The following is a 144,179-nucleotide window of genomic DNA, read 5'->3' as shown; positions in this document are numbered from 1 at the left end:
AAGGGGGAAATAGGGAAATTTCCTGCGACGTGGAAATTTTACTGTTAAACCAAGAAATTGCAATGCCACACAGGTTTAAAAAATATATATGAAAGTGTTGTTGCTGTACGTGTGCTTGAAGCAGGGATGCAGCGCTACACCGATTTATAATAAGTGGGTCATGGGGCAAGTCGATCAGATGACAATTTTAAACAAAGATTTAACATATTGTATCCCCGATGTTATGACCTTGAAAGTAGGTCAAGGCCATACATTTGAATTGACCTCTAGCCGTTTATCCCGTCATGCTACTGGCCCAATATCATTACCCAAGTCTTCACCTGAAAGGAACCATAAATCGTGATATCAAGCTCACAACATACCAAATTTCATCAAAATCATATTCTATTTACTCATATCAAATTCAAATTGTTCCTTGGTGATAAAAAACAAAGGACAGTTAAACAAGTCTTATTGTCGCATTTCTCTAATATTCTTCTACCATAAGGCTGGAAATCAATTTTCATCAAAATCCGTACATAATTATTCATGTTATTGTGTTCAAAATTCCATTGGATAATACAAATTACTAATTGTAATTTGACTATGTTTAATTGAATCGGCCCAATTGTCTTACTCATCTGAGGTATTATTGATATAAGGCTGCATGTCATTTTCATCAAAATCCATTCATATTAACTCAAGCTTTCATTTTCTCAAGGTCCAATGCAAATTTAACTCCAAAGGGTCATAATCTAAGTCAGTTACGATCAAATCCGTCCCATTGAGGAACTTATTAAAAGGTCATCTTTGTATGACTACAAACTAAGTTTGATCAATCGCCATTCACATTTATTAAATATGTTGTATTCACAAGGTCTAATGGTCATAGAACTGCAAAGGGTCATAACCTGAGATGCAATTGAATCCGTCTCATCCGATACATTACCAATAGAAGGCTGCATATGAAGTTTCATAAAAAATATCCGTTTATTTTTGCTCGATCACTTGTTCACAATGTAAAATAGAACATGCAAGCTACAATTGAATCGGTACCGGTTCGGTTCGGTTCATTTAGTTTAACGTCCTATTAACAGCTAAGGTCATTCAAGGACGGCCTCCCGTGCGTGCGACATGCATGCGTGTGGTGAGTGCGTATGTGTGCTTTGGGAGGCTGTGGTATGTTCGTGTTAAGTCTCCTTGTGATAGGCCGGAACTTTTGCCGATTTATAGTGCTACCTCACTGAAGCATACTGCCGAAGACACCCAGCAGCACACCACACCCGGTCACATTATACTGACAACGGGCAAACCAGTCGTCCCACTCCTAATATGCTGAGCGCTAAGCAGGAGCAGCAACTACCATTTACCATTGTCGAACTCGTCATCGAAGTTCATAAGAAAATGTTTACGCACGGCAGACATAAGGTGACACTATATGTCACCATTAGCCTTTAACACATGTAACTTAAACATCAATTATTCAAATTTTAGATTTTAAAGAAATGGTATAAAATTTTGGTCGTTTGACAAATAATACCATCTGATATTTCTTCAAAGACACTCGGCTTTTAGAACGACGACAGAGTCCGATTTATTGAATATTTTACATTTTACATGAATAAATATAATACAATGTAGTAATGTTATTGATACATTCTTCCAAACCACCCGAAATATAAGGAAATTGGTGGTGGTGTGTGTGTGTGGTGTGTGTGTGTGTGTGTGTGTGTGTGTGTGTGTGTGTGTGTGTGTGTGTGTGTGGGGGGGGGGGGGGGGGGGGGGGGGGGATCTAGTCAAGTACCACTGAGGTAGGCTTTGCCAGAAAGCTTTCAGCGCAGCACGCTTGTCATCATTTGTGTGGTCAATATAACGTTTAAAACAATCACTAGCCCAATAACCCAATAATTGGATTTGAGAACTCTCCAAACCTGAGGAATGGGCCCATGTAGCCGCTCCCCGGCGAAACAAATTCCCCCCCAAAAAGTGAGGGGTCAACAATGTGTTTTAGCACAAAACGTAGGGCTCTTAAAAACTAAGTAAGATAGACATGGCCTGGCATAGGGCATTTCGAATAGCCCGACAAGAACAGAGTGGGTGAGAATCTATCTTTGGTAGAACAATATATATAGGGAGCTTCCTAAACTGGAGAGTTTTAATAATTTTTATTGAAAGCAAAAAAAACCAAGGGCAGTGTAACAAATATTTGTATTGGACATTAACAGAAGGGTAAAAAGTTCCCTTAACCAAAACAATGTTTGGACGTAAAAAGCCGAAAAACCCTGTTAGGCAGGCTGCCCAAAAAATACGATTATTATGGTATGAAAAATCCAAAGCATTATACATTTTTAAACGTGCATTTGGTGAAAAAGCAGTTTTACAAGACATGGCGATGCCAAGTTCACGCTTTACACCTTTCAGTAGGTGTTGAATACCCCAAGATGACGCAATAAGGTCAGACAAACCTGCAGATTTGTGTAAAAGTTTACACTGTTTAACTTCAAGCCTTTGATATCCACTAAATAGGCTATATATAGTTCAACAGTGTTAGTGGTAATGTCAGCGGGTACACTTTCAACTCTATACACATCACAAATTGTGTTGTATGTTTTATAATGTGTATTGTAGGTTTCTGCTGTGGAATTAGCCCATCCCCGGTTTTGTAGAGGGCAACTGTCTCTGATAGTCTCCCTTTTTTGCCTGCAAGTCTGGGGTACCAGCACCTGCAGAATACAAAAGTTGGAGACATATGTCGCAATAGTTCCTGCACATTAAATTCACAGTATTCATAGCAACTCAATATATTATAAAGACGAAATAGTTGGTCATTTTCATGTAAACGAGAGGCACTGTCTGCTATCACATTCAATCGTCCTGGTAAATGTTTTGCAACTAATTCAAAATAAAACACGTAAGAGCGTCATAATCACAGGGTGTCTAGATGATTCCCTGTTAATTGCATACATAGTGGTTTTATTGTCCGTTGATAGAATCACGCGCTTCCCTGACCAAAAATGACCCCACCTAGCTGCTGTTAAAACCACTGAAGCAGTCTCTTTTACATTGTTCCGTTGCACTAAGGTGGAGGTCTAATGGCCAGTTTGTGTAGAAAAAATCGCCTTCAAAGTATCCGGCACCGCCTAAATCACACGCATCGGTTTGTAATCCAGTTATGGGTCGCTTAAATAAAAAGTTCACTCTGCCGTTAAAAACAGATATAAATTGTATCCACCATGAAAGACCCACCAAACAATCTGAGGAAAGAATCACTTTATGTGTACCTTTAGCACAGTTTGGAATGAGGGATAACATGCGCCGTAGGAAGGTGCGTACACCTCTAAACACAATACTAGCCCATTTTTTTCCACATAAGGCTTGTATTTGTTTAGCAGTCGCTCTTTTCCTACACGAAAATAAACATAGCACTTTGTGAAATTCTTTCATTTTGTCTGGAGGTAAGCTGAGTGAAAGGTCACATGTATCAATTTCAATCCCCAAGAATACCAGTCGGTGGGAAGGGTCCTCAACTTTTGACTCGCTAATATTAAAACCCAAATGACGTTATACCTGTAGAAGTATACGGAGAGCTCTGCTGCACGAGTTGAAATCGTCCTCAATGATCAGAAAATCGTCCAAATAGGCAAAGACTGTGACGTTATACTTTTTACGCATTATAACACACTGATGAGCTGAGTTTTTGGAAGATACTAGGGCTACGCGAATGGCCAAACGGAAATTTAGCATCTACATATATGTGGGGTTCTTATCCCCACTTAAAGTCCATTTTAATCCAGTGAGAGGATATCCCGCACTGTTTATCTGTACTGACTGGTAGGCACTTTTAAAGTCAACTTTGGCAAGATACGAATGTGGTTTTATCAGTTTAATGGCATGCCGCATGGCGCAAATCCTTATATGTACAACTATTGTCGGAAGTGTATGAATTTAAACAACCAAACCCAGGCATACTAGCATCGTGTATAATACCGCCATAAGGTTTTTCTACAGCTCCTAACGCACTTACAATAGTAGGTTTCTCTGTAGTTATTACATAGTTCCCGAGACTACTCTCTGTCTGTATCTGTTTCTCAACCAGATTCTTAAATTTTGATGTAGATCCATAATTATCATATTCCAACTGCTGATAGGGTCCATACATGGTCGTAAGTCGAAAGCCATTATTTACACCATCGATTATCCACTCTCTCTCAGGATAGTCTATCGGTAAAAATTCCTCCTACACACTAAGATGTAAACAATTGTGTGTATCGGAAGGGGGCGTGGCTCTAACCTCTACTCCCTCTCGGGGGTTGGGGTTGGGGTTGGTTGGTTGGTTGGAATACCCTGTTGACGACGTGGGTGGCCTGTGGACGAGTGATCTGTTGCCATACAACGGAAGAGTGTCATGGCCGCCCTCGTCATGGGAGACAATTAATTGACGTAGTTTCTCCCTTTCTTGTTCAATCTTCTTCCGTAGTTCTGCCTTCCGGAACGCCCGTTGAACATGTTTGAATTGGATTTCTAAGTCGTGTAACTCAGGGTCGCTATCTAGATTACCAGTTGCGACCACGTGTTCCTTGTCTTGCTGGGCTTCGTGGGCATTACCGTCGAGGGTACCGGTATCAGACTCAGACTGTTGGTCCTCCTCTTGTATTGATTCGTGGAATTCGTGTTCAGCATCATCCCGGTTGGTTCCGATTTTGGATGATGTCAGTCGTCTTCTTTCCTGCATTCCTTATTTAAGGTCGCGATGACATTACGATCGATAAAAACTATTAGTGGTCAGCAACCATAAGCACTGCACCGCAGCATGGCGCACTAAACTAAAACGAGGCCGCGTTACAAGATATAGGCAAAGCTAGCATTTGAAAAATACGAAACTTTCTAAAATTCAATGTACATATAAATACCACATTAAGACCTCTTACATTAGTATATGAGTTGGAATAACGTGTCTTATCTTTTGTATTGTTTTTGTTTGTTGGGCTAATTATAAACCATTTTTAACCATTGCTTATTATCAAATAAGCTGCTGCCCCCATGGCATGATCGTAAGAGGCGACTAAATTTGGGATCTTATCTTTTCTCTTCTTCCTAAAGAACCTTCTTTCTAATGTCTCCCTTGACAAAGCCTCACATTTGGTCTTTAATTGAGCGATCACCCCTGTGGGGGAAAGCTTTTGGTTCTGTCCCCTGGCCGAGACATACCACAGTCTTGAAAAATGGTAGTCACTACTCCTGCTTAGTGCTCAACATTTTAGGGAGTGGGACGACTGGCTTGCCCGTTGTCAGTATAATGTGTCCGGGTGAGGTGTCCTGCTGGGTGACTTTGGCAGTATGCTTCAGTGAGGTAGCACTATAAATCGGCAAAAGCTCTGGACTATCACAAGGAGACTTTACACGATCATATCGCAGCCTCCCAAAACACACATACGCACTCAGAATCTGTTTATAAAACAACAAGACAGAAAGGCATTTTTAAAACAATATGCGGCAAAAGCATGTAATTTTTTTTCAGTGCGGTGAAGTGAAAAAAGGGAAAAATTATCCCACTTATACCCTGTTTTTAAACTAATGTTTTATATTTATTATCAACGAATTTTGCCCATCAAAGCACATTTCCGGTTTGTTTACATTCCGGCGAATCGCGAGGTCTGACGAAAAATGACTTGCATAGGCCAAGCATCTGTAATTTGTACTTTTATAAAATAAATTCCTTACTTTTAATCTGTAAAAATCCGGGAAATAGTGGAAACGTTACTATTTTCCCCGTATTTTTTGTCAATTTTTGTCTAGATGTAAGCCACGAGAAATTGCGTTCTCAAGGGTATTATTCGAGTACTTAAAAAAAAAATAATGAAAATGTCTCACTTATAGTTATTAGTTAATATCTTTATATATTTATTACAGGTCAATCCTATGAAAATAAGCAGAAAAAAGCAACTTTATGATCCGGATTGTTTAACAAATGCTTACAAATACGTTAAAGAAAACAATATGTCCGTCTATAAAGCTGCAAAGCAATTTGGAGTCCCAGAACAAACATTACATGATCGTGTTCTAAATAAAGTTAATCCAGATTGCTTGGCAGCTGGTCGATCACCACCATTTACCCTAGACCAGGAAATCGTCTTAAACTCTGTTGTTGATCAGGCACTTGTCTCTCTCCTGCGTAGTAAACGAGTTCTCATACATATTTAACAATGATTTGAAAATTATTATAAAGAAAAAAACAATACATAAGATTATCATTATATATTATTCACAAATACTCTTTCTCTATATATACTGTAATTTCCATTCTTGACTAATAACCAGATACTAATTATTTGAAATAAATGTAATATGTTATGGAGAGAACTTTAATATAGGCTTAGCCTGATGTTCAATCCATTTGATTTCCAATAAAATATGTTGAAATGAAATGAATCGAGATTGGAAGACACATTAAAAAATTGCCAATTTAGGTTTTGGTTATACCAGACAGGAAGCTGTCAACATTGCATTTGACTATGCAATTCATTGAAAGTAAGGAGTAAAGAGAATCCCCTGATCCTGCGTTGGTTTGCAGGTTTTCTTTTATCCAGTTGGCCAGAACTTCGGGTAGTCAAACCTAGAAGCCTGGAGCATGCAAGAGTTAAATGCACAAGTAAAGAAACTGCAGGCAGCTATTTCAAAGAACTTTCGGCTGCCCTGCAGGTAGGGCGTAAGAATTGTACTTGCTGCCCCCATTGCATGATCGTAAGAGGGGACTAAATATGGGATCTTATTTTTTCTCTTAAACAACTTTCTTCTTCTTAATGTCTCCCTTGACAATGCCTCACTTTTTGCCTTTAGTTGAGCGTTCGCCCCTGTGAGGAAAGCTTTGGGTTCTGTCCCCTGGCCAGGACATACCAGAGTCTTTAAAAATGGTAGTTGCTACTCCTGTTTAGCGCTCAGAATGTTTGGAGATGGACGACTGGTTCGCCAGTTGTCAGTATAATGTGACCGGTAGGTGTGTGCTGCTGGTTCAGTGAGGTAGCACTATAAATCGGCAAAAGTTCCGGCCTATCACAAGGATACAATAACACCAACATACCGCAGCTTCCAAAAATACACCCTCACAACACGCATGCATATCGCACGCACGGGAGGCCGTCCTTGAATGACGTTAGCTGTGGGTAGGACGTTAAGGAAATCAAACCAAACCAAACCAATCAAAGAACTTTCGGAAGTGACCTGGTCGACAAACCACATCTGATTTTTAATGTAGATGAAAAGGGCCTCACCCAGAATCACAACCCCCTCATATTGTAGCAGGAACAGAAGTTCATCCACCAGCAGTTGTAACCGGCAAATCATCGACAACAACTATTATTGGATGTGGAAGTGCGTCTGGACAGGCAATCCCTCCGTACATTGTATTTCCTGGAGCACGGATGAGGAGCGACCTATTGGAAGGTAGTCTGTTAGATCTAATGAAACATTCGCATTCTAGTAACTATGATATATCAACTTTATTTGCATTACAAAATGGTAATAATTATAATCCCTATTTCTCAAATATTGTCATATAATCTATGTACCGTCATTTCTTTCAGTTGCTACACCGGGAGCCGATGGAGACGTTTCTGCTACTGGGTGGTCCAATTCTACCATATTTTCGGGAATATTTGACGGAGCATTTTGTTAAACTTGTCCCTAAGGTTGGCCAGCACGTTTTGTTACTATTAGATGGCCACACAACTCACGTTTCAGTAGGATTAATTGATTGGACAAAGGAACAAAACATTATTCTTTTTATATTACCTGCACATACAAGCCATATCTGTATCTGTATACAACAAACATTACAAATCCGCTCAAATGGATCTGTTATCACACGATACAACGTCTGCGATCTTGCATGTAAATCGTACAATACCGCATTATTACCTTCTAACCTGCAGTCTGCATCCAAACGAATCGGCATGTTCCCTCTAAATCGCGAGGCTATAGATGATAAATAATTGCAAGCAGCAGAAGTATTCAAGGCACAGATATCAAATAGCGATGAAACAGTTAATCTTGAAAGTACTTAAGAGCCCAATGAAGAAACCCAAGAACCTGAAATACGCGTAGACATGTCAGAACACGAGAATACAACAACAGAATGCTTTTTCGAAAACCATGAACATTCTTTAGCGAGGGTAAAGTCGAGCTCGTGCACAAAGAAACCAAGGAAGTATTTGGGGACAGTAGTATCAGGGAAGCCAATCACCGATTTGGTTCGGTTTGGTTTATTTTGTTTAACGTCCTATTAACAGCTAAGGTCATTTAAGGACGGCCTCCCGTGCGTGCGACATGTATGCGTGTGATGAGTGCGTATGTGTGTTTTGGGAGGCTGCGGTATACCGCAATCACCGAAGAAACCGTTCCAAATAATGTGAAGCAGTATATAGACTCCAGAACCAAGTCAGGCTCAGCACAAGAAAGCAAAGGAAGAAAGGGAAAACACGTGAAAGAGACCAGCCAGAAAAAGGGTAATGAAAATAAAATACCATATTCCCAAGGTGCCGGGCCTAGTCGGATATATATATATCGGAGGACGAGGATTTATCTTCAGATGAAAAAATAACCGAACAAGAGAAGGGTTGCGTTTGCCAGGAATTCACACCAGAGGCCATCTGAAAGTCAAATGTGACGAATGTGGACACTGGGTTCATCTCAAATTATGTACCGAAGTGGTTGCCTTACGATGGGATACAGTTTTTAAATGCATCCGTTGTATTTAAGCAGTTATTAAAAAAGCAAAACTGTTTGGGAAAAAACCCGGTAATATGTGTTTTACAAAAGTAAATAAATGTTCAGGTTGAAATAAAAAGTTTAATTGTTATCAGGAGGCAAGACCAGAATTCCTTTTTGTGGTGTGGAAGAAGGTAATTAGTTATTTGTTAGAAGCAATTTATCTGTCTATTTTTATTTTTATTATATTTTATTTTTTTTTTGCAAAACCTGGCATGTTCGCTAGTTAATCAGCTCAATTCAATTGTAAAACAAATTCATGTCAGATAGATAAATTACTGACAAACTATTCTCATCACACAATTTTACCAATTCATTTGTTAACCATGGATCGTTACGAGTCGTAATCAACACACATAGCTACACGTCGCCTTAAGTCACCCGGGTGTGACGTACCACGGAATTAGGGAATCCCGACTTCCGGTTTCAACCGTAGGGTCGATTTCAACCGTCTTCTGTGAATACATTTTCACTCGAGCAATCTGTTAGCCCTCTTTGAGATTTTACACTAAAAAGGTCATGTTTTATTCATATAAGTTATTTAGTTAAAATTCATCAAGAAATATAGGATTTTTTTGGCATTTATACGGGGATGTGACGGTACATAAAACTGTCACCTATTCAGTCAATCTGACCCTTTTGCCAACCAATCAGTCTCTGCGGTCAGTCAGGTTAACATGTACATAGATCACAGGGTCATGATATTCACAATTATGGTAACACACCTTAAACCGGTTCGCCCGTTGTCAGTATTATGTGACCGGGTGATGTATCCTGCTGGATGTCTTCGGCAGTATGCTTCAGTGAGGTAGCACTATAAATCGGCAAAAGTTCCGGCCTATCACAAGGAGACTTAACACGAACATACCGCAGCCTCCCAAAACACACATACGCACTCGCCACACGCATGCATGTCGCACGCACGGGATGCCGTCCTTAAATGACCTTAGTTGTTAATAGGACGTTAAACAAAATAAACCAAACCAAATCAAACTTATCGTCTATGAAGAGTATTTGGTTCTATGTACTTGGTTCTTTTAAAGAAATGTTTTGAAATTCCAGTCAATTCAACCCCATTTTGCCCCACTTTTCAATCCCATTTGGACTGGGGACCATATAATTCACAATTTCGATTGACCTTTCGCCTTGGGAGGTTTCTGCAAAATGTCACTGAAATTTGTACAGGGGTTTCTAAGAAGTTGAAAATGTTAATTTTAGCCATTAGATCACGTCGCTTGAGACTTCGTCTCAGGTGACCTAAAAATCCGAAGACTCATCATAATGAATGAACGCATTACTTAAAACATTACATTTTAAGGTAAAGTTATAATGGACATGCATAATAGAATATCCAATATTCAGTTCTCATCACCAAGCTCTTCATTAGGAGCCACGTCCTCCATTTATATAACATTAAGTCTTCTTTACATAATGATGCTTAAGTCCAAATTTCATTGCAACGGCAATATTGACCTTTTATCCAAGAATTTGCTGTATTTCCCCTGATGCCCCAGATCAAGTTTAAAAGCCATGAAGACGTCTAAAGGACTTGTAAGGATTAACCTCTAATTCAGCTATTTGTTCCCGCTCCCCAACCCACTCCCGAGATTAAGATCATTCGTTCATTCAACATTGGGTCTCCTTCATCCAATAATGTTCCAGACTAATTTTGATCAAAGTTATATGGATAATATTGTTCCTGCTGCTGCCATTGCATGGATGTTTCAATCCTACTTAATTGTATTCTCCCTTGACGCTGCCTCACATTTTGCCTTTAGGTGAACATTCGCTCCTGTTAGGAAGGCTTCGAGTCCTGTCCCCTGGCAGAGACCATTTTTGGTTTGTTTTGTTTAAGAAATGTTTAACGTGCTATTAACAGCTAAAATCATGCAAGGATGAACTTCTCTGTGCGCTAGATACATGCGTGTAGTGTATCTTGTGATTTAGGTAGCTGCAGTTTTGTTTGTGTTTGCCTCTTTGTAATATTTTTGCCCAAACCCGTGTGTTCCTACAGAAGAAAGGATATTTGATATATTAAATAATTTGCTGTATTTTCCCTTTCGGTGCCTTCGGGGTGGGAATGGGTGGTGGGGGATTACATTACAGAAAATATTTATTTGGGCAAATATTAACAACTACTCTGCGAGTCGTTTTACGAGGCTAACCGTGCAATAAGAAACACGGTTGATATTTGAATTTTTTAATTCGTGTTTTTTCTACAACGATCAACCATACAGATATTTGAAAAAAGAGAGTAATTTTTCATTTGCGATTTCTTTATTGCATCTCAATTTGGTTTTACCGTCATGACATGATCGCCACAAGTAGTCCATCATCACTACACATGACACGCAAGCACATTAGTTATAGCTCTCTCCTGAGAACAAGCACGCGCACAATAGGCTGCTCGTCTCGTCATTTTTGGCTAATATTACAAACTAATGTGAATTATTTCATTTGAACAGCCGATCTTTTAAAATACCACTCAATAACATGAGCAGTAATAATAAACAATAAAAAGCGCGTGATTGATAGTTTTGTGTTCCGTTTTCATAACATTTATACTGGTATGCTGATGGTTGCTGCTGTAATTTGTGGTATTAGTTTACGATGTTGGTGTGTCATTATATCTTTCCGAACCTGGTGTGTATTTTTGTTTACCTCGCTCGTGTTGTCTACCCGGCGTCTGCGTCAGTTTCTTAACGTAAATGAAAACAATTTTGAACACTTTTAATGTCAATTCTGATGTTAAAATTTTGGTGCAAGTGTCCAAAGGCATAACTAAACCCTTTTATAATTGTACTGGGATACTGATATTTTTGTGCGAGTGTTTTGAGGCTTACTTTAACTTCCCCGGTCAGAATAACAGACTTGTAGCACTAGAGGATATTTTAACTGAAAATATTAATAAGAAAAGCAAATATTGAACATAACGCAGAGGTTTCTTTGCATCACTCATACTGTAATTAACTGTTTTGATGCTAAAACCTTTTCCAAAATGCTCAATATTCTTGATCATTTTCTGTTAAAATTGCTATATAGATTCCAGTTGACGAGCCCTCCTTTCTAATGCCGTTTTAATGTGACCGGGTGGGGTGTGCTGCTGGGTGTCTTCGGCAGTATGCTTTAGTGAGATAGCACTATAAATCGGCAAAAGTTCCGGCCTATCACAAGGAGACTTAACAAGAACATACCGCAGCTTCCCAAAACACACATACGCACTCACCACACGCATGCATGTCGCACGCACGGGAGGCCGTCCTTAAATGACCTTAGCTGTTAATAGAACGTTAAACTAAATAAACCAAACCAAACCAATTCTAATCTCATTGTATAATATAGTGATACAAAAGGGGAGGCGAGCTGGCGAAAGTCTTGTTTATTTCTTATTGTTCACCTACCACATAAGCGTAGTTTGTGATGATAGTCTTTGAAGTAAACGTGTATTATATTGTTACAAAGACTAAACGTGTATTATATGTAAAACTACAATAAAGGTACAAGGTGTGTACAGCTCATTGTTATACATATTCGATATAAGGTTGATAACAGCTAGCTAACAGCCAATTCTACCATTTCTGTGTCGTCACATTCTCATTGGTCTTCTTTTCTTGGTACTTTTTCAAGAGTTTCCATGCATATCTATATTTTTGTCCTTTTTACCGAATGTGAGTTAGAATTACGGTTTCGTATTAATGTTGGCATTTACTGTTGGTTTTTTAGACTCAACTAAGATTTACATGTTGGGTATTTGAAAACTTTAATGAAGCGATCCCGCTTAGGGAGAATCTTGTTTTTATTCTCTTTGTACGTCTTCATTGGGCTGCATTTAAATATATCGATATAAATATTTCAATTCCATGTCTGTAATCTGTATTTGCAGCCAAATACTTGTTTACGAGTTGCGCACGGATATGATTTTTCCCTTTAAGTGGATTTAATAGAAAATTCATTTTCACACTTGCCTGCATCACTGTTAATTAAAGATTTAAGTCATTTGGAGAACATTGTTATTGGACTCTAGGGTATGATGACTCAAAAAATGTAATTAAAATAAAATTTTACTCTTTACATTACCTCTTCTGATATGGCGCGTGATAACATTCGTAGCAGTGTGTTATTGTTTTTTTTTACACACCGCAGTGTGTAACCATTTTCTAAGCCTCCGATTGGTCATTTGTGACCCCCTACAAATCTGATTGGCTGACCTCTGGCCTTTGACTTAGGACTATTTTTTACTACTCTCACTTCTATTCATTTTTTTGTCGCCTGTCTTCCAAAAGATAAACATTACATGGACACTTGGTTTGGTTTATTTTGTTTAACGTCCTATTAACAGCTAAGATCATTTAAGGACGGCCTCCCGTGCGTGCGACATGCCTGCGTGTGGCGAGTGCGTATGTGTGTTTTGGAAGGCTGCGGTATGTTCGTGTTAAGTCTCCTTGTGATAGGCCGGAACTTTTGCCGATTTATAGTGCTACCTCACTGAATTGGTTTGGTTTGGTTTGGTTTATTTAGTTTAACGTCCTGTTAACAGCTAAGGTCATTTAAGGACGGCCTCCCGTGCGTGCGACATGCATGCGTGTGAGGAGTGCGTATGTGTGTTTTTGGAGGCTGCGGCATGTTCGTGTTAAGTCTCCTTGTGATAGGCCGGAACTTTTGCCGATTTATTGTGCTCCCTTACTGGAGCATACTGCCGAAGACACCCAGCAGCACACCCCACCCGGTCACATTATACTGACAACGGGCGAACCAGTCGTTCCACTCCAAATATGCTGAGCGCTAAGCAGGAGCAGCAACTGCCATTTTTAAAGACTATTGTATGTCTCGGCTAGGGGACAGAACCCAAAGCCTTCCTCACAGCGGCGAACGCTCAACTAAAGGCCAAAAGTGAGGCATTGTCAAGGGCGACATTAGGAAGAAGAAAGTTTGTAAGAAAGAAGAGAAAAGATAAGATCCCAAATTTAGTCGCCTCTTACGATCATGCAATGGGGGCAGCAGGTACAATTCTTACGCCCTACCCTACCTGCAGTACACGTTTTGTAGATTTGTCGGTGCTCAACATAACTGGGTGAGGGAGGTGTCCTCATGGAAATGTCGATTAATAGTCGCACGAAAGCGAGATAGGGCCTATAGCTAGGGCACCAAAACTGACCCCCCCCCCCCCCCCCCCCCCCCCTTGATTCTAGATATGCAGTGGACCCCTTTTGAATCATTTCAATGAAACGATTGCGGCATCTAACGTAGACCTATGCCTAGAGCTTCCCTTTTAGGCCTAGTTTGGTGTCATTCGGTACGGATATTGTACCTAAACACTTTCCTATCATTCCACTTACCTTTATTACGAATATATTTATCCCAAACACAGAAATGTAAAAATCATCTTGGAACATTTGTCTCATGTCAGTAAACTGGTGACATTTCGTGTAAACTAACTGACAAACGTGAAATACATATTGCTCAGCACTCCAGTTCGGTTTCCGAAATATTTGTTGAAATGCACGGTGTCTTGAATGAATAAATCTCAGAATGAACATTTACCATCACAATAACCAGTAATAGCATACCTACAAAATCCAGGATAGGACCGATAATTGAATCTGACAATGATTAGTCTAATATTCAGCGGTGACCTTCGACTTCGCGATGATGGTGTCGTCTTCGAATATTTTGAGCGGAGTCATTTAAACAAGTTATCTATTAATAAATCACACAGACACAATGATTGTCAAACTAATATTTAGTTTTGTAAAATATCATCATTTACAAATATAGTACAGAAAATATGAGTCGTGCATCTAAAAATAGATGATAAGCTTTCGTTCATACCGACCTATATTTTGTCGCGTAGTGATTTGGTTCACGGAATTTAGTTGCTACGTAGGGAGAATTTGAACTTGACAAGCTTACATTTGTAATTGAAGAAGTTATGGGATAAACAAGTTCCCTACTCGTGACGATTGTTTATCATTTTCATCAAACTCTCGTTAGTTAATTTTCTAATTTTGAAAAGACACTCGCTAAAGCTCGTGTCTTTTCAAAATTAGAAAATTAACTAACGAGAGTTGGATAAAAATTATAAACAATCTCCACTCGTTGGGGAACCTCTATTTATTCTTCTGTTTCATTCCAAATTCTTTCAATTGTAAATCACAAATGTGACATTGGGATGTACATATATGTATATCAGTCGAACAAGCGTAATCAGCTGATCTCGTAAGCGAAATTGTTTTGTGTTATATTATTTAAAGATGCTACAGCGCACACATTTATTGTCAACGATTACTCAAAATGACTTCTTTGGCACAGAAATCTTAACTAACGCAAATAAATTTAGCTTTTATACAAAAAGTTGCTCACAATACGTAGATATCGGGAACGATAAAATGTCTTCGGGGTGCAATCGTTTATTTATTTACATTGTATTAAAGATTAAAACAAGAGGCCCATGGGGCCTGTATCGCTCACCTGGTTGGATTAGACCAAATGTCAAAATAATGTTCATATTCAATTTGTTTTATTTGTAAATTTCTAACAATGCTATATATGGTTATAGTATTGGAATCCGAACTGCTTTAAAGATTAATGAAGTCCAGACTCTCTAAGGTCTGAAAGACCTCAAGAATTGTTTTTAGACCTGCATTCATCACTTTATGACTGTAGCGATTTAAAGGAATTACCTCTATTTCCCCTATTGGGCCCCGCCCCTTTGGCCCCTAGGGGGTCAGAGTCACCATTTATGCAAAATCTGTTCTCCTTCCCCCATGGATGTTTCTGACCAAATTGGGTTAAAATCCATTCATAACTTTATGATAAGTAGCGATTTAAATGCATTACCTCTATCTCCCCTGTTGGGCCCCGCCCATTTGGCCCCTTGGGGGTCATAGTCACCATTTATGCAAAATCTGTTTCCCTTTCCCCAAAGGATATTTCTGACCAAATTGGGTTCAAATCCATTCATAACTTTATGACTAGAAGCGATTTAAAGGAATTACCTCTATTTCCCCTATTGGGCCCCGCCCATTTGGCCCCTTGGGGGTTATAGTCACCATTTATGCAAAATCTGTTCCCCTTCCTCCAAGGATGATTCTGACCAAATTGAATTGAAATCCATTCATAACTTTATGATAAGTAGCGATTTAAAGGAATCACCTCAATTTCCCGTAATAGGCCCTGCCCATTTGGCCCCTTGAGGGTCAGAGTTACCATTTATGCAAAATCTGTTCCCCTTCCTCCAAGGATGTTTCTGACTAAATTAGGTTCAAATCCATTCATAACTTTATGACTAGTAGCGATTTAAAGGAATTACCTCTATTTCCCCTATTGGGCCCCGCCCATTTGGCCCCTTGGTGGTCATAGTCACCATTTATGCAAAATCTGTTCCCCTTCCCTCAAGGATATTTCTGACCAAATTGAGTTCAAATCCATTCATAACTTTATGACTAGTAGCGATTTAAAGGAATCACCTCAATTTCCCCTATTGGGCCCTGCCCATTTGGCCCCTTGAGGGTCACAGCCACCATTTATGCAAAATCTGTTTCCCTTCTGCCAAGGATGTTTCTGACTAAATTAGGTTCAAATCCATTCATAACTTTATGACTAGTAGCGATTTAAAGGAAATTCTCTATTTCCCCTATTGGGCCCCGCCCCTCAGGCCCCTTGGGGGTCAGAGTCACCATTTATGCAAAATCTGTTTCCCTTCCCCCAAGGATGTTTCTGACCAAATTGGGTTCAAATCCATTCATAACTTTATGACTAGTAGCGATTTGAAGGTATTGCCTCAATTTCCCCTATTGGGCCCCGTCCCTCCGGCCCCTTGAGGGTCAGAGTTACCATTGATGCAAAATCTGTTCCCCTTCTGCCAAGGATGTTTCTGACTAAATTAGGTTCAAATCCATTCATAATTTTATGACTAGTAGCGATTTAAAGGAAATTCTCTATTTCCCCTATTGGGCCCCGCCCCTCAGGCCCCTTGGGGGTCAGAGCCACCATTCATGCAAAATCTGTTCCCATTCCCCCAAGGATGTCTTTGACCAAAATGGGTTCAAATCCATTCATAACTTTATGACTAGTAGCGATTTGAAGGTATTGCCTCAATTTCCCCTATTGGGCCCCGTCCCTCCGGCCCCTTGAGGGTCACAGCCACCATTTATGCAAAATCTGTTTCCCTTCTGCCAAGTATGTTTCTGACTAAATTAGGTTCAAATCCATTCATAACTTTATGACTAGTAGCGATTTAAAGGAAATTCTCTATTTCCCCTATTGGGCCCCGCCCCTCAGGCCCCTTGGGGGTCAGAGTCACCATTTATGCAAAATCTGTTCCCCTTCCCCCAAGGATGTTTCTGACCAAATTGGAATCAAATCCATTCATAACTTTATGACTAGTAGCGATTTGAAGGTATTGCCTCAATTTCCCCTATTGGGCCCCGTCCCTCCGGCCCCTTGAGGGTCAGAGTTACCATTGATGCAAAATCAGTTCCCCTTCTGCCAAGGATGTTTCTGACTAAATTAGGTTCAAATCCATTCATAACTTTATGACTAGTAGCGATTTAAAGGAAATTCTCTATTTCCCCTATTGGGCCCCGCCCCTCAGGCCCCTTGGGGGTCAGAGCCACCATTCATGCAAAATCTGTTCCCCTTCCCCCAAGGATGTCTTTGACCAAAATGGGTTCAAATCCATTCATAACTTTATGACTAGTAGCGATTTGAAGGTATTGCCTCAATTTCCCCTATTGGGCCCCGTCCCTCCGGCCCCTTGAGGGTCAGAAATACCATTTACGCAAAATCTGTTCCCCTTCCCCCAAGGATGTTTCTGACCAAATTGGGTTCAAATCCATTCATAACTTTATGACTAGTAGCGATTTGAATGTATTGCCTCAATTTCCCCTATTGGGCCCCGTCCCTCCGGCCCCTTGAGGGTCAGAGTTACCATTTATCCAAAATCTGTTCCCCTTCTGCCAAGGATGTTTCTGACTAAATTAGGTTCAAATCCATTGATAACTTGATGACTAGTAGCGATTTAAAGGAAATTCTCTATTTCCCCTATTGGGCCCTGCCCCTCAGGCCCCTTGGGGGTCAGAGCCACCATTTATGCAAAATCTGTTCCCCTTCCCCCAAGGATGTCTTTGATCAAAATGGGTTCAAATCCTTTCATAACTTTATGACTAGTAGCGATTTTAAGGAATTACCTCTATTTCCCCTATTGGGCCCCGCCCCTCAGGCCCCTTGGGGGTCAGAGCCACCATTGATGCAAAATCTGTTCCCCTTCCCCCAAGGATGTTTCTGACCAAAATGGGTTCAAATCCTTTCATAACTTTATGACTAGTAGCGATTTTAAGGAATTACCTCAATTTCCCCTATTGGGCCCCGTCCCTCCGGCCCCTTGAGGGTCAGAGTTACCATTGATGCAAAATCAGTTCCCCTTCTGCCAAGGATGTTTCTGACTAAATTAGGTTCAAATCCATTCATAACTTTATGACTAGTAGCGATTTAAAGGAAATTCTCTATTTCCCCTATTGGGCCCCGCCCCTCAGGCCCCTTGGGGGTCAGAGCCACCATTCATGCAAAATCTGTTCCCCTTCCCCCAAGGATGTCTTTGACCAAAATGGGTTCAAATCCATTCATAACTTTATGACTAGTAGCGATTTGAAGGTATTGCCTCAATTTCCCCTATTGGGCCCCGTCCCTCCGGCCCCTTGAGGGTCAGAAATACCATTTACGCAAAATCTGTTCCCCTTCCCCCAAGGATATTTCTGACCAAATTGGGTTCAAATCCATTCATACAAATGTAACTTTATGACTAGTAGCGATTTAAAGGAATGACCTCTATTTCCCCTATTGGGCCCCGACCCTTTGGCCCCTTTGGCCCCTTTGGCCCCTTTGGGGTCAGAGCCACCATTTATGCAAAATCTGTTCTCCTTCCCCCAAGGATGTCTCTGACCAAAATGGGTTTAAATCCTTTCATAACTTTATGACTAGTAGCGATTTAAAGGAATCACCTCAATTTCCCCCATTGGGCCCCGTCCCTCCGGCCCCTTGGGGGTCAGAGTTACCATTTATGCAAAATCTGTTCCCCTTCTGCCAAGGATGTTTCTGACTAAATTAGGTTCAAATCCATTCATAACTTTATGACTAGTAGCGATTTAAAGGAAATTCTCTATTTCCCCTATTGGGCCCCGCCCCTCAGGCCCCTTGGGGGTCATAGTCACCATTTATGCAAAATCTGTTTCCCTTCCCCCAAGGATGTTTCTGACCAAATTGGGTTCAAATCCATTCATAACTTTATGACTAGTAGCGATTTAAAGGAATCACCTCAATTTCCCCTATTGGGCCCTGCCCATTTGGCCCCTTGAGGGTCACAGTTACCATTTATGCAAAATCTGTTTCCCTTCTGCCAAGGATGTTTCTGACTAAATTATGTTCAAATCCATTCATAACTTTATGACTAGTAGCGATTTAAAGGAAATTCTCTATTTCCCCTATTGGGCCCCGCCCCTCAGGCCCCTTGGGGGTCAGAGCCACCATTTATGCAAAATCTGTTCCCCTTCCCCCAAGGATGTTTCTGACCAAAATGGGTTCAAATCCTTTCATAACTTGATGACTAGTAGCGATTTTAAGGAATTACCTCTATTTCCCCTATTGGGCCCCGCCCATTTGGCCCCTTGAGGGTCAGAGTCACCATTTATGCAAAATCTGTTCCCCTTCCCCCAAGGATGTTTCTGACCAAATTGGGTTCAAATCCATTCATAACTTTATGACTAGTAGCGATTTGAATGTATTGCCTCAATTTCCCCTATTGGGCCCCGTCCCTCCGGCCCCTTGAGGGTCAGAGTTACCATTTATCCAAAATCTGTTCCCCTTCTGCCAAGGATGTTTCTGACTAAATTAGGTTCAAATCCATTCATAACTTGATGACTAGTAGCGATTTAAAGGAAATTCTCTATTTCCCCTATTGGGCCCTGCCCCTCAGGCCCCTTGGGGGTCAGAGCCACCATTTATGCAAAATCTGTTCCCCTTCCCCCAAGGATGTCTTTGATCAAAATGGGTTCAAATCCTTTCATAACTTTATGACTAGTAGCGATTTTAAGGAATTACCTCTATTTCCCCTATTGGGCCCCGCCCCTCAGGCCCCTTGGGGGTCAGAGCCACCATTTATGCAAAATCTGTTCCCCTTCCCCCAAGGATGTTTCTGACCAAAATGGGTTCAAATCCTTTCATAACTTTATGACTAGTAGCGATTTTAAGGAATTACCTCTATTTCCCCTATTGGGCCCCGCCCCTCAGGCCCCTTGGGGGTCAGAGTCACCATTTATGCAAAATCTGTTCCCCTTCCCCCAAGGATGTTTCTGACCAAATTGGGTTCAAATCCATTCATAACTTTATGACTAGTAGCGATTTGAATGTATTGCCTCAATTTCCCCTATTGGGCCCCGTCCCTCCGGCCCCTTGAGGGTCAGAGTTACCATTTATGCAAAATCTGTTCCCCTTCTGCCAAGGATGTTTCTGACTAAATTAGGTTCAAATCCATTCATAACTTGATGACTAGTAGCGATTTAAAGGAAATTCTCTATTTCCCCTATTGGGCCCCGCCCCTCAGGCCCCTTGGGGGTCAGAGCCACCATTTATGCAAAATCTGTTCCCCTTCCCCCAAGGATGTCTTTGACCAAAATGGGTTCAAATCCTTTCATAACTTTATGACTAGTAGCGATTTTAAGGAATTACCTCTATTTCCCCTATTGGGCCCCGCCCATTTGGCCCCTTGGGGGTCATAGTCACCATTTATGCAAAATCTGTTCCCCTTCCCCCAAGGATGCTTCTGACCAAATTGGCTTTAAATCCATTCATAACTTTATGACTAGTAGCGATTTGAAGGTATTGCCTCAATTTCCCCTATTGGGCCCCGTCCCTCCGGCCCCTTGAGGGTCAGAGTTACCATTTATGCAAAATCTCTTCCCCTTCTGCCAAGGATGTTTCTGACTAAATTAGGTTCAAATCCATTCATAACTTTATGACTAGTAGCGATTTAAAGGAAATTCTCTATTTCCCCTATTGGGCCCCGCCCCTCAGGCCCCTTGGGGGTCAGAGTCACCATTTATGCAAAATCTGTTTCCCTTCCCCCAAGGATGTCTGACTAAAATGGGTTCAAATCCTTTCATAACTTTATGACTAGTAGCGATTTAAAGGAATTACCTCTATTTCCCCTATTGGGCCCCGCCCCTTTGGCCCCTCGGGGGTCAGAGTCACCATTTATGCAAAATCTGTTCCCCTTCTGCCAAGGATGATTCTGGCCAAATTTGGTCAAAATCCAACAATAACTTTATGACTAGTAGCGATTTGAAGCAAATGTTGACGGACGACGGACGGACGGACGGACGGACGACAGACGCTGCGCCATGACATAAGCTCACCGGACCTTCGGTCCAGGTGAGCTAAAAAGGAGAACGTCGACTTTTTGGAGGCTGGTAATATTGCAAAGTATGTAGCTTTTGGAGGCTGGTAATATTGTACAATATTTAACATCTGGAGGCTGGTAGTATTGTAAAGTATGTGACATTTCATATTGTATAAAATGGACGACCCGAAACTATTCTTTTTATCAATCGAGTATAATTATGCTTTTAACGACGATGTATCATATCGTCCTTTAAATAGCTATGGCCATTTAAGAAATGCATGTATTTCAGTAGGCTGCGGTTTGTAAGCGCGCCCTTTTTCGGAGATTATCTTATAATTTTCCTTTTACACACTCATATACACAGACGGTTCTTCGATAGACGAGAAAGTCGCACGTGTTGCTTATAATATAAGCTAAAACATTTATCGGCAACGATCATCGTCGTTCAGTTAACCTTTTTTTTTCTCAGTGCAGGTAAGGCGTAAGAATTGCATCTGCATGATCGTAAGTACTTTCTTTTTTCTAATGTCTCCCCTTGACACTGTCTCATTTCGACCGTTAACTGAGCGTTCGTCCATGTGTGGAAGGCCTTGGGTCCTCTCCCCTGGCGGAAACCATTTTATGTTTGGTTTGATTCAGCTAAGAATGACCAGATAACTGTAGTGAGGGAGGGAAGGAAGTATTCAAGATCTCAAGTGTTTGCAATAGAGCAGAAAATCTGTTTTGGTACCTTCAATGCCTCCTACATTAAAGACATGAAAGCAAACCACAGCTCAACAGATGGTCAGCTTGTTCCCAAAGTGTGCCAATTCTCCGTAAGGAGATCTTATAACTTACTTTATCACTTTGATCGTGGATTAACGAAATATGCCACAGTATACATTGATACAATTCGGTCCTTGATATTTCCCCTTTCCTTGCTGCACTACTTGTGCTTTGTTTTCCGTTCTCGGTGCCTACTTGATACTTCTCCTTATATAGCTATTACAAGGATGCTAAGCCACTATTAATAGTAGTAACATTAACCTAAATAGATTCTACTAAAATTAATATAATATCTAGCCCAATACCTTCAATGTGTTAGATCTCTTTTTAATATTCACGGGAAATGCTGGACTTTAGATTTCAAAATACTCAGCAAATTTCAAGTTCAGTCACTGTTGATATTAGTTATTGAAATCTTAACGGCCTATCACCACTATGAAGGTCATTTGAGTAAAATGTGCATAAAACAAAAACACATCAAACAAACGAAATATGTTAAGAATTTAAACATATTTTTATTCACTCATGTATATAGTTTGAAATGAAAATGTGGCTATGGCACTCAGCTGTACAAGTGTTGGTTTGTATCGATTTGAGCCCAATGACAGACAGTAAGATGTGAGGTTTGTTTTATATAGAAAGAGGCACAACTCATGTACGTCACAGTCAATGTCATATTTGCTCGGTACCAGTATCCTCGAGATTTGGGATATATTCAACACCGAGAGAAAAAGGTCAGCCAATGATATACTGCGCCTTAGGGAGAGGGGGAGAAATTATTCGTTATCTTTAAATATGTTCACTTTTAATAGAAATGAACGCCCCAAAAAATATAATCTTCGACATTATATACCCAATCCAGACATAAAATGACATTGTTGTAGAAATCGTGTCGTCAGATCCCGCATATTCAGCAAATACAGCTTACCCTAGGGTTCAATAGTATGATAGGTTCTATATATAATTGCTTACTTGAGCTATATTTCAATCCGACATGTTTTGTATGGTAGATGCAAATTACTTTTGCGTATTCCACGACCTATCAGAAACAATTTTCCCAATGTAAGAGCTCAATCGAAATCGGGAGTATTTCATGACTAGATTTCTTGTACTAGTAAATAAATGAAAGCCAAATTTTTATTGTTTTTTTTCTGATGTGTTGAAACCTTTGATTTTTTTTTAGATTTTTCCTTCGACAATGTAACCGATAGTTGGAATCTTGCAGTCTCAGATTTTCTTGTAATGTACAAACATGTTCTGTTGTGACCTAAAAGGTAACGCGGCTACTGGACTATATGACAATCTATACGTGTCGTTTTGTAGCGGGTATACTTTTTTTTACCTTTTACAGAACGGAGTTGTCGAACAGAACAATCTTCTATACAAATTCTGTTTCGGTGATGTCGAAACCGACTGTCCCCGAGTAGGATCGACGATGGTTTATCTTTCTCCCATTTCCTCTGGTAGGTGACGACGGAGAACCCGTAAACGAAATCAGAAATTTGACAATTGGTGATTTATTATTTCCCTCTAAGGCTGGAATCACGCAACCGGTTACATAATTCGTAGACAAGTCACAGAAGAAAATGTCGCGACGCAGAAAATTAGTAACATGATAAATTTATTTATGTAAAGCTGTTATGTTTAACATGCGCCTAAGTGTTAATGCGTTAGGCATGTCACAAACCCCTGTTGTCACATAGATATTTGGTATTGTTTTGAATATGACGTTATCACTTATTTGTATTACAATTTAATGTAAACACATCCAAATGTACAATTCGTCTATTAAGTTTTTATTATGACAGTGGCAAAGAGAATGGAATTAATATGTGACAATAAATTATACTAGATTAAAGCATGTCGGCGAATGGTCTCCTTGCTACAGAGACAATCGCTGAGATTGGTTTCGTTTGGTTTATTTTGTTTAACGACCTATTAACAGCTAATGTCATTTAAGGACGGCGTGCGACATGCATGCGTGTGGTGAGTGCGTATGTGAGTTTTGGGAGGCTGCGGTATGTTCGTGTTAAGTCTCCTTGTGATAGGCCGGAACTTTTGCCGATTTATAGTGCTACCTCACTGAAACATACTGCCGAAGACACCCAGCAGCACACCCCACCCGGTCACATTATACTGACAACGGGTGAACCAGTCGTTCCACTCCAAATATGCTGAGCGCTAAGCAGGAGTAGCAACTAGCAACTACATTTTTAAAGACTCTGGTATGTCTCGGCCAGGGGACAGGGCCCAAAGCCTTCCTCACAGGGGCGAACGCTCAACTAAAGGCCAAAAGTGCGGCATTGTCAAGGGAGACATTAGGAAGAAGAAAGCTGTTAAGAAAGAAAAAAAAGATAATATCCCAAATTTAATCGTCTTAAAGTTCAGGCCTATCACAAGGAGACTTGACACAAACATACGGCAGCCTCCCACAACACACATACGCGAGTCCGTCCTTAAATGACCCTAGCTGTTAATAGGACGTTAAACAAAATAAACCAAACCAAACTCTTACGATCATGCAATGGGGCAGCAGGTACAATTCTTCCGCCCTACCTGCAGGGCAGCTAGGTTGAAGCATTTCTGACTTACATGTACATATATATATATGTATATAACACATCTGGGTTTTACTTGAAATTTGAGTATATATCCTATTTACTGATAACTAAACAATATCGATATTTGTTTATCTTAAAAACCCGATACTAAATAATGATCAAATATGATTCATACGTATCGCGTGGTACGTATACGTATCGGTAAACTCCACTGATCTAAGGGAACAACGTCGGATCGCGACTCGTCTGGGTGGGTTTCCCGTCCACAAAATGACGAGAGCAATTTGCCTATTTTTGTTCGAGGGCAGACACGAACAGCAATATCCACTTTCTCTAATATTCATGTTTTTCCTGTTTGGCAGCGAATAGAATTTTACATCTTTCATCCATTGATATCTGACATTTCTAACTTGTATTAGTTTTGTCGTTGTCCGCATTGCGTCAAACAGCAGAAATGTGTCGACATCAGGACAACTATGAGACAACAGCTTGCCTTCCGATTCTAGCACTACCTCCCGTGTACTCTATAGACTATCTGTCAACTTTTCCATTTAAACGATTTCCCGTCACGCTGGTTGGCTGACAGGTTCCTTAGAGGAGGCCCGACAATGTTTGCAAAAAGAAATGACATTGAACCATATTCAAGATCACGAGGGTCAAATTCCTTAAAACCTTTCAACTGCTTCTCACTAACCAAGACCATGAGTCTTGATATTTAATTATGGTTATAAGGACGGCCTCCCAATGTGTGCGAAATGCATTCATGTAATGTATGTGTGTGTTTTTCCTTTGAGGAGGCTTGATTCTTTGCGAAATTAATCTTGGCACTTATTGAAGACCACATCGGGTCAAATGTTTTTACCGAAAGGCCAAGAATGATTATATTGGCTGGTAGGTTCCTATGATGGAACCCAATAAAAATGCCAGGCGAGGGATGCAGGCACATATGGCCACTTGTTTTGAACTACATTGTAATCTAAATATATTTTTTTTATGGAAATTTTTTTTCAATTGTGTTAATGGAGCAATTAAGAGTAAGTATAATTGCAAATAAATTGAAAACAGAACCGACTGAGTAGTTTTCTAAGGCTATTTCATTATAGTTTTACGCTGTTTCTTTGCCTGCCCCGCGGGTAGGGCGTAAGAATTGTACCTGCTGCCCTCATTGCATGATCGTAGGAGGCGACTAAATTTGGGATCTTATCTTTTCTCTTCTTTCTGAACAACTTTCTTCTTCCTTATGTCTCTCTTGACAATGCCTCACGTTTGGCCTTTTAGTGAGAATTTGCCGCTGTGAGGAAGGCTTTGGGTTCTGTCCCTTAGCCGAGACATACCAAAGTCTTTAAAAATGGTAGTTGCTACTCCTGCTTAGCGCTCAGCATATTTGGAGTGGGACGACTGGTTTGCCCGTTGTCAGTATAATGTGACCAGGTGGTATGCTTCAGTGACCTGCTGGGTGTCTTCGGCAGTATGCTTCAGTGAGGTAGCACTATAAATCGGCAAACGTTCCGGCCTATCACAAGGAGACTTACCACGAACATACCGCAGCCTCCCAAAACACATGTCGCACGCACGGGAGGCCGTCCTTAAATTACCTTAGTTAATAGGACGTTAAACAAAATAAACCAAACCAACTGTTGTTTCTTTGCCGGTTTTTAATGCATTTTACCACACAGGATCCGATAGGATTTCTAATAGTTCAAAACTTTTTCATTCAATTCATAGTTCTATTTTATAGTTATCCATTTGAGTATTGAACGTCAAGCAGGTTAAACCATGTATCATTTTAATGACTTCGTTTATAACCAAAAGTGAGATAATCTAGCGTCTTACAGAGGCCGAACACTCAACCAAAAAATCGAGTGAGATAGTGTTAGAAAGAGCTACATTCGGCTGATATTTCAAAGATACGATCCAAAATGTGGAATTTAGTCGCCTCTTACGACTCCTTCATTGAATGAGGACAACGGAAATATTTATGCACTGCAGAGACAGTAAATGAAAGATACTAATACACACTCAGACCATTTTATAGCCCTTTGTTTTGGGGAGTTAAAATACATGCGCTGCTATGACGGCACAGGTGTTGAGTCTTATTCATGTTTGTGCAAGCGTCAAGTACAAATAGTATCTAAAATCGATTCATACATGTAATGGCTACACGTCCCGTTAGATTTGGCAGGTGGTGAATGGTCACCTAACTAACGGTGGAACATAACGATAGCATCAGACATTAACACCACAATTATCGAGTTTTATTATTGTCGAAATTTTATCAGGCGATATGACACAGCGCAGAGATGGCGGGATAGCATCTGAGGTGACGTAAATACGTTTGCTGCTTGGGAAAATGAGTAGGGTTGATAAGGATTGAGTGTAGCTACTGTTGTAGCGGAAAAGCATTTGACACTTTTGTCTTCTTGTCCACTACTACAAGGCCCCTCTTTAGACATGTGGGAAACCAAATTAGGCAGGACTGGTCGTCAACTATGCCTCGTTGACATTTCATTATATCCAGCACGGCTTTAAACGTACCTGTGGGTTTATTGAGGAATGCAAATGTAATAGCAAATATCGGTAATGGACCACGATTCGAAGATACGGATGCCCTTTAGTAATCTCCCTGTCAGTCCACAAAACCTTTTACCCTTAGCTGTAGCTTTAGTATTGATTTACGTGAAACTTAGTCAACAGTTTACAAAAATGCACACTCAAGTAAAAGGTCAATGTCATCAGGTTCCAAGGTCAAGGTCACATTTTGTGCCGTCTTATGAACATTTTGTTATGATATGATGAAGAAATGATGTTCATGATTAAACAAAGAGTCAACTGATCAAAGGTAAGTGTCGGGTTTCGTATTTTTCATTGATAAAAGGTAAATGTCTCTTAGTATAAGATCAAATTTCTTCCCTGATGAACATTTCGCTATGACACTTTGAAGTAGTTTGGTTTGGTTTGTTTTTGTTTAACGTTCTATTAACAGCCAGGGTAATTTAAGGACGTGCCAGGTTTTGGAGGTGGAGGAAAGCCGGAGTACCCGGAGAAAAACCACCGGCCTACAGTTAGTACCTGTCTACCTGACAACTGCCCCACGTAGGTTTCGAACTCGCAACCCAGAGGTGGAGGGCTAGTGATAAAGTGTCGGGACACCTTAACCACTCGGCCATCGCGGCCCCCCACTTTGAAGTAATGTTGGTCAGGATTAAATAAAGGTCGAGTTCAAGTTTTGTATCTTTTTATCCAAGTCGGAACTTAACTTCTTTAATGGCAATGTCAGTGAGTCAATGTCGTCAAATTTTGTATCCACTGATGAACATAGCTTGTTTGTTTGATTTATTGACCTGCGAACAGTAATTCCTTAACTGAACATTATAAGTGAGGCCACTCGCATGCCATCCAGAGCAATTAGTGTCTTTCTAAAATGTCCGTTTCGTAGCTTTTTGAAAAACACAAACCGCAACCGGCAGTGTTGAACCATTAGTCTCGGAACCTCATCTGAGATCATCTAACGTGTTGAGCTTATGATCACAGCCTCCTCATTGAATTAAAGGTTAAGGTCATTTGGATATATAGGTTTGGTTTGGTTTGGTTTATTTTGTTTAACGTCCTATTAACAGCTCAGGTCATTTAAGGACGGCCTCCCGTGCGTGCGACATGCATGCGTGTGTTCAGTGCGTATGTGTGTTTTGGGAGGCTGCGGTATGTTCGTATTAAGTCTCCTTGTGATAGGCCGGAACTTTTGCCGATTTATAGTGCTACCTCACTGAAGCATACTGTCGAAGACACCAAGCAGCACACCCCACCCGGTCACATTATACTGACAACGGGCGAACCAGTCGTCCCACTCCGTGTATACTGAGCGCTAAGCAGGAGCGGCAACTACCATTTTTAAAGACTCTGCCAGGGGACAGAACCCAAAGCCTTCCTCACAGCGGCGAACGCTCAACTAAAGGCCAAAAGTGAGGCATTGTCAAGGGAGACGTTAGGAAGAGGAAAGTTGTTAAGAAAGAAGAGAAAAGATAAGATCCCAAATTTAGTCGCCTCTTACGATCATGCAATGGGGGCAGCAGGTACAATTCTTACGCCCTACCTGCAGGGCAGGGATATATAGGTAAAAGACAAATTCGCAAATTCATTTACTTACCACAACCCTGATCCATCAAAAATAGGGGAAATAACAATGAAAAGTCAACAATGATCATCTCGGATGTTGATATAATTTTAATTACATAATATGAAGCAAAAGTGCGATCAAGTCATGTCCTGACATTCTCTACTCTTACTTTTCATCACCAGCACTGCCCTGCAGTAGGGCGTAAGAATTGTACCTGCTGCCCTCATTGCATGATCGTAGGAGGCGACTAAATTTGGGATCTTTTCTCTTCTTTCTGAGCAACTTTCTTCTTCTTAATGTCTCCCTTGACAATGCCTCACTTTTGGCCTTTAGTTGAGCGTTCGCCCCTGTGAGGAAGGCTTTGGGTTCTGTCCCCTGGTCGAGACATACCAGAATCTTTAAAAATGGTAGTTACTGCTCCTCCTAAGCGCTCAGCATATAAGGAGTAGGACGGCTGGTTCGCCCGCTGTCAGTATAATGTGACCGGTGGGGTGTCCTGCTGGGTGTCTTCGGCAGTATGCGTCAGTGAGGTAGCACTATAAATCGGCACTATGAAGCAAAAGTGCGATCAAGTCATGTCTTGACATTCTCTACTCTTACTTTTCATCGCCAGCACTGCCCTGCAGTAGGGCGTAAGAATTGTACCTGCTGCCCCCATTGCATGATCGTAAGTAGCGACTAAATTTGGGATCTTTTCTCTTCTTTCTGAACAACTTTCTTCTTCCTAGTGTCTCCCTTGACAATGCCTCACTTTTGGCCTTTAGTTGAGCGTTCGCCGCTGTGAGGAAGGCTTTGGGTTCTGTCCCCTAGTAGAGACATACCGGAGTCTTTAAAAATGGTAGTTGCTACTCCTGCTTACCGCTCAGCATATTATGAGTGGGACGACTGGTTCGCCCGTTGTCAGTATAATGTGACCGGATGAGGTGTCCTGCTGGGTGTCTTCGGCAGTATGATTCAGTGAAGTAGCACTATAAAACGGCAGAAGTTCCGGCCTATCACAAGGAGACTTAACACGAACATACCGCAGCCTCCCAAAACACACATACGCACTCACGACACGCATGCATGTCGCACGCACGGGAGGCCGTCCTTAAATGACCTTAGCTGTTAATAGAACGATAAACCTCATAGCGGCGAACGCTCAACTAAAGGTCAAAAGTGAGGCAGTGTCAAGGGAGACATGGGGATGAAGAAAAAAGTTGTTAAGAAAGAAGAGAAAAGATAAGATCCCAAATTTAGTCGCCTCTTACGATCATGCAATGACGGCAGCAGGTACAAATCTTACGACCTAGCTGCAGGGCAGTTCTGCGAAAGACCTGGCCTGTATGAAATAATTTAGGAACCTAGCACCCAAACTTGATTTTCGTCATTTAAAAAAGACTTAATATTTGCCATTACAATGATGCAATGACAATAGATGAATGCCAACCTAATTTGGGATACTGGTTGGCCGTTAAACCCAAGCTTAACTGTTGGCATTCGAACATAAGACTTTTATGCACGAGATTCCCATCTCCCATATTATTTAATTTTAGTTTCTGACATGTCTTAACTACTTGCATTTGTTGCTGCTCCGATTCGAAAGCTACGAGAGTTGAAATCACCAGTTTTAAAACCTAATGTTAGACTCCTATGCAAAAGTGAATTAAACTGTTATCTAGTGACTGGCTTCCCCTTAAAATGACAAAAAAGGACCCCAAGGCTCAGGTCGAACTGCCAAGTAATCATCGACTCGTTTGACAGGACAGGGGGATGCACCTGATGGAAACTCCAGCACAACCCCTTTACCTTCCTGATCTGTCTTAGAATGGGGTAATGCCTCCTGCAGCAACGAATCATTGTACACCATCCTAACATTATCACTTTTTAGAACATGCATCCCAGTGCCTGGCTTGAAACTTGTTTGTACTAATTCCCCTATGCGGAAAAATCCAAAATAGGTCAAGAAAAAAAATTGCTGAAAAAAGTCTCATACACAGAAAAAACATACAGCAGGGAGGGAGATAAGAATTTTAACAAGGATATCTGGTGTTATTGGTAAACGAGAGTCTGATTTCTTATTCAAGCGTGACATGCCCCGCAACATTTTCTTAACCACAAAGTTGTCTGGGATTCTCTACCATTAAGCTGTTGCACTTAAAAGATATAGCAGCTATAGAAGTTTGCACTTTGCTTGGAGAAAAACCACCAGCTTATCTGAAGGCAATAAAGTCTATAACCTGCTGACAACTAGGTGGCCAAACATTATAACTGAATCTACTCTTTCTAAAACTCTTAAAAAAAAAAAGCAAAAAAAAAAAAAAGCTTGCAAGGCCTGTCCATATGCTTTGTTGGTATTTGAAGAAAGCGATGCATTCAACAATCGGACAGCTTCAGAGTTGAGATTAATGCCTGGAATGATCTTGGAATTTTGGCTAGTTCCTGGTCTGCTGAAGGGGCCAGGTGTCTGAATCTTGTCAACTGCATCAGCAATAAGGTTATTAGTTCCAGCCAAATGAGTTGCCTTACACTGAATGTTGTTAGTCATGATATCCAGTACAAAGGGTCGAAGCAAATGCATTACTCTCTTCGACTAAGTGATGTCACGAAGCACCACAGTACCAATCCAAGCATGAGGCCAGGGAAAGAACACTCAATGTCCCTGGAAGTAAGCACCATCACCAAGCTGACTACTCCCTGCACTATCAGTAAAAAGTTCAAGTTGTGTACCTGATGTCCACTCCAAATCTGGTATATATGTAACTCCGTTGAAAAATTCTAGGAAAACTACCAAAACCTGAATATCCTCCTTCAAATCACGGGTTAAACGCATATGATGACGTGGGTTGACCATGCCAGAAATTGAATCATAAAAACGTCTATTGAAAGCTCTGGCACAAGGTATGGCTCTAGAGCAGAAATTCAAAAGGCCGGTCAATGCTTGAATCTCTTCTACTGTTGCTTTTACAATTGTACAAAGCCAACAGTTTTTCTTTGAGTTCTCAAAGTTTGCCTTGGGGAATTCTGACTGTCACATCCTGTGTATTGATTTCCAAACCCAAAAATACAAGAATTTGCACAGGACCTTCAGTTTTTCATTTGCCAATAGCACCCCCAGTTCTAGACAAGTCTGTTGTAACACATGCATAAGGGTTCTACAGCACAAAAAAAAAATCATCCAAATTTTAATCATGAACTATACTAGGGATATTGGAATACTTTATAACAGCCATTCTAAAAAAAACTTAGGACCAGAATAATGAAGATGAAAAACATATTTAAACCCTTGAAGCAGTTCACTCGCCACAGCACTGTCAGGGTACCCCTTCAGTAATTCATCAGATGAACTTAAGTTAATTGGTAACGGCGATTGTTGTTAAATCTCGATGATTGGGCAGGATGTTGAGAAGAGGATGATTGGGCACCGAAATTGTTTCCTCTCCTAGAACCAGGTCTTAAATGGAAATTACCAGAATTACTCTGTGTGCCTTTGTAAAACAACCGACACTTGGATGTAGCAATCTGGGTGCTCTGGTCCATTCTCTCCTCAACTTTGTGACGGCAATTATTTGCTCCAACTGAGTTCTGGACATCAGTATCTGGACAGGGTTGACAGGAGTGTTAACTGCATGCTGTGTTTGGTCCGCATTGTGAGGATCACTGGGATCATATGGGAGACGCTTCCGTTTCTCCCTCTGGCTTAGCCTCTTTGACCGCACTCCTGTTCCTCTAGGCATACTTGAAACATATAAAGCCAAACTGTTAACGATAAATATAAAAATAAATATTGCGATTCAACCAGTGTTACCGAGACGGCCCCAGCAACAATAACTGGGCCAATCTGCTGAATTAATTATAATTAGTACAGATTATAACACAAATTGCATATATAAAATATAAATAAACTTCAATAATAGTATCAAAACATCTTATTGTATGGAAATGTTCCCGAGATAACTCCGGGAACCGTGAATTGAGATGTTCGTCGTTCCAATCCTGTCAGCCCTTAAGCGCACGCTGCTGAATGAAACATTATCAAGATTTGTGCAATAAGTAGTGAACATACTTACCAATGCACCAGAACCTCTAATACCTGATAAATTACGCCCATTCACAAATGTATCGTTGAGCAATTCTACGAGCAATTCTTAGGATCAAACACAGCGTCCCGGCAGCTGGAATTTTCCAAGTACGAAGGGGAGATTATTCAAAGTCACGCAATTACAAAAGGGCGACAACTCTTAATCTAGTAACAAGACACTAAAAGAGCTAATATATTGTACTCTGATAAACAGATTTATTTATTATCAAATAAATCCCATTATATAGAAAAAATAATATCCTCAGCTTCAGTGATTGGTTTGGTTTGGTTTATTTTGTTAACGTCCTATTAACAGCTAAGGTCATTTCAGGACGGCCTCCCGTGCGTGCAACATGCATGCGTGTGGTGAGTGCGTATGTGTGTTTTGGGAAGCTGAGCTTCAGTGAGGTAGCATTAGTTCCTCGCTATGATTAGGATACAAACACGACCATACCGCTGCTTCCCAAAACATATTTATCACTTGCATGCTTCTCGCACACGGGGGAGGTCGGCCTTATATGACCTTAGCGGTTGAAAGGACACAATCGGAACTTGTTATGGTCCAACAACACAGACCATTGAGAGATTAAAGGGTTCCTTCTGTAATATATTTATTCTACACAATATCTATAGTTAAAACCCTGTAGGTAAGACGTACGAATTGTTCCCTACTGCCCCCATTGTATGATCGTCATAAGCGACACAATTTGGGATCTTATCTTATCTCTTCTGTTCTTCGTTTTGTCTACCTCGACACTGCCTCACAATTAATCTTTAGTTTAGCGTTCGCCCCCTGTGAGGATGGATTTGTGTTCTGTAGCCAGGCCGAGACATACTAGAGGATATAAAAATAATAGTTGCTACTCCTGCTTAGCGCTCAGCATATTTGAGTGTGGGACGACTGGTCGAAACTTATCCAAGTTCTCTAAATCTAGAACGGTATGTATGCACCTTTGTCAGTTACACAAAACACACGACGATCCAAGTATCTCCCTCGACGATACACCATTCCTATAGTTGAACAAACTATTGTTTGGCTTGATACTATTTGACAGAAATACAACGTTTCCTCGTCATATTAAATACTAGAGAGCACTAGATATTCTGTCAGTACTGTCCCATACTGACCGGGGTGTTGATAGGAAAGTACTGTCCCGTACTGACCGAAGTGTCGATAGGAAAGGTTTGCAGATTCTACTACTGAGTCCTAGTCCTTTAACGATCAAAATTGAACAACGCATCCGCTAGAAAATCATATTTAAAATATTAGATACAGTACTTACGACTCGCCACAAGCCTAACACTCGCTTGGAGCCTTCAAAACCACGCCATCTGAAAGTCTATACGTAGAGGCAAACAAACCATTCTGTATAATCATAGCTGAACACTAACTGCAATACGCATTTAAGTTTAAATCGAAGCCATCAGTAATAACCGTTCTATGATTTTATATTGACAAAATCGAGTCTTTTGGAATAACATTAATCCTTCCGACTGACCTGGCACTATCTCCTATACCCTTAGATGTTTACCTTTTAACATTTTAGTATGGGTTGACGTGTTTCTTTAAAAGTCCTTCCAATCTGGTGCTGTTTGTGAGCCTAAATGACTCAAATTGTCAATGGGCCGTAAAGCAATATACTATTTATACTTATCGATAAATATGTTACAGTTAAGAAGCGCTCTGTACAATGATTACTGATTTAGGAATACATTATACATATCATGGCTTTTGTTAGGTCATCTGACCTATAGCCATCGTATTCCGTCCGTCGTCGTCCGCCGTGCGTAAGACTTTTTCTTTAATAACGCTACTCCTCCTTAACCCTTGGGTGGATTACTTCCAAATTTGGTTTGAAGCATCATTGGGGAGGGCAATCATATTTTATATAAATGAGGCTGGTCTGACCCCTGGGGCCCCAAAAGGGAAACTTTTGTGAATTTTCTCTATAAAATCCTTCTCTTCCTTTACCCTTGGGTGGATTACAACTAAATTTGGCGTGAAACACCATTGGCGGAGGGCGGTCATATCTTTTATATATGAGGCTGGTGTGAGCCCTTGGGCCCGAGGGGAGGGGTCCCAAAAGGGGAACTTTGGTGAATTTTTGCTATAAATCATACTCCTTTACCCTTGGGTGGATTACAACTAAATTTGATGTGAAACATTATTGGGGGAGGGCGATCATATTTCATATAAATTAGGCTGGTGTGAGCCCTAGGGCCAGAGGGGCGGGGCCCCAAAAAGGGAACTTTGGTGAATTTTTGCTATAAAATCCTAATTCTCCTTTACCCTTTGGTGGATTGCAACTAAATTTGGTGGGAAACACCATTGAGGGAGGGCGGTCATATTTTATATAAATGAGGCTTGTGTGAGCCCTGGGACCCGAGGAGAGGGGCCCAAATGGGGAACTTTGGTGAATTTTTTTCTTTAAAATCCTACTCCTCCTTAACCCTTTGGTGGATTTTCATCCAAATTTGGTGTGAAAAATCATTGCGACAGGGCAATCACATTTTATGTAAATGAGGCAAGTCTGACCCCTGGGGCCACAGTGGCGGACCCCGAAAGGGGAACTTTGGTAAATTATTGCTTTAAAACCCTGCTCCTCTTTAACCGTTGGTTGGATTATATCTGTCACGCTCGCATGTACATATATGTATGTATATAGTAATATCAATGCAGGTATGTTGTGTTATATATATATGATGGTAAGTTGGTGGAACGCAACCTAGAAAACTTCGTCATTTATTTTCCGGAAAGACACGAGGGGCTACGAAGGATGAAACTGGGTATAATGACGTTGTTGCACGTTCAGGCCGTGAACGAAGGATATATGAATATTATTATGCAATTTCCAGGAGAGAAGCACAGATAGCTGACTGTGGTAAGTGTTTGGCCTTTTGACTATTATTCCCCATGTAGATCGTGTAATTTACCTGAAGGAGACCGGTCAAGCATTCGTAGGTGGTGCGGTCCAATCATGCGTGACTGAATTGTTTACGTGTGCCTTTCATTCATATTCATGTTTTCAAGTTATGTTCGTGTTTTAATCGTAATCATTGATATTTATTGGTCTTATTATGATGATAGTTGTGTATAAAGTATCTGAGATCTTATTGTTAACTGAAGGTACGGAGGCCTGTAGGTGGCATATTAGTTATATATAATATTTATATATCGTGGACCCGCACAAATTCTTAATTTGCTATAAATTCGAATAGTAGGTTATTCAGCATGTGACTGAAATTATGTAATTATCCTTAATATTGTTATTCTTGAAGGAATCAGTTTGTTGATTTATAAAAGTATGGAAGCGCGTGGGTGAAATAAATTTATAATTAAGATATATAAAGTAAATTGAAATTGAATGGATTTTCGTGGATTTTCGTGGATTTTCATGGATTTGAAGCATATTCTGTATGAAGTTTCATCTTTTGCTCGCTTTCCATAATGGGGCAATGTGAGGAAAACGTATAAACAGACCAGCCGACACATACGACTGATTACACCATGCCAGGGTCTTTTGTGTGGACATCATAGCGGTGGTAGAGTATTTTCATGCCCATTATCATAGTGTGATATGATACCACCACTGCTCTTGTGACGAGTAGTTGATCTACCTTATAGAAGATGATACTTGGATATATGTGTCGACATTGTGATTTATATTTTTCTATGGTGTTGCTATTGTGTGCAATAGCTAAGACCTCGGCTCATAGCTGGTGTTGATGAACATTTCTTCGTCCAGAGGAGTTGTTAAAGAAGAGGAATCCCAGAGACATTTAACGTTAAACTGTATATATATTTGTATGGTATAGGAGTGTGTGAGTGTGTGGTATGTTAAATTAGGTTGTGTTTTATCTATATATAGTGTGTAAATAAATTTGTATATAATGTATAGAATCCATTATCGTGTTGTCATTGCCGAATGAGGCTGCGTCGCTCGTTCGACTGCCCTGCAGGTAGGGCGTAAAAATTGTACCTGCTGCCCCCATTGCATGATCGTAAGAGGCGACTAAATTTGGGATCTATCTTTTCTCTTCTTTCTAAACAACTTTCTTCTTCCTAACGTCTCCCTTGACAACGCCTCACTTTTGGGCTTTAGTTGAACGTTCGCCCCTCTGAGGAAAGCTTTGGGTTCTGTCCCCTGGTCGAGACATACCAGAGTCTCTAAAATGGTAGTTGCTACTCCTGCTTAGCGCTCAGCATATTTGGAGTGGGACGACTGGTTGGCCCGTTGTCAGTATAATGTGACCGGGTGGGGTGTGCTGCTGGGTGACTTCGGCAGTATGCTTCAGTGAGGTAGCGAACCAGTCGTCCCACTCCAAATATGCTGAGCGCTAAGCAGGCAACTACCATTTTTAAAGACTCTGGTATGTCTCGAACAATATTTAGTATAAAACATCATTTGGGAAGAGAAATCCCTAATTGATATAAATGATGCTTTCCGACCCATTGGGACACAGGGGCATGCCCCAAGAATGGTAACTTGGCTGAAATATTGCTTTAAGATGCTGCTCCTCCTTTAAGCAAAAAAGGATAAAAACCAGATTTGATATGAAACATAACTGCCTGCGTATAGATAATTTATGGTAATGATGCTGGATTGAGGAGTGTGTCCCTGCTGTTAGTGTTTGTCAGATGACCGTTAACCCTTATAGTGCCGTAGGGCCGATCTCCGTGTTTCCAGAGTGCCGATTGGGCCGATTATACGGGTATCAATACTCTTTCAGGATTATTCAAAGTACACGTTTTTATAATTGAATAGCAATTCGTACATATGACCGCTAACAGAAAGTCTGCAAAATCTTTACAACCAACGTCATTTTATGACGTCAAACATGACGTCATAAACGTCATCGTAATATGTCATACTGTAATGTTCACAAAAAAAGATGGTAGGCATATGGGTACAGGCGTTTCCGCCGGAGCCCGTGAGAAGAACACAGTTTACGGAAAGACCGACATATGCCAGCAAGGAATGCTTCGCCGATCACGTATTTTAATTTGCTGTTTACAGTTGGTTTGATGAAAGAAGTCATTCGGCGAACAAACAGGTACTTTCGCCATATTTTTTGCTACTCTGTAGTGCTACTGTAAATGTGACATTTTACCAATGAAATAGAATCTAAAACCACGGGAGATCAATTCTATTGATAAAAATAATTAAATAAAATATAGACATCATGCGAATATATGTATGACATGCCTGTATGTATACATGTACCAAATATGTACTTCCAGTCCAGAGCATATTTGTAAATATACTCGAAAATTACTTTCAGGATATAAATCTTTTGATCTTTATTATATCCTTAAAAAAATTTCATTAATTATTCTTGAAATTGCATATATTTATACGTGTATACACCCATATATTTATACGTGTACACACCCATACATTAAAAATGTACATCGTATCGTGTTTATTATCAATATAAGCACATACAAAACTATAACATAAAAAGTAAGGATAAAAAAGTTGGTCATATGTTAAAGGAAAGCATTGTGCCTCCATGACTTCAAGGGAATCAAACCCGAGACGGTGTGTGATAGGGGTAGATATATCCAAATAATACCATATACAGTAGATATTCTATTTTATGATATCTGGGATATCATAGTAACATGAACAATGCCAAGGGTTTGGTTTGGTTTGGTTTATTTTGTTTAACGTCCTATTAACAGCTAAGGTCATTTAAGGACGGCCTCCCGTGCGTGCGACATGCATGCGTGTGGTGACTGCGCATGTGTGTTTTGGGAGGCTGCGGTATGTTGGTGTTAAGTCTCCTTGTGATAGGCCGGAACTTTTGCCGATTTATAGTGCTACCTCACTGAAGCATACTGCCGAAGACACCCAGCAGTACACCCAACCCGGTCACATTATACTGACAACAGGCGAACCAGTCGTCCCACTCCTAATATGCTGAGCGCCAAGCAGGAGTAGCAACTGCCATTTTTAAAGACTCTGGTATGTCTCGGCTAGGGGACAGAACCCAAAGTCTTCCTCACAGCGGCGAACGCTCAACTAAAGGCCAAAAGTGAGGCATTGTCAAGGGAGACATTAGGAAGAAGAAAGTTGTTAAGAAAGAGAAAAGATAAGATCCCAAATTTAGTCGCCTCTTACGATCATGCAATGGGGGCAGCAGGTACAATTCTTACGCCTTACCTGAAGGGGACTCCCAATACATATACCTCCCTGTTTGTTACATATATAGAAGTCTATTGCAAAAAGATTTTTATTTTGGGTAAAAGCAACAAAAATGGTTTAAGGTTACAAACTATTTATTGTTTCCTTTTAGATATGCCCGTCATCATTTATCAACATATAAGAACATGACTGGAAGACCTTGATCGTAAGAGGCGACTAAATTTGGGATCTTATCTTTTCTCTTCTTTCTGAACAACTTTATTTTTCCTAATGTCTCCCTTGACAATGCCTCACTTTTGGCCTTTAGTTGAGCGTTCGCCTCTGTGAGGAAGGCTTTGGGTTCTGTCCCCTGGCCGAGACATACCAGAGTCTCTAAAAATGGTAGTTGCTGCTCCTGCTTAGCGCTCAGCATACAAGGAGTGGGACGACTGGTTCGCCCGTTGTCAGTATAATGTGACCGGGTGGGGTGTGCTGCTGGGTGTCTTCGGCAGTATGCTTCAGTGAGGTAGCACTATAAATCGGCAAAAGTTCCGGTCTTTCACAAGGAGACTTAACACGAACATACCGCAGCCTCCCAAAACACACATACGCACTCGCCGCACGCATGCATGTCGTATGCACCGGAGGCCGTCCTTAAATGACCTTAGCTGTTAATAGGACGTTAAACAAAATAAATCAAACCAAACCAATGATTGGAAGACATTCGCGTTCAAGAACATGGAAGCCCCTCGGGATGTTCGATTTTCGATCCTTCCTAGCAATTTTCTTCAACATGTGTCTTCTTAAGAAGTTGTCCATCGCAGAATATTGGAACGTTTTGCTACCGAGCCAAGCATCTGTTTGGTTTAGGAAAGTTCTGTAAAGGAACAGGTTCCAAATCATTATGAAATTTCTTTATGTAGCAGATTTTCAAAGGATGGTTCCGAGACAGGTAACTGAAAATGTATAAATCTAATACAAATGACGAAGAAAAAACTCTTTTTATGATTTGTGCCATGACCGAGCTTCGAACACACGATCAACAACACCTGGTCATCTAGCCCGAAATATCTGCAGCTTACCATTACAGGGATTAATCTAGAATTTAGGGGAAACTACCCTTTTTGGACCATAGGGGAAAATCAGTTCTGAAAAGGGGAAATTTAAACATCACAAAGTTTTAGTTTTTTGCTTTAAAAACACATTTTCCAAGTAAAACCAGCAAATGATTAATTAGGAAAGCAAATCTGGAGTATTTGGGAATATTATTGCCATAAAAATGAGGGAAAATACAATATTTCAGTGAATTTAACATAAGTCTGAGGGGGAAAATGGAACAAAATCCTGAGGGGAAACTACCCATAAACAGTAGTTAAAGATCCCTAGATTGATCCCTGCATTATATTAAGATCGTGAGTTCGAGGCCAGGTCAGTGCATGAGTCATAAAATTTTCTTTCTTCTTTGTATGTTACATATTTAAATATTAACATACTGTGTCATTTACACTATTTGTTGTTGATCCGAAGGGTAAAGATTTGAATTTCCTGTTTTAATTGCTATATTTTAAATAAAATAAAGACACTTCAAAACGTTTTTATAAATTTACCGTAGTTTGCCTCGTCCTATTTTTCAAATTCTTTCTATAACATAAGCATAGTGGGGGTAATAGACTGTATTTATATTTAAGTTGTGCAGTCATACTGCTATTGTAAAGACATAAATTGTCAAAAATAGCGTCCTTGTGACCTCACTTGACCTTTCAAACTTCGAGTTTAGATAAAAAAAAATCTCAGACAAAACCTCGGCCATTGTTTCGTGTACAGAAATAACTGAATGTGTATAGACATATTTTCATTTCCAGCGCCCATCATATGATCCAGCCTCCAGGTTTCGGCCCTTATTATCAACCAGTTCAGACGATACGTGGTCCCTAAAAGAGAACTATGTGTCGATGAAACGTTTGTTGGAAGTAGAGGTCACAGTGTCATTCGACAGTATATTCCATCTAAAGCATCTACATATGGCGTTAAGTTTTGGATGTTATGTGAAGCCGCTACAGTTTACATTATGCAGATGTTTGTCTATAGAGGAAAAGAGTTTGACCCGACACCAAGAGGCGAGTTTCAAGGCACTAATGTTGTTCATGACCTGCTGCGTGCGTCAGAACTTCTAAATAAAGGTCACCATGTCTTCTGCGACAGCTTCTTTTCCTCCATACATCTAGGAACTGCACTTCTGAGATGCAGAACCTACAGTCTATGGACAAAAGTAGTGGAACGATAATCGTTCCACGATGACGGCACATCGGTTTTCGCGTTGTCAAAGTCGGAACTATAAACGCGGTATATAAAGCACACCGACACCGCTTACATCATCGGAAAGGTCATGGTCTCGTGCTTTGATTGGCGTTCTATTTTTGTCGTCTGCTAGCATGGTTTTTGTTTACAAATAGAAGAAGCGAGATGGAGCCAAATTCGAGATACGCGAGTGAAGGCCAGAAACAAAGTGTGGTAGCTATGGTTCAGAAAGGCGTATCTTTGTAAGTTGGTGAGCTACTGAATATGCCTAAAACTACAGTACATAGAATTTATAGAAATTTCTGTGAACGTGGAAGTGTGAAAAACGGCGAAAAAACGGGCCGACCAAAAAGTTTAACTGCGCGTGACGGAAGGAAAATTGAAAGCCGACAGACGGATGTCTTTGGACAATATTTGTAACAATTTCAACACTAATGAAAACAAAAATGTTTCTTCTAAAACTGTATGGAGGTTTTTAAAATCAAATGGATATAGTAGATGTGTTTGCAAGAAACAAATTAGGATTTCTCCTGTCAATAGGGTGAAACGGGCAACATGGTGTAATGAAAAGCGCCTGTACACGGAGGAGAACTGGAGAAAAGTTATATTTTAAGATGAAAGTCAGATTGTGATTGGCAAGAACAATCGAGTGTGTATTTGGAGAAAATCTTACGAAGCTTATCGTCCTGAGTGTATTTCTCCCCGAGTAAAAGATAAAAAACTGAGCCTTATGATCTGGGGTTGCATCACTTATCACGGTGTAGGAACACTCACTCGTGTTGACGGGAACATAAATTCTGACAAATACATTGAAATTTTAGACCAAAACTTGTGGCCAGTAATTGCTAGGCATTTTCCAGATAATAATTATGTATTTCAGGATGATAATGCTCCTGTCCACCGTTCCAGAGTCACAAAAGCTTATATGGAAACAAGCCAAATAAACAATGATCTGGCCGGCACAGAGCCCCGACCTTAACATTATAGAAAATTTGTGGTTGATAATTAAGACGGCAATTGAACAGTCAGTTGAAAGAATAGAATCTTCTGAACAACTTTATCAGAAAATAGTTTCTGTTTGGACCAGTTTTGAGGTCGAAACAATCCGAAATCTTTACCGGTCAATTCCAAAAAGAATCTCTGCTGTAAGAAGAGCCCGCGGATACATCACAAAATATTAGGTAAATAATTCAACATACTATTTTTAATTAATACTCAATATTGCTTCGATCTCTTCTTTGCAGTGGTATATTTTGTTTTGTTGTAGGTGTATGCAAAATGCCAATATCGCCATTGAAACAAAGCACCAGCTACAATTTTTTAACGGTGCAACGTCACAATCGTTCCACTACTTTTGTCCATAGACTGTATCTAACAGGTAGTTATATATAACTCGCCGTAAACAGTTCTCATCACGTCTATCAAAGGTTGATTTAACAGTACATGTTCTCTATTTTTTAAATTAAAATTGAAAAAAACAACAAACAAACAAACAAACAATGCTAGTCAAAATATTACTATATTAGCCCAAATATTTTTTTACACGAATATACCGCAGCCTCCCAAAACACACATACGCACTCAACACACGCATGCATGTCGCACGCACGGGAGGCCGTCCTTAAATGACCTTAGCTGTTAATAGGACGTTAAACAAAATAAACCAAACCAAACCAATTGTAAGATAAAAACTTGCATATTTAGGTAATAACTATCATCAAATAGTAAATTGAGATACTTAACGGCACATGTTTACGGCGGCGTACTAGGTCCACTGCAAAATATTTATGATTTACTGAGTTGTACATACAATATAAGATGTGCGTACAAGCTATTAAGTCGTACATTCATGGTACTATGCTGTACGTACAAGATACTAATTTATACGTACAATAGTTATACAGTTGTGCGTACAAGATACTGAACCTGTACGTACAAGATTCTAAGTTGTACGTACAGAATACAAAGTTGTACGTACAGAATACTAAGTTGTACGTAAGGGAATTCTAAGCTGTACGTGCAAGATACTGAGAAGTACGTACAAGATACTAAGTTGTGCGTACACTATACTGAGTTGTGCGTACAAAATACTAAGTTGTACGTACAAGTTAAATATTTTTAAAGTGACCTTAATATTCCAACGTACGTGTCAACAGAGTCATATACAATATATTGATAGAAATATTTCCATTTCTGTTGTCTTTTATAACATGTGGATATTATAAGGAAATTCTTTTACCCAAACTTAACAGGTACTCTCAGGAAAAACAGACCGATGCCACTTACCATAAGGAATGGAAATCCTAATCCTGAGACACCTATATACATGAGAAATGGTCAAATGTTATGTCTCGTTTATCGAGAAAATGATGACAAGAAACCTACTAGGTTACTAAGTACACTTATCCCAGCTCAGCAGCTACCTACCGGAAGGCCACATATTGTCAAAAGTTACAATAAGTATATGGGCGCTGTAGATTTAGATGATGCTCTCATGAGTTCTTACTGTTATCAAAGGAAAAACAAAAAGGTGTGGGAAAAGATTGTACTGAATTTATTTCACAGAATCATGCTGAACGCGTACATTCTTTACAGTGAAAATACTTCAGATCGCCCCGTAATGTCCCGATTAAAATTCATTCAGCTTGTTGTCGAGTCACTTGCTGATTTAGGACATATAAATGCGTTACCAAAAAAAAAAACGATGTCCAAGGCAGAGGCTGGATTTGCTTCAAGGGCGAAGGGGAAACGACTGTTGTATTTGTTCCACACGAGCTGCGGGGGGTGTAAGGAGGCGAAGTAGGGCAGTTTGCTCAATATGCAAACGTGGAGTCCACAGGCACTGTCTTACGAGGCACGCAGTACTATGTAATGAACAATAAAAACAATTCTACTGTACATCGTTCATTGTTACCTACGAATAAGGTGGTGCTGGAAGGGTTAGTGTATTCTCTACGCTTAAATGTTTATGAGAAATAACACAAGGAAAATGTTATTGTTGTCGTTAAACTGTAGTGAGAGGAATAAGCAGATTTTAAATGTACATGTATTTCTAAAACTTGTGTTCATCTGTTTGTTATGATGCAATAAAATAAGTATAGAATGAAATAACTTCATCACTACTGATTATGAATCATTGTGTTAAAGTCGTTAGTTCACTAAACGTTGCCGACCTACTTTACATCGAACCCAGAGTCAGCTTAGGTGAAAACAGCGCCTCCTAAACGTACGTCAATATCTTTTACGTACTTACTATCAGCGGGACAGATTGTACCACGTCACAGATTATTGGCGTCATCAATTTTAACGTCATTTTTGTCAATTTAAAAAAAAATTGGCAGTGAAAGGGTTAACCTTTTAGCTGCCGGGGGGCCGATTTGACGTCAGGTTAACTGCCGGGGGGCCGATTTAACGTCGCGTTAACTGCCGGGGGCCGATTTGACTCGCATTAACTGCTGGGGCAGGGGGGGGGGGGGGGGGGGTGGGGGGGGGTGAGGGGGGTGATGTGATGGTGCCGATATATAATGTACATTTAGTGACACAACCTCAAACATTAAAGACTAATTCTGAGGAAATAAAACAATAATTGATTGTTTGCTTATTGGTTATATACAGATACAAATTGTTACACTTAGATGCTTCATGATATAGTAATCAGTGCTCCAGATAACTTTTTGACATGATGGGTTTTCACTCCAACCCCCACAAAGCAAAGGGGTTTTTTACCCCTCATGTCACAAAGTGAAGAGTATTTCTTCAGTTTTCAACTTTTTAAACTATGTTCAAAAATACCGTATACATATTGGATTCAACAAGAGGAAACATACCAAAACGAAAAAGACCCGTAGTCAATTGGTGCCAAGGTTTTATTTACTTAATGTTAAAACATGCACAGTACATTTGAGTTGTTGCTGTTTGTTTAATAATAGTCGATATCTGTACACCATTTAATCTCTGTAGATCAAGCAACGAATTATTTTTTTCACTTGGGATCGTTTCCTTTGCTGCGTAGTAAATTGTCCTAAACACACGATAAGTACATTCTTCTGATTTGTTTTCGCATATGTCGTCATTATCATCAACATCTTCGACATATTCAGAGTTTGTTACATTATGATTATCGCGATTTTTTTGACGACTTTGAGTATCCATTGCACTAGCATGGTCTTCCGACATTTCATGACGCCTAAGCGCACTTCTCTGAATATTCGAACAGCCTCTAGTAAAAGCATTGTCTTTTTTACATTTTAAACACAACGAGCATTTTAAGTTCAGAACATTACATCCCTCTGAGCACAGGCGTCTGAAGTTCTGACAGTAAACTGAGATATAATACCATATAAAAAATAAGAGTATCTACTATAAAAAAAAAAAACAGGTATGCAACGCCTCCGATGTCAACAATCACTTAAAATCTCTGCAAACGGGGGAAAATATACGATTTACAATATAATTATTGGTATACACAAATGTCGCTAACATTATTTAACACTCGACAAGCATAAACCATTACTCACTGCGTTTAATAAGTTCTATTTCAGCTAAAAACTTTCTAAGATGGTCTTGTCACGTCAACCATGTCGTGAAAATGGCGGCCATTGTTATGCAGGTCCGCAATGAATATCGAGGTAATACTTTTTAATACGTGAATATCTCAGGTTTACTGTCAGAACTTCAGACGCCTGTGCTCTGAGTCCGACTGGCCGACAATCTCTACCTTCAACCATTCGTAACATTTAGTCCATGATTTGGGTTTGGTTTATTTTGTTTAACGTCCTATTAACATCTAAGGTCATTTAAGGACGGCCTCCCGTGCGTGCGACATGCATGCGTGTGGCGAATGCGTATGTGTGTTGTGGGAGGCTGCGGTATGTTCGTGTTAAGTCTCCTTGTGATAGGCCGGAACTTTTGCCGATTTATAGTGCTACCTCACTGAAGCATACTGCCGAAGACATCCAGCAGCACATCCCACCCGGTCACATTATACTGACAACGGGCGAACCAGTCGTCCCACTCCAAATATGCTGAGCGCTAAGCAGGAGTAGAAACTACCATTTTTAAAGACTCTGGTATGTCTCGACCAGAGGACAGAACCCAAAGCCTTCCTCACAGGGGCGAACGCTCAACTAAAGGCCAAAAGTGAGGCATTGTCAAGGGAGACATTAGGAAGAAGAAAGTTGTTCAGAAAGAAGAGAAAAGATAAGATCCCATATTTAGTCGCCTTTTACGATCATGCAATGGGGGCAGCAGGTACAATTCTTACGCCCTACATGCAGGGCAGTTTAGTCCATGAATCGATCGTTCCTCGTTTTGACAACGTCCTGTGATGCTTTTTACCTATTCCTTGAATAATTTTGTCTAGTACTTCTCTGATGAATGTTTCGGTATTACGATCTGGGCGTTTTTCTTTCTTCGAAAAGCCCATTTCAAACAACGATGTCTGTTTTTTTGATAGCGCCATTGTTTATAATCACGATCTTTAAAGCGCTTTCTATGAACGGTAAACATACGCTAAGTTTACAAGCGTCTCTGTGACATGCTACACATACATTCTAAACAGTTGAAAAATAGAGCCGGTAACTGACGCAATTATCCGGATTTTATTACGTTAATAACGCAAGTTCATGTTTTTTCTTGCGTTTTTTGCATAAAATAGCGCGTAAAAACGCATTCACGCAGGCAATCTGGAGCACTGTAGTAATCATATATAAATGATATATTAATAAATATTCGAAAAACAATCAAAGTAATACATTTCTGCTACATTTTTATATATACTACTATTACACTATTTGTTTCTTGTATGTAAGTACATATGAATATGTATTTCATTTATTTATTTATTTTTATAAAGTATATTCCAAATTTTTTTCTCCAATCGTATTGTTGGCTGAGTCACATTTGAGTTCCATGTATACTGAAACAGGCTATACTTAAATACTTATACATTTGCTCCGCATTTCCCCATTGACAAAATGCTAAGAGGCAGTTGTCACCATACCCTTATAGCACACATTGCCTCAGGCTATAACACCCAGTGGGTCATGTGGCATTGAAGGCGGCGGACATTTTTTTTGTTGGTTCAGTGTTTTAAAGTTGACGAAAATGGTAAGCCAATGAAAATATAACGGGTTCCAATGGCATTTGCCCCTCATACATCTTACTGTCATATCGACTATAACAACATTAAAATCACTGTTCATAGCTTAAATGTTCCACAGGTAAACGCAGGTAATGTTAATATAGCAAAAACGTGTTAGCAAAGTGGGATGAATCATATGATGGTGTAAACGTGACTGCAATTTGCAAATGATTTTCCATGTTTGTCATAATGAGATCCGATATAGACTTTAATGAACAATATTAAAAATAATGAACAATATTAAAAATAATGAACAATATTATGATAAACGACGTCACCTCCCGAAGATGTGACGTTATAATAAAATAATGAACAATATTATGATAAACGACGTCACCTCCCGAAGATGTGACGTTATAATAAAAATATGCCGTCGTTATGACATCAGAGCCGCAGAGCACCATGGCGGGTCCATGGATAAGGACATGTTCACCGGAGCCAAACAGAAGAAAGGCATATTCTCCTGTTCCACGTTTAATACGTATGCCTCCTAGAGACGCTGAACCGTTAGAATACTTCAAGTTGCTTTTCCCTGATATTCAGGCAAAAGAAATCATCAGACACACTAACACGTAAGTTGAAATAAAAAGTGAAAAAAAACTATTTCCTTTCATACGGTTGTCGTCATAATATAATGTATGAACATTGTAAGTTTACATAGATATCAAGTATACATTCCTTGATCATTTCACATTACGTGTATATATAACGATTGCAATCAATGATTGCGAAAACTCACCGGCGGCAGCAATCACATTTTTGGTTTGGTTTGGTTTATTTTGTTTAACGTCCTATTAACAGCTAAGGTCATTTAAAGGTATGTCTCGGCTAGGGGACAGAACCCAAAGCCTTCCTCACAGGGGCGAACGCTCAACTAAAGGCCAAAAGTGAGGCATTGTCAAGGGAGACATTAGGAAGAAGAAAGTTTTTCAGAAAGAGGAGAAAACATAAGATCACAAATTTTGTCGCCTCTTACGATCATGCAATGGGGGCAGCAGGTACAATTCTTACATTTTTTATGTATGTATAAGCATGTCATTTTGAAATTGTACGTCACATAATATCGCTCCTAGTCCTCTGCTGAATGGATGTATAAACCAAATTATTTTGATATATGGCGTCTACATGTTTTTTCAACACAGCAGACGTACCGGAGAACACCGTGCTACATGAAATGTATGATATTCATATACCATGAACAATCTAATCAAATTATAAACCGAGTTAGGCAAATACTAAACCATATCCCAATAAACACAAACTTTCCAAATCCGGGATGGTAAATTACAATTTTCTGGTATACATGTATGTTAAAACTGATATATATGTTGTAGACGTGTATGGAGCACGTGCATAATATATCGTTATCTTTGATAGATGATTTTACATATAAATACTAATCATAGGCGTTTTTAAGGCTATCAACAAATTTTCCTCATCCGAAAAAAAGAGGTGTGATGAGTGCGTATGTGTGTTTTGGGAGGCTGCGGTATGTTTGTGTTAAGTCTCCTTGTGATAGGCCGGATCTTTTGCCGATTTAGAGTGCTACCTCACTGAAGCATACTGCCGAACACACCCAGCAGCACACCCCACCCGTCACATTATACTGACAACGGGCGAACCAGTCGTCCCACTCCTAATTTGCTGAGCGCTAAGCAGGAGCAGCAACTACCATTTTTAAAGACTCTGGTATGTCTCGGCCAGGGGACAGAACCCAAAGCCTTCCTCACAGGGGCGAACGCTCAACTAAAGACCAAAAGTGAGGCATTGTCAAGGGAGACATTAGGAAGAAGAAAGTTGTTAAGAAAGAAGAGAAAAGGTAAGATCCCAAGTTTAGAGTTTCTTCAGGCCGTCCTTAAATGACCTTAGCTGTTAATAGGACGTTAAACAAAATAAACCAAACCAAACCAAACCCCAACTCAACACATACTTGACTGGTACGTAGAGCGGGGTCGGGGGTGTTCGGACACTTAACGGGAAAATGCCATTTCAGCTCTTCCTATACGTATTCATGTGCTTAAAACATATTATTTGGATCATCTGAATGATGTTTATGACAACCGGAAACTATAACTGTGTTTTGTTGTTACAATATGGGATATATATGGCGCGTTCGATCATAAAACTGTTCGAGTGTGTTCGGACATGTTCGGCACTGATCGGACACGTCGTCGGGTCACATCGGACACTTACAAACATCGCTTAAAAATCAGTCTAAAACTAAAAAACAATTAAACAATAGTTTTTATTATGAAATCTACAGATGGTAAACAATTTATTTTTGCTAGATTACATAATCATCATGATAAATATATAGATTATAAATACTCTTATAAATTCGCCCGTCAATATAACTTGTAACTCAACTCTGACAAACGATCCAGATCCATAGATCGAACGCAAGCCTTGTGGAACCAACGTCCACATCGGTTGCACCCGACCCAGTTGCTCATATCGTCGGCAGTCTTTTCCACCTCACAAAAAAAACATTTATTTTGAGAAATAAAGACTTCTTCATCAGAAGATACCTCATGTCGTACGCATACTCTCTTTGCGCCTTTCATTTTTTTCACTGCTTCATCTTCCTTTCGTTTCATTTCTCTCTGTTTTGCCTTTTCCTTTCTCTCAATCTTTTTTCTCTCCATCTCTTGTTCTTTTTTAATCTTTTTTACTTCTCTCTCTCTCTTTCTGAACAACTTATCAGCAGCATCTTTTTCTTTCTTTTGTTGTCGATCAGAAAGTATCTGACGAAAGAGATCCCCAGTGATGGCTTTTGGGAGGGGCGTTCGTTTGGAGGGCTGCTTTTTCTTTATTGTAATTGGCAACTGCAGCATGTCATCAAAAGCAGATGACACATATCCAGACGGTAGTTTGGGAGTGACGAGAGGAAAGTGAGGAGACTCTACATAGGGAATGACAATGGGACCATGGGCTTCCTCCACCCGGGGAGTGACAATGGGACCATGGGCTCCCTCCACCCGGGGACTAACAATGGGACCATGGGTTCCCTCCACCCGGGGAGTGACAATGGGACCATGGACTCCCTCCACCCGGGGAGTTACAATTGGACCATGGGCTCCCTCCACCCGGGGAGTGACAATGGGACCATGGGCTCCCTCCACCCGGAGAGTGACAATGGGACCATGGGCTTCCTCCACCCGGGGACTAACAATGGGACCATGGGGTCTCTCCACCTGAGGAGTAACAATGGGACCATGGGCTTCCTCCACCCGGGGACTAACAATGGGACCATGGGGTCTCTCCACCTGGGGAGTAACAATGGGACCATGGGCTTCCTCCACCCGGGGACTAACAATGGGACCATGGGGTCTCTCCACCTGGGGAGTGACAATGGGACCATGGACTCCCTCCACCAGGGTTGCGGGTGCTGGTTGAAGGCTCGGGGAAGGAGCTGTGGCAGAACAGTCATTGACGGCAAGGGAAGAGGCTGTGGCGGAATGAGTTTGGCTGTGGGGTGAGGGGAGTGTAAAGGACGGCGGTCGGTTTTGAAGGGAGGGGACTGTGGGGAGAGAGATTGTGATATGTGGCGAGGAGGGTGTGGCAGGAGGTGATTGGATGTGCGAGGACGGGGCTTCAGCAGCAAATATTTTGCTAGGTTCTAGTTTGGTTGTTTTTAGGACCTGTGCCTCATCTAACGGGTAGAGACCACTATCCCTGAAGGCTTTTACAGCAATCTCTACAGATGTAGACTTCTCCCATGCTTTTCTAAACACTCGAGCGAATGTTTGTTTCGTCACTGTCTCCCCGACATGATCCATTTGGTATTCACGTACAGCCTGCTTCCATGTTTCCTTCAGGGCGCTAAAAAGCTTGAGGTCGCAAGGCTGCATGAGATGGGAAGCATGTTCGAGGAGACAGTATAGAACAACGCCATTCTCCTTACACATGTTGCTCGCTTCCAAAGAGATGTGTGTCGAATGTCCGTCGACAAACAATACAATGGGCTTTTTCACTCCTCTGGCGTTCACCTCAGGTAGGAAAATATCACTAAGCCATGTATAAAAAAGCTCGGTATCCATCCAACTGCTGTCGGATCGGCCAAATGCTGCATCGCTAAAACCCTCCAGTGGATCGTATCCGAAGCGTTGCCCCGGGACACAATCATTGGTTTCACGTAATGTCCCACGGCGCTCATTGCAGCTAATACTGTAATTTGCGTTTTTTCCGACGCTGTGAAGTTATAAACATTTGGTTGACCTTTAGCTGCGATGACTTTGCCGCTTTTTGGACAGAGGGCAAAACCCGACTCGTCGGCATTGTACCACCGCGACGGATCACTAAATATTGAAGCATCCTTTACCTCGGTGTCCATGTGATCCTTAAAGTCTCTGAACCAATACTTGACTTTGGTCGGAGTTATGAGGGCCCTCTCTTTAGCCAACTGCATTGGGGTTCTGTTTGCGAGCTCTGGGTGTCGTTTAACAAACGCGTAGTACCAATCCTTCCCTGGCTTGTTGTTTGAAAAGGGATTAGGACGTCCGTCATTATCCATGATTTTTTTAACGGTTTCCAACAGCTAATTTTTTGTTCTGCCGTATCCTATTTTGGCCATATTTACAGCCCATTCGGCTAAACGATTCTCCTCTGCCGGGGTCAATGCGGTTTTGTAAATCTGAGTGACGTTTGTTTTCAAGTTGACCTTGTCACTCAGTGTACTTTTTGCAATACCGTACGTTTTCGACGCTTTTCTAAGCGACATTTGGTTTGTGGTTACCATCTCTATAGCCATTTTTATTAAGTAAGGCGGGTGCTTCTGTCGTTGTTGTTTACTCATCCTAAAAGGAAAATTTACACGTTCTAAATACTTTACTAATGTGTCACAGGCACCGATCAATGTTGATGTAATGGATTAAGTATTGAATTAAATAATTGATTTCTAATACGATTTGTTGAATTATATCACGTTGTTGTAATTTATCGATAAATAACAAACATAGAAACAATATTGTGAATATCACTTAGAATGTACTTTATTACGTTAGTTGATCATTAAATAACGAAGTGTCCGAACAGCGACGACACTGTTAGCCTAGTGTACAAGCTCAAATTTGTTTTCATATTGCGAAACGAACGCACCCTACGGAAGTCTCGTTTTGAAATAGTAGTCTGCATACTCGTCAACATCCGTGTTTAACATGATTTTGTTTGTTTATATGTGCGATTTAAGACAATATAAGCTTACGTGTGCATTGTTCAAATATACGCGCATGCGTAAGCAGAGGGGTAAGTACCTGGGTGGTTTTTAATATGGCCTCTGGAGCAAAAAGTTCGTCACTGACAGTGATATACTTTTATCAGCTTGAAAAGGACGCGGGGGCAAAACTTCTCCGCGCATGTCAGCCCCTGGGAGCCCAGCAACGTAGATGTACAGCGATTAGTTAAAAAGTGTCCGGTCACCAACGACGTCCGAACACCCCCGACCCCGCTCTATACTAAATGTTTTCTATTGGATGCCGGGAGGAACAATTTTAGGGAGTATAATTATGTATATTTCAAATTAAAATGAAATAGTGTGAATGTGGTGTAATTTGTTTCTAAAGTTGGATTTGCATTCAAAATGAATATAGTCTATTCGTTTTTTGTTGTTATTTTTCACCCAGGGAACACTGTTATCGACACTTCTGCCAGCACAAGATCTGGGGTCAGGTAAATCACGTGCCATTGCCTCGTACAGCAGTACATATGGAAAGTAGAGGAAATGCCAAAAGGTATGGAAGAAAATACGGGTGCATTTATTTTTCAGAATTCTTATGAATTCCTATATACTTTATAAGGAAAATACAACAGTTGTTCAGAAAGAGGAGAAAAGATAAGATCCCAAATTTAGTCGCCTCTTACGATCATGCAATGGGGCAGCAGGTACAATTCTTACGCCCTACCTGCAGGGCAAAAAAGGGGGAAATGGGAACAGCAGATCAGCTTGGGACTTTAAATTACTGGTATAAGACACATGTAGGGTCTACATTCTTGAGGGTATGGGTTTGGTTTGTAGTTTCGGAACGTCCTGTCAACAGCTTAAGGCCAAAGGTACGGCATTGTCAAGGGAGACATTAGGAAGAAGAAAGTTATAAAGAAAGAAGAGAAAAGATAAGATCCCAAATTTAGTCGCCTCTTACGATCATGCAATGGGGGCAGCGGGTACAATTCTTACGCCGGGGGCCCTGCTTGTCTCCAGGGGCTGATAGATGGGGACTAAAATAAATTTGATTGTCTCACAGGTGCCTGACTCGTTTTTATAAAATAATAACATATAGAGTACATATAAATGAGAAAGGTTCTGAACTCCCCCAGGCTTGAAATCTGATGTATTTATTTCTAAGTACCGTAGCTTCGGTTGTATTGGGTGGATTTTTTCGAAGTAGGACTTAAATTGAAGAGAAATGGTCAATCTTTAAAATAAGCCATAACATGTTGTCGATTTCTCGATATTAGTTTACGAAATCGGGCGTGAAACTTCAAAATCCCCTCGATTTTGTTTAGTCGGACAAGTTGACGTAACGGGGTCACCACACTTTGACTCTATTGGACATAGCTTTAAATACGAAGTCCACGGGTTAATCAAGAAGAACGCTTCATCAGATCACCGAATGCAACTTTCATATACACTTACTTGGTGAATACAAGCACCCTGTCGACGGCCCCAGGACTTTTTATGCATACTGATAGCAGATTTTCCACCTGAGTAGCCATTTTGTGCCAGCCGAGGTAAGTTTTGAAACAAGCAATCTGATTGGTTAAACACATTTCTATCGATTTTCGTAGTCTCTCTAGATTTATCCGATCGTGAATATCCGAAAGGAAAAATATTGCGGGAAATTTCGAACCCGTTAAACGAAGTGACATAATGAAATTAGACTTTATACTGATTACAAAAGTGGTGTCAGTCTGATTTGAAGACTGTTATTCATCAAAAGGTCCTTCAAAATGACCGTGATCACATGGTGAGTTGACACACTTAATTAATTAATATTATATTGATGATGTTTTATTGATAAGTTGAGTACATGTAAAATCACTTAGATGATGATGATATGATTTAAATGTTGATAAATAACTTCAAAACAAAATAAACAATTCTTTTTTTAATGTTCTGGTATTGGAATGTTTTTTAAAAGACATGACTTAAACTTTAATTTGAGACAAATATATTTGAAATGCATTCATCAAATAACATTAGGTTGGTTCAAGAATGAAATAGTAATGGCCAATGAGCCACTAGGCTAAGAAGGTCTGGAATTGGAATGATGTAAATGTATTTATATCAGGACATTCTTTTACATTCACTTATAATTTATATATCTACTTATTAGTATATGACAATTATGGGCAATATCAATCAACCACAACTAGAAATTGCTGGTCAACAATTTAACAGGCCTTTAAATTTCACACCAGGTGAACTGAAAGCAGTTCAATGTCATTCATTTGTATGAACAGGTTAACTATCATCATCCTTGGCCTGTTGATTTTGGAGATTTAAACAATTGAAAACCAATGTATATGTTTGAAAGTGGGTCTTCAAGCACCATCAACATCTTTAAGTCATTGAACTTCAAAGATTCTATTGAAAACAGATGCATGATAGCTTGTATTGTTTAAAACTTCTGTACAAAATAACACTACAACATATCTATTCCCACAGAAAAAAAATTAACACAATCTGACAGTATGACCATGGAGCTCGAGGTCACATAAATTCAAACAAAAACAAACACATACAGATCTCTTTAAGTACAAATTCTTTCCAGCATCATTAACTAGTATTATATACCTACCAAAGTAGCCACTAGCAACGTTAACACTCTTTTCTTTAAAAAAACATCCTACTTGAACACATCCTCCATAATTAACAAATGTAATGACTATCTGTTATTTGTTGCCTTTTTATATATATAAGAAAAAACAAGAAATAAATTAATATAGATATACTTTTCTGCACATGCACTCTTTCCTAATAGTTTATTAAGAAAATGGAGGATGAGGAAGAGTATCCATTATAACAATGTTGATAGCCCTTCATTCCAGCTTGTGACTTCTTGGTTATTGAGTGTACAAATAAAACATGAAATGTTTATTTAGACTATATGAAGAATATGACTACAGCAAATATACTACAGTTAAATTTTCTTCCACTAACAATGAATAGGAATTTTAACAGCTATTGCTTTTCAAATTGTACCTTTTCCTCCTTGTTCCCCTCCTTTATGATAAAAACCTCAACTAATTGACAGTTTAACACACTGTAACAGTCCTCATACAATCTGAAACTGTCAAGACAACATTTAAAAACACAAGGCATTTAACATAACATGTTACCATTATATAGTCATGAACCCAAACAAGTTCTGGTTTGATTTCAATTTACATCCTATTAACAACCAGCTGGGTTATTTATAAGGATGTACCAAGTTTGGGAGGTGGAGGAAATCCAAAGTACCCCAAGAACAAGAGGCCCAATGGGCCTGTATCGCTCACCTGGCTCTACAGCAACTTTGAAGTTGATTGAGGTCATTTCTACAGATACTATGCTGATTATCATAGTAAGCTAGGTTTATTCATATTAATAAATTTTCTAGTCATTCCAGCATTTTATTGGCCTAATATCTGGTCTAGGAGGCTCTTGGCTATCGCAAAATTATTGTTTACAGATTTAAGCCGATTTCACCCCTGTGACCTTAAATGTAGGTCAAGGGTCATTCATTTGAACAAACTTTGTAGCCCTTCACCCCAGCATGCTACAGGCCCAATATCAAGTCCCTGGGCCTCTTGGTTATTAAGAAGAAGTCATTTGAAGAATATAGCCTATTTGACCAATATGACCTTGAATGAAGGTCAAGGTCATTTATTTGAACAAACTTTGTAGCCCTTCACCCCAGCATGCTACAGGCCCAATATCAAGTCCCCGGGCCTCTTGGTTATTGAGAAGAAGTTGTTTGAAAAATATAGCCTATTTGACCAATGTGACCTTGAATGAAGGTCAAGGTCATTTATTTGAACAAACTTTGTAGCCCTTCACCCCAGCATGCTACAGGCCCAATATCAAGTCCCCGGGCCTCTTGGTTATTGAGAAGAAGTCGTTTGAAGATTATAGCCTATTTGACCAATGTGACCTTGAATGAAGGTCAAGGTCAATTATTTGAACAAACTTGGTAGCACTTTATCCCAGTATGCTACAGGCCCAATATGAAGTTCCTTGGCCTCTTGGTTATTGAGAAGAAGTTGTTTAAATGAAAAAGTTGACGCCGGACGGACGGACGACGGACGCCGCACCATGGCATAAGCTCACTTGCCCTTCGGGCAGGTGAGCTAAAAACCACCGACTTATCAAAATATCATCAATAAAAATATAAGTAGTCAGAAACATTTGCTTTTTTTTATGTCCCATAATTAATAGCCATGGTAAAACAAGCATTCTGTGAGTATTGCTAAACCAATACTTGTCCCCTAGCGGTGCCCTCAAGTTAAAACTTTAGCCAGATTTTAGTAAAAAAGTTTAGCCAAAACTGAAACATGATCATTTTATGAAACTAAGTTCATTCCAAACAATGTGTAAATTCAACTCTATTGGGTTGAATAAACAATGTTTCCTGCCCCTAAAAGATATTCAGGTATTCTTTTGGTATGTCTACTGTACAGAGTAAAAGAATCTAAAGTGAATTTAAAGTGAAATGTGTAATAACAGCCTTGGATTGAAATATAAACATGATTCTGCAGAGCACAGCATAGTTGTAATACCATTAAAGTGAATGGAGAGTCATTACAAAACTTTAACCGCAAGAATACAGAGAAAACAGTCCATAATATGGAAAAAAATTCAAAAAATTCAAATATTTGTTTTCATTTTTAACTGTACAAAAGTATGCCACACACCCAAAGAAGCTCTATGCAAAGAATCAGCATCCCAATACTATTATTAAGTGAATTGTGTACCATTATAAAACTTTAACCAAAACTTTAACCGGACGGACGGCCTGACAGACAGACACACAGGTAGACGGACGCAGGCAAAACCTATAGTCCCCCCCGGTTTCACCGGTATGGGACTAATATGGATGTGCCAGGTTTGAGAGGAGGAAACCTAAATACCTGGAGAAAAACCAGAAAACCATCAAATACCATCACTATATATGCCATCATGATAACCAAAAAAATTAATGTTGAAATTGGCAGTCGGAACAGTAGAATTTGTAACCATCCTTCATTGCCGTTTGCCATTTACCTTTGGATCGTAATCCAGCACAGTTTCTATGTAGCCATAAATTACAATTGTCACATTGAATCCAACACTTTGCCTTTCCAATGCTATTGCACACTTTACATTTCACATCTGTTTCAGTATTGTCACCTACATTAGTATAGCTAGCTATAGATTGCTCTGAAAAAATGGTTTCAAGTTGGTCATCTGAGGTTGAGGTTGATGTTGATGGCTCTGGAACTGTGCACTTAGTTTGGAGTTCATTGGTTTCATCCTGGACGGACATCGGAATGGCCTCAGCATTTCCCATTCCCTCTGATGATGCTTTCTGTATATCACACTTCGCTCCTTTTTTATTAGTCTTTAGCTTGTAGGCAAGTGACAGTGTGATAAGCTGTCCTTTCTTGAAGGCGCCAAGAAAGCCTGATTTGTTTAGTAGCAGTCCCTTCATGATATCATGAGATCTTTGCTTTTCCCTACTGTCGTCCTTCACTATATCACTGAATGTAATGGTACCTGCAGCTGATGATGAACCTGTCTTTCTCTTTCTTATCAGAATCTGCTTGCGATGAGCAAGAGTCTTTTCCACTGACAGTGCCTGCAGCAGGTCTTTTCTGTATTGGTTTAGCATGACCATAACATATTTTCTGGCGACTTCCTGGAAAATGACATCAACCACAGAGGCCTTCAACACAACTTGTCTCAGCAAGCTTGCAACTTCGTCCTCTGTTTCTTGTAACAGTTCTTTAGTGGTACAGTATCTTGATACTATTCTTAGAAACTCACCCTTCAGCTGTTGGTCATTTAGGATGATGTCCATTGTGTGTTGAAATAATGCGCTCCCATGTCGATGCATGACCTGGTCATTCATGCATTTCAAACAAGTTTCACACAATCTCATGAAGAAATGGAAAAGATCATCTGAGATGTTGGTTAATCCTCTTGTTACATTCTGTTTTCTAGCAACATCCACAAGTGTTTCTGGCAGGTCTGTTGTACGCTGAAGTACTGTCTCGTTAACTCTCAGAGCATCCAGAATTTCAACAATCATGGAACACTCTTCATGCTCGATTTGGTCAGGGACAGACGCTTTTGTACCCAAATTAATTTTTCTTTTCAGAAATTTGTATCTTGTTTTGCTTATGCAGTAGCCTGCAACATATCTGACTGTTGCTCGACAGCTGATTGTCGCCTTACGCTGGGTTGAGACACTTTTACCCATTGGTAGAAGATCCACTTTTTGGTGTAAAAGGAACTTCCGGATGGCAACTACTATCCCGTAACTGATGTGAGCTTGTGCTTCAGTAAATTTGGGTGTCTCTTCAAACAGAATAAGGCAGTCTAACAAGTATTCTGCACTGATTTGGTGTTGATGAAATTTTGTGTAGATCTCTACAAGACTTTCTGCTTTCACTGGAAATGCACATCCAGGAGGAATGTGAGTTTCCACTACCTCAGACAAAGCAAGAAACTCTTTCTTACAAAACTGTTTCACTCTTTCAGCACAGGAAGAGAGCGCTTTCACCACATCATTAGTTTCCTTCTGCAAAGGTGTGATCGGATTATCGATATGTAGACCTTCCAAGATTTCAGCAATATCAAAATTTGTTGGTAGTGAAATATCCTCATGAGTGTCCTGGTTTGTTTCAAAAAGGTCAGAGCTGAGCAAGGCATTGAAAGCGGCATCAAACTCCGTTTCATCATCATCATCAAAATGGTCGTACTCAAAGATCTTCTCAATTTCCCTCATGTCGCCAATGGAAATATGGCCTGCTGGTTCCCTGGGAGTTCTGAAACGATAATTTACGAACAAAATATTTTAAAAATTGTGACAACAGTTGGACTGATTTATAACAAACTTTAATTTTTAGCTCACCTGGCCCGAAGGCGTTCTTCGTCCGTCCGTCAACAATTGCTTCAAATGGCTACTAATCAAACAAGAGGCCCATGTGGCTTAACGGTCAACTGAGTTTTGATATATTTCAGCATATTTGACCCCTGTGACCTTGACTGAAGGCCAAGGTCATCCATTTGAACAATCTTGGTAGCCCCTAGACTTTGTCTCAGGTGACCAAAAAATCTTGATTGGATTTGAACCAAATATTTGGTCAGAAACTTTCTTGGGGGAGGTGAAAAAAAATGGTGACTTTGAAATGGGGAAATTGAGTTAAATCCTTTAAATCGGTAATAGTCCTGAACGATTGAATGAATTTTGGTGAAATTTGGTCAGGAGCATAATAGGACATTATGGGACCTGAAATGAGTACCCTTTTTTGAATACAATTTGCATGTATGCTTGATTGAATTAATGGAGATATGATTGAAATATTGATTGTGATTTTGAATAATTGTCAGGTTGCTGTTCAGATTGGAGGAAGATATCAATGGTAAAGTGGAGACGAATACCGTGTACAATGTTTACCACATGGAGAGTATGGAGTGTGGGAAAGAACCAGCCTGTATGAAAGTATTTGTACAATGTTTCACACAATTGTTTCCAAACATTAAGACATCCAGGGCCAAAGGCACAACTACATATACTGGTCTTTCGATTAAGCCCTTACCCGATACTGCGAAACAAGTGGAGATAAGTTTTGCCGATATTAAGGAATATGTACCCAATGACTTCACATACAAGGCAGTTTCTCAAATTGAAATTATCTGTACACATGCCACAGACTACTCTGCAAATGGGAATATTATTTCTAAAGAGTTACACTTGTTCAACAATGGCACATGGAGCATGAAGATAAGTGGAACTGACATCAATTTAGACAACATTGGCATTGAAAATAATTTTAATCTGTTTTTAGAAGAGCTTAATGTGGTGTTTGAAGAAGTAAGGAGAATTAGGCTGTGCCAGGGTATTCCAGTTAAAAGGACAATTGCGTGTAGCAGATTCCATACACTTGAAAGCTGGCAGCACAACAGTGACAAGTCTAGAAACATACGAACTTTGAATTGTTCAAGAGTTGTCCTTTTCAATGCCTCATCTTCAGCTTGTAGAACCTGTCAAAAAATGACTTTCTCAAGTGGATCTAAGACTCAGTCAAAGGACAAAATGGAAGAACAAAAGGAGAACAAATCCATTGTTGGAGCCAATGACTTTCGAAAACTCATACCTGGAGCAACAGAACCCATGATTGCACTACTAATGAGTCAAGCAATCAATACTGCGAGGGACCCTAGAGGGAGGCGTTGGAGTAAGGCTGTGATATCAGCTTGTCTTCAGTTATATACTAGAAGCCCCCAGGGATATTGTGGACTAATAGCAAGCAACATGTTGGTTTTACCTTCCCCATCTGTTTTGATTCTGTACAAAAATTCTGTTAAGCAAAAAATTGGTTTCAATAAGGAAGTGTTTGAATGGATGTATAAGGAATCCTTAAGACTGATGATACCAAAGGAAGGACTGATCGGAGGAGTCATCATGGATGAAATGGCCATACAGACAGACCTGCAAATTACCAAAAGTGGAGATTTAGTGGAACTAGTAGGATTTTCTGACCTTGGGGAAGAGGGATATTTGTGTGAAAATTTGCGTTCTGGAAAAAATGACAAAAAATTAGGGTCACATGTTTTGCAATTACTGTTTCTAGGAATGACAGGATTTAGATTCCCTTTCGCCCATTTCATATCGACCAACATACATGCTACAGAACTGTATAGTTTATTTTGGCAAGCAATCGATGAACTTCAAATGTATGGCTTTTCTGTAGCCTACACTTGTATGGATGGGGCATCCTCGAATAGGTCATTCATGCACATCAACCTGGGAAAAGAACTAGATGGAAAAGTCAGCACCGGAGTCCATGCAGCTATGATAAGGATGTCATATTTATGATGGACTATTCACACAGTGTGAAAAAAATTAGAAATAATATACTTAGGAGTGGCATTTCGAAACACTGTACAAGAAACCTCACTCTACCAGGTGATGATCAACTACAAATTCAATGGCAGATGTGGGTGGACTGCTTTAAATGGGATCAAGGAAATGGTTTGGCCTTACATCGCAAGTTAACAACAGAACATATATTCCCCAGTGCTCAGTCTAAAATGAGGAATCATCTGGCAGAAGAAGTGTTAAACGAGGATATGCTTCATTTGATATTGGAGTATCAAGGCCACCTAGGAGATAAAGGATCTGTCCTCAACGGTGTTGTTCAGCTGCTCAATGTCACATCCAAACTCATTCAGATATTCAGGGACAGCCGTCCAATTAAAACATTGGACGATGGCAGGCTCAACCAGCTTCAACACATTCATAACTGGTTCATGGATTGGAAATCAGAGGTTGAGAGCATGAACATTACTAAGGCTGAGAAGACAAGTAAGCTAATGTCATATCAATGCCATCAGGATCTGCAGGTATGCATTTTGGGCTTTTTAGAACTCTGCCGATATCTTCTGACATCTTCACCACCGGTTTTTGTCACACCTGCACTCATCAACTCAGATGTCATTGAAAATATTTTTAATCAACAACGTGCAACATATAACGGTGCCAATACAAATCCAAACGGGCTGGAATATTGCCGAAATATCAACAGTGTACTATTAGGACAAAATATTGTGTCAACCAAAGCTAATGCAGGGAAGTGCAAGTCGGCAGCCCAGCCATTTGCATATCAAACCAACAAACCACTGAGAGTGAAGAAGAGGAAACCAGTGATCCAACATTATTGTGTGGTATAATAGAGGTCAAATTACTGAGAATTTAGGTAGGTCATACAACACAGATTACCAATATTAAGACATGACATTAAAACATTTTAATTGATCTAAGAGGCCTACTAACTGTGACCTACCGTAACAACTAGATGGTATATACCTATTAATTTGAATACTATTCTATAAGTACTTCAGATTAAACAGAATCTACAGCGAATACATTTTGTGTAAAATCAGATGGAGTAAAACTTGTTAGTGAATGTGAATAGAATTAAATCTAAACAACATTGTGGTATAGAGCTTATTACACATTTCACAAATGTACTTGCTTTAGGATGGTTTGATGATGTAACATTAAAAGGATCTGTATTTATAATAAGCCCAACATTCCTGTAGTGTTATACCTTTTATGATTGCAACAAGAAAGATCCTCTGAAATTGGTGTTGATGGCTGATCAATCCAATCTTGAATAGAAGATGGTGGGGGTATGCACAGGTTTGGAGAGAAGTTGATGACACGAAGTCCCATTGTGGTCTTTGCTCTTCCTATTGCCACTGCAATTTGGCCTGGCTTGAATACCCCACTGCAGTCAACCTCGACCCTGCATACACATATTCACAAGCAATTAATATTTTGTCTGTGTGTGCGTGTCATAATTTATCTTCAAAATACCTATTATTTGGCAAAGCAACTGTAGATGAAAACATATGTGCATGCGGTCATGGTTGATGTGTTCAATTTCCTTAAACTATTACATGTCATTGTCAATTATCACAGTATTCCTACACAACTTTTTTAGAAAACAAGATTAATCAATCCACTAACAGTCCCCTAAGATATTGTGAATGAAGAGATTTTCTTTGATCAAATGTATAAATATATGTCACAGTGACCTAATTTTTGTCACTTTACACAACCTTACTATGACTCGAGGATGGCAGAAACAGTGAAGGTAGTTGGGCCCTGACAAGCCTAATTGAAATTCGGTGATGGAGGTCAACAGTCAAAATGTAGGTCACAGTTACTTTCTTATGGTACATGAGTCATGACATACCATTTTTGTGGGCCAACGGCCAAGTTGTAATGTTATGGATACAAAGAGAGTGATTTATTTGAGTTATTGTAAAATTTGATCATGAATAACACAATATTTGGAAATAAATTGGGTATTCAAGTTATGCAAGTTCAGTTTAACAAGTTTCCAATTTATTTATACAAGATATAATTACATGAAGGTATTGTTATGTAAAATGCTATGTATAATTCACATGAAATCACACTTAACCAGACAAACATGTACATCTGCCTTGAACTTTATTCATTACCTATCTAAGGTCATGCCTTGTGCTTTATGAATGGTGATGGCATATGCCAACTTCAGTGGTATCTGGTCTCTAGTTGCAATATTTCTCTGATCCCGTGGGTTGAAAACTGAAAATGAAAAAAAAAAAAAATTTGTTCAATGTAAAAGACAAAGTCATGTTGTGTATGCTTCAACACTAGATTTTACACAGCAAATTAAAGCTGAACAATCCAAAGTGAACCTGCTATGACCAAACTATGATATGCATGCATATGCAGTAGTGACAAGAACCTGGTATATAGATAAAATGGTATGGTTTTAGGTCAAATGCAAAAATGTAGGTGACAGTGACCTACTTCCGTTACATGACACATTGACTCACTGAAGCAAAACTTACCTCTGATCCTTTATAATCATTTATATTATAGATAAATAGCTCAAGACCCTCACAAATTCTTAACAATTTATAAGTTAATAAACACTGAGAAAAGATAAAAAAAAATATATATATTTATATGATGCATCACTGACTATATGCAGCAATGAATGAATTCTTTGTAAAACAATTAAGTGTTATAGCATTAGGCAATTTTTCTTTCAAAACATTACGTGTATATATATAATACTTTTTAAAAAAACATTTGCATCAATATTTATTTTGCGTTAAAGTTGACTAAATAATGTATGTCTGCATTGTGTGTACCAGTATGTAGCCATGTTAAGGTTTACACAAGTTAAAGTTTAAAAAAAAATTGTACTCCATTTACTGAGAATCCTTTGGAGGCGGGGACATGTTTTAACAACACTACAATAGGCTATCCGTGGGCTACAGTAGTCTTAACACACCATAACACAGTAGGCCTATACCGGGGCGTACAGTAGTCTTAACACACCATAACACAGTAGGCCTATACCGGGGCGACAGTAGTCTTAACACACCATAACACAGTAGGCCTATACCGGGCGTACAGTAGTCTCTTAACACACCATAACACAGTAGGCCTATACCGGCGCTGTAGCTTAACCTACAGTAGGTACGGCTATCAACTTACCACTATAACACAGTAGGCCTATACCGGGGTGACAGTAGTCTTAACACACCATAACACAGTAGGCCTATACCGGGGCGCATAGTAGTCTTAACACACCATAACACAGTAGGCCTATACCGGGGTGACAGTAGTCTTAACACACCATAACACAGTAGGCCTATACCGGGGCGTACAGTAGTCTTAACACTATAACACAATAGGCCTATACCGGGGTGCACAGTAGTCTTAACGCCGTTTAAACATAGTAAGGTTACACTTGCTCCTATTGTAGTCTGAACCCTACTTTCAGTAGGGATATATTGGGTCGTACAGGAGTGTCGTGCAGTAGGGTTGTACTGGGTGGTGCAGTATGGTTATACTGGGTCATGATTCAAGTTTGGTTTGGTTTGGTTTATTTTGTTTACGTCCTAATAACAGCTAAGGTCATTTAAGGACGGCCTCCCGTGCGTGCGACATGCATGCGTGTGGTGAGTGCGTATGTGTGTTTTCGGAGGCTGCGGTATGTTCGTGTTAAGTCTCCTTGTGATAGGCCGGAACTTTTGCCGATTTATAGTGCTACCTCACTGAAGCATACTGCCGAAGACACCCAGCAGTACATCCCACCCGGTCACATTATACTGACAACGGGCGAACCAGTCGTCCCACTCCTTGTATGCTGAGCGCTAAGCAGGAGAAGCAACTACCATTTTTAAAGACTCTGGTATGTCTCGGCCAGGGGACAGAACCCAAAGCCTTCCTCACAGGGGCGAACGCTCAACTAAAGGTCAAAAGTGAGGCAGTGTCCAGGGAGACTTTAGGAAGAAGAAAGTTGTTAAGAAAGACGAGAAAAGATAAGATCCCAAATTTAGTCGCCTCTTACGATCGTGCAATGGGGGCAGCAGGTACAATTCTTCTGCCCTACCTGCAGGGCAGTCATGATTCAAGTTATACTGGGTTGTGCAGTAGGGTTATACTGGGTTGTGCAGTAGGGTTATACTGGGTCGTGCAGTCAAGTTATACTGGGTCGTGCAGTAGGGTTATACTGGGTCGTGCAGTCAAGTTATACTGGGTCGTGCAGTCAACTTATACTGGGTCGTGCAGTCAACTTATACTGGGTCGTGCAGTAGGGTTATACTGGGTCGTGCAGTAGGGTTATACTGGGTTGTGCAGTAGGGTTATACTGGGTCGTGCAGTAGGGTTATACTGGGTCGTGCAGTCAAGTTATACTGGGTTGTGCAGTAGGGTTATACTGGGTCGTGCAGTAGGGTTATACTGGGTCGTGCAGTCAAGTTATACTGGGTCGTGCAGTAGGGTTATACTGGGTCGTGCAGTCAAGTTATACTGGGTCGTGCAGTCAAGTTATACTGGGTCGTGCAGTAGGGTTATACTGGGTCGTGCAGTCAAGTTATACTGGGTCGTGCAGTCAAGTTATACTGGGTCGTGCAGTAGGGTTATACTGGGTCGTGCAGTCAAGTTATACTGGGTCGTGCAGTCAAGTTATACTGGGTCGTGCAGTAGGGTTATACTGGGTCGTGCAGTCAAGTTATACTTGGTCGTGCAGTAGGGTTATACTGGGTCGTGCAGTAGGGTTATACTGGGTCGTGCAGTAGGGTTATACTGGGTCGTGCAGTCAAGTTATACTTGGTCGTGCAGTAGGGTTATACTGGGTCGTGCAGTCAAGTTATACTGGGTCGTGCAGTCAAGTTATACTGGGTCGTGCAGTAGGGTTATACTGGGTCGTGCAGTCAAGTTATACTTGGTCGTGCAGTAGGGTTATACTGGGTCGTGCAGTAGGGTTATACTGGGTCGTGCAGTAGGGTTATACTGGGTCGTGCAGTAGGGTTATACTGGGTCGTGCAGTCAAGTTATACTGGGTCGTGCAGTAGGGTTATACTGGGTCGTGCAGTCAAGTTATACTGGGTCGTGCAGTCAAGTTATACTGGGTCGTGCAGTCAAGTTATACTGGGTCGTGCAGTCAAGTTATACTGGGTCGTGCAGTAGGGTTATACTGGGTCGTGCAGTCAAGTTATACTTGGTCGTGCAGTAGGGTTATACTGGGTCGTGCAGTAGGGTTATACTGGGTCGTGCAGTAGGGTTATACTGGGTCGTGCAGTCAAGTTATACTTGGTCGTGCAGTAGGGTTATACTGGGTCGTGCAGTCAAGTTATACTGGGTCGTGCAGTCAAGTTATACTGGGTCGTGCAGTAGGGTTATACTGGGTCGTGCAGTCAAGTTATACTGGGTCGTGCAGTCAAGTTATACTGGGTCGTGCAGTAGGGTTATACTGGGTCGTGCAGTCAAGTTATACTTGGTCGTGCAGTAGGGTTATACTGGGTCGTGCAGTAGGGTTATACTGGGTCGTGCAGTAGGGTTATACTGGGTCGTGCAGTCAAGTTATACTGGGTCGTGCAGTAGGGTTATACTGGGTCGTGCAGTCAAGTTATACTTGGTCGTGCAGTCAAGTTATACTGGGTCGTGCAGTAGGGTTATACTGGGTCGTGCAGTCAAGTTATACTTGGTCGTGCAGTAGGGTTATACTGGGTCGTGCAGTAGGGTTATACTGGGTCGTGCAGTAGGGTTATACTGGGTCGTGCAGTCAAGTTATACTTGGTCGTGCAGTAGGGTTATACTGGGTCGTGCAGTCAAGTTATACTGGGTCGTGCAGTCAAGTTATACTGGGTCGTGCAGTCAAGTTATACTGGGTCGTGCAGTCAAGTTATACTTGGTCGTGCAGTAGGGTTATACTGGGTCGTGCAGTAGGGTTATACTGGGTCGTGCAGTAGGGTTATACTGGGTCGTGCAGTCAAGTTATACTTGGTCGTGCAGTAGGGTTATACTGGGTCGTGCAGTCAAGTTATACTGGGTCGTGCAGTCAAGTTATACTGGGTCGTGCAGTCAAGTTATACTGGGTCGTGCAGTCAAGTTATACTTGGTCGTGCAGTAGGGTTATACTGGGTCGTGCAGTAGGGTTATACTGGGTCGTGCAGTAGGGTTATACTGGGTCGTGCAGTCAAGTTATACTTGGTCGTGCAGTAGGGTTATACTGGGTCGTGCAGTCAAGTTATACTGGGTCGTGCAGTCAAGTTATACTGGGTCGTGCAGTAGGGTTATACTGGGTCGTGCAGTCAAGTTATACTTGGTCGTGCAGTAGGGTTATACTGGGTCGTGCAGTAGGGTTATACTGGGTCGTGCAGTAGGGTTATACTGGGTCGTGCAGTAGGGTTATACTGGGTCGTGCAGTCAAGTTATACTGGGTCGTGCAGTAGGGTTATACTGGGTCGTGCAGTCAAGTTATACTGGGTCGTGCAGTCAAGTTATACTGGGTCGTGCAGTCAAGTTATACTGGGTCGTGCAGTCAAGTTATACTAGGTCGTGCAGTAGGGTTATACTGGGTCGTGCAGTAGGGTTATACTGGGTCGTGCAGTAGGGTTATACTGGGTCGTGCAGTAGGGTTATACTGGGTCGTGCAGTCAAGTTATACTGGGTCGTGCAGTCAAGTTATACTGGGTCGTGCAGTCAAGTTATACTGGGTCGTGCAGTCAAGTTATACTAGGTCGTGCAGTAGGGTTATACTGGGTTGTGCAGTAGGGTTATACTGGGTCGTGCAGTAGGGTTATACTGGGTCGTGCAGTCAAGTTATACTGGGTTGTGCAGTAGGGTTATACTGGGTCGTGCAGTAGGGTTATACTGGGTCGTGCAGTCAAGTTATACTGGGTTGTGCAGTCAAGTTATACTGGGTCGTGCAGTAGGGTTATACTGGGTCGTGCAGTCAAGTTATACTGGGTTGTGCAGTAGGGTTATACTGGGTCGTGCAGTAGGGTTATACTGGGTCGTGCAGTCAAGTTATACTGGGTTGTGCAGTCAAGTTATACTGGGTCGTGCAGTAGGGTTATACTGGGTCGTGCAGTAGGGTTATACTGGGTCGTGCAGTCAAGTTATACTGGGTTGTGCAGTAGGGTTATACTGGGTCGTGCAGTAGGGTTATACTGGGTCGTGCAGTCAAGTTATACTGGGTTGTGCAGTCAAGTTATACTGGGTCGTGCAGTAGGGTTATACTGGGTCGTGCAGTCAAGTTATACTGGGTCGTGCAGTCAAGTTATACTGGGTCGTGCAGTCAAGTTATACTGGGTCGTGCAGTAGGGTTATACTGGGTCGTGCAGTCAAGTTATACTGGGTCCTGCAGTAGGGTTATACTGGGTCGTGCAGTAGTCCTATCTCTCTAATAAATACAGTACAGGTAGCTTAGGTCGTATATTAGTGTATTAGTCGTATCGCCCTATCAATGAAGTAATGTTATTGTTACCCTTGCAGTATATCGGATAGATGTATGACACTTGTATTATATTTCAAGGTTAACAAATGCCTTGTTAGGCGGTGTCATGTAAATGAACCGACTAGTCACGTGCAGGATACTGTACAACCTCCTGGATACAGTACAATCAACTCCAATCGTCTGACACTATTTTATCATAGACTTGAAGGTATGCGTAGACATGTGCCTTGTTCAGAGGCGGCTTACAAAGGAAAAGATTGGATACTATGCAGGATACTATGCAGGATACTATTTACATACCTTTACAAGACATGTGATTAAACAATTATCGGTTGCTAAAGTAATAGGCATTAAATAAAGTGGTCCCTTTCTTTATCGGCAGATGTATTTAATTACTGTGTCATTTCTGTCTAATAAACGAGCTAAACTAGTTTGCTGAATAATAATAATAATAATGGGGACATAATATGGGATGTAAATGACATTTATTTACACTAATCAATAAAAATATTCCGTCAGAACGATTACTTAATACATTCAAATGATAATATTGGAAAAGTTAAGATATGTTAAATAAAGATTAGGTAAACTTAGGCAGTCTATATTAAATTACCACTTAACGATCGGATCATGAATTCACTACTAACGTTTATAATGAGTGTGTCAAGTAGACTAATCGCTGTGTCAACAAGGTAAGGTTATACCAGGTCGTACAGCAGTCTCACCGCCCATAACACTTTAACGTTATACTACAACCATAAACACCTAACGCAGGCATCTTTCACAATTAGGGGATGGAGGGGGGGGGTACTTTAATGACAATAGCTGTTTACAGGGTGTTGAACCACACTAACCAAACCAAACTATTATACTTGGTTGTAGAACTTAACGTTGAGTGTACCAATATATATATTGACATTTTTATATGTATCATTTGTTTGATGTCGTTCGTATTTTGCCAATTTTACTCGTAATTTTACCATTTTCTGGCCCCAATGACCTTAAAGTTAAGAATATATAACTAACTCCGATAATGGTCCGTGCATCTTTCTCGCATTTCATATTTAAGTTTAATTTGGTCGGTTGTTGTCACGGTTGTGCTCTTAAATCTTTCCTTTCTGTTCTGTTCTGTCTTTCTGTGCTTTGTATTCCTTTGTAGGTGTCATATTGACACTCGTTCTCATTGTCTATTGCGAGGACGTTAAACCAAGCCAATTCTTCAATTGTTGATTTCCCGTAAAGTAGTTCAGATACAAAACAAATCGTGTGTATAGAAGTCAGCATTTATATTGCAGTTGATCATATAAACTGCAGAATTATAAACAATTATACTTCATACTTTCGAAATAAAATGAAACAATTAATTTGAACACCTGTGCACTCCATGTTTATACAATACTTTGATGACATGTGTAACAGGCGGCTTAATTAAGATATCAACATGTCCTTTTGCTCGCATCTTTGGCTGAATATTGATCGTTTAGATAATGTTATTAAAAAATCAAGAAATATTAACCATCGAAAAAGTGTGAATAAGATATAAAAGAGGACATTTTGTTACATTGTGGAACTTTCATCACCAATGATACGCCACAGCAGTAATCATGTGACTAGTTCAATTGGTGTGACCTTCTGCGACGAAGTTCCCGACGGACGCACAATCGCTTGGCTATATCAGTTGATACTCGCGTTTTCGAGGGAGTGGGCACGAGACAGTCTTCTCCTGCGGTCGCACCCGTCCTTCATTAACAAGCATCACGGTGGCTGACCCTAGAACTATAACATATACGTGATAACTGAGATGGGTGACATTACTGTGATGCATTGGGCGATAGTGATTTACGGAGTATTTTCCCAGCACGTGCTTCATACTAGAGCACAGACAAGGTGAGAGCATTCCTCTGATATCGATTAATTTATATTGATACTGATTATGTTATATAGCCAGGCGTATTGTTGACGGTTTCCTCAATTAGATGTTTTCCTTTAATGACGAGTAGGATACTTAGGACGCATATTACGTGTAATGTAAATTTGTTTGGTAAATAATGAGACAAGGGGATAAAAACAGTTAATATTTGACAAAGGGGTTAACATTTAGTTAGTATTTGACAAAGGGGTTAACATGTTTAGTTAGTATTTGAAAAAGGGGTTAACATGTTTAGTTAATATTTGACAAAGGTGTTAACATAGTTGATGAATACTTGGCATTGGGGAGGGAGGCATGGGCCATGTCAAATATTTTGTGTCTCAGTGTTAATCATGCTTGATCGGAATAGTTTGGTACACTGTTTGTCTGAACTCGCCATAAGAGAAGACCTACGGTTAGAATGGTTACGTTTTCACCTTTTATGTCAAAAAACATTGTATAAAGTCCTACTAACTAACTGTATCAAAACTTCTCATAATTTATTTCCACTGTCTGCTATTACAATATCCCTCGTCCTAATTGTCGTGGTTTTTGCCCTTATAATATAGACTGTTTATTGGCTCCGATATCACTTACGACACCAGTCTGATAATGTAAACCCTGGGTGACATAATAAAAACGGTAGGATTCTAACTGAGATCCTTAATGTGTTTAGACAATAAAATGGCATATGAACCTAATCTGCCCTGGAAGTAGGACTACGAAGAATTGGACCTGCTGCCCATAATATATGTTTCGTAAGAGGCGAATTGATTAGGACTTTATCTCTAACTTCTTTTTGATGTCTCATTTGACACTGCCTTACGTTTGGCCTTTAGATGATCGTTCACCCCTGTGAGGAAGGCTTGGTGTCCCTTCCTCTGTCCGAGACACATCACAGTCTGTAAAATTGGAAGTTTGATGTGAACGGGTGGAGTGTCCTGCTGAGTGTTTTCGGCAGTGTGCATCAGTGAGGTAGAACTATAACCTTGACATCAGTTCCATGGTATTGCAAAGAGACAAACAGGAACACCCCGCAGCCTCCAAAAAAAACCATCTCACTACACCCATGTATCTCGCAAAAGAAAGGTCGTCCTACAGAACCATTAATACAGGACGTTAAACAAAACCAGCCATCGATACAACAGTTTAGTGTTGTTTATTTCTTTCACCAATGCTTAAAACAGTAACAGTGCAGCATTATAATTGTATTACTATGTTCATTTTGCGTTAACTGATGGCTATATACACAAAATGTAGTATTAAAAAAGATGTGAAATAACAGTATAATTATGTATTTGACTGTTGATTAAATTAATACAAAAACTAACTTTTCTAAAACGTATGTCTACTAGTTCTATTACATTACACGCATGCATTTTACAAAGATGGAAAACCGTCCTTAAATGACCATAGCTGTTGATAGGACGATACAATACAAAACCAAACCTATTGAGGAAGACTAGGCAAAACAAATCAATTTGAAATAGAACTTGCTGATCCCTGCATAACGCTCAGCACTTAAAAAGATGCACGAATAAACCCAACTGTGACATTCCGGGAAAAATGTTGTGAACATGTGCATTGACATGACATTTCAATAAAATAACATAATTGTGTGGAATGAGGGGGAAAACACCAAACAATAACAAATAGTAGCGAAAGCAAATAATTTCCCTGTCAAACAAAACCATCAAACATAACATAGCACACGGTATTTTATTATATAATATATTAGGGTTCCTGAGAGCTTTTTACGACGAAAACTACATACTTTTAAGTGATGCGCCGTTAAGAATCCATTAATAACTAACTACATATATATTTAACATACATAAGTATTATCTAACGCTTTTCGCTCTGAAAATAATTAATACACGTGACCCATTGCCATTTCAAACAGTTCATTGTATGGTATATAAATATCTAGGCAAATAAAATTGTGTATAACCTAAAAAAAACAACATTGCCATCATCGTTATAATTGCATGTAGAGGATGTCAAACATATATACAAGTGGTTACTGAATATCTGGGTCTTATTATTTACAACGCATACTTATCGAAAAGTGCGTCTACATCTTCTTCCTATCGGCCTCCCGTACACCGAAGTAGATATCATATTTCCTACAAACCACACGTCTCTTTAGACTTGCTCTCAATCTATCTACGAAGATTTGTGTATAGCACCCTAAATCTTGAAAATGTTTTAATAACATTGCGCATTATGTGGTTGTTCCAGTCACATGTGAATTATCAACACTAATTTAGCGTATTGGTTTTTATCATATATTGTAATTGAATTATAATTGCTTACTTAGTGGAACGTGATGACCAGCCTCACTAAATTGAATGCGATGAACCATTTACTGTTTAACACCATTTTGGATTGCATTGATATACAGGGGAAAGTTTCTCTAACAGGATGACATGTTTAAAACCTCTTTTCAAAACTGTTAACATTTTCAAGATTTTGAACTATCTAAAAGCTGTCGGTCTGTACCACAAGATATGAGTAACCATAGCCACAGTTTTCATTTGAAAATCTTCAAGTGAATGTACCAGTATATTTTTACATTTTAAAGACATTTCGATTGTTTGATGTTGTTTCACCCTGTAGGGTTGAGGATGGTTTTGTCTTTGTCTCCTGTCCAGGGGGGCATTGGAAAACCCAAAAATGAGGTATAAATCACTGCATGATGATCGCAGAAGGCGACTTAAACTGAGCTCACTGAGAAATCGGAGACTCAACCATTTACTGTTTTACATATCATGATAAAGTGTACAGAATTTAAACAATTACCCGACAGATTTTATCTCTTCAATGTAAACTCTATTATTAACAGTGTTGACCTTAATGACTACCCACTATCGATGGGTCGTAAAGCAATACAAAATGAATAATAAAATAACTAACACTTAACGCATTCATCCCATTGCATGATCGTAAGAGGCGACTAAATTTGGGATATTATCTTTCCTCTTCTTTCTGAACAACTTTCTTCTTCCTAATGTCTCCCTTGACAATGCCTCACTTTTGGCCTTTAGTTGAGCGTTCGCCGCTATGAGGAACGCTTTGGGTTCTGTCCCCTAGCCGAGACATACCAGAGTCTTTAAAAATGGTAGTTGCTACTCCTGCTTAGCACTCGTGCAGCATATTAGGAGTGGAACAATTGGTTCGCCCGTTGTCAGTATAATGTGACCGGGTGGGGTGTGCTGCTGGGTGTCTTCGGCAGTATGCTTCAGTGAGGTAGCACTATAAAGTTCCGGCATATCACAAGGAGACTTTACACACAAACATAACACACATACGCACTCGCCACACACATGCATGTCGCACGCACGGGAGGCCGTCCTTAAATGACCTTAGCTGTTAATAGGACGTTAAACAAAATAAACCAAACCAAAATCTTGCACCCAGGGAAGACCTTAAATGATCATAGCCGTTGTTAGAACGTTAAACAATATTAAACCTGATTTGAAGAAAGAGTGGTCGGTTTTGTCTAAGCAGTTTTCATTCTCCTTGTACCGTAATGGGATATTGACGATCCTTTGTGAATTCATTCATATAATTAAGTAGGTTCTCTCCATATTGAGAATGCTACATTAGTGACTAAAACCTATCCCTTGACACGGGAAATAGAAGTTTAGAAGAAAGAAAAAAATGTCGATCTAAATGTAGTCGGGACGATCAGAATTCTCGCATCTTACCTGCATTGTCACTTTTAAAGGATAATGGTTAGATAACAATTTAATAATAATACGTCAACATGAAAGTGGATACCTAAAACTTGGCTGATGATTGAACACGCTCTGGACATGGATTCGCAAAACTCAGGATGTACATAAACGTAAGAAGTAATGCCTTTAACTCATCTTTACATATAGTCAGTAGGGAACGCGTGACTAAACGCAATAAATAGGTTAGACCACCTGCCTCATAAATATATAAAAAGATAGATCTACAAATACAATTTATTTTATCTTAGTGAAATATGCATTTTATTATTCAATTATTGATGTAGATATATAAGCATATATAAGCCTATATGTTATATAGGCAGTCGATAGGCCTTTCCAAGCTTTCTCATTCCAGACTGGGCTTATTATCTTTTCTCTCCTATCTGTATATAACGCAATATGGTCACATGAGTTTATCCCTAAATATACTGTAATGTTATGCGATATCGTGCACATGTTGCAATTGTTAAACAGGTCCAGGTAGGTCAGTCGTCTTGTCGACCAAGGATCATTCAGGTACATTCCTATTTCGAAAACATTGCACTTATTTGCATGTACTTGCATTCTTATCGTTGACGCTTTGAACTCGTTCACTTAATCTAGGCGTGTTTCGAACCATTCGTCCGGAAGATTGGCGGATTGGCTTTTGTAGAATCCATACAAGCTAATAGAATCTTGATTTCTTAGTCCATTGTCAAATGTGTATTTACGTATTCCTATCCTATTCTATGCGTCGTTGATACAGAATACATCCGGTCGGAGTAGGTCGGAGTAGTTTCTCCGATTTATTTTCATTTATGTTTAGGAGACACTTGATACCCCAAAATGTTACCCTGTGGGTGCGCCATCAGATTTATATCTGGGGACCCCATTGCCGGATTCGTAACTGGCAACTTAATTTGGGATTTTACTTTTTCTCTTCTTTCTCAACAATTCTATTACTCCTAATGTATCTCTTTATACTGCCGTACCTTTGGCCTTAAGCTGTTGAAAGGACCTTCCGAAACTACAAACCAAACCCATACCCTCAAGAATGTAGACCCTACATGTGTCTTATACCAGTATTTTAAAGTCCCAAGCTGATCTGCTGTTCCCATTTTCCACTTTCTTACTTGTCTGTGTTCTACTGATGCGTTTTGTTTTCCAGTCTTGATGTCTCTTTGACCGACGTCAGGCCCTTGATGTTACGAGGATGTTGAACCCCGTTAAACCCATACAAACCTGTTTAATTCCTCAAAATGTCATACCACATTTTGCAGTACTAACAATATTACGTTTGAAGGTTTCGGATGTGTAGTTCTGATGTCTAGATTATGAATTTAGGACTGAGTGTGTTACGGATATTAAATTTAAATATCGGTGTCGTGTTGCCATTTTATATGGTGAAGATCATTTTTTCACTTTCATCTGTGTTCCATCAGATCAGTAATGCATGATTTATTGCACTAGAATTGAATTATTTGTCTTTTCTCTATAATTTTTGTATATCATAATAAATTCAAGATAAGTAACATCTGCTTGCACTATTTATTGTTTTTTTCTGTTTGAAACCTCTATCTAGTCGTGTAACATCGGTTTATGAATATGCAACAGTCACTTCAAACGCAATAATTTGATCACAACACGGAGGTTATGTTTTTTTTTATTAGATTAGTCACATTATATAACCAATTCGGTTTGTAGCAGAACTATCGTGGGTAAACGGTTTTCCAAACTATGCCACGAAACTTGTCTTGTAGAGATGAACTGAACACACAAATGAAGGTCATTTCTGCGATATTCAAATGCAGAGGTCATCTGTTCGAGTCCATGTTTCGTTTCCTTTCGTAGAGATCAAAGATACTATAGTGAAGTTATTTGATATCAAATATTTTCTGTTATTCATAGGCAGTAAAACTATAGATATAATTATCATATTGAATGTATTATAGTGTATTGATCTCAACAACATGTTCAGGACTACATAACCAGAGTGATTGCTTACACGGGAACAAGACATCTAACTTACCATTAGTAGCTTAAGGAATCGTTCACTTGTCTAGACAAAACTTTCAACTTAGCTAAATAGTTGACTTGAATTTCTATAGGTTTTATATGCCTTGAATATAAATTGATGCAGAATGTCTAGTCTAGTCGCACATACGTAAGTGTTAATTGTTACCAGGAAGCCCCTTAGCTAAAAACACTTTCTTAAACAGGGTTCACAAAAGACGACAATGCAGAGAGCTCATTTTGGCCAATTTATATCTAGAATTTCCACATTCTACTTTTTTTTCTAAACAGCATATTTCTTCCTGTAGTGAATGTCACTTGTTAGATATCCGGTAAGGACAACTTTATAACTTTTCGGTTTATCACGGCCTTGTTAGGTGTCGCGCGACTGTGGTATTTTAATGTAATGGTACTCTGTAAGCTGCCCTCAGTGGCATTTCATTGTAATGGTCCTCTGTAAGCTGCCATAAGTGGCATTTCATTATAATGGTACTCTATAAGCTGCCATCAGTGGCATTTCATTGTAATGGTCCTCTGTAAGCTGCCATAAGTGGCATTTCATTATAATGGTATTCTATAAGCTGCCATCAGTGGCATTTCATTGTAATGGCCCTCTGTAGGCTGCCATAAGTGGTATCATCCTTTGCGGACATCGTCCTTAAAAATATTATTCTCTTGATAGCCCGTAAATCAATATACATCCAAACCCAATAAGGTTTACATACGTCTAAAATTTCTTGTACTTCATTTGATATCTATGATTTTTCTTTCCATTAAACGGCCATATTCAGATTTTAAGTCACTGATAACGAAAATGATTAAATGGAACTAACAAGTACATTTATTACATCAATTTACTGTTTATTAGTATATTTAATAAACTGCTCCATACACTCAACCGTATGCTGTAAATCATTTTATGATCGAGTGCTCTGATTTAAAACAGACTCATGGGACCTTTTTTAACGTTTTGTGTATGAAATGCTTATTCGATACAATTTCTACATCGCTTATATTTGATTATAGACAGCAATAGAAATATACAGTCAAATATAATGTGTTTTATAACCAGTTAATATCAATGATTTTTGAATTAGTTTTATCTTTTAACGTTTTAGTTAGAGTTTTAATGTGTTTTCTTTCTGTGGATGTCTTGTTTATATGATGTTGTTGGTCCTATATGACTCAAACTGACGATTGGCCGAAAAACAATGAAATAAAATACATTAAAACGAAACGATAGCCTCTTGGCGGTAAATTGGTAGATGATTTGCCTTTTAATATCTAAAAACAGATTAATTCACATATTAGAAAATAATATATGAACCAATATAAACTAGATTGTGACGGTCTCCTTGTCCGAATCACAACGAGAATAAACTTCCAAAAACGAAACTTCTTCCAGTGAACATATCGGTAACACTTTTTGTGTTGTATGACCATATAAATATATTACTATTTCGGCTCCAATGGTCGGCAGCGTCGTACAATAGTTTTCCGTGTCGTAGCGTAGGATGCTTTCCTATTGGACACGCACCCTTGGAATTGATGCATAAAATAAATTCTCATGGTTGTTTTAGTTTTCTAAATAAAATATTGCCATAGGGTATCTGAAGGTCAAAAGGTTAAGGTTAGAAGAGGTTCATTCTGTCTTGCATTACAAAAAGTTTTTTCGTGGGGTTGCTTTACAGGTGCGAACGTCAAACTGTAGTGTCACTGGCATTATAAGTAGAACATAGGGTATCAAAATAGCCATCACACATTTGTTTTTTTCTGGAAGTACTTGCTTAGAATTTCATTTATGTCTGAATACCAAACATTATGTCTAGGTCATCGTTATTATCAATATAAACTAGTACCTACACCAACCTTTGAGTTCCCTTCGGCTACTCACGATCAAACTTCGTCAGTGTCCCTTCCTGAATAATTACATATTACATGAAACAGGTTAACAAGCAAAAAAAGGCTGTCGTTCCCAGATATCCATAACGGCGTGTTAATCCATTACGAGTAACACTTGCAGAGGAAATTGTTTGACTTTGATGTCTGATAATATGCAATTTCCTGGATATAGAACGTAAAGTAGTTTGTCATTAATTGCCAATCATTGCAAATAGTGGCACACTACATTATATAAGGTTCGGTAGTTATAGTTGAATAGAATAACGATCTGTTTGTATTGATTGATGGCATCATCGAGTAAACGGCTCGACTGAGAAGCATACAATTTAATCAAACATGCAAGTTGAGACATTAAGCATTAAGATATTATCTTGTCGTTTATCAATTTTTATGACAATACTGAGCCTTCAAAAGAAATTTGACATAAAAGCTTAAATGTGACATTCTTTGGGGAATGTGACAAATTGCCATACCATCCGATATTGAGATAGGGTCAGTCTAATTAGAAATAAATGTTCATCATCACTCCGCGATTCTGATCAAAATAATAATGTTAAGTTTTACAGTCAATGTACGTCAAACTGTACTCACTCAACATCCTTGTGGGCTGCATTTGCCGATTTATTAAGTCAAAATGTCATCGTCGCCTAAAGGAGACGTATTTTAAAGTAATTTTCTTTTTTTTACCCGTCATTCACCATTAAATCTTAATATTATTTAGCGGAATGAACGGAGATAAAAACTGATTTTTATATTATGATCGACTTGCGGGGTGCACCCGATAATTCGGAAGACAAAGCACTAAACCCCACAGGTCCACATTGGTCGTTCTTCCTGTTGTCTCGCTGTCAAGTCATCATTTGTCTGGTTGTCGCTGAAGTATGCAGTCAATCCAGTTGTCCTACTATCTACCGCTGCCTCCCAAAACACACATACGCACTCACCACACGCATTCATGTCGCACACACGGGAGGCCGTCCTTAAATGACCTTAGCTGTTAATAGGACGTTAAACAAAATAAACCAAACCAAAGATCCTACTATCTAGTTAGCACATGTCTGGTTGTCCAATGTACAGCTGCCAGTTTAAGTAGTCAATAAATTGGCATTTTGTCAATTGTTGCCAGGTTCTAACGCTGTTGAATAACTGTACGTGAACCAATAGAACAATGCATAGTACTTTTCCTCAGATTCACAGTACGATGAACAAGTATATCACGTTTATTTGTACGAACAAATACGTAAATGGGGTGCTCTGGCCATATTTACCGACCAAGTGTTAATTTATTCTTTTGTGACTGTCACATGACCAGGCGAGAACACAAGGACCAAGCAGAACATCCAGATAAGGACGTTTGACACAGAAGACTGAAATGCGGTTGTGAAAACATACAAAACTAACGAGGAAATAATCAAGGGTTGTTTTTCATTAAATAATTTTTTTGTTCTGTTAGTTCAACTATGCACTGATTTTTTTTTTTAAATCGCCCTCTCCAATTTTCTGAAAAGAAAGATTGCTTTATGATATGTTTTGTTAGATTGACCTTTCGACTTATTGATCAGCTGAGATTAATATAATAACTTGTTATCTATGAAGCTTTCATTAATTCAGGCCGTTTTTCTTTCAGGTCTGAATTTGTCGGCGCTCTTATCGTTGACTATGACAACAGGATCCCTCCTAACTTTGAAAAAAGTAAGTACAGTTTAAATTAAAAGTGTCCTGTTCTGTTCGGGGTGCCGACAGTACGGTTCTGTGTCACATTACAATATAATTTTTCTTTCTGCATTTGTTTAATGATCCGTTAACCTCCGTATAATGCGTTGTAACTGGTTGACGAAAATCACAGTAAAGATTTATTTACTGCAGAAACCCTTGCAATCTACTAAGCCCTCAAACACATCAGAACAAAAAAAAATAGCAAATAAATTATCTATTCTGACTCCCTGTCTGTTCTACAGAGACTTGGCAACAGAAATTATGACAATTATTAAATTCTTCAAGCAATGTTATTAATATATTCCATTATCTTTAGCTGTCAAATCATATTATGTTGGGTTCCTGGACATACGGGAATACCGGGTAATGGGAAAGGAGACTTCGCCACAAAGGCGGCCTTGCCAGATTTTAAATTACATTTTACAGACTTATTACAAAGTTTTTAATGTCACAGTTGCAAAGTAATTGAACTAATTGCGAATAAAACAAATTACATGCTATTTAACCTACCTTCAGTGAAAAGGGTCCTTATACGGAAAAGCACAGAGACGAGATGGCCCTCGTGAGTCTCCGGATGGGTCATTATTGCATTAAACATGCTTCTTTACTAAAACTGGAGGCTCAGTGCATAGCATGCGACGAACCATTTACCACAAAACATTTTATTGGACTGCATTGATCTACAACCAACACGATATATCTTTTACTCTATTTATGACTGTCAACATAAACAACATTCTAGATTGCTTGAAAGCTGTTGGAATATTCAACAAGATTTAAATGACGACTGCCCCTTGTTTATAACTACATGTGAGCGTATTGATATCTTGCCTTTTGTGTTAGTGTGATACTGCTCGAGTATGTCGATACCGTCTTTTGAAGTTGTATGTGTCTCGAATTCGCCCATTAAACATTATGGGAGATGGTTAGGCGGATCAGTGATGAAGCATCTTTAAAAACAACAGGGCATCTAAGACCCATTGAAACACAACTTAGACCAATTATGATACTGTAAATGATCATTTATTATTTACCATTAAAAAATTTCCAAAAAACCTTATTGAAATTTCCCTTGATTCTAACGAATATAATAAGAGGAAAATATGTTAGAACGTCCATGAACAGGAAGTTTATTTACCACGTGGAAGTATTATCTCTGTTACACTTTTTGGGCTACATATAAACAGTATAGTCAAAACTTTGCTTCCATCAGTACAGAGTTCCTTATTCGCTGATGACTTTCTCATATCTTATAGATAAAAACACATGAATACTATTGAAAGACAATTACAACAATTCTTGAAAATACCCCAAATTTGGCGGACGAAAATAGCTTCAGGTTTTTTTCAAATCTAAAACGGCGTGTTTTCATTTTTCCACCTATGCAACACGGCGATCCAAATCTTTACGTCGATCACACACCAATCCTGTGGTTAAACAATCTAAATTTCTTGTCATAATATTTGACAGAAAACTAGTATCTTCCGCATATAAAGCACCTTAGAGGTAAATGCCTTAAGTCACTTAATACTCTTAAGGTAGTGTCCCACACTGATTGGGGTGCTGATAGGAAAGTCATTCTAAGACTTCACAGGACACTTATTTGATCAAAATTGTACAACGGTGTCATTGTCAATTGTTCCGTTAGAAAATAATTTCTGAAATTATTAGATACTGTACATCATCAGGGTCTGCTACTCGCTCTTGGAGCCTTAAAAACCTGCGAGACTCTACGTAGAGGCAAATCATCACTGTGATCGTCGCAACAACTCACTGTAGTACGCGCTTCAATTAAAATCGAATCCTTCAAACGCTGTCTATTTGCTTACTCGATCCAAATCGTAAGGATTTGTTTCGTACTAAAACAAAATGCATTCCATTGTTTGCAATACGCATGTCCTCACTGCCAAAATTAATGTCGTTACAATCGCATTCTTTGTCTTTAAAATTACCAAAATTGGCCTTTCTCTTCATGACAATTAAATCTGACACTCCCCACCCCATATCGTTCCCTAATCCCGAAATCATGATACGGTGGTTTTCTTTCATACTACACTTATGGTTCCATAGAAGATCATAAGGTAACTGCAGCCATGGTTACGACAAATGTAGCCTTGTGATGCCAGCTTCAAAATGACGCTTCACTAGCTCTGCAGAAGTCCATGCTATCTGCCTCACTCTGAAACACATTAAAATTAACAATGTAACGAGAGTAAATACTCATTTTGACTACAGAGTCTTAGCAACAGAAATCTGGATAATATCTCTATGCGAAAAATAGTAATTTAACAACATCATCTTTCCTCAAAATGTCATATTATATTTTGCTGGGTTCCTTGATATACCGGAATACCTGACAATGAAAAAGCAGATCGCACCGCAAAAGCGGTATTATTACTTACTCCAACTGATTTAAGCCTTCTCTATACCATTTTATGATTATCCAGTGGTAAAATTAAAGGATTCAATATGAAGACAATATCAGTCAAGCAAAGATCGGTGAGATGAGGCTGTCTTTGCCCGTCTTTGGATAGCAAAACTTAGGAACCGCCTCCGTGCATCTCATGCAATGAACCATTTACAGTTAAACAATTTTTTATTAACGAATTTTTTTATTAGAATAGATTGATTTACATTTTACAAATGTATGATTGCCCTTCAAAGTCTAAAAGCTGTTGGTCTGTATCCTAAGATTTGAGTAACCATAGCCACGTTCTTAGTTTAAAATATAAGTGAGTGTACCAATATATATTTCGTTTGTTTGGCTCTAATGATAGTGTTGATGGGCGTTTAAGAATATCTAGATAACAAACCGGCTTTTACATATTGTTGGTTTTTATGTTTATTTATTTATTTATTCATTTTTCATTTATTGGCCCTAAGGACCTTTTCTAATTTTGATGGAACAATAAGAGCTGTACGATAATAATATCATTATCTCATTGGGGTATCTTTCACTTTTTCTATCCGATATTAGGTCAGACGAGTTCCATGGTTGTTGATATGCCTGGTCGTTCCGTAGAGAGTTAACCATGACTCGTAGCAGGTGTCTTCGATGAAGCAGAAGACCATGTTCATTTAAGGGGGTCTTCATTCAAACCTTCTTTTGATCGCATTTTCTCTCACTTTATCGATTTGGTGGTCAAATAACGTTTTTGTTTGCATGACGGTACTTTGATGTTTTTTGTTTATGTCCAGTTGATAGAATCATGATCTCCATGGGGAATAAGTGTAGGAGGGTCTTTAATTTCTCACAGAATGCCGATAAACATTTCTTTGCAAACACGAAAATAAGTTCTGTAGCGTTTCACAATAAACCATAACAATAGAAACTCGAAAGATTTGTAATGTCCAAAATGTTACTGCTTGTCATGAAAGATACTACAGACCTCACTGTTACCGTTAATGACTAGTTCAGTTTTTTGTGTGTGTTTTATACGGCCTTCCATATGTGCGGGATTTATACATGTAGTGTGTGTTTTTGGAGACAGCGGTATATTTATATCTTGTCTGCTTGTGATAGACCAGAACTGATACCGACTTCATAATGATATCTCATTGAATTATACTGAATCATCGTCTCACTCCCGTAACTCATAAGCACTACGCAGGATTGGCAACTACCAATTGTAGACGGTATTTCGTGGTCAGGGGACAGGACCAAAATCCTTCCCAACACTAATATTCCCAGTAAGACATCCTACCTCGTCACATTATAATGACAACGGGTGAATTCGGAAATGAACGTGCTGAAAATACTTAGCACTTGCTCGACCATCTTTGTTTCAGCTAGAGTTAGGTAATTCCGTTTTGCAGAACTTACGTGACATACTATGTTTTTATTTCAAATTATTACAAGTGAGTAAAACCTTCAGTCTCAAGTGGACTTGTCCGGTGATATAGGGATGTGTTGTGCTATAAAGTGTGGTTGTCATACCCTATATATCACGACATATATTTTGTTTATCTAGTTATCACATTCTCTTTACATTTTGTGCGTTTCTTCAATCAAAACTAATACCATTTCTCTTATACAAAAATACATACACTACACGCATGTATTTTACTGACAGTGTATGGCCGTCGATAATGGCCATAGCTGTAGATAGGACTACAAATACTACAAATCCAAACCTGTCATTAATATTTGATTATCAAAATGCACCTGGCCTTTACCATATATATGATTGCTGAATTACTGACCAATACTTTGCATATTTCGAATGGTATGATTGTATTTAATGTACTGATTTTTTTAACCATTTGTTTTTGTCTAGTTTGTTTTATCTGTTTTTATGAACGTCTTTTTTCTGGTATTGTTCGGCTCTAAAAGACTCATCTGTCCATGGGTCTTAAAACAACACGTAAACAAAACAAAATCTTTGAGTTTAGTTTATAGTGTCGTTGATTATCAGCTTATTGAAGCGGCACATTTATACGTACGAGCACATCAGATTAAGTTTTAAGTGAGGAAGGCGAACATTGAATGCAAATGGTATTAGTATTGTAATCTGAAGCAACGATTGAAACGGGATACATGCTGCAAAAAGCGTTATACTATATAAATAAATTAGAAAACACAACATTACCAGGATCGGTTGAAAAAGCTTTCCACGACTTTTACCTTTCAGACAAGAAATCTCAGACACAGTGTGTCTGACGGCATGTCTTATCGAACGTATTGTATCGATTGGAATTAATGAATCGTTTAGTAGCGTGTCAAAAGTACAGTGCACACAAAATAAGAATACATCAGAATCCTAGTTCCTGAATTGATAGCAAGTCTGTCTCGTGCTAAGATGGTTTTGGTATAGAAACGCGCTCTCTCTCTCTCTCGTGGTTGTCTGAATCCCAAAACTTTGGATAGGCAGTGAGAGTTGTTTAAAAAGTTAAATAATACAAACCATTTGTGTGGCTGCAGGATACAGACCCAAAGTCTCAGGATCCATTCCATGGCGGATGTGGTATTCAGGAAAATGATTCGTTATCCTTTTTCTTTTACTTAACCTATAATTAATTTTTCTTTGTTTTCATGGTAAATACTCAAATCTGATTGGTCGAAAAATTCTTTTCATTCTTCTATGAAAGAAATTCCGAGAATGGCGCAAAAAATGTGACGTCACAATACGACAATTGACGTTGCGTATTGATTTGAGAAAAAGAATCCCATTAAAAACCAGTAAAATTGTACATAAAACATGATTTAAATTAGAAAATCATTTTCAAAAATTGATTATAAGCGTTGATGTTATTTTTTTTTTAAGTTTTAGTTTCATCGGGGTATGACAAATTTTGTTTCATACCCTGATGAAACTAAAAAAAAATGGCATCAATGCATAAAAACAAGAATATTCTTGGTGTTTACATTAAAATTCACCCGAATAATTCCTGGGTAATGGAGCGCTATAATTTGTTCTGGTAGTACTTTTTTCTTACTCCAGGGATGCATAAATTGCGATAATCGCAGCGTAATTCTATGATTTTATTCACCACATTTACAAAATTTCAAGTAAATTTTTGTCTTTTACCAAAATGAAACTTGTGATAATGTTGCAATGTTATTTAAGGTTGAACTGATAGAAACGTACACTCTCGCGTATTTAAATACAAGATAAATCTTTATCTAAAGTTTACAATGAGGCACTGCCGTGTGAAATGCTTTATTCCGATATTTTTTTCTGTCGTTTAATCATTACTGGCACAATAATTTCTGCTATGTTTCCTAACGACAGTTATGTTAATCCGGATTAAATCCACATGGCTGAAATACAACAAATATAAGATGGCCATTTTTGTCCCATGGTGACCATCACATCGGTCAAATAACTCATAATAATGACCGAGACAAAGTATTAAACAAATTTCATTAAAGAAACGTTATAAAATATCTAATTTTCGATAATCAACTACAAACAATTGTCATCTACCATAAAATATGATTTATTTACAATCAATTCGAATACAAGTTTTGTATATCTGATGTGATGAGCGTACATATATTGGTGTATTTGAGATATTTGTGAACATTTGAAATTTGAGTTTAGTGTGGTGTAAATATCTTTGAACGTCTTTTTCTAATGTTGCTTGGCACTAAATGACTTAACTGTTGATTGGCCATAAAACAAGTGTATATTTAACAAAAACATATATATTATATATAGACTGGTACCATAATCTAAAATATTACGATTTTATATAAAATTGAGCTTTATCTTTTTGGTCTCAATAATATGTTTGTTTCAAAGTTTCAAACTAGGGGAATAACCAAGTAGTACAATTCAGCTGGACAGATCAAAGCTGCTCAACGTTAGGAACAGTGTAATTAAAAAACATGTATTGAAAATCAATATGAAATATCAATTTAGTTTCATCCTAATATTATTAGCTTCAATGTCAGTCTAAACACTTCATAGTCTGCAATTTGCTTTTTACTGCTATTTGCTGCCCAAAACATTACCTTATACTTGATCACTAATACAAAAGTGTTAAAATCAGTCAGGCATGGAACTATGATGTATATTAGGGACTCTGTTGTGTCCTCCATGGTTGAGTGCACACAACACTGCCCTAATCCACAGACTAATTAGTGTCCAGGGGTTCTTGCCAGGTGTTAATGACCTTGTACGGGTGAAAGGTCTGGGGCTTGGATTTCAGAGGAGCAGAGCTTATCATGACTAGAGAAAAAACAAAATGGTGTCCAAGAATTGTTATACAAAAAAGACATGTAGGAAATAAATGAAGATATGCAGATTGCAAATAAGGGCTTGGTGCTCTGTAAAAAGGGCGTGGTGCCATAGACAAAGGGCATGGTGCCATAGAAAAAGGGCGTGGCGCGTCGCCATGCTAATCGGGCTTGTGGGGGAACACTAGACTACAGTTATGAAGTAAACACGACAATCACATACATGCGTTTATTTTTTTCTAATAGTAGATAGATAGAATTAATCGTTATCTTTCCTCTAGGAAAAACGGGCATGAACCTGTGAGATGCGGGAGTGTGCACCAGGTCACACTCTCTTTACAATTAACCAAATATCGGTGTCTGGGGAGACAATACAGACTATGTGACGTTGATACAGAGGAAAGATCTGTAGTGACATTAGGTTTAATTTCAGCAATGCACCTAATGATTGGGTCTATTGGGATGTCGCTTACTGTGTACATGTTATCTGTAAGAGATATCCTGTTGTAATGTTTGAGAGTTTAATTTAACGAATTGTTGCTGACAATGATTTTATTCGATGTTGGGGACTTGATTCAAATAGTTTTCTATAATATCATTACACAGGAGAGTAATTGCAACAAGGAGTCGGCATGATGCTTGGAAATATTAAATATTTTGATTTGGAAAACTAATCTCAGATTGATGGACTAAACGCGTAAAACATATATTCTAATCCGAATACATATATCTATATTACGCTCTGTCGACTAGAAATAGTCATAATTATGCTATTTCAACTATTATAATGCATTCTTCACGAATGCGTCGTTGGTTAAAAAAAACACCAACAAATAAAATTAATAGAATGCTGGCTTGTTATGGGACTATGATTCTAACGATTGGCAATACATGAATAGGACCAGGCCATATGTCACGAATGGGTATGTTTGTTCTAGACACTCGCAACGTTAATCTTTATCAAATTGAGGAAATGGCGCGCTCTCAAAACGAGAACTGATGGGGAACAGTGGAACCACTAGTCATATCAGGGAACTTCCTTTTCTGGAAACCTCTAATTACATATCTGACAACAAAAATATCTTTAGATTTATCCTTTAGTTGCCATATATAAATCTACTAGACAGAATTGGCATTTATCAGACTGTAAATATCTTTTACATGATCATTATATGACGTTTTAATTATAACAACAGGGACATGACACACGCTGAACGACTTCTCTCCCTATTAGATCACGCTGTCGGTAACAAATAACTTCAACGGTTATAAATCGATTTAGATTAAACACGAAAACCGCAAAAGTGTAGAAAAAATAACATAACGATTGGAAGGTCCTCCACTTGGCATTTAAATCGATATGAATAGCAGTTATGCAGGCAAAAATCCCAATACTGTGTGTTTCTAGGTAATAAATATTACAACACTGATATTTTTGAAACTCTTGTGACACTTCCAAGGTCAAATTATATCAAATTACTTCCGAGTTAGTTTTGTGATATAAGCAGGCTGATCACACAACTGTTCGTAAAGCATCGTGGTCATACCTCAAAAATATCTATAAATACATTTTTTTCTGCAAAAATTAAACTATCTATGAAATGTGATATGTATTTTGTTGAGAAATATTATCGAGTTCCATGCTTTGAATTATCATAGCCAATAGTTTGTCTTTAATCAGTAAGTACAAAATGTATAGTCAATGAAATATTCTTTCATGATATGCATGAAATACAGTTGACGGCAATTTATATTCACAGACGAAAAGTGTTATAAGAATTGCCAATTTAATCTCCAGTGAATTCATCTTTTGCTAAATAGAACTAGTTTCGAAGGAATATAAAACAACTTTACAATGTGCATTGGATGTCTGGTGAAAATTACGTTGTCATAAGGGAAATTGTTCTTCAAAACCTCTAGCGAATGCTGCATGACTAGATACCGTAACAAAGAAAAAGCCGGAAATTGTCCCAGCTTTCAATTAAAATCATGTGCTTGAATACTATTTCAATGTTCCGCTTCCAAAGGTGTAATTATGACGGATTTCCTTTATGTTTTAAAATCAAGATCTTGGATATAAAATGAAATAGTTTTCAAGATTGTCAAACAAGATTGTCAAACAAAAAGCTTATGTCGCATTGTAGCTTTGTTGGCTCAAAACATAACAGTGCTTTGTTATGTCAAATTATTCATACAATTGCGTATGTTATCTAGATAGGGTTTTGTCCTATTGAAAATCAATTGAAGTAGTATCATGTTGCTATATCAGTATGATAATGTAAACGTATATGTATTACTGGTACTGATTCGTGAAGTAAATATGCATGTATCAAACTAGAGAGGTCGTTTAAGTAACCAAAAGGAGTCTGCGCATGCTGTGCCGTCGGATTACTTTTAATCATTATCTTATCTTTTCTGTCTCTTTATTTTCTGATAACTCGTCAAACAATACAAACCAAAACAATACAATCCCAAACAATACAAACCAAAACAAAACAAAACAAAAACAAACCCAAACAATACCAACACAAACAATACAAAGCAAACAATACAAACCAAACAATACAAACCAAAACAATACAAACCAAAACAATACAAACCAAAACAAAACAAACCCAAACAATACAAAACAAACAATACAAACCAAACAATACAAACCAAAACAATACAAAACAAACAATACAAACCAAAACAATACAAACCCAAACAAAACAAACCCAAACAATACAAAACAAACAATACAAACCAAACAATACAAACCAAAACAATACAAAACAAACAATACAAACCAAAACAATACCAAAGCAAACAATACAAACCCAAACAATACAAACCTAAACAGTACAAAACAAACAATACAAACCCAAACAATACAAACCAAAACAATACAAACCCAAATAATACAAAACAAATCCCGTCTAAATATATCATATGACAACTTTACGGACGCCTACACATTGATATCTTAAAGGAAAAGATAGTAACTTGAACGCAAATCCTGATCAATATCTATTCGCCAACAAAAGGAAATGAAATCAGCAATGGTTTGACTCATGAGAATTACATTACCGCTTCAATTAAACGTGTCATTTGCCTTTTCACTCAGTGCAAAAATAATACACTTGGCTTATCCTTAGATTGTTAGATTTGAGTCCGTCATTACGTTGATAGTGTAATTCGTTTGAGGTGCTTCAGTTATTGCATAAAAAAATGTTTATTTCTAATGCTACAAAGTACAATGGGACAGAACATCCCGATGACTCGGAACGATATCGGTAAACATCTGACACAATGTCAGTGAGTTATTTATAAAACATTGACATACGTTGATTAACCCGGACAAAATTCCTTTATCTTAGATAATTAGGTCAACATAATTCGCATTGTCCATGTTTAGATCCACCGGACTCGTTCTCTTGCCCCTATCGGAATCCCAGTCCCACAAATATCATTTTATCGACAGACTTCATAAAAGGTGCTCGTTTATCACGGTAATTGATTAACGTGGATAGAGGCACGTGTACTCCACTCCCTAAAACATTTATACTGATTACATCGCCTTCAAAATGGCCGTCTGGACTCACCGGTTTATTCGAGATTAATTTATCAAACTGGTTGTGAGTCATAAATATTTTGGATCGAGAGGAAAACCGATGTGGTTGAGTGTCGTTTGTTAATTTGCGAGATTCAATCTGTTCATTTGATTAATGTTTTATTATTAAAATAAATTCATTCGTCAAAGATAAGGAATATTAACAACATGTAATATTTCAAACCTGTCAACATTTTGCAAAACAAAATGTTCATTTCCTCCCACATTAAGTTACCAATTGAGACGTGCAAACTGGCTTTAAATCAAGCTGATACGTCAGCATCATTGTGACATAATCTAAATAGCTTTAATAAGAAGAATGCAATTATATTAAAATGAAACGTGAAGATATCCAGCAATGTTTACTATATTACAATTAAACTAATGCACCCAATTAAGACCGTAAATTTGCCGGTAACAAAACTTCAATAGCTCAAAATGAAATCCGAGGAAAAGAGACTTTTCTGATTAAAATGTCTGTGGCTCTGTTGAAACGTGTCATTGGAAAATCTTTGACGGTGTCAGAAGTTTACTGTCTTACATTATAAAATCGTTTTTCCCATTTTACTCACCATTGTATTACCCTGATGACCTTTGTAGTGTGGACGGGTCGTTTAGAATTCCTAGCTAAATAATATAATCTCACAAACTATGATATATTTGGATTATTAAACACATACATTAGAAGGTACTTTCAATGAGTTGGATGATGGATGCACTGATCTGATAGAACTGAAAACGTAATGTCACTATTTATGTCATTTGATAGGGTTATACATACAGAAAACATCAATAAGATAAATAATGGTTTGTTATGATGATACGATCAATACATACATTTTACTATTTAATCAGGTGGAATGAAATCAAACAGAATTATTCACCAATGGCAATAAATTGTGGGGATATAGATACCATGCGGTGGTAATGGCCAAAAGTCGCATTAACAAATCAATCAATCACCAATGTAAATGAATCGGTGCCATCATCTTAATTTTGTCATTGCTTTTATCATATTTTTTCCAGACAATTACACCGAAGTGGAGGTCAGTGTGTTTATCAACAGCATCGACTCCATCAGTGAAAAAACAATGGTGAGTATCTTGTTTCTCTTTACTTGTACTTTTATATAGATTTATTGTACGGTAGACAAACAATGTTGTCTTCTTCCTGTTTTCATTTATGTTATATGTTGGACAACAATGGTGTCTTCTTCCTGTTTACGTGTTTGTTGTATGGTGGACAACAATGGTGTCTTCTTCCTGTTTTCATTTATGCTATATGTTGGACAACAATGGTGTCTTCTTCCTGTTTTCATTTATGTTATATGTTGGACAACAATGGTGTCTTCTTCCTGTTTACGTGTTTGTTATATGTTGGACAACAATGGTGTCTTCTTCCTGTTTACATGTATGTTGTATGTTGGACAACAATGTTGTCTTCTTCCTGTTTACGTGTTTGTTGTATGGTGGACAACAATGGTGTCTTTTTCCTGTTTACGTGTTTGTTGTATGGTGGACAACAATGGTGTCTTCTTCCTGTTTTCATTTATGTTATATGTTGGACAACAATGGTGTCTTCTTCCTGTTTACGTTTTTGTTGTATGGTGGACAACAATGGTATCTTCTTCCTGTTTTCATTTATGTTATATGTTGGACAACAATGGTGTCTTCTTCCTGTTTACGTGTTTGTTGTATGGTGGACAACAATGGTGTCTTCTTCCTGTTTACGTGTTTGTTGTATGGTGGACAACAATGGTGTCTTCTTCCTGTTTACGTGTTTGTTGTATGGTGGACAAACAATGGTGTCTTCTTCCTGTTTTCATTTATGTTATATGTTGGACAACAATGGTGTCTTCTTCCTGTTTACGTGTTTGTTGTATGGTGGACAACAATGGTATCTTCTTCCTGTTTTCATTTATGTTATATGTTGGACAACAATGGTGTCTTCTTCCTGTTTACGTGTTTGTTGTATGGTGGACAACAATGGTGTCTTCTTCCTGTTTACGTGTTTGTTGTATGGTGGACAAACAATGGTGTCTTCTTCCTGTTTACGTGTTTGTTGTATGGTGGACAACAATGGTGTCTTCTTCCTGTTTTCATTTATGTTATATGTTGGACAACAATGGTGTCTTCTTCCTGTTTACGTGTTTGTTGTATGGTGGACAACAATGGTATCTTCTTCCTGTTTTCATCTATGTTATATGTTGGACAACAATGGTGTCTTCTTCCTGTTTACGTGTTTGTTGTATGGTGGACAACAATGGTGTCTTCTTCCTGTTTACGTGTTTGTTGTATGGTGGACAAACAATGGTGTCTTCTTCCTCTTTACGTGTTTGTTATATGTTGGACAACAATGGTGTCTTCTTCCTGTTTACGTGTTTGTTGTATGGTGGACAACAATGGTGTCTTCTTCCTCTTTACGTGTTTGTTGCAACATTTCTCTCTAGGCGTTGTGTGCTATTTGTTTTAGATTTTACGGAATAGACTTTTTATCATCGAAAACAGCTGGTGCATCAAAACATATCCTCCTACCGGCAAATTATGAAAATTTGTCTGCAATGAAATATTACATTATACATTTTACGTACAATCTGTTAGATGTAATGGTTTTATGGGTCCAACATTCACTATCTCCAGCTGCTTCTGTATGTATCACCGACTATATTAATTCCTCGAGAGAGAACTGAGGGTCTATAAGTTGTTTCCGGCAATGTCTGTTTCGACAAGTCTGGAATATTCTCACTGCATGGTGCTAGTAAGAGGCGACTAACGTGGGTTCCCTGGAGGATCAGGGTTGTTTTGTAACTTTTGTATCCTCATTGTAAAACTTTTGATCTTCATCCTTTTCTTTAATTCCTGTCTGTCTTTTTGTGTTTTATTTTCTTTTGTTCTTTTCACATTGATACCGGTCCTAATACGACTCTTAACTGGCCATGGGTTTAATGTCAGGGTCTTATGAGGACGGATGTCAAGGAGACACCTACAACCAGGGTTTTATGAGGACGGGTGTCAAGGAGACACCAACAACCATGGTTATATGAGGCCGGGTGTCAAAGAGACACCGACAGCCAGGGATATATCAGGACGTCTAGGAGATCTGCTGTGGGACTAATCATTATCAACAGGAGTCGATTGTACTACAAACATATATAGAATACCACACATTGGGCGCGGATTCGCATTCTTCACTCAATTTATGTGATCAGTAATTTGATCCAAAAAGTCGACAGCAGATTTTGTAGAGGTGATGTATGGCTTTATTTCGACATGTTTACAGAGTAAAAGATGAATTGTTGTGTAGTTGACGTGTTGTTGCACATGTTTACACAGTAACCACAGGAATTGCTTTGGGGATAGCACTCCTATTAAATCACTCTGACATCCCGTTATGTGGAACCTAAATCTAAATCGTAATGGTCTCCGAATTGAATGGCAAATATTGATCCGGGTCAGTAAATACAGTGTAATTGATTTTTTTCCTTCTGTGTTCCTATTGTTTTTCATACCAACAGTAACTTTGTCATCCAATTTTGTACTTATCCTTTCCGGAACATTAGACCGACCCGTATATAGCCGCCCAGACAATACGGACCCGCCACTGTGACGAATCAGACACACAGATTTGCTATTCATGTATTCCTTCTCGTATCCATCATTCGGGTGTTATTGGCTAACTTTGTGTGTCGTGTTCTCGTTTTTTATTGAAAAAAATACCCATTATCTTTGCATACAGTAGAGGCATGCTGATGTAGCCGAGGCAAACACCGTCCTCGGCTGTACTTATCTTAAGACCACCCCACTGAGAACACTGATAGAATTAGGACGCATGTCGGAATTTCAATTACATTTGCAATTCTTCCTCTACAGGTCGGCGGTTAATCGGATTTGTTGGATTTCAGTCCATACTGAAGGACAAATACAGTTGGATTATCGTTAGACACAGAGACAGATTTAGCGTACCAACTGCCGGGTTTTATAGGACTGAGTTAGCTTCGTTCACGACAAACTGATCCTATGAGTGATTAAGTTTGAAATTAAGGATTTTGAATCTTAAGTGGTGTATTATCTACACAAGAAGGGCTTGTTCGATTCTCCGTTATCCAATAAGTACCACAATGATAACACATTATGCTCCCTATCTTCTGTGTTGAACATTAGTTTAAGATTATTTTAAGTCCCCAAACTGCAATTCCAGATTTCCATGATTATGGTCCGACATCAGTAAAGAGTCTGCAAAGTCCTAGTAAGATTAAACAGCTGTGCTATGCAGGTTTATCCGTTATTTCCTATACACTGTAGATTGCATTTTTTTCACTGCAGTGTCAAATTAAGAATAAGAACGGCCAATAGCATTAGTGCGTCGTGTATTTGATATGCAAATGAGCATTTTCAGGCACTTTACACTGATGTTGCAAACGTAAGTTGTGGTTGTTTTTTTCACATCATACATGTACTTCACTTCAAAAGTCACGGGATGTCGTTAACAAAACAAAAGTGTTATGACTGACTATTAACTATATAACATGTCGCGGTCGTAATACATACCGTACCGATAGAAATAGTCTTCAGCCAACATACGTGACGTCACATAACAGATGTCACACACATTTCCAGACTTTCTGTAACGCAACATTTTATGAAACCAATATTCCACAACTTTATTATTTACAATTAAATCACATTGTCGCGCAGCTTTAGTATTTAGGATTAAATGATACTATTTATTTAGTAAATTATTTCAAATTTAATGACAATGTTATATTCAAAAAGAAACATAATGTATGATTTTCCCCAAAAATTCAACATACCGCAGCCTCCAAACCCACACAAACACTAACCACACACATGCAGCTCATACACAAGGAGGATCGTCTTTCAATAAACAATATAACACAACGCAAAAATTCGATATTGTTTATAGAATCTGAAATCACGGACTGTTCCGTGTCATTATGCTGTATTCATGTCACTTTACCCCTTTGTTCTGAAAATAATACAGCGGCAAGTCCGTATATAGGGGGGTCGCCACTATGCCATTGCGTTCATACCACCGTAAACGCAATAAAACACGATCCCTATTTGTACACAACAAACGTAATTTCCAGATTCTTGGGGGAAAAATTGTTTCCGCCACAAATATGTGTTATTTTAAAACTATGGTATTTTCTTAGAACATTTTTGTGAGTTCAGTTACATCTTTTCCGTGTGGTATCATATAAAATCAAGTTAATTATCGAAGAGGTTTTAGTTGAATACTACAAATATAATAGTTGTTAAGCATATGTCACACATACGTAGGGTAAGATACTCTAACGTAATAAGGACGTACATGATACAGGTGGAGGTACGTTAAAGTTCATTCAAGTGCGTTTCTGAGGTACATCAAGTACCTTTAAAAAATCCACGCTGTAATTATCTGTTGAAATTGAATATGTTCAGAAGATATACCACCACTTACCGCTCCCCTAAGGTTTTCACAAATTATTTGCAAGTTAAACTACGGCGAGCTACGGCAGTAAGTATGTTAACGTCCGTATAGGTACACGGTACGTTAAAGTACGATAAAATAGGTAAACTATTCCTAAGATTCTTATGTAATGCATGTGTGACTTATGCTTTAGGACTATCATCGAAGTTGTATAGGTAACGATCTAATTAATTAACATGTTGACGTTGTCACTTTAAAGCGCCCACTAGTGTCATCAAGTGTCATGCTTACCATTCATTCTAAATCACATTTCAATTCATTTATTTTTTAATCAATATTGTAGAATTCTTTAATACTTGCACACAAAAAATACGCTTTATTTTTCTTTTTTTTTTTAAAGTTTTTTGCATGTTACTGATTTATATATACACATGTGTCTAGACAGGGCCCAAAACCCAACTCCGCCTATTCAGATATTCCGCTTATAAACATATTTTCACCTGGAAAATATGCAAACAAGCGGCTTCCATGGTATATCAATTTATTGAATACAGGATACGCCATCAGGAGATAAGTTATCTTGTTATACGTCTAATTTGCTCGGCAATGTCACTACAATGTATATAACCTTCCCCCAAAAAATAGAAAGTTATCATTTCATAATTTTTACATAATTCCCTCCTATAGGTATAATGATATGAAGAACAATGTTCTAGACAACGTCATTAAAAGACGTCGTTTCGTCTGACGTCACTACGTTAAGTGCATTTATAACCATATGACGTCACGAAAACTCTTTAAAAATCTGTTGATCAATGAACTTTGCAACAATGTATACACAGTTATGTTGTAAACGTGCATTCTTACGGTGGAATTTTTTTTTTTAATTGAAAATTGATGATTTTCTGTTTATTTCCACGAACTATATTTTCCTTAGAAATAGCCGTCTGTAGTCTTGACGTCACAAGCACAGCTCTCATTGAAAGCGCTAAAGGCCTTGGAAGGCCTTTCACAGTTACAGGTTAAAAAGAAAAAAGAAAAATAATTTTAATCTGAAATTTAATAATAACACTGTGTTATTTAATTTACCTGCAATCCTGTGAGAATTATAGAACAAAACCTTTTCAAAGAAGACAGGTGTACGCATAAGTAACACACCTTTTATGTAATCTTATATGTAGATGAAAATCTAATAATGGTGGTTGGCATTTGTACGTGGTCCATGGTGATACTAATTAATTTTTTTCATTATTATTATTATTTTGTAGTTAAGGTACTTTCTGCATATGACGCATGTTATGTGGTCCATAAGCCGATCAAGCTACCGAGCTTTGTGTGATATACCGCAATACACTTTTACAAACTTATAAATTATCCATAGTATTCGTGTCTTGAGCATGTTCCTATAAAACCTTTCAAAAGTATTATTATCTAATCATTCGGGTTCAGCTTAGTGTACCTCCAAAATAGGTCAACAATAATTTGTATTTTCTATATCAGTTATATATTACTTGCAAATACTTTCAAATACGTATCCAAAAAGACATTTTACAGGTGACAAACAACATGTATTAGGTCGAGGATAATTTGATGTCATATAGACTATATAGAAAAACATCACTAATCATTTTAAAACAAAAACTGCATATGTTTTTTTCATATCTGTGTACATGTTCTCAACATACCGAGCAAATACTCTCGTGTTTTTGTTAATTATCTAAAAAAAAAAAGTCGAAAATCGGCAATTCAACCATAGGCTAATTCAACCCAAGATTTGAAAATGTTCCACCACTTACATGTTGATGATTTTTCCTCTCATCAATAACATATTACGTACTGTTTAATAGGATAAAAATTGGTTTGCATCCAACGCCCATAAAAGGGTGTATTCTCTAAAAAGAACACAGTTTTTGTGTCTAAAATGTTATCATCGAAAATGGCATTTTTGAGATTGTTTCTTCCATAAAACAGCCAAATGGCGCGATGGAAACATGATTTTTTGTCACAATCATGCCATGAGTGTATTCTTTACGGTGACCATCATTTGATTAGATTTTCATTAATATTTTACATAACATGCACATTTTATCAACACTTAGACAGCTTCCGAAAGGTACAACTTTGAGGAGCCATAAAAAAAAACCAAGTGACCTAAATCTGTATGCTTTATAGATTTGTGACCACAACGGCATGGTCAATGCATCACCAACAGGAAATTTGAATCAGAGAAGGGGCCATTTTGGAAACAGGCCCTTTGCTCTGCAATGTCACTACAATGTATATAACCTTCCCAAACAAAATAGAAAGTTATCATTTCATAATTTTTACATAATTCCCTCCTATAGGTGTAAAGATATGAAGAACAATGTTCTAGACAACGTCATTAAAAGACGTCGTTTCGTCTGACGTCACTACGTTAAGTGCATTTATAACCATATGACGTCACGAAAACTCTTTAAAAATCTGTTGATCAATGAACTTTGCAACAATGTATACACAGTTATGTTGTAAACGTGCATTCTTACGGTGGAATTTTTTTTTTAATTGAAAATTGATGATTTTCTGTTTATTTCCACGAACTATATTTTCCTTAGAAATTGCCGTCTGTAGTCTTGACGTCATAAGCACAGCTCTCATTGACAGCGCTAAAGGCCTTGGAAGGCCTTTCACAGTTACAGGTTGGAAAGAAAAAAGAAAAATAATTTTAAACTGAAATTTAATAATAACACTGTGTTATTTAATTTACCTGCAATCCTGTGAGAATTATAGAACAAAACCTTTTCAAAGAAGACAGGTGTACGCATAAGTAACACACCTTTATGTAATCTTAGATGTAGATGAAAATCTAATAATGGTGGTTGGCATTTGTACGTGGTCCATGGTGATACTAATTTTTTTTTTCATTATTATTATTATTTTGTAGTTAAGGTACTTTCTGCATATGACGCATGTTATGTGGTCCATAAGCCGATCAAGCTACCGAGCTTTGTGTGATATACCGCAATACACTTTTACAAACTTATAAATTATCCATAGTATTCGTGTCTTGAGCATGTTCCTATAAAACCTTTCAAAAGTATTATTATCTAATCATTCGGGTTCACCTTAGTGTACCTCCAAAATAGGTCAGCAATAATTTGTATCTTCTATATCAGTTATATATTACTTGCAAATACTTTCAGATACGTATCCAAAAAGACATTTTACAGGTGACAAACAACATGTATTAGGTCGAGGATAATTTGATGTCATATAGACTATATCGAAAAACAGCACTAATCATTTTAAAACAAAAACTGCATGTGTTGAAGGTGTCTTCGTATTATGTATAATTGATATTGCAAAGAAAATAAGCTACAGGACCTATCAGCAAGTTTCTTCAATTTCTCAAGAGTTACGGAGTATTTTCGTAATTGTGTTTTATGTAGTAAATCAAATAAATATGTTACCAGATCGGATACATATTGTTCGTACTCCCAATGTCTGTCTGGGACTGCGACAAAATACGCAAGTTTGTGCGACTGAAGTTAGGCCCTCACAAAAGTAGGGATTTTTTTATTACCTGTTTTGAACACGATAGCGACCAAATCAAATATATTCTATACCCATTCCAACATTTTGTTGTTATTTTTTTATTCTTTTCCTTCCTCTCTTTTCCAAACTACGTTTTTATTTCCTTACGTAACACCCTTTTTACGAAATAAATATATTTATCTGACAGCAATTGCGAAACACGTTGTAGAAACTTATATTTATCACTGTTGTTGGCCCGGGTAGAAGAGCTTTGTTTGGTTTGGTTTATTTTGTTTAACGTCCTATTAACAGCTAAGGTCATTTAAGGACGGCCTCCCGTGCGTGCCACATGCATGCGTGTGGTGAGTGTGTATGTGTGTTTTGGGAGGCTGTGGTATGTGCGTGTTAAGTCTCCTTGGGATAGGCCGGAACTTTTGCCGATTTATAGTGCTACCTCACTGAAGCATACTGCCGAAGACAGCCAGCAGCACGCGCTAGGGGTCTTAGTGTGGAAATCGGAGTTCCAGGAAAAAACCAATTTTCACGTCCGATTGAGGAATCGAACACTTTAATTATGTCGTATGAAAGGCCTTGTTCTCATGGTTGAACATATTGATTAAATAGTGAAATTAAATTGATGATTTTGAGTTTATTTTCACAAACCATATTTTTCCCCGGGAATGGTTGTCTGTAGTGGTCACGTCAAAAGAGTAGGCCCCATCGACAGAGCGAAATGTCTTTGGAATGCGTTAACGGAATAAAAGAAAAACTTTAAAGCCACATACTCACAAAGAAACATATATCATTGTTTACATTTTGAGCTTTTTACAGTTTTCGGACTTCATACATACCTAACATATTATCGTGAATCAGAAACTGACAGAAAATGTGTATTTTTAAAAGTATACGGGGAATTCCCCAAAATAATAACTGTGGCTGCCGGACCAAGTTTCTCTGAAAATTAGTCCCACAATGCAACGGCGGGTTTTACAGTCCATACAAGCGTGGAACTGCGAAAACACAGACAGATTCTGCCAAAAAAAGACAAAAAAGTGTGTGGAATCGGCTAAACCCGAGTCTTTCCTTAGGAAAGGAAATGATTCGTTGGAACTTAACGAGAGAAGAAAAAGGAATAGACACGAATTCCGATTTTTCCGGACGTCTATTGGATTGCTGGTTAGCTTTTAAACATTGTCAACTTCAATGTTGGGAGAGCGTGAATGAGCATCTTGGATTGCCATTAATACACGTGTGCAACTAGAATTATAGGTTGTTTGGGAGTATTTGGCTTTAAAACGGAAATATGCAAGGTGAAAGTCAATTGTAGTACCGCTGTGCCGTCCGAACACCATGTAACACCTTGCCGACCCTGCAACATCTTACCGGGCAGTGTCTCTGTTTTGGACCGAGAGTAGTGGCCCGGGAGCCCTGGCCCGAGATTCCTGGCCCGGGAGTCCTGGCCCGAGAGTCCTGGCCCGGGAGTCCTGGCGCGACAGGTTGTGGTACTTATATCGTCTAAACAAGACAAACCAAAACCTGTGAAATTGATTATTAGTTACTTTTCTTGCTCTTTGCGCTGGAATTGGATTGATTTATCGCTAAGAGCTCGTTTGCCCGTTTTCAGTAAAATGTTACCAGACCAAGTTAATGTCAAATCTCAGTATGGTAGTGTTAAAAAAGCGCCCTTGAGCGGAAACCTGATCCGTGTACGCGCCCTTACATGACCTTAACTGCTCAGAGGGAGGATGTTAACACACAAATCATTGCCCGTAACACTCATTCCTTTTGTTCTCAAGACTAACATCCGATGTATTTGGCACGGAGACATTCTCGTACAGCAACATCATATGCCTTCCACAAAATGTATCCGACACAGAAACAAATGATTTCTTTTTGTAGTTAGATTGTTTCTTATGTACTTACTTATTGAACGTATTCCGGATAATATGTACTTACTCATTGTAATTATACTGGATATGTACTTACTTTTTGTACGTTTTCCGCATTATATGTAATTCATCATATTACTTATACCGGATACTATGCACTTGCTCATTGTACTTATACCGGATTATATGTAATTTATCACTTACGTAATCCGGATAAGAATATACACGTACTCGTTGTACATATTCCGGATAATATATACTTACTTTTTGTACATATACCGGATAATAACAATGCAACCGTTCCATTTTAGAAGAGTATACTTGTAATAAATGATAGTGTCAGCAATTAGTCTTCTATATATTTAAACATTTGTTCAGTAATGTGTATTAATGTTTTATCTGAAGAACCTAACAAGATAAATATATGTTGTATTTTAGGACTACACGATGAATATGTTCATACAACAAGAATGGTACGACCCTCGCCTCCAGTTCTTCGGGTTAATTGATTCGACCTACCTGGAGCTCGACTCCAAACTGATCAAAGATGTGTGGGTCCCAGATCTCTACTTCGCCAACGAGAAAAAAGCTTCCTTTCATGAAGTCACAGTACCAAACCGAATGATGCACCTCTATGAGGACGGACGTATCGTTTATCGGTTACGGTAGGTATGAGGGCGTATGGAAGGTATGAGAGCGTATTGTATGTACATGGGCGTACTATAGTTACGAGGGCGTATTGTATGTACGAGGGCGTACATGTAGGTACGAGGGCGTATTGTAGGTACGAGGGCGTACATGTATTATAGGTACGAGGGCGTACATGCATTATAGGTACGAGGGTGTACATGCATTATAGGTACGCGGGCGTATTTTACATGTAAATGCGAAGGCGTACATGCATTATAGGTACGAGGGCGTAATGTAGGTACGAGGGCGTACATGCATTATAGGTTCGAGGGCATACATGCATTATAGGTACGAGGACGTACATGCATTATAGGTACGAGGGCGTATATGCATTATAGGTACGAGGGCGCACATGCATTATAGGTACGAGGGCGTACATACATTATAGGTACGAGGGCGTACATGCATTATAGGTACGAGGGCGTAATGCAGGTACGAGGGCGTATTGTAGGTACGAGGGCGTATATATATTATAGGTACGAGTGCATATTATTCAGAACATCCATAAGTGGCACAATGCATCTAGCATAAGTTGTAGTTTGATATTTGAGAATGAATAAAACGAAACATGTTGTATCTAATTAAACACACTCTGTTACATCAGGTAATCCAATATCTGTCATGGTGTTAACAGCAAAAAAAAAAGTTCAAAAACTGTCAAAATCAAAATATTTACACAAATATAGGAACTTCAGAATAGGTTGATAACAAATTCTTATAACAAATAGGAAGTTACCCAAAACCTGTCAGTATAGGAAATAGGAAGTTACCCAAAACATGTCAGTTTAAGAAATGGGAAGTTACCCGAAAAATGTCAGTTAAAGAAAAAGGAATTAACCCAAAACCTGTCAGTTTAAGAAATAGGAATTCACCCAAAACCTGTCAGTATAAGAAATAGGAATTCACCCAAAACCTGTCAGTATAAGGAATAGAAAGTTACCCAAAACCTGTCAGTATAAGGAATAGAAAGTTACCCGAAACCTGTCAGTATAAGGAATAGAAAGTTACCCGAAACCTGTCTGTATAAGAAAGAAGACTTCACCCAAGACCTGTCTGTATAAGGCTATCCAGAATCTGTCGAATGTTGTCAGGAACGTAATGTAATATAACATCCGCCAAAATTAATCCCTAGCTTGCTACAATACGCAAACTATTTATTTGTCCATTTCTCTCCACAGTGTGTCTGTGACAGCGGCTTGTCCTATGAATCTCCATCGATATCCGTTCGACTCTCAGATCTGTTCTCTGTATTTCCAAAGCTGTGAGTATCGATGTCCTTTCCTTTATTGAAACAAATAGTTAATGTAAATCATCGAAGAGAATAAATTGCTCTTTCATCGAAATACTAACATGTGTAGAGACCATGGATTTGACATGAACAATTCTGATTGTGTTTTTTTGTTGATAGATATATCAAATCATTTAAACTTAATCATTTAATTCTATGATTAATTGTTATTCTGACGTCAGTTATCTTGGTTTTTTTTCTCTCGATTTGTTTAATCAGCCTGTGAATTTTTTGTTACACGGACGTCAGTTATCTTGTTTTGGTCGATGTGTTAAATAAGTCTATGATTTCTCGCTACACTGACGTCAGTTATCTTGTTTTGGTGGATATGTTAAATAAGGCTATGATTTATTGTTACACTGACATCAGTTATCTTGTTTTTGGTGGATATGTTAAATAAGGCTATTATTTCTTGCTACACTGACGTCAGTTATCTTGTTTTGGTGGATATGTTAAATATGTCTATGATTTCTCGCTACGCTGACGTCAGTTATCTTGTTTTGGTCGATGTGTTAGATAAGTCTATGATTTCTCGCTACACTGACGTCAGTTATCTTGTTTTGGTGGATATGTTAAATAAGGCTATTATTTCTTGCTACACTGACGTCAGTTATCTTGTTTTGGTGGATATGTTAAATAAGTCTATGATTTCTCGCTACGCTGACGTCAGTTATCTTGTTTTGGTCGATGTGTTAAATAAGTCTATGATTTCTCGCTACACTGACGTCAGTTATCTTGTTTTGTTCGATATGTTAAATAAACCCATGATTTCTCGCTATACTGACGTCAGTTATCTTGTTTTTGATGGATATGTTAAATAAGCATATGATTTTATTGTTACACTGACATCAGTTAATATTTTTTTGGTGGATATGTTAAATAAGCATATGATTTCTCGCTACACTGACGTCAGTTATCTTGTTTTTGATTGATATGTTAAATAAGTCTGTGATTTCTCGCTACACTGACGTCAGTTATCTTGTTTTTGGTCGATGTGTTAAATAAGTCTATGATTTCTCGCTATACTGACGTCAGTTATCTTGTTTTTGGTCGATGTGTTAAATAAGCCTTTGATTTCTCGCTACACTGACGTCAGTTATCTTGTTTTGTTCGATATGTTAAATAAACCCATGATTTCTCGCTACACTGACGTCAGTTATCTTGTTTTTGATTGATATGTTAAATAAGTCTGTGATTTCTCGCTACACTGACGTCAGTTATCTTGTTTTTGATGGATATGTTAAATAAGCATATGATTTTATTGTTACACTGACATCAGTTAATATTTTTTTGGTGGATATGTTAAATAAGCATATGATTTCTTGCTACACTGACGTCAGTTATCTTGTTTTAGGTCGATGTGTTAAATAAGTCTATGATTTCTCGCTATACTGACGTCAGTTATCTTGTTTTGGTGGATATGTTAAATAAGGCTATTATTTCTTACTACACTGACGTCAGTTATCTTGTTTTTGGTGGATATGTTAAATAAGTCTATGATTTCTTGCTACACTGACGTCAGTTATCTTGTTTTTGATGGATATGTTAAATAAGCATATGATTTTATTGTTACACTGACATCAGTTAATATTTTTTGGGTGGATATGTTAAATAAGCATATGATTTCTTGCTACACTGACGTCAGTTATCTTGTTTTAGGTCGATGTGTTAAATAAGTCTATGATTTCTCGCTATACTGACGTCAGTTATCTTGTTTTGGTGGATATGTTAAATAAGGCTATTATTTCTTACTACACTGACGTCAGTTATCTTGTTTTTGGTGGATATGTTAAATAAGTCTATGATTTCTCGCTATACTGACGTCAGTTATCTTGTTTTTGGTGGATATGTTAAATAAGCCTATGATTTATTGTAACACTGACGTCAGTTATCTTGTTTTTGGTGGATATGTTAAATAAGTCTATGATTTCTCGCTACACTGACGTCAGTTATCTTGTTTTGTTCGATATGTTAAATAAGTCTATGATTTCTCGCTACACTGACGTCAGTTATCTTGTTTTTGATTGATATGTTAAATAAGTCTGTGATTTCTCGCTACACTGACGTCAGTTATCTTGTTTTTGATTGATATGTTAAATAAGTCTATGATTTCTCGCTACACTGACGTCAGTTATCTTGTTTTGTTCGATTTGTTAAATAAGTCTATGATTTCTCGCTACGCTGACGTCAGTTATCTTGTTTTGGTCGATGTGTTAAATAAGTCTATGATTTCTCGCTATACTGACGTCAGTTATCTTGTTTTTGGTCGATGTGTTAAATAAGCCTTTGATTTCTCGCTACACTGACGTCAGTTATCTTGTTTTGTTCGATATGTTAAATAAGTCTATGATTTCTCGCTACACTGACGTCAGTTATCTTGTTTTTGATTGATATGTTAAATAAGTCTATGATTTCTCGCTACACTGACGTCAGTTATCTTGTTTTTGGTGGATATGTTTAATAAGTCAATGATTTTATTGTTACACTGACATCAGTTAATCTGTTTTTGGTGTATATGTTAAATAAGCATATGATTTCTTGCTACACTGACGTCAGTTATCTTGTTTTTGATGGATATGTTAAATAAGTCTATGATTGTATTGTTACACTGACATCAGTTAATATGTTTTTGGTGGATATGTTAAATAAGCATATGATTTCTTGCTACACTGACGTCAGTTATCTTGTTTTTGATGGATATGTTAAATAAGTCTATGATTTTATTGTTACACTGACATCAGTTAATCTTGTTTTTGATGCATATGTTAAATAAGCCTATGATTTTATTGTTACACTGACATATGTTAATCTTGTTTTTGATGGATATGTTAAATAAGTCTATGATTTTATTGTTACACTGACATCAGTTAATCTTGTTTCTGGTGGATATGTTAAATAAGCCTATGATTTTATTGTTACACTGACATATGTTAATCTTGTTTTTGATGGATATGTTAAATAAGTCTATGATTTTATTGTTACACTGACGTCAGTTATCTTGTTTTGGTCGATGTGTTGAATAAGCCTATGATTTTGTTGTTACATTGACGCCAGTTCTTAGTTGTGAGATAGGTTTAATGTCCAAGATAATCTTTTATATATTATATATTTATATAATATTTTATATTACAGCTACTTTCATTGTTTTGTTGAATATGTTAAATATTCTACTTTCCACAGTCGCCTACACAAGAAATCGACTAAGATTTAAATGGAGAGAAAACAATCCCGTCAAAACTAACGCCTACCTGACGTTGCCACAGTTTGATCTCGACAATCACGATGTGTCCGAATGCACGGGGTACGGGACGGACGACATGGCAGGAGGTACTGAATTACACGTACAAGTATTTTCAATTCTTAAGGATAGAAAAAGTATCAGGAAAAACTGACACATTGGCAATATTTTTTGTCATTGACAATTGTTTGTAATTTCATTTTTTAAGCAAAATACATAGTTTTGCTTCAAACGTTTGGTAACTAGGAAATTTGTTTGAAAAGCTCAGTTTCAGGTATGATTAAATGAATACTGTTATTGATTCGAATGTTGTTTATGGATACATTTATTTCTCATTTAAGGGTTTCGTTTGTTTGGTCCTTTTGTGTGTATTATCTGCCATATAGTGGCTCTTATTACCACTTTGTATTTCTGTCATATAGTGGCTGTACTTTCCACTTTGTATATCTGACATATAGTGGCTGTACTTACCACTTTGTATATCTGCCATATAGTGGCTCTTATTGCCACGTTGTATATCTGTCAAATAGTGGCTGTACTTACCACTTTGTATATCTGCCATATAGTGGCTCTTATTGCCACGTTGTATATCTGTCATATAGTGGCTGTACTTACCACTTTGTATATCTGTCATATAGTGGCTGTACTTACCACTTTGTATATCTGTCATATAGTGGCTGTACTTACCACTTTGTATATCTGTCATATAGTGGCTGTACTTACCACTTTGTATATCTGCCATATAGTGGCTGTACTTACCACTTTGTATATCTGCCATATAGTGGCTTTACTTACCACTTTTTATATCTGCCATATAGTGGCTGTACTTACCACTTTGTATATCTGCCATATAGTGGCTGTCCTTACCACTTTGTATAATCTGCCATATAGTGGCTTATTCCCACTTCTCAACTTTGATTATTATGCCAATTCGTGGCTTCTTACCACTTTGTATATCTGCCATATAGTGGCTGTACTTACCACTTTGTCTATCTGCCATATAGTGGCTGTACTTACCACTTTGTATATCTGCCATATAGTGACTGTACTTACCACTTTGTATATCTGCCAATCGTGGCTGTACTTACCACTTTGTATATCGCCATATAGTGGACTTTACTTACCACTTTGTATATCTGCCATATAGTGGCATGTACTTACCACTTTGTATATCTGACCATATAGTGGCTGTTACTTACCACTTTGTATATCTGCCATATTGTGGCTTGTACTTACCACTTTGTATCTGCCATATAGTGGCTGTACTTACCACTTTGTATATCTGCCATATAGTGGCTGTACTTACCACTTTGTATATCTGCCATATAGTGGCTGTACTTACCACTTTGTATATCTGCCATATAGTGGCTGTACTTACCACTTTGTATATCTGCCATATAGTGGCTGTACTTACCACTTTGTATATCTGCCATATAGTGGCTGTACTTACCACTTTGTATATCTGCCATATAGTGGCTGTACTTACCACTTTGTATATCTGCCATATAGTGGCTGTACTTACCACTTTGTATATCTGCCATATAGTGGCTGTACTTACCACTTTGTATATCTGCCATATAGTGGCTGTACTTACCACTTTGTATATCTGCCATATAGTGGCTGTACTTACCACTTTGTATATCTGCCATATAGTGGCTGTACTTACCACTTTGTATATCTGCCATATAGTGGCTGTACTTACCACTTTGTATATCTGCCATATAGTGGCTGTACTTACCACTTTGTATATCTGCCATATAGTGGCTGTACTTACCACTTTGTATATCTGCCATATAGTGGCTGTACTTACCACTTTGTATATCTGCCATATAGTGGCTGTACTTACCACTTTGTATATCTGCCATATAGTGGCTGTACTTACCACTTTGTATATCTGCCATATAGTGGCTGTACTTACCACTTTGTATATCTGCCATATAGTGGCTGTACTTACCACTTTGTATATCTGCCATATAGTGGCTTTACTTACCACTTTGTATATCTGCCATATAGTGGCTTTACTTACCACTTTGTATATCTGCCATATAGTGGCTGTACTTACCACTTTGTATATCTGCCATATAGTGGCTGTACTTACCACTTGTATATCTGCCATATAGTGGCTGTACTTACCACTTTGTATATCTGCCATATAGTGGCTGTACTTACCACTTTGTATATCTGCCATATAGTGGCTGTACTTACCACTTTGTATATCTGCCATATAGTGGCTGTACTTACCACTTTGTATATCTGCCATATAGTGGCTGTACTTACCACTTTGTATATCAGCCATATAGTGGCTTACTTACCACTTTGTATATCTGCCATATAGTGGCTGTACTTACCACTTTGTATATCTGCCATATAGTGGCTGTACTTACCACTTTGTATATCTGCCATATAGTGGCTTTACTTACCACTTTGTATATCTGCCATATAGTGGCTGTACTTACCACTTTGTATATCTGCCATATAGTGGCTGTACTTACCACTTTGTATATCTGCCATATAGTGGCTGTACTTACCACTTTGTATATCTGCCATATAGTGGGCTGACTTACCCGGTTTTTCCCTTTTTGGCGTACTTACCATTTGTTTTTTCCATTAGGGTTCTCCCATTGTTCTCCCTATATCTACTTACGCAAAACTTATTTTTCCAAATTTGCCTTTCCCATTGATACTCTTATTCTGATTTTACTTCCATTTGTTTCCTTAGTCTTTATTTCCCCTTTTTCCCATTATCCCTACCTTTATTCCCCCTTTTCTCCTTTCTGTTTTAAAATTTTTTAAAGCCTGCCCTTTTTTTTATTGCTCCATTTTAAAAATGGAAATTTGTAGTGACTTCCACTTATCGATATAAAAGGGCGCCTACCCTTTAACCCCCTTCCCCTTTTCCCTTCCATCTGCCCTTTCCCTACACCCTTCCCTTGTCCTTCTTCACTTTTTTCCAAATGGCTTACTAACTTTGTTTCTCCCAAACGCGTACTTAAATTTTCTGCCTTTTTTTCCATTTTTTATTCAAGGGGGTTTCTCTAACCCCTTTTACTCCCATAGTGGCTTACCCCCCTTGCATTTTGTTACCCACTTTGTATTTCTCCCCCTTCTTCCCTTTGTTATTCCATTTTTCCTTCCCCCTTTTCTCCATTCTACTCTTTTAACCCCCCCAATTCCCCATTCCCCCCCCTTTGGGCCTTCCGCTTTTCCCCCTTCCCTTTTATTCCCCCCCCAATTCCCCAAAACTTACCCCCTTTTATCGCTTTTCCCCTTTCCACCCCTTTTCTCCATTTTTTCACTTGAACGCCATTGTGCCTACCCACTTTTTCCCCAAAACGACTTACCCATTGGTTCCCCCAAATTGGCACCACGATTCCCATCTTTCCTCCCCCCTTTTCGCCCCTCCACCTTTTCCCATCGGGTTAATTATTTTAATCTAATAGTATTTAAATTGAAATTTGCCTTTAGTGTTGAGCACTTTTCAATAGTATTCCGTTAATTTGTATATGCCTTGGGTGTAACCCCAAATTGAAAAAAGGCTTTTTTACCATTTTATTTTTTTGATGGGGTAAAAAAGGGAGTATTTCCCAAAATTTTTTTCCCCGGTTTTTTGCAAAATTTTCCCCCCAAAAAATTTCTCAAAAGACCCCCCGTCTTTATTTAACAACCCCCCCCCCAAATATGTGCTTTTTTTAAATAGACAAACAACAAAAAAATTTTTAAAAAAACCCTTAAAATTTTTAAAAAACCGAACCCAAAATTGTTTTTTTTTTATTTTTTTTTTTCCCAAAAAATTTGCCAAAATTTTTTCCAAAAAACTAGTCGGAAAAAAGGAAATTTTCCCTGGGGGTTTTTTTTTATTTTTTTTCCACTTTGTATATCTGCCATATAGTGGCTGTACTTACCACTTTGTATATCTGCCATATAGTGGCTGTACTTACTACTTTGTATATCTGTCATATAGTGGCTGTACTTACCACGTTGTATATCTGCCATATTGTGGCTGTACTTACCACTTTGTATATCTGCCATATAGTGGCTGTACTTACCACTTTGTATATCTGCCATATAGTGGCTCAAATTACCATTGTGTATATCTGCCATATAGTGGCTGTACTTACCACTTTGTATATCTGCCATATAGTGGCTGTACTTACCACTTTGTATATCTGCCATATAGTGGCTGTACTTACCACTTTGTATATCTGCCATATAGTGGCTGTACTTACCACTTTGTATATCTGCCATATAGTGGCTGTACTTACCACTTTGTATATCTGCCATATAGTGGCTGTACTTACCACTTTGTATATCTGCCATATAGTGGCTGTACTTACCACGTTGTATATCTGCCATATATTGGCTTTACTTACCATTGTGTTGATGTGTTGATAGGGAGATAAGAAGATAGGTATAGACACAGTTCATTAATACCAGAAACAAATCAAAACATTGTGGTTAATAACCTGATATTCTTTGCATAAAACTTTTAGATACAATTTTACGGATTTCAAATGCAAATGTAGATCCCCTTTGTCTGCTTCAGTTTGGAGCAACATCGTAAGTGTTCATAACTCATACACGATAATGTGTCCAGGCGTGGTAGATGTTACATATAGATCTATGTGGTCATAGTCGGCTACAGTTAGCTAGCACAGTGTCCCTATAACAGTACATTGTACATTATGATTTTTTCAGGAAGTCTGGTAACAATAACACGCTAGTCAATAGTTTCGTTGGTTGATATTTATGCTGTTTCTCTGGTGATTGTTGTTCGCACGGCATCTTGTATCTACTTCTCTGTATAAGTCTGTCGGTAACACACTGAAGATAATCCCTGCCCGTGGTCTGTAGGTATCTGATTTTCCATCTGTGTCATGGTCAGATTTATGTGGCTAAGTTTGCCATTAGAGACCACAATAATATGTAACAGTTACAATTTTAATTACGTTTAGGAGTTCATATCCTGATCAGACTTGACTATTGATTAACTCGCCACCAGGCATAATGTAATTCTTGTTCTGTTATCCTATTCTAATCTATTGCAATATTCTTTGAATTATGCAAGCATGCAACATTTGAACCATTTCTCATTTCCAAATAAAAGTAGACGATACGTCGGCAAGAGATAACGTGAAATCTTAACAAACAGTTCAGTTTCGTTATTTCATTTTTTCGTTAAATTGTTCATATCCTCCAATGCTATGTTCACTGATGTTTATAATGGAACCTGGTGATCTGGCGTTTTGCTCAGAGGAAGACCACGAGATATGTATGGCTGTTCTAAGAGTGGTATCGCTTCACTTATTTATGTATTCATATTCTTGGCATTATATCGATATACACAATGCCACGATAAAAAAAAAGAGTGGAAATACTGTTAATGCAACTCAGTGTTTGCCCGTTACAACGTCAAAAGTGTAGCAATGGGGACGACAAAACTTGTCTTTATGAAGTTTGCTTCCAAAGCGCTGTCATTTAAAGACTATTGACCGTATGATGCAATGGAAAGCGCGCTAGCCTTTTCTGAAGAAATCTTGAGTTCGACAACCTTATTGAAAGCCTATTGATATGGGTCACTCCAATAACGTTTTCTCCGGGAACTACGGCCACCCGAAACATTAAGATTCTCCGAGTGTTTTCCGTCATACCAACACGAGCTATTTATGTAAGTTTAACGCTTGTAGATATTGTGTTTTTTACATTTCAGCCAACTTTACTTGCATCCAGCTAAATCTACACCTGACCCGTAGCATTGGGTTTTATATGATTCAAGTGTATATACCCACCATCCTGATTGTCCTCCTTTCCTGGGTGTCGTTCTGGCTGAGTATCGATGCTGTCCCGGCCCGAATTTCCCTTGGCATCCTCACAGTGCTGACCGTCACTACACAGAGGACAAACTCGGTGTCGTCGATGCCCCCTGTGTCGTACGTCAAGGCCCTTGACGTTTGGATGGCAATGTGTCTGCTCTTTGTGTTTGCCGCACTGCTGGAGTACCCGGTTGTATACGTCATGGAAAGGCGAGACTTCAAGCTCATGCAGTCGAAAGTCGCAGCCGAAGAGGAAAAGGCATTGGTATGTATGATTTCCTCAAACGTTATACCGTTGAAGTGACGCGCGATGTTGGTGATAATATAATGCGTGACATAAATTGGCGATTTATCATAATTATCATCAATAGGAAATGTGTGAAAAGAAATTCCCTGATATATAATACACTGTCAAACTCCGAAGAGCGAATAATCTAGCATTACTTTACATGGAGCAGTGTTCGTATTTTGAAGCGCACCGCACCAACATCGCTCGTACCATCATTCTGTAGGATTTAGAACACTTTGTAAAGGTATAGTCAGTTTATAACGGTGTGAATACTACTAACAAAGTTAGTGATATCTTCCTGTTTTAATATTTGTTTGGGATCGGGTTTTATAACATTGTTCAATAAGTATTGTATTCAAATGTTTAACGCTTACCCAAAATATGTAGTGAAGGAAAAGAGGTACAGGATGTACTGATTCTGAAATATTTTGAAAATCTAAATGCATCCTAGGTGTTTAAACGTTCCTCCCTGTATATTTGGTTACAGTTTTGTTAAATCCGGTTTTACATACCATATCTATGGTGTATGCATTTGCTTAATTCCGATCAAACAAACACCTTCAGGATTAACCTAAAATAAACAACAGTCATGTGAACCGTTAATACAATTTAGAAAAATACGCCAAATGCAAATATATACAAACATATACATTGTGACGCCGCATTGAGTGATTTATACTGAACATTCTTTGTGGTTCTGATAAAAGTAGTACAGTGAAACATGCTTCTGAATTAGGAAGATTATATATAATTTGATTTTTATATATTATTTCACTGCACGACATGGAGGACATTTGATGATTGATGCCAGTTCTAATTTGACGTGTAACAACGTAACTGTAGAATTGGGACATATGCTGTAAATCCCCGCATTCGCTCAAAAGCAGCAGCAGACGCATTTAAATGTACGAAGACTGCAACTGCGGTGAATTATAGAAATATATTTATCAGAGGTAATTGCTTTGTAGTGGCTTTTGAATAAAGCATTACTGTGTTGAAAGAGTTAGATATGTAATTCCTCACAGGTCATACGACAGGGAGACAAAGCTGTATGGAAGTAAGATATCAAGAACAACACATTCACAGGGACAATCGATATTGCACACTAAATGGAATCTGGCTGTTCTCGGCGTCTTCTTGTCCTATCAGATGCTCATTACAAATAACTTGGAATATTTATCAACAGGTCGGAAATAATGCCTACATCAATCACATTATATTTTAGCACATCAATAGAAAAACGGAATAACGAGAGCAACTCTCAAACTTTTTTTTGATTTATTTATGTTTCAATATAATGCGATTTGAAACAATTGAATACACTATTTTTTTTTTTGTCCAGGTGTCTGTCATAAGGCTCTAAGGTCTTAGAAAAACGGATGTCGTTGGAAAACAGGAGAAATCAATTCCGTGCGGCATGTCAGTTAGTATTGTTGCGTGAAAAAAACGATTAAGATTGTACATGATCATTAAGATTAGTAGAAGTGAGTTGAGGACCAATGACTCAGTCAGCCAGTGCCGTTAACATTATAGTTGTCTTTAGGTGTAAACACTGTTGTTTTGTATAATTAATCCTTACTTTTTTACTTTGGCTTTACAGAATTCAGGGAAGAAAAATATGTCCAGAGAGCGCATGGTACGAAACCGGGCCAAACGAATTGACAACATCTCTAAGATAGTGTTCCCGCTGGTCTTCTCCTCCTTCCTGGCGCTCTACTGGGTTGCTTACACTTTATAATGACACGGGCCATTTTTTGGTAGTGTTTGGACATTTTTATATACGCACTCAACCACTGAAACTAACATACAAATGCCCTCCTCCATCGAAGTTATACAACGCATTTCCTACCACGTTTATAGATTAAGATTTTACATAAGACATATTAGCAAGTAATTCGATAATCGAGTAGACCGTCACCATGAACGAAATATCGCTCATTCTCTCCGATTAGGCTTACATCAACACTACAACAAGTCACGTCTATTTTTCTTCCTATTTCGATTGATAAATCCATCAGGGATGCCCCTTTCTAAGTAAAGACCTGGTAATTTTCGTCGATAAAAAGACAATTTCTATTTGCCGCAATCGTTTCTGTCTAGTTCATTTGGATTAAGCCACTTCTACACACTTTTTTTTTGTTTTTGTTTTTTACAATAACGGAAAACTTATTTGCGTGCTCGTGGTTGGATTTTGACTCTAATTTTGTTCAATTACATTCGATCTCACGTGCCAAGTTTAAGATACGGAGGTGTTACGTGAAAAAGGCTACTAAACGTTTATCAAATTAATTCCAGTTCGTTTATCATTATCAATGCTGCTGACCCAGCACTAAGGCTTACTGTCACACATGTTCCGAATTTACAAAAATGAGTATAGCGTGCAGAAGCTCGAACCAAACAACCATTGTTCATGTAGATAACCAATACATACCCAATTTCATGATAACTAGATCTGACCTGTCGTAGTTCACAGCCTAGAGGAGAGAAATGGGACCGGAAAAAAGTCAACTTTCTTTAACGGTGTATGACTGTCACCAACGGACATTAACGAGCAAGCGTATATGTATTATTTAAAAATTAGAATAGTTGAGGCCGATTTGTTAGCACTATTTTGAACCATATATAGTGTCGAGTGTCAGCTGATTGTTCTATATGCGTCATATTGTAAAGATTTCTGGAGATATTGTTTTCGTGTTGTGCGTCGTTTACATGGCTGTAATTGTTGACGCTTAGTAACTTATCGTTTACCTTCTCAGATCTGTATGTATTATATAGCAGATAGAGCGTCGACCCAACCTTCTAGGGAATATGTGCTTACATAATTGCATTAACATCCGTCACCGGGAACATGAAAATACCATCTTCAGCGATACATCGTAAGTTACCAAGAAGGCAGCAATAATTCACTTCGATCTAATTTCAGAACGTGTTTAAGGATTCATTATTGCACAAAACAATAAAGTAAATCACATCACTTTTATTTCTGTAAGAATAATAAATTGTATTGACACAATCACGTTTTGATAATACCGCTCACTAACTAGACTAATGTAAATTATATGTTTCCCCTTTCATCGCATTTATATACACCATTGTCAATGGAACGAAGATGGCGGTCGAAGTCGCAAGTCATGTGGTGGCAGTATTTCTGGGAAAACCAACTTATAAAAAGGTAATTAGTGGTGACATTCGCACATTCCACAGATTTATTTCGTATACAGAATAGATGGTAATCCAACTGAGAATGTCTGGTGTACAGCATATCGAAAAGTATGATATCCTAAATTTCTCTTTGGACCTGAAACAAAGGATTTTTTTGCAATACCTAAAACATTTGTCTTGAACCAAATTTCTCGTTTTATTGCATGAACAAGGAAATTATTTTCGTACCCTTGTTGCATTCAATGAAAGTTTATTTCGTCATAACCTATCTTCTATCAGATTTGTAATCGATGGACGTGTGCTTTCCTAATTGAACAAGAATATAAATTCATCTACTGATATTCTCCATGGATCTAAAATGATATCACCCAGCGTCTGTTGTAATATTCTACTAAACTGTAAGCTTATTTCTTAAAGGGGAAGCTATTTTCGAACCAAGCCCGCCTCAAAATTAGATTTTGTCGCCAATGCAGTATTTTATTATGCACCCGTGTAAAAGTCTTTTGTAAAATGTGGTTCCCTCATAGACTCATAACACTATTCCATTCTGTATATTATCCTTCATAGTGATAGAAATATTTTATCTCGTCTACCTGAAAGCCATATAATTCAACGTTGCATTTTAGTCGATCTCTGTCCTATTTGATAGTTTTGATACGAAAAGAAATACATCTCGCGCTAAGAAGCAGATATTAAAATACTGTCATCAGTTTTAAGCATGGAAGCTAAGGTTAGATACCTGTCATACGTGTAATAATAATAAGACTTATATAGATGTGGCTGAAATTTAAAAGCCATCTTGTATAGAAAAGCAAGTGAGCAGGAATAACTGCCAGGCCTTTTTAAGTAATATCACGTAAACAGTTATGCTATTGTGATTGATTTTTTTGGACAAAACTCGCTATGTACGTTTAGTATAAATAATATATCTATAGACAGTCACACTTTGTTGATTCGAAGACGTCGGGAAAGTAAAAAAACAACAAATAAACTATAATTTTGATGTAGATATTTACTTCGAATTAAATTATTTGAGTGATGCATTTTTTAAGTTTTAAGACTACTAAACGGTTCACAAAGGCTATAATCGACATTACTTGTATTTTTTTCACGCATCAGTGTTTGGTATATTGTATAAGAATCACTGTATATAAACAATTTATTGGGGCCAACAGATTGTGTTCAGGAGTTCCTTATTTTGTGCTATTTCAAAGGAATAAATCACTTTACCCTATAAATAATGCTTTGGGTTGTTTATTACGATCTTGTTAATTCCGTCACATTACCGTATAAACCAGGTATTGGTTTATTTAAATCGTGTTATTAATTCCGTCACTTTACCGTATAAATCAGGCTTTGGTTTGTTTATTACGATCGTGTTATTAATTCCGTCACATTACCGTATAAACCAGGTAATGGTTTATTTAAATCGTGCTATTAATCCCGTCACTTTACCGTATAAATCGGGTATTGGTTTGTTTATTACAATCGTATTATTAATTCCGTCACTTTACAGTATAAATCAGGTATTGGTTTGTTTATTACAATCGTGTTATTAATTCCGTCACTTTACCGTTTAAATCAGGTATTGGTTTGTTTATTACGATCGTGTTATTAATTCCGGCACCTTACAGTATAAATCATGTATTGTTTTGTTTATTACGATCGTGTTATTAATTCCGTCACCTTACAGTATAAATCAGGCATTGTTTTGTTTATTATGATTGTGTTATTAATTCCGTCACTTTACAATATAAATCATGTATTGGTTTGTTTATTACGATCGTGTTTTTAATTCCGTGTCGTGGTATTATTTACACTTTTTACACAAATAGAACAATAACGGCAATTGATCATATCGGTGTTTTGCTATCTTAATGGTGTTGCCATTCACCTGTCCACCTGGGTTAAAAGTTTCACGAGGTATCGTCTAATGCATTTTGCTACAATATTGATGAAAAATAGCTCGAATAGCGGAAAACACTGTCCAACACGAACAGGGACCTTTACCTGTCTGGGTATGGAAGACACCAGAAGGTAAGGTGTTGGGGTTCTCTGGTTATCCATAAAATTTACAAAATTGCTGTGCAAATAGACATTATTCCAGAACCAAACAGAGGTGATATTTCTGACTCCTCCCTAGATACCACTTCCGCTTAGGCGAGACTTCAGCGAACCGTCTAACTGTGTTGACCTATTGCCCGAGGTCTATGGACTGCGCAGGTCTGCAGGAATGTCCCATCCCTGACTTGAGAAGCCTGGATCCCGCCCATGTTCAGGTAGCTGGTTAACTTTGAACTCACAACAATTCTTTATTTAATATCCACTTTGTCTTTCTGGTGTTTCATATTTTGGCCTCTTGCGTGACTGGCGAGTCCTAGAATGACGAAAGAGTTAACGGTGGCCCTAGCATCACTGACGAGTAATAGAAGAACGAACCTGCACGATGTAGTTTAATATTCATTTTGTTTAATATATTACCTAGTTTTGTATTCAACGGTGTTATTCATCATTGTCTTTGAAAATTCCAAACATATGTACGTGAATCATGACGTAACGGGTAATTGCTACATGGTTTGTAGGTCAACATTAATAGTATAAATAAATTCATAGAAAATAACTTCGAACCCTACCATTTCATTCCAACCTATTTTATTGACATTTAAATGACGAATGAATTGACCTGAATAACGAAATAGCCTGGGTTGTAACGCGCTTTTCCATTGTATGCCGAAAATGTAGCACATGCTTTGATGAAAACATTCATGCGCACGTTCTCTAATGTCTTTCATTAATATTGGTAAGCATTTACATGCCATTTTCAGTCGAACATTCGAACAACTTACAGTTAATTGTAAAATTATAAGAATTGAACGAGAATATTAATTGGGGTAACACTCTATAGACCCAAAACTGAAGTGCACTGAAGTGGGTTTCGGTCTTTACAGCGATACACCAATTTAATATCTCCTTCAATCCTTAATATATCCTCGTGTGTAACTGATGATGTTAAATCAGATTAATGAAATATGAAAATTAATAGGATATGGAGTCAGTTGATGATAAGGATGTATCATGAGGAGGCGGTATTTGAAATAGATGTCTCTATATAACCAAAAACTAAACTCTTACAAAAAATCCGTGAAACAACTATAAACGACAAATAAACAATTTCTGTTGTTTCGAAGATAAGGAATGATCCGGTGAAAACTGTTTAAGAAGTAGAAGACTGAACATCAAATTGATTAAGTATTGATAAGAGGTGGTCGCACGTATTATGGTGGAAGAGACCCTACATTCAGACTCTTCAGGCTTTCGCCTTTCTCGGTAATATTGACATTGCTATAATTGTCATCCAAATAAGCAGGGAGAGATGCTATAGATGACGCCTCTTTTACACTCTTAAAGGTATCGTATGATATTAAGTCCTTTTCCAGCGTATTGTAATCACTTTCATTGCTGTTCTCGTCGTTAATATTTCTTTCCCAGGAACGCGACATTGTATCATAGTTTCCAAGGATTGTTGTATCACCTTGACAACTAGTAATTGATGTGTGCTGGCGTTTCGTGTTCTCTATGATACACGTGACTTCTGTGTATTGTTCTTCATTGTTGCGGCCATGATGTATTTCGGGATGTATTTCATTGTATGTTTCGTCTGGAATACCTGAATCGATCACTTTAAACCCTCCAGTGTCATGTGTGTGCGGCATGTCCACGTAATTATTTGAAAGGAAATGGTCGTCAATGGTTTCGTAATCTTCTCGTGTACCTGAAAAAGAAAAAAAAGAAGAGAAATGTACAGAATGCATGTTAGAGTATTTTTTAACATAAAGTTGTATAAGGAAGCCTGTCAGTGTTTTCACCCTCTGACATTTCCAGAGGACAAAGCGGGTAAGAAAACAAAGGAAAAGCCTGCCACAAAATCTTAAGACAAATTTGTTCGGAAAACAAAATATATCCCTTTTATAATAATTTATATTATTTTGAGCTAAAACAGTTTTATTTCTGTACAGTTTACATTGTATCAAATCCGGTATAATTTACTTTAAGCCAAATATATGTTCCTCTGTACTGTATTTATTTATAGAACCTACTGTCAAACATTAACAACGAGAACCTACTGGCAAACATTAACAACGAGAACCTACTGTCAAACATTAACAACGAGAACCTACTGTCAAACATTAACAACGAAGACCTACTGTCAAACATTAACAACGAGAACCTACTGTCAAACATTAACAACGAGAACTTACTGTCAAACATTAACAACGAGGACCTACTGTCAAACATTAACAACGAGAACCTACTGTCAAACATTAACAACGAAGACCTACTGTCAAACATTAACAACGAGAACCTACTGTCAAACATTAACAACGAGAACCTACTGTCAAACATGAACAACGAGGACCTACTGTCAAACATGAACAACGAGGACCTTCTGTCAAACATTAACAACGAGAACCTACTGTCAAACATTAACAACGAGAACCTACTGTCAAACATTAACAACGAAGACCTACTGTCAAACATTAACAACGATGACCTATTGTACTAACCCAAGTCTAATATCTAATATTTAAGTGCATAGCAAATGGGAAGAATTCATCATGTTAAAAAAATTCTCTATTTTACAAACTGTCGGCCGTAGCCAGAAGAACAAATTAACAGCTAAGTCACATACATCTTGTGAAAAACATTACAATACAATATGACGTCATGGATACTATCTGTTAGAGATTATCTATTTATTTGCATGTGCTATGTGCGGTTAGATCTCCAATGCTCGTCAGTATGCCTGATAGCTCTATCTGTCGACATTACATTATGATAATGCCCATAGCCAAGCTTACTCATGAAGCTTACAGTTATTCGGTATTTAGAGAACAAACTCGCCCTTGTTTCATTAACTTTATATCAGTTTAAGACTCGAACAACAGTACAGTATCTGAACGAGGAGATCACAAAATGTTATTGAAACATCTCCATATAAAAATCCTTAATGCATATATATCAAATAAAACTAGCATTTGAAAACAGACACCTACCTCTTTGTGAGCAACCCCTTTCAGATAGACGTTTTCTTAGTCTGTTAACGAAATAAAATAATAAGGTTGAATAAATGACAGCACAACTGGACAAAATCAAACTTTCAAAAGTAACAGTTTTTATCAATAAAAAACATATCGTTAGGATATCGGTTGATGATGACAATAAAGTCGATTGAAGACACTGTCCTTACAAGTGATTCAGTAGACAGGTTGCTAATATAAAGAATAATTAATCATTCGATAGCTAAAGAGCGCTGGATACCATAGATGGACGTTTTTATTGGTTGCTATGACTGTATATCTTTTGTTCGAGATCAATATTCATACAGTAAAACTTCGATATCTCGAATTCTGATAACCCGAAGACCCGGCTTAATTATACATTCAGTTCCGACAGCGAAAATACTACATGTATATAAAGTATTATCGGTTAACTCCATTACTCGGATGTCTCAATTTTCCCCATTATCCGACTGACTTCCACATAGCTAGGTGTGATTGTATTGAAGCTTTCTGAAATTTTACATAATGAGACAAAAACAATCTTCGTGTTTTTTATTGTCTAGCAATCGTAATATGCAGTATAAATCTCAAGGTAAAATAACACCTACAATACTATGACGGTGTAAAACATTACCATTAAATTGATTTTCATACAATACTATGGCGGTGTAACACATTAACATTAAATTGATTTTCAATACCTGCATCGGTATATAAGAAGTGCATTGAGAATGATGATGATAAGTCCAAGTCCTGCTGGTACAGCTATTACGACGTAGTATATGATGGAAGAAGCTTGTGTCGGTGGAACAGAATCTGTAATGGAATGTCATTTATATCAGAATGTCCTTGGCCACTAGGTATGTGTTTAAAGAGATAAGCCGTTGCATTCCTTCAATATGTACAACATCGTGTCAGCATTAGTAAAATAAAATAAAACAAAATAACTTTTGCTGGCTATGTATCGGGGAGAGCATCTCTCCACTTTATCAGACCAGACCAACAATGGAAGCCAAGGAGACAGACAGGTTACAGACAAAACAAAAAAACGCGTATAGTTGAATAAATCTTACGAACACAAGCGGGAGAAGAAATAATGAATACTTGCCTGGTGTGTGTTCATTTACTTGGTTTGGTGTGGAAAAACACTTGCCCGTGACTTTGTGACAATCTCCAGGGTGTGGACAATTACACGAGGACGAACAGTTGGGACCATAAAAACCATCGGGACATTCTGAAGCCAGATCATTTTAACCTTTTATGCACACCTCAATCAATTTCTTCATCCATATAAGTCTTCATCAATATTTGAAAGATGTGATCAATGTATAAATAGTTGAAATGAAAATGTATCAATTGTTTTAATTCTGCAAAGGAAACAATCTTCGGAGTGATCAACGACATATAGAGATACTAGAAAATGTTTATATTGGTTTGTCATTTTTAAACATTTGAAGGGCCATCCTTAACTGTTTAGTTTTAAAAAAAAACCATTTATATGACAGAGCAAATCTGTGCGGTAGCTGGGCTAACTTACGCAATAGTATAGCTCAGCGATAACGTTAACCCTTGTCAATCAATAAACCAGAAAACAGAGACAAGATCAGATCGCATAAAGGGACCATCGAACATTTACTGTCGCAATTTTACACTTCAATAAGAATAACAGTACGATTGAAAGTAGGTGGAGTGGGATTTGAAAAAAATTACTTGGAAATTCGTAATATATTTTAAACCCATAGTGTGTATTATAAATGTCAATCCTGAAAGAAACAGACAATAAAAAGATTTAATTGACCTATCGCGGGCCCTGTGATACAGGTAGACAAGTCTACTTGATATTACGTGAGAGGTCAGTTGATAAGATATCTCTATGGGGCACAGTTTGATGGATCTGACCTTAAAAAGGGACCTATACCTGATATAGAAAAACAGCGGTCGTATAAACGAAACTTGCTTTACGAGAAAAAGTACTTGCACTGAGATCATAGAAAGTCTGTGTAAGACACAATATCTAATATAAGGCACATTATGTTATAAACGTAGTAAGATACAATATTCCTAATAAGACACAATATTCTAAATAAGACACTATACTACATTAGACACAATATTCCATATAAGATACAATATTCTATACAAGACACAATATTCTAAATAAGACACAAAATCCTACATTAGACACAACATTCCATATGAGATACAATATTCTACACCAGATACAATATTCTACATAAGACACAGTATTTTAATTCAATAACTCATCTTAATATGATTTTTAAACAGGTACCGTTCATGACGATTAATGAGTACCTTAATGTCATGTAATATGCAAAGGTTTTAAAATATAGCAATACCTAAGACCTAAGACGTAAGACGCGGGCGTGGATGACGCCTGATTTATTTGGCTTAATGTATATAAAATTACCTGAAGCCGAAAAATTCCATTGTAAAATTATTTTAACAATACATAATTATCTTATTGGATTATTTTCAATGGTACATTTTATCGCAATCTCGCATCAGGAATCGCTATATAATTATATTAAAATTCTTACTCCGGAGTTTAGTATCGTTCTCAAATAAAGTAGCAATATTAGTTTCTGTAATAGTATTACACACTCGTTTATGTTCCATTGTATGGTAAGGTAATCAGGCTTACCGCACCCAAACATAAACACGTGAAAGATTTCTTTTTATTTACTCGAAGCTATTAAGGAATACTTGCATAGCATCGGAACTTGTCTGCACATGGAAAATCCGTACAAAAAAAGAAATATTACTGAATACATCATATCTTCCATAATGATCGTTGTTGTACGTCACTAGCGAACTACTGACATTCCCAAGCACAAAATGACGTCCTATACTTTAGGTATAAGTATGAATACATACAAGATTTAGTTATTTGAGAGATAGTTCAAATAGGGATGTATATCTAACTTTTCAACCTAATGAGTTTACTAACAATTCTCATCCGAAGCATTTGGAATCGAGCGAGCGACCTATTTTTTTAACATAAAAATTATTTTTCCTTTTGAGTTTCTGTTGAAATGACGACCTCTTTGCATGCATATAATTTGAATGTTAAAAGTAAGCTGTCTTCAGGATAGATAACAACAGTGCATGCATTTAGCCTTGAAGTTACACAATTGGTGTGCAATAAAAAGATAAACGCATTACATTTTTCTCGATGTCACAAGCATTTAAAGAAACCAGATATCTAATACTAGTAATACAGTCATTCGAAAAACTGCGATTCGTGAAGGAAAACATCCGGCCCGAGATCAAAAACCGTAGCCAGGCACAAATACACACTTGTGTTCAGGCTCAAATACTTTTGTCGAGTACAGATTTTATGTTTGAGTAATATAATGGTTTCAGGAATAGGGCCCCCATTGTCTGTTATATAAAGTGTCGTCTGTTACCTTCGTCACAATTTTCGCCTGTCAGTCCCGGTAAACAGGAACACTGTCCGTCGTTTGCATCACACTTTGAATTCACTGGACATCTGCAGAAGCCCTCACACCGCCAACCAAAGGTTCCTTCCCTACATACTAAAACAACATTTGCATTTGTTTATCCTCAAACGGTTTCTACAAATAGGTTATCAATAAACAATTGATATAACTAATAACAAACAGTGTGTCATACTTCAAGGAACACAACGCAAGCAGAATAATGTATGTATGGAAACGGTATGTTGAATATTTAGCTGTACAATTAAGTGTTTTGATATATATGTTTAGTAAACAGTGTATCCATTTAAATTGCTTATATTTTGGTTTATTTTCTTTACTGTCCCATTAACAGTCAGACTCATCTAAGGACGTGCCAGGTTTTAAAGGTGGAGGAAAGCCGGAGTTCCCGGAGAAAAACCACCGGCCTACGGACAGAACCAGGCAACTGCCCCAAGTCAGTTTCGACCTCGCAACCCAGAGGTGAAGGGCTAGTGATAAAGTATCGGGACATCGTAACCACTAAGCCACCGCGGCCCCCATTTACTATATACTACTAGTTAATGTGGCAAAACAATGGGTATGAGACGACACCTACGCGCCATTGTTTAGTACGTCACAATTAGGGTGTATATTCAGTGCATGTCGATAATAGCCTGAGAAAGAGAGCGCCCGTAATACTTGTGTGATGTATACTATTGGGATAAGCTTCCTGAACGGGGGAAACATCCGTGCTTGTCTACTTAACCCTTGCTCTCTATACTTTTTAACTCGTACGTTTGCCTTCACACGAAAACAATATCGGTGTTTAATGAACACATGTCTTCACAAATGTCAGTTATTTTCATCAATTTGTATGAATAAATGATAAATAGAGGCCCATTGACTTTTATATATACACATAATTACAAGTTTCATTTCACAAATTCCACTGAACTCTTATACCTTCACGTTCTTCATTGACCGCTAGGTGTACCTTCATATGTATATTTTAAATCAATACTTGACCGTTGAGTTTAGATGTACACATCTGCGTATATCAACGTCTCAATCTAAGTAAAATTAGATTTGATTTCCGCTCCTCTACGATACACTGCAATACAACTTGTATTGCATTGTATTGTAAAGAAGCGGAAATCAAATCTAATTTTAACTAGATTGATCCACGTCTTAACCTGATCTTTGAACTAACCTTCACAAGTGTCGTCAATCTGCTGGAAACCAAGGCAGCAAGCCTGAACATGATGATTCTCGATGTAGCTCTCATTTACAGTCCTTGAAACATCTTTACTGCAATTTAAACAGGTTAATTTAATGACACTATTACATGGCTAGAATAGATGTTTACTGTTATCGTGGTGATATGTTATAATGCTCTGAGGATATGAATACTACAGTGTATAAATCCAAATAGTAGCATCGTAACCAATCAAATTATTTTGAATGATGTTGTTATTTGAAACAAAAATTAAAACAAAAGAAATTTTGTTGTTTCCGATTTTTGATTTCTTTTATTTATGGCATACTACTAAAAAAAGTATTAAGATATTGATTTTTAATATAATCAAAATTTAATGAAATGAGAGGAAACATCGATCACAGTGACATGTTAGAGGAACTGTTTTAGATTGACTACAATAACCTAATATAACACGTGCTTACATAAACAACAAAAATACCGACATAATTACGGAACCATAATTCAAACTCAAAATCTATTAAAATAGTGCTAGACTGAGCTAAAAAAAACAGTACAAGGAGAACAAGACCATGTGCCCCTGAAGAGTAAGCGTCTTCTGCTTCATCGATGACACATGCATATAAATACAGGTCAAATCCGGGTTAAGCCACAAACTCAAGTGAGAGATAGGGAACCGCTGGGTTTAACAACAAGCAACAAACATGTCTGAATTCATATCGCATAAGGAAATAGAATATTGGCACATGAGATCATGATGTCAAACTTCAAAATTTCCCCATGTTAATCTTGTGTTGTTAATTCCTCCATCAGTATTCAACATATATCACAAGAATCTTGATAAGGGGAAGTCCGTCATTATCGAATCAACTGGAACATTAACACTATAGATAGGAGATGCAGGGATGTTACCATTTAGAAAAGGACAATTAACAATTGGAAAATTGAAATCATAAGGCGTATCATACAAACAACTTAGCTGTAAGTTGTCACTGTTGGGTACGTTTTAACAAATCTTAACAATTTATCACTTTCAAATGGCATTGAAATCACATAAATTCATGCATAGAGAGAAATATTGTTTTCCGATTAAGGAAACAAAATGTAAATTGTGACGTGTCGCTTTTCGCCTTTTAGACAATGATGTGATGCATTTTCTTCAAAACCCCCAGATAGTGTTATTTTATACGATATGTATACCATTGGCACATTACACAACAGATCAGACTACAATCACAATACAGAGAAAATATAACCATAAAATAGGAAAATGGTGGATAAAATCAACGTCGAATGTTCGCTTTAAAATTGTAATAGTTATGATGTAAGAGAAACACGTGGCATCTCAACCTGATGTGTAATCATGAAGGACTTACAAGGTATATGTAGGTTGTCATTCACCATTGTACAACAAAAAACGTTTGCAATACGAGGGAATCAACATTTGTAACGTTTACAACAAGTCCACATTATCTTACACTGTGTACACTTAAAACATATAGACGGGTACAAATTATCTTACACTGTGTACACATAACATCAGAATGAGTACAAATTATCTTACACTGTTTACACTTATAACATATTGACGGGTACAAATCATCTTACACTGTGTACACTTATAACTTATATAATGAGTACAAATTATCTTACACTGTACACTTATAACGTATATAATGCGTACAAATCATCTTACACTGTGTACACTTATAACTTATATAATGAGTACAAATTATCTTACACTGTACACTTATAACGTATATAATGCGTACAAATTAGCGTACACTATGTACACTTATAACTTATATGATGAGTACAAATTATCTTACACTGTGCACACTTATAACGTATAGACGGGTACTAATTGTCTTACACTATGTACACTTATAACTTACATAATGAGTATACATTATCTTACACTATGTACACTTATAACATATAGACGGGTACTAATTATCTTACACTGTACACTTATAACGTATATAATGAGTACACATTATCTTACTGTTTGTACATTTAAAACATATAGAATAGGTACAAATTATTTATTTTACACTGTGTACACTTATAACATAGAATAAGCAAGCATTATCGTAACCATGTACACTTGATTAGGTAAAAGTTGCAGCATATGCAGTGAGTACAAATTATTCGCGTACACTTGTAACACATTCATTGAATACAAAGGACTCCGTATACATTTCCAACATTTAAAATGCTTGTTTATCAAGGACCTCGTTAGGAATGGAACTGCTGACGAATTTATAAAATTGAGATAAGGTAATTGTCAGCAAATTGTTATCTTTAGTTCCAACAAACCAAAAAAAAGTCTGAATACGACAAAGAAAACAATTAACAATTTCCTTTTAATTGTACTCCAATGTTCAGTTTGGTTTTGGTGATGGTTCATATTTTTACACTTATTGGAAATTGTTACTGCATACACACAACCTTCATAACAATGCCAACGTATCTTTCCCTTAATCATGTAGAATTGATTCTTTCTCATATAATGTCACATGCATTGAGGAGGTAGGGAATAAATATGAACTATAAATGCCAACTCTCGCAGTTTAAATGCTTACGAGGAACTTTCATTGATTGATTAATTAACGTTAATGTTATTTAGAAAGAGCAAACAAACATAAGTGTCACAACGGGTCCGCGTTTAGGAATTTAAATCACCGTAAACATTCGTTAATTAACGTTAATGTTGAAGGAAATAGGAATTTAAATTACCGTTAACATTTATCAATCAACGATCATGACGGCGTTATTTAACGAATGTCATCCAGTCCTAATGACTTGTCGGCCATTATATTCAGTTATGAGTTTTGAGTTTCTACTATGATTATAGTCAGTTTTACCATGATTATAGTCAGTTTTACCATTATTATAGTCAGTTTTTACCATGATTATAGTCAGTTTTTACCATGATTATAATCAGCTTTTACCATGATTATAATCAGCTTTTACCATGATTATAGCCAGTTTTACCATGATTATAGTCAGTTTTTACCTTGATTATAGTCAGTTTTACCATGATTATAGTCAGTTTTTACCATGATTATAGTCAGTTTTTACCTTGATTATAGTCAGTTGTACCATGATTATAGTCAGTTTTTACCATGATTATAGTCAGTTTTACCATGATTATAGTCAGTTTTACCATGATTATAGTCAGTTCTACCAGGATTAAAGTCAGTTTTTACCTTGATTATAGTCAGTTTTACCATTATTATAGTCAGTTTTACCATGATTATAGCCAGTTTTTACCTTGATTATAGTCAGTTTTTACCATGATTATAGTCAGTTTTTACCTTGATTATAGTCAGTTTTACCATGATTATAGTCAGCTTTTACCTTGATTATAGTCAATTTTTCCCATGATTATAGTCAGTTTTACCATGATTATAGTCAGTTTAAACATTATTATGGTCAGTTTTACCATGATTATAGCCAGTTTTTACCTTGATTATAGTCAGTTTTTACCTTGATTATAGTCAGTTTTTACCATGATTATAGCCAGTTGTTTTTACCATGATTATAGTCAGTTTTTACCTTGATTATAGTCAATTTTTACCATGATTAAAGTCAGTTTTTACCATGATTATAATCAGTTTTTACCATGATTATAGTCAGTTTTTACCTTGATTATAGTCAGTTTTTACCATGATTATAGCCAGTTGTTTTTACCATGATTATAGTCAGTTTTTACCTTGATTATAGTCAATTTTTACCATGATTAAAGTCAGTTTTTACCTTGATTATAGTCAGTTTTTACCTTGATTATAGTCAGTTTTACCATGATTATAGTCAGTTTTTACCATGATTATAGTCAGTTTTTACCTTGATTATAGTCAGTTTTACCATGATTATAGTCAGTTTTTACCATGATTATAGTCAATTTTTACCATGATTAAAGTCAGTTTTTACCATGATTATAATCAGTTTTGACCATGATTATAGTCAGTTTTTACCTTGATTATAGTCAGTTTTTACCATGATTATAGCCAGTTGTTTTTACCATGATTATAGTCAGTTTTTACCTTGATTATAGTCAGTTTTTACCATGATTAAAGTCAGTTTTTACCATGATTATAGTCAGTTTTTACCATGATTATAGTCAGTTTTACCAGGATTATAGTCAGTTTTTACCATGATTATAGTCAGTTTTTACCTTGATTATAGCCAGTTTTTACCATGATTATAGTAAGTTTTTACCATGATTATAGTCAGTTTTTACCATGATTATAGTCAGTTTTACCTTGATTATAGTCAGTTTTTACCATGATTATAGTCAGTTTTTAACATGATTATAGTCAGTTTTTACCATGATTATAGTCGGTTTTTACCTTGATTATAGTCAGTTTTACCATGATTATAGTCAGTTTTTACCTTGATTATAGTCAGTTTTTACCATGATTATAGTCAGTTTTTACCATGATTATAGTCGGTTTTTACCTTGATTATAGTCAGTTTTACCATGATTATAGTCAGTTTTTACCTTGATTATAGTCAGTTTTTACCATGATTATAGCCAGTTGTTTTTACCATGATTATAGTCAGTTTTTACCTTGATTATAGTCAGTTTTTACCATGATTAAAGTCAGTTTTTACCATGATTATAGTCAGTTTTTACCATGATTATAGTCAGTTTTACCAGGATTATAGTCAGTTTTTACCTTGATTATAGTCAGTTTTTACCATGATTATAGTCAGTTTTTACCATGATTATAGTCAGTTTTACCTTGATTATAGCCAGTTTTTACCATGATTATAGTCAGTTTTACCAGGATTATAGTCAGTTTTTACCTTGATTATAGTCAGTTTTTACCATGATTATAGTCAGTTTTTACCATGATTATAGCCAGTTTTACCATGATTATAGTCAGTTTTTACCATGATTATAGTCAGTTTTACCTTGATTATAGTCAGTTTTTACCATGATTATAGTCAGTTTTTACCATGATTATAGCCAGTTTTACCATGATTATAGTCAGTTTTTACCATGATTATAGTCAGTTTTACCTTGATTATAGTCAGTTTTTACCTTGATTATAATCAGTTTTTACCATGATTATAGTAAGTTTTTACCATGATTATAGTCAGTTTTTACCATGATTATAGTCAGTTTTTACCATGATTATAGTCAGTTTTTACCATGATTATAGTCAGTTTTACCTTGATTATAGTCAGTTTTTACCATGATTATAGTCAGTTTTTACCATGACTATAGTCAGTTTTTGCCATGATTATAGTCAGTTTTTACTTTGATTAAAGTCAGTTTTTACTATGAGTATAGCCAGTTTTTACCATGACAATAGTCAGTTTTACCATGATTATAGTCAGTTTTTACCTTGATTAAAGTCAGTTTTTACCATGATTATAATCAGTTTTTACCATGATTATAGTCAGTTTTTACCATGATTATAGTCAGTTTTTACCTTGATTATAGTCAGTTTCTACCAGGATTAAAGTCAGTTTTACCTTGATTATAGTCAGTTTTTACCATGATTATAGTCAGTTTTTACCATGACTATAGTCAGTTTTTGCCATGATTATAGTCAGTTTTTACTTTGATTAAAGTCAGTTTTTACTATGAGTATAGCCAGTTTTTACCATGACAATAGTCAGTTTTACCATGATTATAGTCAGTTTTTACCTTGATTAAAGTCAGTTTTTACCATGATTATAATCAGTTTTTACCATGATTATAGTCAGTTTTTACCATGATTATAGTCAGTTTTTACCTTGATTATAGTCAGTTTCTACCAGGATTAAAGTCAGTTTTACCTTGATTATAGTCAGTTTTTACCATGATTATAGGCAGTTTTTACCTTGATTATAGCCAGTTTTTACCTTGATTATAGCCAGTTTTTACCTTGATTAAAGTCAGTTTTTACCATGATTAAAGTCAGTTTTTACCATGATTATAGTCAGTTTTTACCATGATTATAGCCAGTTTTTACCTTGATTATAGCCAGTTTTTACCTTGATTATAGTCAGTTTCTACCAGGATTAAAGTCAGTTTTTACCATGATTATAGTCAGTTTTACCATGATTATAGTCAGTTTTTACCATGATTATAGTCAGTTTTACCATTATTATAGCCAGTTTTACCATTATTATAGTCAGTTTTTACCATGATTATAGTCAGTTTTTACCATGATTATAGTCAGTTTTTACCATGATTATAGCCAGTTTTTACCATGATTATAGTCAGTTTTTACCATGATTATAGTCAGTTTTTACCATGATTATAGTCAGTTTTACCTTGATTATAGTCAGTTTTTACCATGATTATAGTCAGTTTTTACCATGATTTTAGTCAGTTTTACCATGATTATAGTCAGTTTTTACCATGATTATAGTCAGTTTTACCATTATTATAGCCAGTTTTACCATGATTATAGTCAGTTTTTACCATGATTATAGTCAGTTTTTACCATGATTATAGTCAGTTTTTACCATGATTATAGTCAGTTTTTACCATGATTATAGTCAGTTTTTACCTTGATTATAGTCAGTTTTTACCATGATTATAGCCAGTTGTTTTTACCATGATTATAGTCAGTTTTTACCTTGATTATAGTCAATTTTTACCATGATTAAAGTCAGTTTTTACCTTGATTATAGTCAGATTTTACCTTGATTATAGTCAGTTTTACCATGATTATAGTCAGTTTTTACCATGATTATAGTCAGTTTTTACCTTGATTATAGTCAGTTTTACCATGATTATAGTCAGTTTTTACCATGATTATAGTCAATTTTTACCATGATTAAAGTCAGTTTTTACCATGATTATAATCAGTTTTGACCATGATTATAGTCAGTTTTTACCTTGATTATAGTCAGTTTTTACCATGATTATAGCCAGTTGTTTTTACCATGATTATAGTCAGTTTTTACCTTGATTATAGTCAGTTTTTACCATGATTAAAGTCAGTTTTTACCATGATTATAGTCAGTTTTTACCATGATTATAGTCAGTTTTACCAGGATTATAGTCAGTTTTTACCATGATTATAGTCAGTTTTTACCTTGATTATAATCAGTTTTTACCATGATTATAGTAAGTTTTTACCATGATTATAGTCAGTTTTTACCATGATTATAGTCAGTTTTACCTTGATTATAGTCAGTTTTTACCATGATTATAGTCAGTTTTTACCATGATTATAGTCAGTTTTTACCATGATTATAGTCGGTTTTTACCTTGATTATAGTCAGTTTTACCATGATTATAGTCAGTTTTTACCATGATTATAGTCAGTTTTTACCATGATTATAGTCGGTTTTTACCTTGATTATAGTCAGTTTTACCATGATTATAGTCAGTTTTTACCTTGATTATAGTCAGTTTTTACCATGATTATAGCCAGTTGTTTTTACCATGATTATAGTCAGTTTTTACCTTGATTATAGTCAGTTTTTACCATGATTAAAGTCAGTTTTTACCATGATTATAGTCAGTTTTTACCATGATTATAGTCAGTTTTACCAGGATTATAGTCAGTTTTTACCTTGATTATAGCCAGTTTTACCATGATTATAGTCAGTTTTTACCATGATTATAGTCAGTTTTACCTTGATTATAGTCATTTTTTACCTTGATTATAATCAGTTTTTACCATGATTATAGTAAGTTTTTACCATGATTATAGTCAGTTTTTACCATGATTATAGTCAGTTTTTACCATGATTATAGTCAGTTTTTACCATGATTATAGTCAGTTTTACCTTGATTATAGTCAGTTTTTACCATGATTATAGTCAGTTTTTACCATGACTATAGTCAGTTTTTGCCATGATTATAGTCAGTTTTTACTTTGATTAAAGTCAGTTTTTACTATGAGTATAGCCAGTTTTTACCATGACAATAGTCAGTTTTACCATGATTATAGTCAGTTTTTACCTTGATTAAAGTCAGTTTTTACCATGATTATAGTCAGTTTTTACCATGATTATAGTCAGTTTTTACCATGATAATAGTCAGTTTTTACCTTGATTATAGTCAGTTTCTACCAGGATTAAAGTCAGTTTTACCTTGATTATAGTCAGTTTTTACCATGATTATAGGCAGTTTTTACCTTGATTATAGCCAGTTTTTACCTTGATTATAGCCAGTTTTTACCTTGATTAAAGTCAGTTTTTATCATGATTAAAGTCAGTTTTTACCATGATTATAGTCAGTTTTTACCATGATTATAGCCAGTTTTTACCTTGATTATAGCCAGTTTTTACCTTGATTATAGTCAGTTTCTACCAGGATTAAAGTCAGTTTTTACCATGATTATAGTCAGTTTTACCATGATTATAGTCAGTTTTTACCATGATTATAGTCAGTTTTACCATTATTATAGCCAGTTTTACCATTATTATAGTCAGTTTTTACCATGATTATAGTCAGTTTTTACCATGATTATAGTCAGTTTTTACCATGATTATAGCCAGTTTTTACCATGATTATAGTCAGTTTTTACCATGATTATAGTCAGTTTTTACCATGATTATAGTCAGTTTTACCTTGATTATAGTCAGTTTTTACCATGATTATAGTCAGTTTTTACCATGATTTTAGTCAGTTTTACCATGATTATAGTCAGTTTTTACCATGATTATAGTCAGTTTTACCATTATTATAGCCAGTTTTACCATGATTATAGTCAGTTTTTACCATGATTATAGTCAGTTTTTACCATGATTATAGTCAGTTTTTACCATGATTATAGTCAGTTTTTACCATGATTATAGTCAGTTTTACCTTGATTATAGTCAGTTTTTACCATGATTATAGCCAGTTTTTACCTTGATTATAGTCAGTTTTTACCATGATTATAGTCAGTTTCTACCAGGATTAAAGTCAGTTTTACCTTGATTATAGTCAGTTTTTACCATGATTATAGGCAGTTTTTACCTTGATTATAGCCAGTTTTTACCTTGATTATAGCCAGTTTTTACCTTGATTAAAGTCAGTTTTTATCATGATTAAAGTCAGTTTTTACCATGATTATAGTCAGTTTTTACCATGATTATAGCCAGTTTTTACCTTGATTATAGCCAGTTTTTACCTTGATTATAGTCAGTTTCTACCAGGATTAAAGTCAGTTTTTACCATGATTATAGTCAGTTTTACCATGATTATAGTCAGTTTTTACCATGATTATAGTCAGTTTTACCATTATTATAGCCAGTTTTACCATTATTATAGTCAGTTTTTACCATGATTATAGTCAGTTTTTACCATGATTATAGTCAGTTTTTACCATGATTATAGCCAGTTTTTACCATGATTATAGTCAGTTTTTACCATGATTATAGTCAGTTTTTACCATGATTATAGTCAGTTTTACCTTGATTATAGTCAGTTTTTACCATGATTATAGTCAGTTTTTACCATGATTATAGTCAGTTTTACCATGATTATAGTCAGTTTTTACCATGATTATAGTCAGTTTTACCATTATTATAGCCAGTTTTACCATGATTATAGTCAGTTTTTACCATGATTATAGTCAGTTTTTACCATGATTATAGTCAGTTTTTACCATGATTATAGTCAGTTTTTACCATGATTATAGTCAGTTTTACCTTGATTATAGTCAGTTTTTACCATGATTATAGCCAGTTTTTACCTTGATTATAGTCAGTTTTTACCATGATTATAGTCAGTTTTTACCAGGATTATAGTCAGTTTCTACCATGATTATAGTCAGTTTTTACCATGATTATAGTCAGTTTTACCATGATTATAGTCAGTTTTTACCATGATTATAGTCTGTTTTACCATGATTAAAGTCAGTTTTACCATGATGATAGCCAGTTTTTACCATGATTATAGTCAGTTTTTACCATGATTATAGCCAGTTTTTACCTTGATTATAGCCAGTTTTTACCTTGATTATAGCCAGTTTTTACCTTGATTAAAGTCAGTTTTTACCATGATTATAGTCAGTTTTTACCATGATTATAGTCAGTTTTACCATGATTATAGTCAGTTTTTACCATGATTATAGTCAGTTTTTACCATGATTATAGTCAGTTTTTACCATGATTATAGTCAGTTTTACCATGATTATAGTCAGTTTTTACCATGATTATAGTCAGTTTTACCATGATTATAGTCAGTTTTTACCATGATTATAATCAGTTTTTACCATGATTATAGTCAGTTTTTACCTTGATTATAGTCAGTTTTACCTTGATTATAGCCAGTTTTTACCATGATTATAGTCAGTTTTTACCATGATTATAGTCAGTTTTTACCATGATTATAATCAGTTTTTACCATGATTATAGTCAGTTTTTACCTTGATTATAGTCAGTTTTACCTTGATTAAAGTCAGTTTTACCATGATTATAGCCAGTTTTACCATTATTATAGTCAGTTTTTACCATGATTATAGTCAGTTTTTACCATGATTATAGTCAGTTTTTACCATGATTATAGTCAGTTTTACCTTGATTATAGTCAGTTTTTACCATGATTATAGTCAGTTTTTACCTTGATTATAGTCAGTTTTTACCATGATTATAATCAGTTTTTACCATGATTATAGTCAGTTTTTACCTTGATTATAGTCAGTTTTACCTTGATTAAAGTCAGTTTTACCATGATTATAGCCAGTTTTACCATTATTATAGTCAGTTTTTACCATGATTATAGCCAGTTTTACCATTATTATAGTCAGTTTTTACCATGATTATAGTCAGTTTTTACCATGATTATAGTCAGTTTTACCATGATTATAGCCAGTTTTTACCATGATTATAGTCAGTTTTTACCATGATTATAGTCAGTTTTTACCTTGATTATAATCAGTTTTTACCATGATTATAGTCAGTTTTTACCTTGATTATAGTCAGTTTTACCTTGATTAAAGTCAGTTTTACCATGATTATAGCCAGTTTTACCATGATTATAGTCAGTTTTTACCATGATTATAGTCAGTTTTTACCATGATTATAGTCAGTTTTTACCATGATTATAGTCAGTTTTTACCATGATTATAGTCAGTTTTTACCATGATTATAGTCAGTTTTACCTTGATTATAGTCAGTTTTTACCATGATTATAGTCAGTTTTTACCATGATTTTAGTCAGTTTTACCATGATTATAGTCAGTTTTTACCATGATTATAGTCAGTTTTTACCATGATTATAGTCAGTTTTACCATGATTATAGTCAGTTTTTACCATGATTATAGTCAGTTTTACCATGATTATAGTCAGTTTTTACCATGATTATAAGCAGTTTTTACCATGATTATAGTCAGTTTTTACCTTGATTATAGTCAGTTTTACCTTGATTATAGCCAGTTTTTACCATGATTATAGTCAGTTTTTACCATGATTATAGTCAGTTTTTACCATGATTATAATCAGTTTTTACCATGATTATAGTGAGTTTTTACCTTGATTATAGTCAGTTTTACCTTGATTAAAGTCAGTTTTACCATGATTATAGCCAGTTTTACCATTATTATAGTCAGTTTTTACCATGATTATAGTCAGTTTTTACCATGATTATAGTCAGTTTTTACCATGATTATAGTCAGTTTTACCTTGATTATAGTCAGTTTTTACCATGATTATAGTCAGTTTTTACCTTGATTATAGTCAGTTTTTACCATGATTATAATCAGTTTTTACCATGATTATAGTCAGTTTTTACCTTGATTATAGTCAGTTTTACCTTGATTAAAGTCAGTTTTACCATGATTATAGCCAGTTTTACCATTATTATAGTCAGTTTTTACCATGATTATAGCCAGTTTTACCATTATTATAGTCAGTTTTTACCATGATTATAGTCAGTTTTTACCATGATTATAGCCAGTTTTTACCATGATTATAGTCAGTTTTTACCATGATTATAGTCAGTTTTTACCTTGATTATAGTCAGTTTTTACCTTGATTATAGTCAGTTTTACCTTGATTAAAGTCAGTTTTACCATGATTATAGCCAGTTTTACCATGATTATAGTCAGTTTTTACCATGATTATAGTCAGTTTTTACCATGATTATAGTCAGTTTTTACCATGATTATAGTCAGTTTTTACCATGATTATAGTCAGTTTTTACCATGATTATAGTCAGTTTTACCTTGATTATAGTCAGTTTTTACCATGATTATAGTCAGTTTTTACCATGATTTTAGTCAGTTTTACCATGATTATAGTCAGTTTTTACCATGATTATAGTCAGTTTTACCATTATTATAGCCAGTTTTACCATGATTATAGTCAGTTTTTACCATGATTATAGTCAGTTTTTACCATTATTATAGTCAGTTTTTACCATGATTATAGTCAGTTTTACCTTGATTATAGTCAGTTTTTACCATGATTATAGCCAGTTTTACCATGATTAAAGTCAGTTTTACCATGATGATAGCCAGTTTTTACCATGATTATAGTCAGTTTTTACCATGATTATAGCCAGTTTTTACCTTGATTATAGCCAGTTTTTACCTTGATTATAGCCAGTTTTTACCTTGATTAAAGTCAGTTTTTACCATGATTAAAGTCAGTTTTTACCATGATTATAGTCAGTTTTTACCTTGATTATAGCCAGTTTTTACCTTGATTATAGTCAGTTTCTACCAGGATTAAAGTCAGTTTTTACCATGATTATAGTCAGTTTTTACCATGATTATAGTCAGTTTTACCATGATTATAGTCAGTTTTTACCTTGATTATAGTCAGTTTTTACCTTGATTAAAGTCAGTTTTTACCATGATTATAGTCAGTTTTTACCAGGATTATAGTCAGTTTTTACCATGATTATAGTCAGTTTTTACCATTATTATAGTCAGTTTTTACCATGATTATAGTCAGTTTTTACCTTGATTATAGTCAGTTTTTACCATGATTATAGTCAGTTTTTACCATGATTATAGTCAGTTTTTACCATGATTATAGTCAGTTTTTACCATGATTATAGTCAGTTTTTACCATGATTATAGTCAGTTTTTACCATGATTATAGTCAGTTTTTACCATGATTATAGTCAGTTTTTACCATGATTATAGTCAGTTTTACCATGATTATAGTAAGTTTTTACCATGATTATAGTCAGTTTTTACCATGATTATAGTCAGTTTTACCTTGATTATAGTCAGTTTTTACCATGATTAAAGTCAGTTTTTACCATTATTATAGTCAGTTTTTACCATGATTATAGTCAGTTTTTACCTTGATTATAGTCAGTTTTTACCATGATTATAGTCAGTTTTTACCATGATTATAGTCAGTTTTTACCTTGATTATAGTCAGTTTTTACCTTGATTATAGTCAGTTTTACCATGATTATAGTCAGTTTTTACCATGATTATAGTCAGTTTTTACCATGATTATAGCCAGTTTTTACCATGATTATAGTCAGTTTTTACCATGATTATAGTCAGTTTTACCTTGATTATAGTCAGTTTTTACCATGATTAAAGTCAGTTTTTACCATGATTATAGTCAGTTTTTACCTTGATTATAGCCAGTTTTTACCTTGATTATAGTCAGTTTCTACAAGGATTAAAGTCAGTTTTTACCATGATTATAGTCAGTTTTTACCATGATTATAGTCAGTTTTACCATTATTATAGTCAGTTTTTACCATGATTATAGTCAGTTTTTACCATGATTATAGTCAGTTTTTACCATGATTATAGTCAGTTTTTACCATGATTATAGCCAGTTTTTACCATGATTATAGTCAGTTTTTACCATGATTATAGCCAGTTTTACCATGATTATAGTCAGTTTTTACCATGATTATAGTCAGTTTTTACCATGATTATAGTCAGTTTTACCTTGATTATAGTCAGTTTTTACCATGATTAAAGTCAGTTTTTACCATTATTATAGTCAGTTTTTACCATGATTATAGTCAGTTTTTACCTTGATTATAGTCAGTTTTTACCATGATTATAGTCAGTTTTTACCATGATTATAGTCAGTTTTTACCTTGATTATAGTCAGTTTTTACCTTGATTATAGTCAGTTTTACCATGATTATAGTCAGTTTTTACCATGATTATAGTCAGTTTTTACCATGATTATAGCCAGTTTTTACCATGATTATAGTCAGTTTTTACCATGATTATAGTCAGTTTTACCTTGATTATAGTCAGTTTTTACCATGATTAAAGTCAGTTTTTACCATGATTATAGTCAGTTTTTACCTTGATTATAGCCAGTTTTTACCTTGATTATAGTCAGTTTCTACAAGGATTAAAGTCAGTTTTTACCATGATTATAGTCAGTTTTTACCATGATTATAGTCAGTTTTACCATTATTATAGTCAGTTTTTACCATGATTATAGTCAGTTTTTACCATGATTATAGTCAGTTTTTACCATGATTATAGTCAGTTTTTACCATGATTATAGCCAGTTTTTACCATGATTATAGTCAGTTTTTACCATGATTATAGCCAGTTTTACCATGATTATAGTCAGTTTTTACCATGATTATAGTCAGTTTTTACCATGATTATAGTCAGTTTTACCTTGATTATAGTCAGTTTTTACCATGATTATAGTCAGTTTTACCATTATTATAGTCAGTTTTTACCATGATTATAGTCAGTTTTACCATGATTATAGTCAGTTTTTACCATGATTATAGTCAGTTTTACCATGATTATAGTCAGTTTTTACCATGATTATAGTCAGTTTTACCATTATTATAGCCAGTTTTACCATTATTATAGTCAGTTTTTACCATGATTATAGTCAGTTTTTACCATGATTATAGTCAGTTTTACTATGATTATAGCCAGTTTTTACCATGATTATAGTCAGTTTTTACCATGATTATAGTCAGTTTTACCTTGATTATAGTCAGTTTTTACCATGATTATAGTCAGTTTTACCATTATTATAGCCAGTTTTACCATTATTATAGTCAGTTTTTACCATGATTATAGTCAGTTTTTTCCAGGATTATAGTCAGTTTTACCATGATTATATTCAGTTTTTACCAGGATTATAGTCAGTTTTACCATGATTATAGTCAGTTTTTACCTTGATTATAGCCAGTTTTTACCTTGATTATAGTCAGTTTTTACCATGATTATAGTTAGTTTTTACCATGATTATAGTCAGTTTCTAACATGATTACAGTCAGTTTCTACCAGGATTAAAGTCAGTGTAAGATGCGCGTATCAGGCGATTTTTTTCGGAACTTTATGAAACTTAACACAAATGTTCATGATGGTCAGAAGGTCAACCAAAATGGCCGTCATGACTTGGCATCCGATTGGTGGAAATTTATATATTTTTCTATTTCGACGAAAAAAGGTATATGGGGATACTAAGTGATTGCGAATTCAGCTGCCTGGGTTTCTCCACATGGGAGGCTTCAGGTTGGTCGAAATTTAGATAATGTTCGATTTTAATTATGTATGGTTCCCCATTACAATTAATACTTGTTGACATACTGGTAAACTTTGACACCGCTTCAAAATATACACATGTACCCTATGACCTTCTTAAAACATTCAACATAAAAAAAAACGTAAGTGTATGAAATATAGGTTAATTATTGGTATTTGATGTTGTCTTTTCGAAATTGATTTTGGCTATCATTATTTCACATTGGATTAAACAATTTAGGCGAAGTAGCGTACCTACTTGAAATACTTCAGAAATAGGCCTATCAGCTTTTACATAGATTATGCCTTAAAAGGACGTCAGATAATTGTTTTCATTTGATCCAATGCTTAAGTTGTTTGAGGTAATAGATTAAACACCAGTATCTTAATACTGTTTTCGTGGTTGCTATGGAAACACGAATATAAATACAACGAGTATTGTGGTATAATTGGTAATTTCATTAATGTTATATGGGCTAACCATGAACGTTTGTAGCCACGAAATAATCTGAAAGAGCCAAACGAAAGATAGAACACACAAACATTTGATATTTTAACGAAAGTGTTATGATACAAAAAACCAACAACAAAAACGCCGGTCCTAATGTCCTTAACAGTGTTGATGGGCAGTTAAGAATACAGTTCACGTTCCGGAGTCAAAATATTTTAACAAACTGAGGAAGTAGATCGATACTTTTTACAGTGGTATACTCTAGCAATAAGCTATACGACACTGAACAGGAATGCACATAATGCATGCTATGTATTGACGACAATCTGATTACCTTTTTCATGAAATAGACAAATTCTAACTTATCCAATGTTAATATTGCATATCTTGATATATGGCATTATACTCATATTTAATTAGTTTCCACTTTCACCAAAATTCCGAAATAACGAGAGTATCTTTCCAAACCTTGATCATAAAGAAGTTAATTTATCCGCTACTTCATAGAAATAATTTTTATATTACATTTATATGTAATGTACCAATTAACCAATATATATCTCTGTACAGAGATCCATGGATACCCAATAGGCAAATGGCGAGACACAATATATTCCAATCAATACTTACTAATATTCCCATCTAATGCAACCAATACTGTTGTAGGCATGACACTGAGCATCCGTAGTGTTAACCCTTTCAGTTATAATGATTGTTCTGAAGCGTCGTGTCCTGGAAAAATCAACAATTAGCCAAACATTACAAGATTTGAATGCAGAGTTTTGTAAACGCAGCGTTGTTATCTTACGATCAGACAGAACATTTTCGTTATATGTATACGGTATTTTCCCTTTCTCCAAATATGAAATGATCTGAATGCATTAATATGATGTGTTAATCTAGAAAACAAGACACATTTAGCAATTGTGTGGGGGATACGGTAGGTTTATAAAAGAACAACAGAAAATCCCGACTTGGAAATAAAACCGTAGTTCCAGGTCAAAGGTAAAAAATACGAACACTTTATATAGATTTGCATAGAGACTCTTGAAAAAAATAATGTATTCAGAAAATGTAACAATAGCTTGCTTAATCGACTACACAATAAAATATTAATAAATGAAAAAATATAATCCCTTGTATTTTGGAGTAGCTATTCGGTGTCATATTAAATACTCGGAAGATTCTTTTTTTATTTCAATCTTGTCTGACCAATATTTATACTGGGATCAGTTAAATAAGGGTAAATGCTTACCCGTTATCGAATACGAGGGCAAATGAGGGTATATTCTCACCCGTTATTGCATATGAGGGTAAATGAGAATATATTCTTACCTATTATTGAATATGAGGGCAAATGAGGGTATATTATCACTCGTTATTGAATATGAGGGTAAATGAGGGTATATGCTTACCAGTTATCGAATATGAGGGTAAATGAGGATATATTCTTACCTATTATTGAATATGAGGGCAAATGAGGGTATACTATCACTCGTTATTGAATATGAGGGTAAATGAGGGTATATGCTTACCAGTTATCGAATATGAGGGTAAATGAGGATATATTCTTACCCGTTATTGAATGTACACACATTTTCTCCGTGTAATTCGCCATTGACAGTCGTCAGAGAGAGTAGAAGCATTAACAACATCACTCGAGTCAGCAGTCAACCAGAAACCCTTCAACACAATATGGAGATGTCATGCACCGAACTAAATCTCGGAATAAATGAGTGAAGTATTGTTGTAGTTTGAACTATGATATCAACAATAAACCTGCTGTTGTAAATGAATGTCTTTCAAACAAAAAATAAATTACAAGAAAAGGTATGAAAACGTCAACAAGATGGTGTAGTTTTATACAAATAGCACACAATTTAATATCATACAATGATAATATCATATAATGTTTATATCATAGTGTCAATATTATATAATGTAATATCAAAGTGTTAATATCATATAATCTAATTTCATACTGCTAATATCATACAATATAATATCATGCAATGTGATATCATAGTGTTAATATCATACGAAGTATTCTGATAAATACATGTAACATTTATGTTAATAGACCACATGTTACCAGGCTACAGTGTGAAGTAATAATAATAATGATCTTATCAAGTTGCATTTCTCAAACAAAGGTCATCGGTTAAAGCCTTTTGTCGAAGTTGTATGGGCAATTAAAGATACTAAAAAAATAATAATAACGCGCTAAGGTGAGAAAAATGACCATACTATAACATTATAAAACAGTATATTATATATTTATGTCAATATGGTGACTATGGAGTGATGTTTACCTTGAATTGATGTCTTGTCCGGTATCTAGCAGTGTAATGGAGTGTAGAAATCGTGAGGGGAAAATGTACGTAAAATATTCAGCTTCCGCTGAATACTCACGACTATGGTATGAACTCTCGGATGTGTGATGATGGTGGTTGTCGTATTAATACTGACGCATCAACAGTGTTATTGTCTACTCTATCACCATATACACATACAGCACACCTTGTCAATAATCACGCGTTACATTGAGGGATGTTGGGCCATCTTTGGTGGGAATGAAATAGCAGCCATCTTGTTTTTATCATATCTAAGATAGATTTTAATGTTATACTACTGACTATATCATGGTATTGTCGATACATGTGGGGATTGTCCCTTTTCTACTGTGTACTTGTTCAGCTAACGTAAGGTTACTGAATGACATGTCGATGATTTTATTCTGTCCTCTACACCAATGATGATTTTGTACAAACCAAGTCGATTTGATTCTCTTCAGACATTTACAGTTTATTTCGTATATTAATCTTCGTGATGTGTCGATGTGTTGTCTATTTTAGAGGTTGTGACGGTATTTTGTGTTGTGTGACATACATGTGAATTAACTTTTGAGGTATGATGATCTGGATTAGTTTTTGCGGTGCGACAGTACGTGGTTTGTGGTTTTACAGTACGAGGATTAATTTCTGAGTATTAACGTAAGTTGAAGAATTTCCGTGGTGTGACGAAATGAATAAATATTCTTAGTATTACAGTCGGTGAGTTTTTATTTTAACGATATATGGACTAACA

General features: G+C 37.2%; 2 protein-coding genes across 5 annotated transcripts; one reads left to right on the top strand and one right to left on the bottom strand.

The window, feature by feature from the left end:
- Window positions 1-70,416: 70,416 nt before the first annotated feature.
- Window positions 70,417-116,782, top strand: LOC117335978 (glycine receptor subunit alphaZ1-like). The gene is made up of 8 exons (XM_033896279.1): window positions 70,417-70,589; window positions 79,873-79,937; window positions 91,262-91,329; window positions 101,506-101,732; window positions 102,936-103,018; window positions 106,226-106,372; window positions 111,991-112,358; window positions 113,983-116,782. Exons 1-8 carry the CDS (start codon window positions 70,504-70,506, stop codon window positions 114,118-114,120), a joined length of 1,182 nt encoding a protein of 393 aa, XP_033752170.1. The 5' UTR covers window positions 70,417-70,503; the 3' UTR covers window positions 114,121-116,782.
- LOC117335977 (protein draper-like) lies at window positions 115,342-143,533 on the bottom strand. 4 transcript variants are annotated; one of them, XM_033896274.1, is made up of 9 exons: window positions 143,405-143,532; window positions 142,668-142,775; window positions 141,723-141,824; window positions 125,255-125,352; window positions 124,033-124,161; window positions 121,713-121,838; window positions 121,306-121,420; window positions 120,599-120,639; window positions 115,342-119,316 (listed from the first exon to the last, which is right to left on the bottom strand). In XM_033896274.1, exons 2-9 carry the CDS (start codon window positions 142,745-142,747, stop codon window positions 118,820-118,822), a joined length of 1,188 nt encoding a protein of 395 aa, XP_033752165.1. In that variant the 5' UTR covers window positions 142,748-142,775; window positions 143,405-143,532; the 3' UTR covers window positions 115,342-118,819. The 4 variants fall into 4 exon arrangements, with proteins under 4 accessions (XP_033752165.1, XP_033752167.1, XP_033752168.1 ...); XM_033896276.1 differs by having other exon boundaries at window positions 142,688-142,775; XM_033896277.1 differs by lacking the exon at window positions 124,033-124,161 and having other exon boundaries at window positions 143,405-143,533.
- Between the last annotated feature and the right edge of the window lie 646 nt (window positions 143,534-144,179).

The sequence above is a fragment of the Pecten maximus genome, chromosome 10 (assembly GCF_902652985.1).
Source record: "Pecten maximus chromosome 10, xPecMax1.1, whole genome shotgun sequence".
In the NCBI taxonomy this organism is placed as follows: domain Eukaryota; kingdom Metazoa; phylum Mollusca; class Bivalvia; order Pectinida; family Pectinidae; genus Pecten; species Pecten maximus.
The sequence above is the reverse complement of the archived record's forward strand: the minus strand, read 5'-3'. Positions and strand labels throughout refer to the sequence as shown.

Bases quoted from the DNA above. Each gene is read 5' to 3' on its own strand.
- LOC117335978 (XM_033896279.1), top strand. From the start codon at position 70,504: ATGGGTGACATTACTGTGATGCATTGGGCGATAGTGATTTACGGAGTA. The intron at 101,733-102,935 runs GTAGGTATGAGG...TTCTCTCCACAG, and splicing joins CGTATCGTTTATCGGTTACG to TGTGTCTGTGACAGCGGCTT. The intron at 106,373-111,990 runs GTACTGAATTAC...TTTACATTTCAG, and splicing joins GACGGACGACATGGCAGGAG to CCAACTTTACTTGCATCCAG.
- LOC117335977 (XM_033896274.1), bottom strand. From the start codon at position 142,747: ATGTTGTTAATGCTTCTACTCTCTCTGACGACTGTCAATGGCGAATTA. The intron at 141,825-142,667 runs GTAAGAATATAT...TGATTTTTCCAG, and splicing joins GTGTGTACATTCAATAACGG to GACACGACGCTTCAGAACAA. The intron at 120,640-121,305 runs GTATTGAAAATC...TTTCGTTAACAG, and splicing joins CTTCTTATATACCGATGCAG to ACTAAGAAAACGTCTATCTG.